The 102,282-nt window shown below is 45.1% G+C and overlaps 5 protein-coding genes across 10 annotated transcripts; 2 read left to right on the forward strand and 3 right to left on the reverse strand.

Annotated features, from left to right (window-relative positions):
* Positions 1–4,494: 4,494 nt before the first annotated feature.
* Positions 4,495–30,242, reverse strand: Gckr (glucokinase regulator). 3 transcript variants are annotated; one of them, XM_090337256.1, is made up of 19 exons: positions 30,042–30,241; positions 29,134–29,289; positions 28,890–28,958; positions 27,926–27,994; positions 26,329–26,402; positions 25,980–26,046; positions 25,803–25,856; positions 23,716–23,810; positions 20,257–20,362; positions 18,921–19,039; positions 18,110–18,208; positions 17,821–17,918; positions 17,410–17,486; positions 16,699–16,795; positions 16,404–16,501; positions 16,228–16,311; positions 10,930–11,079; positions 5,835–5,969; positions 4,495–4,887 (listed from the first exon to the last, which is right to left on the reverse strand). In XM_090337256.1, the coding sequence occupies exons 1-19, from the start codon at positions 30,162–30,164 to the stop codon at positions 4,717–4,719; spliced, it is 1,941 nt and encodes a 646-aa protein (XP_090193382.1). In that variant the 5' UTR covers positions 30,165–30,241; the 3' UTR covers positions 4,495–4,716. The 3 variants fall into 3 exon arrangements, with proteins under 3 accessions (XP_090193382.1, XP_090193384.1, XP_090193383.1); XM_090337258.1 differs by lacking the exons at positions 4,495–4,887; positions 5,835–5,969; positions 10,930–11,079 and adding exons at positions 11,948–12,070; positions 13,897–13,922 and having other exon boundaries at positions 30,042–30,242; XM_090337257.1 differs by lacking the exons at positions 4,495–4,887; positions 5,835–5,969; positions 10,930–11,079 and adding an exon at positions 11,948–12,070 and having other exon boundaries at positions 30,042–30,242.
* A 2,230-nt stretch (positions 30,243–32,472) lies between these two features.
* Fndc4 (fibronectin type III domain containing 4) lies at positions 32,473–34,563 on the forward strand. Of its 2 annotated transcripts, XM_090337261.1 has the most exons (6): positions 32,473–32,614; positions 32,709–32,824; positions 33,054–33,258; positions 33,698–33,787; positions 34,126–34,250; positions 34,441–34,563. In XM_090337261.1, the coding sequence occupies exons 1-6, from the start codon at positions 32,494–32,496 to the stop codon at positions 34,474–34,476; spliced, it is 693 nt and encodes a 230-aa protein (XP_090193387.1). In that variant the 5' UTR covers positions 32,473–32,493; the 3' UTR covers positions 34,477–34,563. The 2 variants fall into 2 exon arrangements, with proteins under 2 accessions (XP_090193387.1, XP_090193388.1); XM_090337262.1 differs by lacking the exon at positions 34,126–34,250 and having other exon boundaries at positions 34,441–34,557.
* Positions 34,564–36,864: 2,301 nt separating this feature from the next.
* Ift172 (intraflagellar transport 172) lies at positions 36,865–80,199 on the forward strand. Of its 2 annotated transcripts, none has more exons than XM_090337263.1 (49): positions 36,865–36,969; positions 40,216–40,359; positions 41,224–41,336; positions 41,918–41,957; positions 42,230–42,295; positions 43,191–43,270; positions 43,467–43,554; positions 44,927–45,141; positions 46,648–46,771; positions 47,113–47,208; positions 49,852–50,013; positions 50,783–50,836; positions 51,281–51,384; positions 52,044–52,129; positions 56,111–56,223; positions 56,952–57,119; positions 58,983–59,119; positions 59,343–59,450; positions 60,600–60,684; positions 60,956–61,048; positions 62,237–62,314; positions 62,531–62,779; positions 62,955–63,033; positions 63,260–63,380; positions 63,722–63,866; positions 64,822–64,911; positions 65,686–65,783; positions 65,912–66,047; positions 66,129–66,245; positions 66,588–66,730; positions 68,068–68,161; positions 68,294–68,358; positions 68,552–68,732; positions 68,955–69,064; positions 69,157–69,286; positions 73,401–73,499; positions 73,672–73,781; positions 74,187–74,250; positions 74,455–74,541; positions 74,816–74,932; positions 75,429–75,539; positions 75,696–75,815; positions 77,203–77,298; positions 77,486–77,545; positions 77,628–77,726; positions 77,981–78,134; positions 79,161–79,252; positions 79,454–79,578; positions 80,120–80,199. In XM_090337263.1, exons 1-48 carry the CDS (start codon positions 36,931–36,933, stop codon positions 79,541–79,543), a joined length of 5,250 nt encoding a protein of 1,749 aa, XP_090193389.1. In that variant the 5' UTR covers positions 36,865–36,930; the 3' UTR covers positions 79,544–79,578; positions 80,120–80,199. The 2 variants fall into 2 exon arrangements, with proteins under 2 accessions (XP_090193389.1, XP_090193390.1); XM_090337264.1 differs by having other exon boundaries at positions 57,018–57,119.
* On the reverse strand, positions 79,678–81,082 carry Krtcap3 (keratinocyte associated protein 3). Its single transcript, XM_090337267.1, has 6 exons — positions 80,807–81,082; positions 80,673–80,732; positions 80,344–80,550; positions 80,092–80,226; positions 79,885–79,992; positions 79,678–79,780 (listed from the first exon to the last, which is right to left on the reverse strand). The coding sequence occupies exons 1-5, from the start codon at positions 80,963–80,965 to the stop codon at positions 79,885–79,887; spliced, it is 669 nt and encodes a 222-aa protein (XP_090193393.1). The 5' UTR covers positions 80,966–81,082; the 3' UTR covers positions 79,678–79,780.
* Positions 81,083–81,440: 358 nt separating this feature from the next.
* Nrbp1 (nuclear receptor binding protein 1) lies at positions 81,441–95,050 on the reverse strand. Of its 2 annotated transcripts, XM_090337265.1 has the most exons (19): positions 94,943–95,050; positions 91,314–91,543; positions 91,013–91,135; positions 90,736–90,837; positions 89,444–89,533; positions 89,252–89,292; positions 88,803–88,897; positions 88,295–88,318; positions 87,233–87,316; positions 86,983–87,041; positions 86,746–86,844; positions 83,330–83,462; positions 83,049–83,154; positions 82,890–82,940; positions 82,664–82,799; positions 82,475–82,528; positions 82,327–82,390; positions 82,072–82,127; positions 81,441–81,989 (listed from the first exon to the last, which is right to left on the reverse strand). In XM_090337265.1, exons 2-19 carry the CDS (start codon positions 91,521–91,523, stop codon positions 81,885–81,887), a joined length of 1,632 nt encoding a protein of 543 aa, XP_090193391.1. In that variant the 5' UTR covers positions 91,524–91,543; positions 94,943–95,050; the 3' UTR covers positions 81,441–81,884. The 2 variants fall into 2 exon arrangements, with proteins under 2 accessions (XP_090193391.1, XP_090193392.1); XM_090337266.1 differs by lacking the exon at positions 88,295–88,318.
* Positions 95,051–102,282: the final 7,232 nt, after the last annotated feature.

Genomic DNA, 102,282 nt, shown 5'->3' on the forward strand with positions numbered 1-102,282 from the left:
CTTCCCCCCTTCCCCTCTGCCAATCTCTTTTTCCTTTCTTATTCTTTTTCTGTGCTGGGTATCAAATACAGAGCTTCATAGATGCCAGACAAGCACTCTGACATTGAGCTTCACCCCTAGGCATAATGACTATCTTTTTTTTTTCCCAATCCTGGAGCTTGAATTCAGGGCCTGGGCACTGTCCTTGGGCTTTCTCAAGGCTAGCATGCTCTACCACTTGAGCCACAGCACCACTTCCAGCTTTTTCTGTGTATGTGGTACTGAGGAATTGAACCCAAAGCTTTGTGCATGCTAGGAAAGCACTTCACCACTAGGCTACACTCTTGGCCCAATGGCTATCTTAAAATGCTGTATGTATTTTAACTTATCAATATTTAAAATAATCAAAACCCTTAGCCTCTTACAGATAAACCAAGGCCCGTTGAAAATTTTAACTTCATGAACTACATATTAAATGTTATTGTAGTCAGGAATTTTATTTGTAAATTAATCTTTGTTGTAGAATAATTTTAGATTTCAATATTTAGCTTGAAATATGTGCAAAGTATATGAAATATTTTGACCCAGCAAATAAAAATATCCAGAAGTTATTTCCTTTGTCTTCCATCCTCCAATGTAATCTTCTGGGCTGGATCCTTTAATCACTTCAGAATATTTTACTGTCTTGCATTGACAATTAGTTACTCTCTACTTGGTTTTGCCTTTAGATGTTTGCTTTCTCCAAATAATGTTAAAAGTTGCTACTCTACTGTTTTTCAATTCTAACAAATCTTTAGCACTGCCTAGAGCTGCACAGATTCCACTGACAATGACCTAATTCTCAGATATAAGATTCACATACCCAACCAGGCATGGTGGCTCATGCCTATAATTCTAGCTACTAAGGAGGCTAAGATCTGATGATCAAGGTTCAAAGCCAGCCCGGGCACAAAAGAACCTAAGACAGGAAGTGGGGCTTGCCTCCAGGGTATGGAAGTAGCCTTGAGCTGAAGAGCTCAGGGACAGCACCCAGGCCAAGTTCAAACTCCATGACCACCCCCCCCAAAAAAAAAGATTGTGAGACTCTTATCTCTGATTAACTACTAGAAAACCAGAAGTGACGGTGTGGCTCAAGAAGTAGGGCGGTAGCCTTGAGCTGAAGAGCTCAGGGATAGCGCCCAGGCCCAGAGTTCAAGCCCCATGACTGACAAAAAGAAAAAAAGATTCATATACCAGGGGCTGGGAGTGTGGCCTAGTGGTTGAGTGCTTGCCTAGCATGCACGAATGCAAAAAAAAAAAAAAGCAGAAAGTGGTGGTGTAGCTCACATGGTAGAGCACCTGCCTTGAACTGAAGAGCTCAGGGATAGCCCCCAACCCCAGAATTCAAGCCCAGAGTTCAATAACAACAATAACAAAAGATTCACATACCAGTACCACTGCCCAAACATCCTCACAGTTTCTTAAGGCAGTAGCCCCCCTGGCATACTCCCGCTCCCCTCCCCTCCCCTCCCCACCCCTAACTCCGCACAACCTTGGTTCTTTCCTTGATTCTTGATTCCTGTTATCTCCCAGACTCATTCTGACAGCTCTCTGTGGCCAGAGGCTCTAAGTCACTTCAGTTGTCTTGTACTAGAATTGCTTACATTTGTCTATGAGTTTCTAGGGGATAGGATCTGACCTTGGCCATCTTTCTCACATCTGCATCTAATACTTCTTCCTAACTTTATTACTGGATATGGCTGAAGCTAAGCAGAGATGCTACAGAGCCCCTCTGCTTTTCCTTGTCCATTCATTGGGCAAATACATTGACATGTTAGATTTTTTAATTTTTGTTTTTGCCAGTCCTAGGGCTTGAACTCAGGGCCTGGATACTGTCCTTGAGCTTTTTTGCTCAGGGCTAGTGCTTTACCATTTGAACTACATTGTCACTTCAAGCTTTTTCTCAATAGTTTATTGACCATAAGCATCTCATGGACTTTCCTGCCTGGTCTGCCTTTGAACAGCAATCCTAGATCTCAGCCCCCTGAGTAGCTAGAATTAGACTTCAGCCCCCGAGGCTAAGAGATGGATTTTTTTAATGTCTGTGGCTTATGCCTATAACCTAGTAACTCAGGAGGCTAAGATCTGATGATCATGGTTCAAAGCCAGTCCAGGCAGGAAAGCAGTCCCTGAAACTCTCATCTCCAGTTAATCACAGAAAAAAAAAAAAAAAACAGGGGCCGGGAGTTTGGCCTAGTGGTAGAGTGCTTGCCTAGCATGCATGAAGACCCGGTTCGATTCCTTGGTACCACATACATAGAAAAAAGCCGGAAATGGTGCTGAGGTTCAAGTGGTAGAGCTCTATCCTTGAAAAAGTCCAAGGACAGTGCTCAAGCCCTGAGCTCAAGCCCAGAACTGGCAAAAATAAAATAAAAAAAAATAAAGTTGTAGTAAAAAAACAAAAACAAAAAACTGGAAGTGAAACTATGGCTCAAATGGTAGAGGGCTAGCCTTGAGCAAATAAGCTTAGAGACAACTCCCAGGCCCCCTTAAAATAATTTTTAGATTTTAACTTATTAGGCTTAAAGTATAATACAATATGCAAGTATCTGGGCTGGGAGTTTATCCTAGTGGTAGAGTGCTTGCCTAGCATGCACAAAGACCCAGGTTCTATTCATGGTACCACATACATAGAAAAAAAAAAAGCCAGAAATGACACTCTGGCTCAAGTGGTAAAGCTCTAGCCTTGAGAAAGCCCAAAGACAGTGCCTAGGCCCTTAGTTCAAGGCCCAGGCCTGGCAAAAAAAAATTAACAAATACAATATGCAAGTATCTTCTAGTCCATCATCTGTTGTCTCTGATCCAGCATATACTAATCACAAAAGAAGAGTGGATGCCCAGTGAGAACACATAGAAGAGAAACAGGAGGCTTCTGTAGCCAGGTTGAGTGATGGGTTAGGAGAAAGTGTTTGTGGAAGATGAAAAACAAGGTGAGACATTCAGAAGAGACTGAGAGTTGAGTGGTGGTGGAGACAAGGGAGTTAAGATCAAATACAGGAATGTACGGTGTAGAATAGGAAGACAGCTCAGAGAGAGGCTAGAGGCCCACCAATGAATGGAGGGGCCTTATAGCTGCCTCTAAAGGTTGATTATCCTCATAAAACAAAAATCTGGCTCTTTAACAGTCACTCTCCTGCTGAAAAGTCTTCCTGATCTTCAGGGTTTGTCTCTAGAACTGTTTGTAGGTGTCTGTTTCATGGACTTTCCTCTGTCATTAGGGGAAGCAGCTCTCTACTGCTGGGTCATAATCACAGGCACTGAAGAACCCATCTGGGCTGAGCCAAGGTGCCTGTGACAAGTGACAGCTCAAATCTAAAAAGTAAGTGAGCCAGGTGACTCACCTGTAATTCTAATACTCAGGAGGATGAGATCTGAGAATCATGATTAAAAGCTAGCACAAGCAGGCCCGGAGTTTGGCCTAATGGTAGAGTGCTTGCCTAGCATGCACGAAGACCCAGGTTCGATTCCTTGGTACCAAATGCATAGAAAAAAGCCAGAAATGGTGCTGATGCTCAAATGGTAGAGCTCTAACCTTGAGAAAGTCCAAGGACAGCACTCAGGCCCTGAGCTCAAGCTCACGACTGGCAAAAAAAAAAAAAAAAAGCTAGCCCAAGCAAAAAAATAAAGTTCATGAGATTCTTATCTTCCACTCACCAACAAAAAGCTGAAAGTTGGGCTGGGAGTTTGGCCTACTTGTAGAGTGCTTGCCTAGCATACATGAAGACCTGGGTTTGATTCCTCAGTACCATATACATAGGAAAAAGCTGGAAATGGTGTTGTGGCTCAAATAGTAGAACTCTAGCCTTGAGAAAGCCCAAAGACAGTGCTCAGGCCATGAGTTCAAGACCCAGGACTGTCAAAAAAATAAAAACTAAAAAAAAAATTTGAAAGTAGAACTATGGCTCAAATGATAAAACAGACTTAGGCACAAAAGCTCAAGGTCATGGCCTAGGCCCTAAGATCAAGCCCCAGAACCAGTACACACACACACAAATACACACACACACACACACACACGCAGTATAACTGAAATTTCTAATGTTATTGGATCTCACCACCAAGGGTATTCAACAACTCCAGTGTTCCCAATGTTCCTTCTTATAAACATAAAGCAGGAGAGCTTGCAAAGGCCTCTGATCTCATGTGTAGACATGGCTTTCTGATAGCCAGAATGAATGTCTATGATTGTCAATCTAATCAGGATCACCTTCCTTTGGTACATTATGTTAAAAACACAGCTTCTTCCCTCTTCCTGAAATTATTTAAAGTCCCCACCTCTTGGGTGCTGTCTGTGTGTGTGTCTGTGTGCACATGTGTGCATACCTCTTGCACAAGGAAACTACAGAGATGCCAAAATAAGGTTTGGGTTAGAGGCAATGGAATGGAGTTGGGGAGACAAATTTGAAAAAGTCTGCTGTTGGGACCACCTCTGGTCTACTGTGATTTACAGTCTTCAGGGAGTTAATTTTTTCCAATACAAGACATCCCATTTTATTTCTGAGATCAAGATAAGCCAATGAAATTGGAAGACAACACAAAATAAAACCCACTAAGTCAAGTGCAAGAAGTCTCCTCACTGTGAAGAAAGTTTCTCTGCACTCTGGGGTGTTGGTGCCTCTGGAAACGGGGCTTCTACCCCCACCACCCTTGGGCTGGGTTAGGCAGGGCTGGGTCTTTCACATTCTCATCAACACCAGTTCACTGCACAGCAGGCTGTAAGGTCTCCAGAGTGTCCGCACTGCGCTTCTGCCCTGGCCCAGACAGAGCGCTCCTGATAACCTCACAGACTGAAGGAGCTGCAGCCAGGTGTGACAGAGCCTCAGGGATGGAGCACCGGAATAGGAGGCTCAGCAAGGCTAGGGGGATCACCTGTGGAGAAGAGGCAGGGAGAACTGAAGGCTGAAGAGATCAGGTCATCTGAGAATCCTGGACAAGTGTGAGCACTCAGTGGGAGAATCAGGAGACACCAGGTTGGATGTTAGAACGGAAGTTTTCATCAAGATTAAAAAGGGAGCAGGCACCAGTGGCTGTAGCTACTCGGGGGGCTGAAACCTGAGGATCATGGTTTGAAGTCAGCCCATGCAAAAAGTCCACGAGACGCTTATCTCCAATTAACTACCCAAAGGCCAAAAGGGGAGCTGTGGTTTAAGTTGTAGAGCACTAGCCTTGACCAGATGAGCTCAGAGACAATGCCCAAGGTCCTGAGTTCAAGACCCAGAACTGGAAAATAAAGTGCAATGGGAACAAAGGTGGGTTAGGAGCAGATAGAAACTGTTACACTGACCCACTGGAAAACAGTTCATCCTTCCAAACTCGGTCCAGACAGACACATTAGATTTCTAAAGTGACACGTTAAATTTAAACACCAGGCTGGGAGTTTGGCCAGTAGTAGTGTTTGCCTAGCAAGCACAAAGACTAGGGTTCAATCCCTCAGTATCATATACATAAAAAAAAGAAAAAAGGCAGAAATGGTGCTGTGGCTCACCAACAACAGCGCTCAGGCCCTGAGCTCAAGCCCCAGGATTGTATATATGCCATTGTACAGCAACTTAAAGAGCATACTAAAATACCAAACCAAGACCAAAGACTCTCACTCTTCTCCCTGACCCCACTCCTAGGAAGAATCGAAGATTCCTTTTTTTTTTTTTTTTTTTTGGTAACTTTTTACACCTCTATGGCCACTTGTCACAGTTCATCTCTCGTGAATGGGAGTTCCTTTTGGGCATAATATCACCGGGCTTTGTGAACCCAGTCAAGCAACGTTTCTGATATATTAAAGGTACTCGGTGTCTTTTGAGTGACAGTGGTCAGGATACCTTTTCCTTCTCGTGTGCAATGTGGACGTGGCGGGAGATGGGAGCAGCTCGAATTTCATCTGACAGCAGCTGAGGAAAATGGATGGCTTGGAGAAGACTTTCAATGCACCGAGCCTTGGACTGTCCAGAGAAGCGCTGTGGGAGACATGATGAGCTTGTTAGTGTCAGGCTAGAGGACCAAGGGAACTGCAAATGGGGTCAAGGGAGATGAAAGACCTGGGAGGCTGAGATGCTAAAGGCTGGCTGGAGTTTCTGTAGAAAATTTGTCCTTTTAGGCAGCACTACAATACCCAAATAGAAAGACAAATGGTTAAAAGGTACTGGGAGCTCACACCTGTAATCTTGGCTATTTAGGAATCCCCCATATTGAGGGAGAAACACCTGCTAGACTTCATTCCAAAAAAAAATTACAAGCAAAAAAAAAAAAAAAACAGGATGAACCAACCAACAGCTGAGCAAGAACAAGGCACTCCTGTACCCATCCCTGGGTGTGTGTATGTGTGTGTTTTAAGTTAGGTCATGGGCCAAGATTGTAGGATGGCTATGTAACACTACAGTTAGTGGCAAATTAGTCAGATTTTTCCATCATTTCCCAACAACTCCATAGGTTAATAATTTTAGACTGAACTTTCCCTGTCCAATTCCTTTCTAACCAAATCTTTATTGCACATTGCTGTCAGGACAGCTGCAGACACTCCTATTTTGGCAGTGTCCTTCCCTCTGGCTAGCTTAGCACTGTATGTAAATATAATGTAAGCCACATATGTAACAAAGTTTTCTGTTAGTTGCATTAAAAAAAAAAAAAGCTGAGGGGCCGGGAGTTTTGCCTAGTGGTTAAAGTGCTTGCCTAGCATGCATGAAGACCCGGGTTCGATTCCACGGTACCACATACATGGAAAAAAGCCTGAAGTGGTGCTGAGGCTCAAGTGGTAGAGCTCTAGCCTTGAGAAAATCCAAGGACAGTGCTCAGGCCCTGAGCTCAAGCCCAGAACTGGCAAAAAAAAAAAAAAAAAAAAAAAGCTGAGCCAGGCATGTTGTAATTCCAGCACTCAAGAAGCAGCTGTGGCAAAAAGGTCATGAGTTCAAGATCAGCTTGGTGGGCCAGGAGTTTGGCCTAGTGGTGGAGTGCTTGCCTAGCATGCATGAAGACCTGAGTTCAATTCCTTAGTATCACATTCATAGAAAAAACCAGAAGTGGTGATGTAGCTCAAGTGGTAGAGCACTAGTCTTGAAGAAGCCCAAGGACAGTGCTCAGGCCCTGAGTCCAATCCCCAGGACTGGCAAAAAAAAAAAACTAAGGGAAGCCCCACACCAGTGGCTCATACCTGTAATCCTAACTGCTCAGGAGGCTGAGATCTAAGGATCACAATTAAAAGCCAGCCTGGACAAGAAAGTCCATGCGACTTTTATCACCAGAAAAAACACAAAAGTGGAGCTGTGGCTCAAAGTGGTAGAGCACTAATCCTGAGCAAAAATGCTCAAGGACAGGATCTAGGCCCTGAGCTAAGGCCTCATGGCCAACAAAATAAAACTACTATGAGTGGATGGGGGAAGAACAGAAGAGGTGATATTGGTCAAGATTCACTGTACTCAAAATGGACATCAGATAGTTTACAATATTTTTATAGTAAGTCTTTGAAATCTATTATGTATTTTATGATACCTCAATTTGGGTGCCTAATTTGCAATGTTGAAAATGCAATCTTTAAAAACCAATTCGTTAAATTGAAACCACTCTCTACTTAAAGATAATTAAATTTGGGCTGGGAGTTTGGCCCAGTGGTAGAGTGCTTGCTTAGCATGCACGAAGACCTGCATTTGATTCCTTGGTACCACATACATAGAAAAAGCCAGAAATGGTGCTGAGGCTCAAGTGATAGAGCTCTAGCCTTGAGAAAGCCCAAGGAGAGCACTCAAGCCCTGAGTTCAAGCCCCAGGACTGGCAAAAAAAAAGAATTAAAATTTAAAAATAAAATCTTACTTTTAGATTTATAGGCACATTCTAGTTTCCACAAATGAGGGGAACTAGCAACCTATGTTGCTAGTACCTATGGTTTACTTAATATAATTTTTCCAAGTCTTCCTATTTTCTTACAAATGGTACAATATCATTCTTTCTGATGGAAGAGTATAATCCCATTGTATATATACCACATTTTCTTGATCCATTAGTCCACTGAGAAGCATCTGGGTTGATTCCATATTTTGGCTATAGCAAATAATGCTGTAATAAACATGGTTGTGGTGGTAGCTTCAGTGTGTGTTGTTTATGTTCTATTGGATGAATTCCCAGGAGTGGAATTGCTGGGAAGCTCTATGTTAGTCTTTTGAGAAACCTTCATACTGCTTTCCAGAGTGGTTGAACAAATTTACATTCCCACCAACATTGTAGTAGAGTTCCCTTTTGGCCTTATCCCTGCCAGCATTTGTTATTATTCATTTTCTTGATACTAGTCGCTCTAACAATAATGAAGTGGAATCTCAATTTTATTTTGATTTGCATTTCTTTTATGGCCAGAGATGTTGAACATTTCTTCATGTGTCTATTGGCCATTGTTACTTCTCCTATGAATGTGCCTACGGGCCAGGAGTTTGATCTAGTGGTAGAGTACTTGCATGGCATGCACAAAGACCTGGGTTCTATTCCTCAGTACCACATACATAGAAAAAGCCAGAAGTGGTGCTGTGGCTCAAGTGGTAGAGCACTAGTCTTGAGAAAACCCAAGAACAGTGCTCCTTCCCTAAGTTCAAGTCCCAGGACTGGCAAACAAACAAACAAAAAAAGAATGTGCCTATAAATCTACAAGTAAACACATTGGGTGGTTAAAAACAAAAACACATGGATATGATAAATCATACAGGTCTCTAGATAGTCACACAGTGAGACCAAAAGATCACAAAAGCACAATAGTTATGAGCATATGATCATATAAAACATTATTTACTGAAGTGAACTCCAAGAAATGGAAACAACAAGAGATTTTTTGTTGTTATTGCTGCTGGGTTTTTTGTTGTTATTTTTATTGTTCTTTTCCTTTTGTCTTGTTGATTAGTTTGTCTTGGCTTTGGGAGGGTAAGCAGAGAACAAAAATTGGTGAGCAAAGGATTAAAGGACAAGGGTAGTAGAGACAGGAGGGAAACTTGGAGAGAGGGAAGGAAGAGATGACATGGTTCAAAAAGAAGGTACTTATTACCTGACCTATGTAACTGTAACCCCCTCTATATATCACCTTTACAATAACAATAAAATATTTTTTAATTTTTTTTTCCAGTCCTGGGCTTGAGCTCAGGGCCTGAGCACTGTCCTTGGACTTTCTCAAGGCTAGAGCTCTACCACTTGAGCCTCAGCACCACTTCCACCTCTTTTCTATATATATGGTATTGAGGATTCAAACCCGGGTCTTCGTGCATGCTAGGCAAGCACTCTACCACTAGGCCAAACTCCCGGCCCTAAAATATTTTTTAGAAAGAAGAAAAGTTGGTCAAAATCTGAAGTAAAGTCTGTAGTTTAGGCTAAATAAATAAGTAAATAGTTGAAAAGGCAGCATTACCCAACCAATAAAGTTGTATTTAATGAGAAAATTCACTCCTTTAGTTTTTACATAAAAATTTAAATTTTTTTCAGATCCTCCAATGCTCAGTGGTGCCATGTGGCTTGTTCATGATGGTACAGGTCTGTCTGCATTTAGCAAGTCCAAATTCCTGTGTGGCCCTCCCACCTGTCATAATCTCTTTCCTTCCTGCTACCCCCAAATTCCTCAGTGTTCCATGAAGTGGCTCTGCTCTGGTCAGACCTGTGTCCACCCCTACTCACACCTAATCTTCTTTCTGGACTTTGGCAAACGTTCTAACAGGAAAGTCCTCGATCCAAGTCCTTAACACCAAGTCAAGGCCAGGTAAAATTCCACACCTCCATCATGCCTTCTGATTGTTCTAGTACAGAAGGACCCCCACCCACTTTTTTTTATATAGTTATGTAGACTTTAGGAACATCCTTCTGTTCTGAGAGGAGCATGATGGGTACCCACTAAGAGTGCCAGACTGAGCAGATAGAAATGTTACTTTTGAATTGCAGATACATACTGAAAATCGTTATATGTCTCAAATACTGCATGGGACATGCTGACACTAAAACAGTGTTTCTTATTTATCTGAAATGCAAATTTAATGGTGTGTCCTATATTTTTTGTTTGCTAAAATTAGTATCCTTGAAGTCAAGGACAGCAATCTTCAAGCCCATCCCCCATGCTCTCTAGTCACATCCCTTCCTGCTCTTCCTGGTACCAACCTTATTTTCCCCCCAGAGGAACTCTTGCTTCTCCATACTCAGGCCATAAGATTTGACTGAAAATCCTGTCCCATTCCTTCATTAACCATTGCCTTTTACTTTATCTTATTTTATTTTTTGAGACTAAGGGGTCTTAGCTTGACGCTCCTACCTCAGCCTCCCTAGTACTGAGAGTGCCAGTGTCCATCACTCACCTTGGCCCCAGCCAATGTATTGAAGGTAAAACATAGGAATCAGGTAAGGCAGAAAATTATTATATAATAAGTTGAGGATAATTGTTTCAAGGATGTGTACTGTGACCTGTCAAACCAAGAACAATTCTGCCCCCCCCAAAACATTTTCAGGGAATTACATAGACAGATAATCTATCTTCCTACTGAAGTTAATAGGGGCAGGATAACAGGCTGGCACTACTTCTGAAACAATCTGCCACATTACACAGAAAATAGCCTTGAAAATGAGAGCAATGATGAGGTATACTCACCTAAGGGCTGAAAAGTTCTATATTTCATCATCAGTGTGTCAGACTGCCCAAGTATTGTTCCTTCAAGGCAATCATTTGACTTATTTAGCTTTAACCAACAATAACTTGGTTTTTGTCATATCATGTGACTGAAAGAATATTGCCCAGCAATTATAGTTTTATGGATACTACGCCCCGCTGTGTACACACACAGACAGGAAGATAAGAGGAGGAAAAGCACAAGGAAAAAAAATCCCTTATCCCCGTACCTCTCTGTGCCCCAGTAAAAAGCTCTCCTAGGCTTTGAGGGCAGTCCTGGCAAGCCCTACCCATGGTGTCCATACCTGCAACATGGCCAGAGCCCGCCAGAAGAGCTTGGAGTTGCCAATGCGAAGATCTAGCATGTAGTTTTGTAGGATCTTCCCCAGAAGCACATGGGCCCCAGTGCTTAATGTATTCAGTATCCACTTGGTGCTTAGCTCACGCTGGAACTTCTAAAAAAGGCAGGCATATGGGAGTATGAAAAATCAGAAAGAGATGGGCCCCCTTATCAGACAGGTAACAATGGTGAAAAACAAGGACCCAAGCGTAGACATCATTTGTTTGGCCAGCTCAGGACAGTGTTACGTAGGACAGTGGACATGACCAGAGCTGTCCCAAACAAGCCTGGCAGCTTCACTCAGTTTTGGTTTTGACCCCTGGGTGGACAGATACCTTTTCTAAGTCCTCTCCTAATCAGGCTTTCTTGTTCGAATTTTCCTGATGCTTTTTGGGTACCAGTCAAGGGAAGATGAGCTCTGGGACTTATCCACTAAATTGCAGGCTGGAGGGCCAAGATGCTGTCTAATTCTGCTCCAGGATCCTACTCTCTTAAACAATGACAGACCCATAAGTGTTTATCAGTATATGAGTTTTAACTTGAGGAATGAATTATTATTTATTTCTTTACTTTTGTTGATCTTGGGTATTGAACTCAGGACTTGGGCACTGTCCCTAAGTTTCTTTTGCTCAAAGCTAACACTCCACCACTTTCAGCCACAGCACCACCTTCCAGCTTTTTCCAAGTAGTTTATTGGAGATAGGAATTTCATGGGCTTTCCTGACTGGGCTGGCTTTGAACTACTCAGACTCCTGAGTAGCTAGGATTCCAGGTGTGAGCCACCGGTGCCCAACTTTAAAGAATGAATTTTATTTAACCTTTGTAACACCTCTGTGGAGTTTTTTAATAAATGCATTTATTATTTGCCATACTCCCATTCCTGGAATAGTGAATAAAATGTTAAGCAAATGTGATAAAGCAGATACTTTTAACTCCTCTTCCAGTCTTCAGGAGAGTTTTCCTATTCTCATTTGTACATGTGAGGAAACTAGAGATCAGGAGAAGATCCATGTAGGCTCATATGATAATAAAACACAGACTAGGACTGAAATTAAGATTCTTCTCAGCAATGATGGCAGCACTTTCTTCCCTGCCATGATGACCTCCTGCATGAATTTGTGAAAGCATGTTGGAAATCAAAACATTGAAGAAACACAAGGCACTTTGAGTGTCATTGCCACCTGACCTTGGCCTGTCTACCTTCCCCACTTTGCGGCGCTTACAACATCTACTATTGTGCTTGCAGGGTCACAGAGGTCCAGTAAAGGCATTGAGGGGATTCACATGGTCCTCCCAGCTAAGGACACGTCCCACAGTCTATTGTGGCTTTTACGTCATTGTTCTGGAAGCTCTGGAAGAACTGTTCATCTAATCTCCAGGTACTATGCATATTGAAAGCATTTCACAAGTGCATGGCAAGGACACTGAGCAGGAGAACAGATGTCTGACCAATCAGCATGAATCTGACTGGTGTTCAGTTTGGATGCTTTGGGATGTGGGTCACACAGCCCTACAGGACAGAGGTCGATTCAATCTAGGTTATAGCACTAGCTATTTACATACTATCATCAACACAAAAATATCTTCATTTACACAATTTTGAAGTTTGTATGAAAAATAAAACTCCAGGCCATGAACTTGCCTAGCATGCATGAAGACCTTGGTTCGATTCCTCAGTACTATATACATAGAAAAAGCCAAAAGTGGTGCTGTGGTTCAAGTGATAGAGCTCTAGCCTTGAGAAAGCCCAAGGACAGTGCTCAGGCCCTCAGTTCAAGCCCAGGACTGGCAAAAATAAATAAAGCTCCAATTATAACCAGGAAAAAATTTTTGTCAGTCATGAGGCTTGAATTTAGGGCCTGAGTGCTACCCCAGAGCTTTTTTACTCAAGGCTCTGAGCCACAGCACCACTTCCAGTTTTCTGATAGTTAACTGGAGAAAAGGGTGACATAGACTTTCATGCCTGGGCTGGCTTCAAACTGCAGTCTTCAGATCTCAGGCTCATGCATAGCTAGGATTACAGGTGTGAGCCACCAGTGCCCGGTTCAGGAATTCCTTTTTTTTTAATCCTGTCTTCCACAAAATAAAGAAAAAAAAGAAAGCAGAGAGAGGGAGGGAGGGAAGATGGGAGGAAAGAAAATAAAGAAGAGAGAGAAAGGGAGGAAAAAAGAAGAAAGAAAGGGAGGAAAAGAAGGAGGGAGGAAGGGAGGGAAAGTAAGTGAGGAAAGAAATGGCATTTCTGATCTATCAAGTTGAAAGCTCAGAGCAGGACTCTCCGAAAAGGTGTATGGACCAGCATATGCTGATAGTAGAAGCAAAATGGTACAAGCCCTATGGAGGACAGTTTTGCAATATCTAATGAAATTATGCACGTGTTCACCCTATGACCAAACTCAAATGCTTCTAGGGTTTTATCCCAAATAAATACTTTTAACATGACAAAAATATAGACACTTTCATTGCATTATTTCTGGCAAGAGCAAACAAATGCTTTAGGAGCTGGAAGATTAAACTAGCATGCACGTGTGCGCGCGCACACACACACACACACACACACACACACACACACACACACACACACAAGCAGCAGTGAGAACTATCTGGGATTTGCAAGGGAATAATTTTCAGAATTCTTATTAAGCAAAACACACAAGATATTCTATTATTCTTTGTCTAAGAAAGAAAGCTTTTTTGTTGTTGTTTCCCCCCATTTTTGCTTTTCTTTTGTGAAAAGAAACACAACAGTGTTCAAATACAGATGCAAATATGTCAGAGAGGGTCAAATTGAATGAGCTTTCCTTCGGAGCATTAAAATGAATAACAAAGAATGATAAGAATGCTTAAAGACACATTGAACAACAAACTCATGAGCCCATAATGACACTAAACAAACAGGCAGATGGGGATGGAGTAGAGAAAAAGTCTTTCTTACCAAAAAGTATCAATAGGTGAATGTAGCTGAAGGATAAGAAATAGAAAATCATCAACATAAAACCCACCATAGCAATCATTGATTCAACCCAGAAGCCTGAGTGGCTACTTTACAAAAAGGTGAAAGTAAGATGTAAAGAAGTCTAATATGGCTGGGCACAGTGGCTCACACCTGTAAGCCTAGCTATTCAGGAGGCTGAGACCTGAGGATGAAGGTTCAAAGCCAGCCTGGGCACAAAAGGACCTGAGACTCTAACTCCAATCAACCTCTAGAAAACGGGAAGTGGGGCTTGGCTCAAGGATAGGGTGATATCCTTGAGCTGAAGAGCTCAGGGACAGCACCCAGGCTGAGTTCAAGCCCCATGACCCACAAAAAAAAAAAAGTCTAATACCTAACCCAATGACAGACAGTAGCCTCATGAACTAGTATCAAGTTCCTCTTGATGCCATTGAGCTGGTCAGGGCTCTGCCTCCCCTATGCTGTATTCTTGTGTGTGTGTGTGTGTGTGTGTGTGTGTGTGTGTGTGTGTGTGTGTGTGTGTGTGAAAATTCCTAATTGAGGAATTTATTTTGCTTCTGAAATTGTTTTACTTACAACATCAATTACAGGATTTTTATGAAGTTTCTATACTGTTCATGTATAATTACTTTATTTTCGAGGTTGGCTCTTCATTAGCAGAAGAAAGGGCCAAAGAAAAACACTTACTAAATAACATCAACTATAAACAAGATCGTTAGATTATAACCACATTTCTCTAAGTGCATCTCTCTTGATTCCCAGAAATGTGGACTTCTGTCCAATTTTCCTTTAAGCTTAACATCAGGGGACTCATAAAATCTGTGCTGATTGCTAAACTAATTTTTTTTTTTTTTGCCAGTCCTGGTCTTGAGCTCAGAGCCTAAGCACTGTCTTTGGACTTTCTCAAGGCTACCACTTGAGCCTCAGCACCACTTCCGGCTTTTTCTATGTATGTGGTACCAAGGAATCCAACCCAGGTCTTCGTGCAGGCTAGGCAAGCACTCTACCACTAGGCCAAACTCCCAGCCCCATCCCTATGCTGTATTCTTGCCAAGAAATTTATCCTGAAAAAAATAGGCAAATCCAGAGTGAAGCACATTCTGGATCATCAATTTGCCTAGACTTACAAAATATCAATGTCATGAAAGGGTGGAAAAAAGATTCAGGAACATAAAGACACCAGAGAAAGATGGGTTCCAGTGGCTCTCAAGAAGCTGAGAAATGAAAAATCGCAGTTCAAAGCCAGCCTAGTCAGGAAAATCCATGGGACTCTTTATGCCAAAAAGCTGGAAATTGAACTGTGGCGCAAGTGATGAGTGCAGCCTTGAGCAAAATAACTGAAGCAGAGCTCAAGGCCCTGAGTTCAAGCCCCAGCACTAGAATTAAAAAAAAAAAAAACAAAAAACCGATACTAGAAAGAAAATGGATTTCTTGCTTAGCAGGGAGAGAAGTCCCATACACATTCTGAATTCAGTAAGGTAGTGTGTGGGCTGTGCCTGGTCACCATCCTGACCTGGATGGAGCAATGGATGAGAGACTACATCTATTTAGGGAACCCCTTCAAGGTCTGGTTGCCTGGGAGGACAAGCAGTTGATGTGTAAGAAAACCAAGGCCCAATTGCTTTGTCACTTGGGTCACACAGCAGAAGTGGACGGGCACCAGATTTCCTGATACTGCTAACAACTCTGCAGCAAGCATGTAGGCTGATTATCCTCTCTATGATTATTAGTAGTACTTGCCCTAGATTGCAGTTTCATTACTGAGCAGGGATTGAATCACTGGGACATCTGCATAAATGCAGGTAGCATAGAAGGCCAAAAGCAAAACAACAACAAAAAAACCCCTGCATCTGAAGGTTTTGTATAGCGCTAATGACTATAGTATGGGCAACTAGCCTTCCTAAGGGGCACATGAGCATCTATTTGTAGAGCTGAATTCAGTATCCTGTTGCCTTATAAACTTGTCTAGAGATCTGCTAGCTCAAGAACTTGCCTGGCTGGCATGATGGGGCAGGGGAGCAAATAGCTAAGTGTTCCCTCTTCCAGCCTGGATTTTTTTGCCAGTCCTGGGGCTTGAGCTCTGGGCCTGAGCACTGTCCTTGGGCTTCCTCAAGGCTAGCACTCTACCACTTAAGCCACAGCATCACTTCCAGTTTTTTCTATGTATGTGGTACCCAGGATCTTTGTGCATGCTGGGCAAGCACTCTACCACTAGGCCAAACTCCTAGCCCCAGTCTGGGGTTTTCTAATTTCTGAAATCCCTCTCTATCTTGGCCTTTCACTTCAGATTTTACCTTCTTGCCCCCCCCATACCTGAACGAAGGTCCCTTCATACTCCAAGAAAAGCAGTGGCCATGTGATATGGATGATGAAAGGAAAGAGCTTCTTTAGAGGTTGCTGAGGAGAAAGCAAAGAGTGGTATGTCCAGGAAGGCCTGGCTGTAAGCCCCACCCAAGACACCCTCCTCAAGGCTGTGCCTTTTCTCTCACTGGTAGGGATTGCCCCACAGTGCTGTGCACCAGGGCCTGGATGTTGGCACTCTTCTCTTTCACCTGCTCCACCAATGTCTGCACCTCTGGGAGGTTGTCTGTGAGGACACAGAGGATGTCAGAGTTGAAAGGCCACAATGCAGCTGTCTCTCCCACTTCTTGGCATCCAGTCAAGACATTCACCCCCTGCCCTTCCCTCTGAGCAGGTACCCTAAAACTCAGGAAAACCACGGCTCCTCTGAGTTACTCCACTGCTTCCAGACCCTCACCCCATCACTCCCATCATCTCTCTCACCATCCAGGGTAAAAATGAAGATCACAGTGTCAGTTTCCTTGAGGGAGGGCAGGATGGTAGTCAGGAAATCCTCCTGGGAGAAGGAGAACTGGGGACCCTGGTACAGAAGAGAATGGGAGAGTCTCAGGAGAGCGTTCTACAGCAGACATATATACTGAAGGTCACTTTAGGAGAAGTCTTTTGACTTCCAGTGTGTAAAGTCAGGGTTCAAGCCAGCATCAGTGGCTCATGCCACTGATAACCCTAGTTACTCAGAAGGCTGAGATCAAAGTTTAAGCCAGCCTGGGCAGGAAAGTCTAGACTCTTATCTCCAGTTAATCACCAAAAAGCTAGAAGTGGAGCTGTGGCTCAAGTAGTAGAGGGACAGCCTTGAGTAGAAAAAGCTCAGGGACAATGACAAGAGCCTGAGTACAAACCCCAGGACCAGACCCTACCCTAAAAAATTAAACTTCAAAAAGTAGTATTCTTCCCATAGTGGTGTAGCAGATCAGTGAACCAATGAACCAAGCCAAGTTTGTTTGTTTTTTGAGGTGGGGGAGTACAAATCCAGTGCCTTCCACATTCCACTATTCCAAAGCCTTGTGACCATTAATCACCACCTTATCTGGACTATTTATCCCATCATACTCCTCTACCCATCTCTACCTTTGCCTCCTCTTCACCCCCTACACACCAATGGTCTTTACAACTTCTCCTAGTCTGTCCTCCAACCTGATTTGTGAGCTCAGCCTTCTGGTTAAACATGTCACTGTGATCACCAATGAGGAAGCCACGGATGTCTCGGAAATCTGATGAGTTAAAGAACAGAGAGAAGGATGTAATAAGCTTTCTAGGTACAGAAAGGTCTAAGCTTCAGGGGCTGTCAAGGGAAGCAGAAAGTGGTGGTGGAGTAAATAGTAATCTTCATGGGAAGGCACCACTAAGCCTGAGGCTGGGGTGGGAGAGATCAAGGACTAAGTTGGCATTTAAAGGAAGAAACATTTTGGTTTAGTTCTAAGCTCTGAAGTGCTTAGTTAGGTGGGACAGCGTGAATATGGAGGAACTTCCATGGAAGTGTTTGGATTGTGAATCAATTGGCTGGGTCAAATGAAATCAGAAAGAATGTCTGGTCTAGGGTCTCACCAGCGCCAAAGGTATGGATGCACTCTACTCCATCCATGATGGCAATGATGCCAAGGGTTTGCCAGCCAACCAAATGCACATGGCCCTTCTTCTCCAGGCTGAAATAGGTCAGAGGTCAGGATACCAGTGATTGCCATGAAACAAGTCAGAGATGCACATAGAAAAGCACAAGGGTAGGCAAACCAGAGCTTCCTGTGATCCTCCAACATATAGACTCATTACCAGTAGCATCTTACCACATCTCGCTGTCTCCCCTGTCGTCAGGGTATCCCTATGCATGCCCACATACCTGGTGCTGACTTGCTTCATCAGGGCAGCAATCTTGGAGCTTTGACTATAGGTCACCTGATGAGCTCGCTCAAATGTCCGAAGGATTTCCAGAAGGTATCTGGGAGAAAAGTCACCAACCAGCCAAGTGAGGTTGCCCATACCCGTAATCCTCGAAGTTGGGAGGCAGAGGCAGGATAAGCATGATCTGAAGGCCAGTCTAAGCTGTGTATAAAGAGAACTTGCCTCAAAAAACTTGTGGATCTTGGGAGGTAGCTTAGTGGTTGAGTGCTTGCCTAACATAGGCTAGGTCCTGGGTTTTATATCCAGTGTGAATGCACACACACACGCACACATACACACACATATACACACTACCACCACCACCATCACCACCATATGCCACTACCTCATGGGGAAGCTCAGTACATCCTCAGAAAGGATAGGTGTCTCTCACTCCCTCTTAAAGGAAAGTATAATCCCCTGAAACTAAGTTCTGCCACTCCATAGTAGACATATGAATGGAGAGTGGGGCTAGGAAGGCAGAGCAAAGGGGCAGAAAGGCTTCAGCAAGAACACTAAAGAGCAGAAAGAGAGCCTTGGGGGAGGACGGGATCTGAGTACAGAGAAGACGTGTGAGCAGTGTGGAAGCTAAACTAGAGGTCCTGAATGTGGACAAAGGTCATAACAGGATGGGCTTCTAGCCTATATGACTTGGACCATATCCAAGCCAAGCTAGCCCGAGGCCACACCACCTGAGGTGTGGCCCCTCAGCCCATGCCTGACGAATTTCCCAAATTTCCCACTGATCCCCCTCTTTCCTTCCTCCCTACCTCTGACAGGCTGCAATGCCCCGGTCCACAGTCTTGTGGGCTGCTAATAATAGGGTTTCCAGCAGAATCTTCGTGGCACTTCCACCTTTCATCCGGGAACTGCCACTCAGACCCTCAGGCTGAGGAGGCAATGAAGAATCAAGAGAAGGAGAAACAATCAGTAGTTCACCAGTTAGTGACCCTTGGGCATGGAATATGGTGATGACCTGTGGGCATAGAAGGTGGTTGATGACCCTTGGGTAAGAATGAGGTTGCTGACTTGGGTACTCGCTTGATTAGTGAGCCCTCTATGTGCATTCTGGTTAGTGAGCTCTGGGAATGTTCTGATGGTACTGGTGGGCCCTACCATGTCATGAGGAGGAGTACTTGGGTGGGCATAACTGAGAGGGAAAGGCCACCTCTGGTCATCTCTGTGGCACATTGAGGACTCTCTAAGAGGAATGCCAGTGATTGAGTCTCTAGTCAGTTGGGTCAAGGATTTTAAGGGAGAGTTCTTTCTGAGAACCTTCTCTCTGCCCCTTCCCATCACCTTGTACCATGTTTTGTTTCACAGGCTTTGGATAAACCCCTGGAGCAGCCATTGCAGTGGTACAGATTTGTAGCACAATCTTTCAAACAAAGATTACAGCAAAGAAAATGTTTTTGTTTTTTTAAAAAAAGCAGTGAATGAGAAAAGAAGATTGAAAGCAAGCAACTACAGAGAGGATGAAAGAAATATGAGAATGTGGGTGAGGAATTAACAGAACTCTTGCATAATATGGAATTTCCCCTGCCTATATCACAAAAGGAAGATCAAGGACAAGAAAACAGATATGCCCACAACTGGCAAAGAAAGGCAGGGAAAATGCTTTTTGGCCAAAGGACAAAGAATATATGGGCACAGTGAGATATATCTGTAACCCAGAGGTAAAGAAAGGAGTAGTGGCTCTCCAGAAGCTAAGAAGGCATACTTCATTGTGGAAAAGATGTAGAAAGGCAGAAGAATGAAATCTCATTCCATATTTTAAACCCACATTTGAATTTTAAATGTATTTTTAAAGATTGAATGATATAACAATGGCTAGTCAAATCTGTCAGTACACAGATGGAAAATAGCTCACTAAACAGAGACTACCCCAGTTCCCAAAAGTGCTTAATGACTACTGATTTGACAGACAGAGTTGAACTGATGATAGAGAAAAATAGGATTTCATTTAAAGCATGTTAGTTGCCACATACAATGCCATAGGAATTTCAACAAAATGAACAGAACCTAAGATCAAAGGCCCTACGCAGGTGGCAGGTGCTTGCCTTCCCAGATGCTTGGAGGAGTGGGTGGAAAAGGAGAAGTCCCTACCCCAACTGCAGGATTTAGCACAAAAGCTTCCTGTTTCTCTTGCATTTTCTGCATGCGCTCCGCTATTTGCCGAAATGTTGAATTCCAGTCTTCAATAGGGTCATTTCTGGGGCACAGAGAAAGACAGAAGTGCATTGGTAGTCTGGGAAGATTCCTTTGGGAATCAGCATCCATGACCACAGTAAGATCAAGGTCAGGGGGTCATAGAGGGATATGTATTGGAGCTCACAAGTCAGTATATCACTGAGCACAAAGGTTGAGGTTAATAATTTATTCAGTGAAATAATCCCAGAGCAAAGCTAACACTCAAGATTAAAGTTCCAGCCAGTGACAAGAACTTGATTGTATCCTGGTCTTCGCATAAGCCCTTCTGTTGTGATTACACCACCCTTGTCTTCTATAGGCCCTTAGGAGAATGACTATTACTCAAATGTCAAAATTGCCACCTAGAAAAATTTAAAAAGAAAAGAAAAAAAAACACAAAAAAATTGCCACCTAGAAAAATTTAAAAAGAAAAGAAAAAAAACACACAAAAAAATTGCCACCTAGAGCCCTTTAGCAGCCCTTTCCAAGCTAGGTGCTGGTGGTTTATGCCTCTAGTTCTAGCTACTCAGGAGGCTGCAATCTGAGGATCAAGGGTCAAAACCAGCCCAGGAGATTCTTATTAACCACCAGAAAACTGGAAGTAGAGTTATGACTCAAAGTGGTAGAACATTAGCTTTGAGCAAAAAAGCTCAGGAACAGTGCCCAGACCCTGAGTTCAAGCCCCATAAACAACATAAGGAATAAAAAAAATAAAGTAGAAGCGGGTGTGGTGGTTCACACCTGTAATCCTAGCTACTCAGGAGGCTGAGAACTGAAGATCAAGGTTCAAAGCCAGCCCTGGCACAAAAGAACCTGAGATTCTTATCTCCAATTAACCTCTAGAAAATGGGAAGTGGGGCTTGGTTCAAGGATAGGGCGGTAGCCTTGAGCTGAAGAGCTCAGGGACAGTGCCCAGGCCAAGTTCAAGCCCCATGACCCACAAAAAATAAAAATAAAGTGGAGGTGTGGGTCAAGTGACAGAGGTACAGGCTACAGCCTTGAGGGAAAAAGCCAAACAAAAGAACAAGGTCTTGAGTTTAAGTCCCAATACACACACACACACACACACACACACACACACAGTAGGGCACTGGTGGTTCATGCCTGTAATCCTAGGTGAAATCAGGAAGTTGAGGAGGACTGCACTTTGATGCCTGTCCACGCAGAAAAGTCCATGCAACTCTTATCTCCAATAAACTACTTTGAAAAAGCCAGAAGTGGCACCAAGGCTTAAGTGGTACAGTGCCACCCTTGATCACAAAGAGGCTCAGGGACAGCATCCAGGCCCTCAGTTCAAGCCCCAGGACTGGCAGAATAAAAAAACAGATCCTAGCCAGGTGTCAATGGTTCACATCTGTAAGTCTAGCTATTCTGAAGGCTAAGATTAGGAGAGCTTTGAGGGGCAAGACTGGACAGGAAAAAAAATTCCCAAGATCTCCATCTTTCTTAAAGAAGAGCTCGATGCAGTAATGCACACCTGTTATCTTAGCTACAATGGGAAGCACCTAAAATAGGCAGATTTCAAATCAGGCACCCGCCCAGGCAGGAAGCAAAAGTCGATCTCAAAAATAACCACTACAGAAAAGGGCTGATGATGTGGTTCAGCAGTGGTCTGCCTCCCCAGTACAAGGCCTGAATCAAACCTGAGAAATATTTTTTTTAAAAAAAGCCCCAGACTTGAGCACTGAACCCCCCAAGAAGGTTCTGTTTGTTAATAACCACCCATTTTTCAGTCCCACATCCACCCTGAAATGCAGATTCAGCTGTTCTGGAACAGAGTCAAAAATATGTTTTTTTTTCCCCTTCATAAATCTCCCCAGACAACTCTGAAGATGAGCCAAGTTTGGGAGCCACTGATTTAAGGAACAACTGGAAGATCTCCATGCCTACATTGTTTGGAATTCTTCATTTCACTTAGTCACAGGGCCTGAAATTAGCATCCACTGCACAGATATATTTTTGGTGAAGAGAGGCCTCCATGAAAATGATCAGATTTACACCTGTGTATTAATCTATATGTCTAGAGTCTGGAACTTGGAAGAGTACTTCAAAAAGAATCCAGCTTATCTACCTCTCAAAGACCACTACTACCTATAACAAAACTGCCTGAAACGATCAAAGAGCCTTTTTAAAAATCCCTCCAAAGACAGGAAACACTCAGTGTCTTCACATAGTCTTCTCAGGTGGCAAGTTCAGGCAGGAAAGTCTATGAGACTATTATCTCCAACTAACCAAAAAAGCCAGGAGTGGAGCTGTGGCTCAAGCTGTAAAGCAGTGACCTTGAACAAAAAAACTCAAGGACAGTGCCCAGGCCCTGAGTTCTAGCCCTGAATGAGCACACACACAATCTCCAGATTTTTTTTTCAGTCCCGGGGCTTCAACTCAGGGCCTGATCACTGTTGTTGGGCTTTCTCAAGGCTAGATTCTCTACCACCTGAGCCACAGCATTTCCAGCTTTTTCTATGTATGTGGTACTGAGGAATTGAACCCTAGTCTTCATGCATGCTAGGCAAGCACTCTACCACTAGGCCAAACTCCCAGCCCCAGATATTTTTTTATGATAGTCAGGGCCACGACAAACCAACAAAAATATTTTGTTAACAAACTTCAGACAACTCATCAATTTAGAGAAAGAATAAGAGGAAGGTGATTTTGTAGCTCAGGGCTCTCAGGAAGGAGAGGCCGATCTGAGTAGTCAGAAAGGAACAAAAACATGTGTGAATGATGGGCAAAAATAGCACTGAAATACAAAGAGGAGTAGGTGGCTATGCCTACTACTTTAAAAATATTTGGGAGGGGCTGGGAGTTTGGCCTAGTGGTTAAAGTGCATGAATACCTGGGTTCGATTCCTCGGTACCACATACATAGAAAAAAAGCCAGAAGTGGTGCTGAAGCTGAAGTGGTAGAGCTCTAGCCTTGAGAAAGTCCAAGGACAGTGCTCAGGCCCTGAGCCCAAGCCCAGGACTGGCAAAAAAAAATATTTTGGAAAACTGGGACTGTGGCTTAGAGGTAGAGTGCTTGCCTAGCATGCATGAATGCCTGGGTTGGATTCCCCAATATCACATAAACAGAAAAAGCAAGAAGTAGCACTGGATCAAGTAGTAAAGTACTTCCCTTGAGCACAAGGAACTCAGAGACAGTGCCCAGGCCCTGAATTCAAACCCCAGGACTGGAAAGTATATATACTAAACCAATTAACAAACAACAACAACAAAAAAAAAAACTATAAGCTTCAGGGGACCTCATATTCAACTTCAGTAGTCTGAGATTTAGCAGACAAAACTATATCCATTTGTCATTTCCTTTGTGATCATACTATAGGCTTTGACATGTCTTCTATATACTCTCAGGACTAACCTGTCATAGAAGTCTCACCTGGCCATGCTCACTGGATTGAAACCCACCAGGACTGGCAAGAAGACAGCTGTGTTGTTCATGCAGTAGTCCATCTGGCCTGCCACAAAGGGAGCCTGGTGGTAACCAGAAAGAAGGCATGATGAGAAAGGCTTATTCTAAATGTTGCCCCAAAGCTCATGTGTAGCAAAATCCCCTGGAAGATTTCTGCCTGGCACCAGTGACTCATGTCTATAATCCTCCAATATTTTGGAGGCTGAGATTTGCAGTTTGAGGCCAACTCTGGCAAAAACAAAACAGTTTTGGAGACCCTATCTCAACAGAAAAGTTTGAGCCTGGTAACATGCTTGTCATCTCAGCTACAGTAGGAAATGGAAGGCTACCCTAGGCAAAAAGCGAGACCATATCTCAAAAATAACTAGAACATGAGGCTGGGGGTTTGGCCTAGTGGTAGAGGGCTTGCATGAAGACCTGGGCTCAATTCCTCATTACCACATACACAGAAAAAGCTGGAAGTGGTGATGTGGCTCAAGTAGTATAGTACTAGCCTTGAGAAAGCCCAGAGACTGCGTTCAAGCCCAGAGACTGGCAAAGCAAAACAAAACAAAAAAACACTAGAGCATAAAGGACTAGAAGTTTGTCTATCTCATATGGTAGAGTAGGGTCAATTTAGCAACCTTGAAGCCCTGTATTTCAACTCTAATACTTCACGAAAAACCTTATTGGCATGTAGGTCCAATTAAGACCTACTGTGTTCAAATGAAAAGCAGAAGCACTTTTAGTAAGTACCCCAGAGGGAATATATTTCAAATAAGTTTCTCCAAGGAAATCCTCTGCACAGTAATGTTTTAAAACTATGGAACTAAATGACAAGCACTTTGAAGACAAAGTCTTGTTTTCTTTCCACATCATATATTGCTGCCATGTAGGTTTCTGCTCACTGAATTCCTAGAATCAGAGAGTGGTGGAGTTTGACAGGAAATCTGAGGTCACCTTGCTTCTCAAACTATTTGAGATTCTTGTTAAAAGCAGACTTCATTTCAGAGGGGCCTGAGGAGATTCTGCATTTCTAACAAGTCCCAGATCATGCAAATTCTGTGGGTGCAGGGATCCTTGTTCAAGTAGCAAGGGATCCATTCAGAGCCCTCCTTCTAGAGCAAAGGGTTTGGTGGGCCTACAACCTCTAAAAACTCAACGCTAGAACTGAGTGAAAGAGAGGCCATAGAAGAAACATAAGTACAAATGTCTTTGTGCCATGAAACCTGATGCACAAAAGCAAACAGCTGGCTAAGTTGGCTGCCAGTATAGTCGGATGACCTCTGAACTAATCTATCATGGTTTGGATGGATCGATACACAGTTACTCAAGATAGGAATCCTTCCCTTTCTTCCTACATCTGTGCAATTGGATTCAAATAAGTTGTTTTCAAATGAAAATAAAAATTCCTGTGTAAATTCTCTGTGTGTTTATTTCTCTTGGAGGGAGAGAGCAGTACTGGGGTTTGAATTCAAGGCTTCATGCTTGCTAAGCAGATACTCTAAAGCATCTGGCTATGCTTTTGCTGATTATGGTTTTTGTTTGTTTTGCCAGTCCTGGGGCAAATTCAGGGCCTGGGCACTGTCCTTGGACACTTTTTGCTCAAGGCTAGCACTCTGCCACCTGAACCACAGTGCCACTTCCAGCTTTTTCTGTGTATGTGGTACTGAGGAATGGAACCCAGGGCTTTGTGCCTGCTAGGGGAACACTCTACCACTAGGCTATGCTCCCAGCCAAATTGTTTTTTGTTTGTTTGTTTTTAATTACCCCCCCCCATATAGGACCTTTCTTCTTACAGTTCCTGGACTGTAGTCCGCCTAGTTTAGGCTTCCTCTAGTTAGTGTGATCACTGGTACATACTTCTGGTGAGATAAAAGTCTCTGCCAGGACTCGCCTTGAACAGAAGTGCTCCCATTCATAGGCTCCCAAGAAGTTAGGATTACGGGTTCCACCAGTGTCCATAAAGGTTCTATTTTCAAACACCCTCTCTTTCCATTTACATTCTATGTTGTTCCATTCTCATTCCCATCTCCTTGTAAAAATAAATCCTATCACGCCATCTTCACACTTACGGAGAGTCCCACTGAAATGCCAATGACAATCACCCTTTTCTTCCCAGCAGCCACCTAGGAGAGAAGAATAGGTGCAAACCTGTATGTGAGGACATGGGGGTCAGAGGAAGGCATAAGCTTGGCTGAATGTTGGGGCTGTTGGGGAAGGAGGAGCAGAGGTCTCTGGAATGCACAGACCTTCTTTAATTCTTCAACCCCATGGAGGGCACTGTCTTCAGTCCTCTCCCTAGAAGCCACCACAGACCTAAGAGGGCAGACACAAGGTCAATGGCAGGAACTTACATTTCATTAGAGAAGATCATACTGAGAAAAGGGAATAAAGGAAAACCACCATTTAGTGAGCAGCTACAGTGTGCTGGGAACCATGGCAGATACTCACTCCATAGAGTTGACTATGGGAAGTGGGCCTAGGTCAAGAAAGAATGGTGGGAGCAGAGGCATTTTAGTTGTGTCAAATTCAGTTTCCAAAAGAAGAAAAAAGTACATATTCAGGCCAAACAAACTCTTCACTGTCAAGTTGACTTACCTATCACCTCCTGCAATGAGGTAGGTGTAAAGAGGTTTTTGTCCTAGACCTTTCATTAGCTGGTTAAAGGAGACCTGTAGAGAGGGAGAGGTGAAGAGGAAATGACAATGAAGGAACAATTGTCTCGGATTTTCTATTACTAGGGTAGAAGCTGAATAATGAGTTTCTTAGGCAACGCTTTACCCTGTCCTACAAGGACTCTGCCATTTGAAGATGCAACTTGGATTCCATGTTATTTACTTTCAGTGTACAAAATTGTACTGATATACTGAATAAACTGTGTACTGAAACAATAAAGATGAGATATATCAGCCAGGCACTAGTGGCTCATGCCTGTAATTCTACTCAGGGTCCTTTCCTGTCACTTCAGACAGGAAAACTTGTGAGACTATCTCCAGTTAACCACCAGAAAGCTAAAAGTGGATCTATGGCTCCAGTGTTAAAGTGATAGCCTTGGTATAAAGTGGTAGAGTGCTTGCCTCGCATGCATGAAGACCAGGGTTCAATTCCTCAGTACCACATACATAGAAAAAAGCTGGAAGTGGTGTTGTGGCCCAAGTGGTAGAGCTCTAGCCTTGAGAAAGCCCAAGGACAGTGCTCAGGCCCTGAGTTCAAGTCCCAGAACTGGCAAAAAAAATTTAAAAAAAAAAGGCTCAGAGATAGCACCCAGACCCTGTGTTCAAGCCCCAGGACTGGCAAAAAGAAGAAGAAGAAGAAGGAGGAGGAGGAGGAGAAGGAGGAGGAGGAGGAGGAGGAGGAGGAGGAGGAGGAGGAGGAGGAGGAGGAGGAGGAGGAGGAGGAGAGAAAAGAAAAATGAGATGTGCCATTATAAGCCTACTCAGGAGGCTGAGATCTGAGAATCAAGGTTCAAAGCCATCCTGGGCAGATAAATTTGAGTGACTCATCTCTCCAATTAAAAAAGAAAAGCCAAAAGTGTAGGTGTGGCTCAAGTGGTCAAGAGTCAGAATTGAACGCAAAAGCCCAACAAGAACACAGGCTCTGAGTTCATATCCTAGAATGGACACTAAATAAATTGCTAAGCAAATATGTAACTTGAAGATGATTCATCAGGAATGTGCTAGGATGTCAAGATGTAAGAAATCAAGTGATGGGCCGGGAGTTTGGCCTAGTGGTTAAAGTGCTTGCCTAGCATGCACGAAGACCCGGGTTCGATTCCTTGGTACCACATACATAGAAAAAAGCTGGAAGTGGTGCTGAGGCTCAAGTGGTAGAGCTCTAGCCTTGAGAAAGTCCAAGGACAGTGCTCAGGCCCTGAGCTCAAGCCCAGGACTGGCAAAAAAAGAGAAAGAAAGAAAGAAAGAAAGAAAGAAAGAAAGAAAGAAAGAAAGAAAGAAAGAAAGAAAGAAAGAAAGAAAGAAAGAAAGAAAGAAAAAAGGAAAGAAATCAAGTGATAAGATTTCAAAAGTGTCAGGAGAAGTAGAACTCTACAGTGGGTTTTGGAGCAGAGAGTGTGAGGCACAGAGCACAGGTATGGTGAAGAGTAGATTTGGGGATTTGTAAGGGTTAATTTTTATTTGGGGATGGGGAATCAGTTCTAGAAAGGGACCGGAGGAAAATAAGGTGTCATTCGACTCACCGACATGAGGAATGCCATCCGTCCAGAGGTGCCCCCTCCACTCAGCACCACCAGCCCCCCATCTGGCTCCTGAGGAAGGAAAGATGCCTGGTTCACAGGCCCCGCTCACTTTGTCCATAATGGGAAAGGATTTCGAGGGAGTCTGCAGCCCTCTTCCATCACAAACTTGAAAGAGCACAGCCATGTGTTGTTATAGCAAGACCCAAAGACTTCAGTTTGACTCCCATTTCTGATTTAGCTACTTATTCAATCATTCCTTAAGCCCAGGAAGAATGGAGAACCATTTTACCAACTAAATAAAAATACATAATACAAGCAGCATTATCCAGCAATTATTGGCGGGGTGCATTTGGGCAAGCTACTGTGATTAGCCTCTGTTTGATTGTCTTTGGGGGGAAAAAAAAGACAGACTATGACACCAATTTCATAGGTTTTTGCGATGTAAAGGGTGTGAAAGATCATGGTCCATTATAAAGTATTGTGTAGATAATAGTAATTATTGTAGCCAGATGCCAGTAACTCATGCCTGTAATCCTAGCTACTTAGGAAGCTGAGATCTGAGGACTGAAGTTGGAAGCCAGACTGGGCAGGAAAGTCCTCGAGGCTCTTATCTCCAATTGAGCAATTAAGTGAAGCCATGGTTCAAGTGAAAGAGTGTTAGACTCGAATAAACAAACAAAAAACCTCAGGGACAGTGCCCAGAACCAGAGTTCAAGCCCCAGCCCCAGGACACAGACACACCACACCACACACACACACACACACACACACACACACACACACACACACACACACACATTATTATTGATGGACCAAAGGGGGGGGAAAGGATCCAATAAGGAGAATGGAAAGCAAAACAAGAGGAAGGGGAGGGAAGGAGGGAGAGACAGAGAGAGAGAGACAGAGACAGAGACAGAGGGAGACACAGAGAGAAACACAGACCAGAAGCAGAGGCGATTGGTACCTTCAACACTTCCTGAACTTTCCCAGCCACGTGCATCATGGTGATCAGAACTGATTCACTATACAGTCGCTGTAGAAACAGGCAGGATTCAGAAGCAAGAAAAGGAGTATGGTTGATAGGGTGAGAGAGGAGAGGAATCTCGGGGTTTCCAAAATCAGGAGCCATGATCTAGAAGAGTTGAGGTGGCAAGGGAATGGGGTTGGTATCTATATTTGCAGTGTGCATGGGGATGTGTCTGTGTCACCTGGTATGTGGGAATGGCTTGCCCTTCCTCCTGGAAGATCTCAGCATCACACTGCCCCAGCAGTTCAACAATTTTCTTAGCATCTGCTTTGTCCAAGTCCCGAGTCAGTGGATTTGACTTTTCTGTGATTGGTATAGCTGCCTCATACCCAGACAACTAGAAAAGAAGGGAGGACATGATTCGGGAAAGGAAGCCAAAGGCTATTTCATGTTTACTGGACTGGAGAGTGGCACTGGGCAGTGTTTGGACACATGCCAGCATTACCACCACCCTACCAGGGAAGGAAGATCATGAGAGAAGGTAAGGAGTAAGGAGGAAGCAGAAACCTAGGGTGAAAAGAAATCTAACAAAAAATGACTCTAGGAATCAGTACAGAGGGACAACATGAAGAAGAAGCAAGTCCAAGCATCACAGTTCATGACTATGACCCCATTTGTGTGGGCCCTGGGAAAAAAACAGGCACTCTAACTGAAAAATAACTGAAGCAAAATATGGCTGAGGTTTAGGTGGTAGAGAGGCTGCCTAGCAAGCACAGGCCCTGAGTTCAAAGCCCAGTTGGTCTCCATAAAGGAGGCTGAAGCAGGAGGATTATGAGTTCAAAACCAGCCTGGGCTACATTCCTGTCTCAACAAATAAATAAAAGAAAGGAGTCTCACCTGGGCACAGTGGCGCATGCCTGTAAATCTAGCTACTCAGGAGGCTGAGATCTGAGGATCCAGGTTCAAAGCCAGCCCTGGCACTAAAGAATGTAAGACTCTTATCTCCAACTAATCACTAGGAAATGGGAAGTGGGGCTGTGGCTCCTGGGTAGGGTGGTGGCCTTGAGCTGAAGAGCTCAGGGACAGTGCCCCGGCCCAGATTTCAAGCCTCATGACCCACAAAAAAAAAAAAAAGGAAAGGGGTCTCACCTCCCACTCGCCAGGTTCAGGAGTCTCAATCACATGTTGAAAGCGTTTTGTGCCTGGCATGGTCCTGTGCTGTGAACACACTGTCCTGTCTGCCTCTTCAGCCACACAAACTCCTCTGGTCATATGGCCTCTGCGTCCATCTGGCAGGGCTTTATCTGAACCACAGAGATGATTAACCCAAGTACCCTGGCTTCTCTGAGTACCACCCCCTGCATCTACCTCTCCCTTTCCCTGTCACCAGGACCCCTAGCTCTCCATCCTGACTTGACAGCCTCTGCTTTGATCCCATAAGAGAAGGAAAGGGTGCCCTTCGAGCACAGTATTCTCTTCTTCTTCCGGGCTTGGAGCCTGGAAGTGTAGAAAAACAACTACAGCCAGGGAGAACCCGTGGGCAAGAGTGCTCTGGAACTTGGATGCTCCAGGTCAGAGATCAAGGTCCCAGGGTCAGTGGAGGTCAGAGGACCTAAGTCATGACTTGATCACATGCTCAACTGACATAGTCCCTCCCTGCCCCACTGACCTATTTTACCCTCTCAGAAAGGAAGGCCTCAGAAGCTTCAGAGCCCTGGGTGTGCATATACACACAAGATAAGCACTGCAAAAATAGAAGTCCTGCAAAGAGAAGCAGAACCAAAGACTCTGCCCTAAATAATAATGTTAGCCAGTTTTCATTTACTCTGAGCCCCATAATTTTCACATGCAATATCTCATTTTGTACATCAATACCAAAAAGTCAATATTGACAACCTCATTTTTCAGATGAGGAAACTGACCCAGAGATGTTAACCTAGTTGGTTAAGATCACACACCTGGCTGAACTGGAATTCATCTGCTATTTCTTCAGCCAAAGTACTTTTATGTTTACCGAAGGAGTGCAGCAACTAACAAGTTGTTGTAAAATAACTTTCACTCACATAGTATTGTGAAGATCCTTTCCCATAAGTGAGGATGCTGTACTTCAGGTACTAGCTACTCAGGAAGCTGAGATCTGAGGATGGCAGTTCAAAGTTAGCCTAGGCAGGAAAGTCTGTGATACTCTTATCTCCAATTAGCTACCCCCCCCAAAAAAAAAAAGCAGGAAATGGAGCTGTGGATCAAGTGGTAGAGCGCTAAAGCCTTGAGTACAAAAATTCAGGGACAACACCCAGACCCTGAGTTCAAGCTCCAGGACCACACACACACACACACACACACACACACACACACACACACACACACACACAGTCCCCAGGATTGTTGCCTTTCACAGGTGGGGAACCTAACACAGGTTAGTCAGTTTCTCTTTGAAAAACAAAACATAAACTCTTAGGAAGTGAATAGAGAACCAGAGAGAGCCAGAGCCATAGGTTTTCGCCCTCCAATTCTCGCTATGAAGCCGGCACTCTTAATCTCAGTATCTCCAGCTCTTAGCCTCACGCCAGGCACATAGGAGATGCGCAGCAAAGACGTGCGGGATAAGTGAAGGGTTTGGAAGGCGAAAGGAACCCAAGCAGATTATGAATGGGAAGCTGACTTAAAAGCTGACGCAGTCGACAGGAGACTGTAGAAGCAATCTTTCCCTCCATCACGACTCCCCCTGCCTCGGCCCCTCCCGCCTCGGGCACGTCTGTCCTCCTTCCAGCTGATGCCCTCCCGGCCAGGAGGGGCTCTCCAGGTGCCCCGGGCCCCTGACACCTGCGCCTTTCCTCGCCGCCCCGCCGTCTCCTCGGCTTGAGCAGGAGAGGGCAGGGGACCGGGCCTGGGGAGGGGGGGAGGAGGGTCGTGGGAGGAGCCGGGAGAGGACCCGCGTGGGGGCGCGGGCGGGCGGGCGGGGGAGGGCGGGGCGGGGCGGGGCGGCCGGCGCGTCCCGGCCCGGCTGCGGCGCAGCGGAGCGCGCGGGGCCAGCTCTGCAGAAGGCGGCGGCTGGCGGGCCGGCTGGCCCGGACGCTCACATTCCGCTGCAGGGGCGGCGGGCTGTGGCAGTCGCACTGCCCTCCGCATCGGTGTAGGGGGCACCCAGACCGGCGTCCAGATTGCGCGGGCAACGCCCCCCCACCCCCGCTCGGGGACAGATCGCGCGGGCCGAGCGCGCTCCGGGGGACCCCGGAGATCCACGGCCCGCGCCCGCCGCGCCTCTGCCCTCTGCCCGCAGCTTGGCCCACGCTGCCCGCCTTGCTGGGCCCGCGCAGGAATGGGGTAGGGGCAGCCGCACAGTCGTGGCGATGGGCCGCCCTCTGGGCACCGAGCAGCCCCCCGAGGCCTGACCGACCGCGAGGACGGGGGGGGGCAGGTGGGTATGTACGGGCAAGGGTGAACGGCGCATAAGGGGGTGCCGGGCTTATGCGGGGGGCGAGGCGGGGAAATGGGGCTGCTGGGGACTCTAGGGAGAGCTGCTGCCCACTGAGCGTTCAGGGCAGCGCTTGACCTCTCCAACTCCTGCCTCCTCCAGGAGCCCCGCCTGGATGACAAGTAGATGCCCCAGTGCCCACCAGCGGACTCGGTGGGGACCATGGCTTCTCTGATGCCCCTCTCCCCGTATCTAAGTCCCACGGTCCTCCTGCTGGTCAGCTGTGACCTGGGCTTCGTGCGAGCAGGTGAGCACAGAGGATGGGGACGACGGGGAGGGGGCGCAGCTGGAGCTGGTGTTGGAGGCGGTGAACCTGTTAACACCTTGGCTGGCACCCACAGACAGACCTCCCTCTCCTGTGAATGTGACGGTCACTCACCTTAGAGCCAACTCGGCCACGGTGTCCTGGGACGTCCCAGAAGGGAACATCGTCATTGGCTACTCCATTTCTCAGCAAGTATGAATCACCTTTGTGCTTCCCCAACCTGTGTCCTTGGAGCTCTGAGCCTTCCTTAGCATTCCCTGGCTTACCTTCACCCTCTCAACTACCCCCTAGAGGTGCGGGTGGGGGGCGGTGGGAGTCTGATCTTGTTCTCTCTGTTCCCTTGCATGCTCTGGTCTCGAGTCCAGCCTGGTGGTCAGGGACTGGGCCAAGGCTGTCTTCCTCTCCCATCGTCCCCCTGCAGAGGCAGAATGGCCCCGGGCAGCGTGTGATCCGGGAGGTGAACACCACCACTCGAGCCTGTGCTCTGTGGGGCCTGGCTGAAGACAGCGACTACACGGTGCAAGTCAGGAGCATAGGTCTCCGGGGAGAGAGCCCTCCAGGGCCCCGGGTGCACTTCCGAACTCTCAAGGGTTCTGACCGGCTGCCTTCCAACAGTTCCAGCCCAGGTGAGGGTGTGTGCTAGGGGACTCTGTCTCACCTAGCTTTGAACCTCTCACTTACTCCCCCCACCCCCCAGGCAACGCATCAGTCTAGCTTAGATGAATAGAAAGATGATTTAATTCATTGTACTGCCAGGAAAGGAAGGAAGAACAGGTGGGCAGGAGACCAGCTATAGATAAGCTGCTAATGAATCTTGGGGGGGGGAGGGCTTTTAGCTTCCCTTTACCCCGCCTCAAATCACATCAGCTGCAGCCTGCATGCGTGAGTTCTGTTCCTGCCTCTTGGTTTCTCATCACATGTCCCTGAGAATGGCTACCCTGCAAGTCCAGGGGTGACATACTGATTGCTTCAGCCTGATTCTAGTCTCCAGCATCTCAGTTCTGCATGTGATGTTTCCCTCAAGCAGGTCTCCTATAGCCCAGGGTTTGTCTCTTTTCTCCTCAGGGGATATCACTGTGGAGGGGCTGGATGGAGAACGACCCCTGCAGACAGGGGAAGTAGTCATCATTGTTGTGGTGTTGCTCATGTGGGCTGGTAAGAAACTGAGAACTTAGGGAGTGGGACTGGGTGAAGATGAAAGATGGTGGAGGTTGTCAAGGGAAAAGGGAGTGAGGAAATAGTTGTTGGGGAAGTGTGATCAAGACAAATGTAAAGAGAATGAAAGAAGGCAGCTGAAAGCTGGGAGAGAACGATTGCAGGTACAACAGAAATTCAACTATTTCCTTCTTGGCTTTTCCAGAGTTTGTGTGGGTACTGAGATTAAGGCTTGAGTTGGGGGATTTAACCCTGTAGAAGAGCACCAAGTCCTGAGTTTGGTCCTCAGCTCTGGGGGGGAAAAAAATTAAGCCTCAGATGGTATTGTTGTCTTTCAGCTGTAATTGGATTGTTCTGCCGCCAGTATGACATCATCAAAGACAACGACTCCAACAACAATCCCAAGGAGAAAGGGAAGGGGCCAGAGCAGAGTCCTCAGGAAAGGCCAGTGGGGACAAGACAGGTGATATGAGGGCTAGCGAGGGTGGGAAGGGTAAGATGGATGCAGAGGAGCAGTCAGGGGGAAGGGAAAAGCCAAAGAGGGCTAGAAAGGGGAAGAATGGAAAGTCTGGGATGGAGGAAATCAGCGAGCAAGCATAGCAGCTATTACTTTGGTGGAATTAGAGGCCCAGACTATCTTCTTTCTTTTGCAGAAAAAGTCACCGTCCATCAACACCATTGATGTTTGAATGAACCAGAAGAGAAATGCACTAACAAGCTGGGGATAGGGATGGGGTGAGGGAGAGCCTAACATGGTGATCTGTTCAAGACTCCCCAAGAGTAATGCACTCCCACAATCTCAGGCTGGTACCCATCCTCTTTTTCCACTGTGAGCAGGGCCAGAAGGTAGGTCTATTCGAGTCTGTGCTCCTGGAGTGGATATCAGATGGAATATTTCTTCCCATCCCCCACCCCCAGATCCAGGGGAAGTCACTTATTCAACCCTATCCCATTAAGGTCCCACATAGGGGCCCCATTTCACCTACGTCAGGACTCTTGGCATGCCCAGATGTCCCCACGTCTTGCCTCTGGGCCTCAGAGGGGGTGGGTACTTGCCCTCCTCCAGTGAATAAGAGGGATTGCCTGGGCCTGGGGGCAGATGCTGCACTGCACTACTCCAAAGTCTTCCACGGAGCCTCTGGTGCTCCCCCTTCACTTGGCAGCCCCTCCAGCTGCTGGTGATCTCACCCCTCAGACATTTTTCCAATAAATGTTCTTGGATGAACTGGAGCTGACTCTATGGTATGCTGAAGACATCTCCCCACCTGTCTCTCACTGGACTTTCCAAAGGCCCCTCACACCACCACCAAATTACAGAAGCAAATTCTTTGTCAGGTGTTGGTGTTGATGCTTCAGCCTAAAGTGAGCAGAGGTGGTACATAAAGAAGGGTTATAGAAAATTGGAGCCCTAGTTTTCTTCACTTGTTGAGGAGAAGGGAAATGAGAAGATGTTAAGTTCTTCCTGTGCCATGGGAAACAAAGTTATGGCACGTGAGAAGGCCAGTAGCTTTATTATTCTTTTTTAAATCTTCACTGCTTACTTTGTTGGCCCAGCTCTTCATCAATAATCTTGACTCCTCTATCAACCTGGGCAAGTGGTCAGAAAAGGAATGAGGAGAGTCTTTGGGAACTCAGGAAACAGCAGCTGCACTAATGGATCTCACTGTGCCATGTGCTCTCATCTTGTGCATTCTTGTGTCTCTTTTCCCTGCTTTTGTTTTCCCTTTCATCTTGCCTCTCTGTCTCTGTTGAGTCAAAGTCAATAATAATTGTAATGCATAAATGGATTCATGTTCATGTTCTGTCATCATATCCAGAGGAAGATTCTGGAAATAAAACTGAGGGGTTGGGATTCCCCTGACAAAAGGATTATAATTTGGGCTCTGGGACCCGTTTGTTTCCTGTGGAAATAGAGACTGCCCTTGACTCTTTCCTAATTCCCAAGAGGGAGCTGGTTGACAGGGAGAGAAATACTCATTGACATTAACAATCACTGTAAGGGAGAGGCTACATGACCCAGGATCCAGAAAACACATGCTACATGTTTCCCAACTTTAGATCATTCTAGAAGAGGGGTTTGTAAACAACCAGTTGTTTTTGTCTGTTGGTTTGTTTTGCATTTAAGCTCTTTGGTATATTACAACCAAAAATTCTGAAAGGAACTCCAATCCAAAGAAAAGAACCAGAAGATTAGTCTCTACTTACCAAGGTCCAACCCCAGGTATCACAAGACTTAACTTTAACCTATCAGGTGAGCCAAACTCGGGTTTGTCCTTGGCTCTGACCAATAAAAGCATCCTGATCTAAGCAAGGAGTCTTGAATTCGCCATTCATTGTCCAATGTCCACTTAGGAAAAACGGAGTAATCCTCTGTCAGTGGTTCTAAAACTCCTTAGACTCAGAAACACACCTCTTGGACAGGAGTATTACAGGGAACATTCTGGCATGGAAATAGTGAGCTAAGACAGAAGAACCAAGAAAAAGGGAACTCAAATTCACCAGCTCCGGGTTGAATCCCAAACAACTTTTGCGTTAACTTGTTAGCTTGTGCTAAATTGGGCAAGTAACCTTACCAAACTTGGCTTTCTTGTTATATAAAATGGGACTAATAATGATATATCCTTTAAAAAGTCTTTCGACATTAAACAATATAATATATGCACAACATTTTGCATACTACTAGGCAGACAGATACAGCGAATTCACTGGTTCCTCTGTATTAGCTTTGTGGTCCCGAGCAAGTAATGTAACATATTTGCCCTGTTTCCTCCACAGTTGGAAGACCACAGAGAGAGAGCACTTCACCACGTTCCCATCACCCAAGGACTAGGAAGACTTGGGAGTGTCCTTCTGTAGGTCCTGAAACTTGCTACAGCCTTGTGGGCAGGGCTTGGGCTAGGGTTTGCATACAGCCACGGGATTGGTCAAGGAGGGGATCCATCAAGCCCTGAGGCAGTCCCTCCTTAGATCTCACTGCGCTTGCGCACATCCTGTTTGCTCCGCGGCGAACGTGACCCTCGTGACGTGTGTTGTGCTCCCGTCGCGCGTGCGTCAGCGCCTGGCGCCGCCGCTGCTTGGCGGGTTGTCCAGGTAACCGCGCGACTTGTCGCCGTCTGGTAGCATCTAAGAGGCAGGTGTGCGTCATGCAGTTGAAGCACCTGAGGACCCTGCTGAGCCCTCAGGTGAGGAGTTGGGTGCCTCTTTCCCACCCCCCGCAGCTGCCGTGCGTTCCGAGACACGTGAGGGGACCCAAGTTCACAATGGGGGGCGTCTACTGTGAACCCTGAAAGATTTCCAGTCGGGACCCGGACTCCTCGGCCGACGCCGCTTTCATAGGCGAATCTGACTGCGAATGAGCGTAATTTTCATTACGTTCCATATGGCAGCAGTTCAGTGCCAGGGCCCCGCGCTGGGGCCGCTAAGGCTCCTAATCCATCTTCGTGACTTTCCCTGCCTTCAAGAGTCTCCGGGCGAGAGACGCACGTGTGGGCAATGCACATTAACCTGGAGAATGAAATAAGCTTTAGATGCAAGCCTCTCTACAGAGGGAGGGCAGACGACTGAATCTTCATTCTGCTGAAGATCTGTCACTTCAGATTGCAAAGATCCGGGCACTGCGGGAGGACCTGAAACCTGGTGTAGAAAGGGTGGGCTTTCAGGCTAGCTCCATCACTAATTTGACGATAGGACCTGATGTCTCTGGGTGCTCTACCAGAAGTAGCTGTTCAGGACACTTGGGAAGGAGTTAAATGAATTTTTTTAAAGTCATTGTGAAGTGAAAAGCAGGATGAAAATTGATAAAGAAGGAATGGCATTTAAGATTGAAAAGTTGGATTAGCTAATAAAAAATAATCTACCATGATTGAGTGTATATCACCAGTGCAGCATAATTAAAGATGTTAGGTCTGTGATTTACAGGTAGACAACATGAATTTAAGTTTTGGTTCTGCAACTTGCAAATTGTGCATATAAGTTTAGACAAGTTATTCAACACTTTGGTGCCTTAACGTCTTCCCATCTGTAAAAGGAGGCACAATAATAGTGTCTACCTCCAAATTATGAGATAAATGAAATGATACACATAAAACATTCATCAAAATGCCTATTCTATGGTGCCTGATTGTTAAAGTTAGCTGCTATTATTCTAATCCCTACCTAATTTAGTCTAGTGAAATATAACATGTGAAAAAAGGACAATTAGTTGATTATAGGACTCAAGAATGCTTCTCTGAGAATGTGGTGTTTTGAGAACAGAACAAACTCCGAACATAAGAGTTGTGTTCCTTGCTCAAAGCTGCTCCAGCAGTCTCCACAGTTTTAAAATTCCCTTGCCTTAATCGAAAAATTGGAACTGGTATTCTGCAGTTTTCCAAAATAAGATGATGTCATGATGCAGGTAGGGCTAGATGCCCAAGATTGGGAACAGCCACGAAGGAAAGATGATCAGGCAATGTTGATGAGCTCTCTATCCTTTTAGCCTAATTCAATATGAAGATTGTAGGATGGCAGTATAGTGGTATGACTTTTCTCCTCAAGTTTGAGGATCTGGGTAAAAAGAGTTGACTTCTGACTTAGGAGCTAAGTGGGTTAAGGTAAAAGTGATAATGTTTTGCGCTGGGAGTTTGGCCTAGTGGTAGAGTGCTTGCCTAGCATGTACGAAGACCCGGGTTTGATTCCTCTGTACCATATATATAGAAAAGCCAGAAGTTATGCTGTGGTTCAAGTGCTAAAGCACTGGCCTTGAGGAAAACCCAAGGACAGTGCTCAGGCCCTGAGCTTAAGCCATGGGACTGGCAAAAAAAAAAAAAAGTGACAGTATTTTAAGTAAATGTTAGAACATAATTAATTAATCAAATAATTGGAGTAGGAGCTAAAGGTTTTCATTTCAAGATAGAAAACCTTGAGAGCATGACTCAGGTGGTAGAGGATAAGCCTAGGAAGTGTGAGGCCCTAGATCTAACTCCTAGTCAGTTAAAGGGGAGGGGAGGAGGCAAAACCATAGAGGACTAGAGTTGGTGGTAAGAAGGATAGACATATAAAAATAATTCACTAGGGGGGCAGGGAGTTTGGCCTAGTGGTAGAGTGCTTGCCTAGCATGCATTAAGACCCAGTTCGATTCCTTGGTACCACATACATAGAAAAAAAGCCGGAAGTGGTGCTGAGGCTCAAGTGGTAGAGCTCTAGCCTTGAGAAAGTCCAAGGACAGTGCTCAGGCCCTGAGCTCAAGCCCAGGACTGGCCAAAAAAAACAAAACAACAAAAAAATAATTCACTAGGTTCTAACTTGGACTTCTAAGAAGGGGGGAGTTAAGGCATTATTCATCTCAAGTCTCTAATTATTTTATTTCCTATCTCAAACTCTCACCATTTTTCCTTAATTGCAAAATAACCCCGAACTCTTTAGCCTGGCTTCAAAGGCCCTTCTTGAGCTTCCCCTAGTCAGTATTTCCTGCCCTACCTCCTTTGCTGTTCACCAGGCAATTTCAGGTAAACTAAATAACTCTTGACTTGACCATTTTTTTTTTACCATTTTTTTTGACACTTTTTTGGCTTTGACTTATTTTACCCCAGGTAACTTCCTACTCACTTGCATATATTTTAGAGGGTTTTTTTTTTTTGTTTTGTTTTTTTGCCAGTCCTGGGCTTGAGCTCAGGGCCTGAGCACTGTCCTTGGACTTTCTCAAGGCTAGAGCTCTACCACTTGAGCCTCAGCACCACTTCCGGCTTTTTTCTATGTATGTGGTACCGAGGAATCGAACCCGGGTCTTCATGCATGCTAGGCAAGCACTTTAACCACTAGGCCAAACTCCCGGCCCTAGAGGTTTTTTTAATATCATTTAAGCATAAATTTATCTCTGGCTTCTCCAGAGTATTAATTTTTTGTCAGTCATGGGGTTTGAACTCTGGGTTTGGGTATTGTCCCTGAGCTCTTCAGCTCCAGGCTAACACTCTACCACTTGAGCCTCTTCCATTTCTCCAGATTATTATCTCACTTGCTATATACTTCTTATGTGAAACTTTGATTTCGTACCATCTTATTAGGTATTGAGAAAGGATCTATGTTTTACTCCTTGTTTCTCTTCAATTCCCGCCCAGCTCTCCTTTTTTCAGTACCATATTAACTATTCACAAATATTAATTGCTTAACAAGATTAATTGAATGAATGACTAAAGGCTAAAATGCATCCAGCCAATTGAATTTGTTTAAGTATCAGTCCTGGGCTATAAGGGAACAAGAAGATCATTCGAGTTACATTGATGCATTTGATGGCCTTAAAGACTAATGTGGGTAACAGTCATCTTTTTGCTTTAAGGAAAGAACTGTGACAGGATGAAAGTAACCAAAGTCATACTAAAAAGCAATGGAACTGGAAATGCTTTTGACTTTTTAGACTAGTTCCTGTATTTATTTTACCCCTTTCATTGCAGGATGGAGCTGCAAAGGTCACCTGCATGGCCTGGTCACAGAACAATGCCAAATTTGCTGTCTGCACAGTGGACCGAGTGGTATTGCTGTATGATGAACATGGAGAGCGGAGAGATAAATTCTCCACCAAACCAGCTGATATGAAGGTGAAGAGTGTTTACGTCTAGTTTAGCCAGTTGACAAGTCCTTATAAACCTGGAAAATAGCTGGTGTGGTGGCTCATGCCTGTAGTCCTGGCTACTCAGGAGGCTGAGATCTGAGGATCAAGGTTCAAAGCCAGCCTGGGCACAAAAGGACCTGAGATTCTTATCTCCAATTAACTACCATAAAATCACTGTGGCTCAAGGGGTAGGGTGGTAGCCTTGAGCTGAAGAGCTCAAGGACAATACCCAGGCCATGAGTTCAAGCCCCACGATCAATCGACCAAAACAAAAACAAAAAACCTAGAAAACAGGGGCTAAGAGATTGGCCTGGAAGTTTGGCCTAGTGGTGGTAGAGTACTTGCCAAGCATACACAAAGAGCCGGGTTCGATTCCTTGGTACCACATACATAGAAAAGTCGGAAATGGTGCTATAGCTCAAGTGGTAGAGCACTAGCCTTGAGGAAAGTCCAAGGACAGTGCTCAGGCCTGAGTCCAAGCCCCAGGACTAGCAAAATAAACCCTGGAAAACATGGAAACATGCCTCTTCACTGTGGCCTCCCATTGCTTTTCTCAGTATAAATCTGTTGGCCTATTAAGAGTACATGTATCGGGGCCGGGAGTTTGGCCTAGTGGTTAAAGTGCTTGCCTAGCATGTACAAAAACCCAGGTTTGCACATATATAGAAAAAAAGCCAGAAGTGGTGCTGAGGCTCAAGTGGTAGAGTTCTAGCCTTGAAAAAGTCCAAGGACAGTGCTCAGGCCCTGAGCTCAAGCCCAGGACTGGCAAAAAAAAAAAAAAAAAGAGTACATGTATCTTTTCTTCTCTTTTTCATGTATATTCATTATTCTTTTTGTTTTTTATTCCTAGTATGGCAGAAAAAGCTATATGGTAAAGGGCATGGCATTTTCCCCTGATTCCACTAAAATTGCTATAGGACAGACTGACAACATCATCTATGTCTACAAGATTGGAGAAGATTGGTGAGAACAGAGACTGGGGGATGGCATGGCCCAGAAAAGAAGGGGCAGACACAGGAAATGTCTCACTGGGGGGAGGAATAGGAAAGATAAGAAGTCAGGCTTGGGCATAGAAGACAGAGACTTTCTGGAATCTGTCTCTGTTGCTTTCATGCCTTTGCCTGTCCTACCTGTTCTGAAATTCCACTCATGAAAGAACCAGTCTAAGGTCAGCAGAATGTTCTGAGAGCTTAGACACAAGGGCATGTGCATGAAATCCCAGCACTCTGGAGGCAGAGGCAGGAGAATCATTAGTTCAAGGCCATCCTAGTATATTAGAGGATCCTGTCTCAAAAAACAAACAAACAAACAAACAAACCCAGAAGGCCCCTTGAGATCCTGAGATCTAGTTTGATGTTGCATCCTTGCTGCTGTTGGCTTCTTAGGCTCCCTCTCATGCCTCCTTTTCAGTGTTGTTATAGAGGGTTAGAGAACACTAGTGGTCCAGGAAAGATATCTGGGCTTGGTTTCCTTCCCTCAGCATCCTTGAAGATCCTGTTTATAGAAGTGGTTTTTAGTATGCTTTCTCTCCTTTTATTTGGCAGGGGTGACAAGAAAGTCATCTGTAACAAGTTCATCCAGACGGTAAAGTTCAGACCAGACCCTGGTAGCTTAAGATAAGCAAATATGTATCCGTGTAAATGGAACCAGGAGTTACGTTTTCTCACTTCTGAATCTAATTTCTCCCATTGCCTGATTGCTCATCTTCATCTGCTTTCCTCCTAAGAGCCTAGTTGTGTCCCCTCCTTTCATTCATTCATTCCTTGTAGTCAAGGGTGGTAATGTGTAGTGGGGTGTTGTTACAGTCCTATCCCACACAGGTAGAATTATTCTTTTCACCATTTCTTTTGGGACAGAGTGCTGTGACTTGTCTGCAGTGGCCTGCAGAGTACATCATAGTCTTTGGACTGGCTGAAGGCAAGGTAAAGTAGGGAAGGGAAACACAGAAGAGCTACTAGGTGGGGATAATGCATATGAAAAGAGGAATATGGGTCATCTTTTTACAGCCAAAGTTGTATGCTTGAAAGAGAATGCATAGCAACCTAATGTCTATTTTTATTTTCTTCTTCTTTTTTTTTTTTTTTTTTTTTTTTTTTTTTTGTGAGTCATGGGGCTTGAACTCGGCCTAGGAGTTGTCCCTGAGCTCTTCAGCTCAAGGCTACCACTCTACCCTTGAGCCAAGCCCCACTTCCTGTTTTCTGGAGGTTAATTGGAGATAAGAGTCTGAGGTCCTTTTGTGCCTGGACTGGCTTTGAACCTTGATCCTCAGATCTCAGCCTCCTTAGTGGCTAGGATTACAGGCATGAGCCACCACACCCAGCAGCAACCTGATTTTTGTGTTTGGGGTTTTTATTTCTTTGCCAAAGACCAGGTAAAGTTGAAAGTAGCCTAACTAAGCCAGATATGGTGGTGCATGTCAGGACTTAGGTAACTAAAGTAGGTGAATCTTAAATTCAAGACCAACCTGAGCTATATAGAAAGATGAGGGGGGGAGCAGGAGTGCAAGCACTAGACACTGGTGGCTCATTCCTATAATCCTAGCTACTCAGAAGACTGAGATCTGAGGATTGTGGTTCAAAGCCAGCTCAGGCATGAAAGTCCGTGAGACTCTTATCTCTGATTAACAACCAGAAAACTGGAAGTTGTGCTGTGGCTCAAAGTGATATAGTGCTACCCTTGAGCTGAAGTGTTAAGAGACAGCACCCTGACCCAGAGCTCAAGCCCCATGACGAGGAAAAAAAAATAGACCATAGAGAAACAGAGAGACAGATACACACAGAATAGATTAACTAAAATATTCTAATTTTGCATTTTCAGGTTCGTTTAGCAAATACAAAAACTAACAAATCATCTACTATCTATGGGACAGATTCTTATGTGGTAGCACTGACAACCAAGTGAGTAAGGAAGAATATATCACAAGGGCTTGGAAAAAAACTGTGGGGACTCTAGACCATAGTATGAAAAATGGGGAGGCCTGGTAGCAGGAAACCCACAGGCGTGGTAGTATTTGACAGAGAAAGGAAACCTTATACAGAAATGGAATAATCTCTTCCTCTATTTTTCTCTTTTTCTTTTTTTAAAATCTTTTAGTTGTTCTGGGAAAGGGATCCTCTCTGGTCATGCAGATGGTACCATTGTTAGGTATTTCTTTGATGATGAAGGCTCTGGAGAGTCACAGGTATGAATAAGGATATACTGGGGTGGGTAGGGGAATTCTAGAAGCCCTCTTAGAAGGGGTTGGACATCTAAGGCATTGCAGTTGAGACACTGGGAGAGGAGACTGAAAGAAGTGAGATCTCAAGTAGGGAGACAGTTAGATGCTGCCACAGAAAGAATTTGTGTTTAGAAGTCGAGCACTTCTAAACACACTTCTTATTCGTAGGAAGCAATGATTCAGATGAAAAGGACTTTGGGATGCAAGAAAATAAAGATACTCAGGGGAGCTTTACAAAATTATTGCATTTATGTAAATTTTTTTTGCCAGTCTTGGGGCTTGAACTCGGGGCCTGGCACTGTCCTTGAGCTTTCCCAAGGCTACTGCCCTACCATTTGAGCCATAGCACCACTTCCAACTTTTTCTATGTATGTGGTACCAAGGAATTGAACCCAAGGCTTTGTGCATGCTAGGCAAGCACTCTACCGCTAGGCCATGCTCTGGGCCCTCATTTATTTAAAATTCTATGTATATTTTCATATAGGGAGAGATGTATACCCACATACCAATTCCTAGAAGAGATATTTACTCTGGAAAAGAAAAACCAAGAACATAAAAGGAAATTTACTGTGTATAAGTGGGTATAGTAATCATTTACAGATTACTAGTAAAACAATTAAATTTAGCACGCTTTTTTTGTGTTGGGGGGGGGGTCATGGGGCTTGAACTCTACCTGGACACTGTCCCTGAGCTCTTCATCTCAAGTCTACCACCCTACCCCTGGTCCTGGGAACTGTCCCTGAGCTCTTCAGCTCAAGGCTACCACACTATTCCTGGGCCTACGCGTTGTCTCTGAGTCCTTCAGCTCTAGGCTACCCTTGAGCCAAACCCTGCTTCCCGTTTTTCTAGAGGTTAATTGGAGATCTCTATTACTATTTCTTTTTTGATGCTAGTCTTAGGGCTTGAACTCAGGGCCTGGGCAGTATCCCTGAGATTTTTTTGCTCAAGGCCATAGCCACACCTCCACCTCCCACTTTTTGATGGTTAATTGGAGACAGGAATCTCATAGATTTTCTACCTGGGCTGGCTTCAAATCATGATTCTCAGAGCTTGGCTAGGATTGCAGGTGTGAGCCATCAGTACATGGCTTACTATTTTGATGTTTCTCTAGCACACAAAGTCATGAGGTATAGATATGTGGGATGTGTGTGTGTGTGTGTGTGTGTGTGTTCACTCATAAGACAAAAGACAATTTGTACAGTTTTGGGATTAGAATGTCAGGTGGGAAAATGTTGGAAGATTTATGCAAGGTGGTTGGAGTGGGTGTATCAGGTACTAAGAATGAAACATTTCTGGGACAGATTCCTCGACATATGATTGAAGCTCTCTATCTTAGGGCAAGTTGGTTAATCACCCGTGCCCACCCTATGCTCTGGCTTGGGCAACCAACAGTATCGTGGCTGCTGGCTGTGATCGAAGGATTGTGGCGTATGGAAAAGAAGGCCATGTACTGCAGACGTTTGATTATAGCCGTGACCCTCAAGAGCGAGAGTTTACCACAGCTGCAGCAAGTCCTGGGGGCCAGTCTGTTGTACTGGGAAGTTACGACAGGTGAGTACCCTTTCCAGCAGCATCTCTGCCTTCTTTCCCTCTGCTTTAGCCAAGGTATTATAAAGCGGAGTGGGAATCAGGATAGTGTCAAGTGCACTTCAAAAGGAATTCTCATATGCTTTCTTCTTCGTCTTCATCTTCATCGTCTTCTTTTTTCTTTTTTTTTGGTCATGGGTCTTGAACTTTGGGTCTGGGCGATGTCCCTGTGCCCTTTAACTCTACCCCTCGAGCCACAACACCACTTCCTGTTTTCTAGTGATTAAGAGTCTCACAGCCTGAGCTGACTTTGAAGTACTATCCTCAGATCTCAGCCTCCTGAGTAGCTAGGATTAGAGGCATGAACCACCGCACACAGCTCTTCTTACTTATGCTGTCAGTGGCCTGCTGGCTACTCTAAAATGCCCCATGCTTTTGTCTTGTCTCTGTCCCTTTCCTTGGAATCACACAGATGAATTAGTCTGTATTTGCTTTGGGTTCTGAGACCACTGACTTAGGGTTTGTTACAGTTGTTGCTTCTATCTGGCTGTATTGAAGAGTATTTGAGAGGAAAGCTGATTACTTCTCTTTTTATCTGCAGTGCCTAGGTGAGCATGTGCTATATATGTATACTCAACACTTGGCCGATCATGGATGAGTGAACAATAAATTGCAAATATACGCTAAGGTTTTTTGTCCCTCTTCTTTGGAACATGCCTTAGCCCAGCTTTGTCCTATCCTCTGTCCCCTTTAGTCTTATGTAGCTATACATGTTCCTTTCTTCTTTCTGATTCCTGCCATTTCGTTTTACTTTTTTCCCTATTTCTATCCTACTGATAGTTCACTTGGTTTGCCTGCCCTAATATTTTGTTTTCTTTTCTCCCATTAGTCTTAAACTACTTAATTTTTCCTTTATTTTCCCTGCTTCCTTGACACTGTTTTGTCCTCCTCTGCTAGGCGTCTAGGTTACCTGTCTCTTTTACTTCCTTCCTTCCCTTCTTATTATGTTTTGATTTTTTGGTGCCGAGTCTGGGATTTGATATCAAGGCCTGCGCACTGTCCCTGAGCTTTTTGCTCAAGATTAGCTCTCTACTTAAGCCACAGCTCCACTTGCAGCTTTTTGGTGGCTAATTGGAGATGAGTGGTGGAGATGAGTCTCATGGACTTTTCTTTTGTGGGCTGGCCTTGTACTGTGACTCTTAGATCTCAGCCTCCTGAGAAGCCAGGATTATAGGTGTAAGCCACTGGTGCCTGGCTGTAACTTTTTTTTTTTTTCTTTTTTCTTTTGCCAGTCCTGGGCTTGAGCTCAGGGCCTGAGTACTGTCTTTGGGATTTCTCAAGGCTAGAGCTCTACCACTTGAGCCTCAGCACCACTTCTGGCTTTTTTCTGTGTATGTTGTACCGAGGAATCGAACCCAGGTCTTCATGCATGCTAGACAAGCACTCTACCACTAGGCCAACCTCCCGGCCCCTCTAACTTATTCTTTAATCAACCTCCATCTCTTCTAAAAGCTAAATACCTTGTTTTAGACTTCGAGTATTCAACTGGAGTCCACGAAGAAGCATCTGGGAAGAAGCAAAACCCAAAGAGATTGCCAACCTATATACGGTCACTGCCTTGGCCTGGAAGCGGGATGGTTCACGACTTTGTGCTGTATGTTACTAGCAATTCCTGTCTGGATTGGTAACAAAGTCCTGCCAATCCCAAATCACTCTCCTATGGCACTAGAAAATCTTCTCTTTCTTTCCTATTGCAACCTTAAAATCAGGTGGCAAAGGAAAGAAAGGGAGGTTGACACTCTATTGGAAGTCCAAAGGAAGGGATTGTATATGCAGAGATGATTTCTCCCTTCCTAATCCAACTGTATGAGATGCTCTGAGTCCTAGGATTGCCACACTTTTTCTTCTGAACTTCCATTTATTATTGCCATTGTGTAGAGTTTTAAGGATGTCTCTACATAACCTCCCCGTGCCAGTGTTATTTTTCTCTTCAAGGGCACACTCTGTGGTGGAGTGGAACAGTTTGACTGCTGCCTCCGAAGAAGCATTTATAAGAACAAGTTTGAGTTGACATACGTGGGACCTAGCCAGGTGAGCAGCTGAGAGCCTGCTTCCCTGAGATCCTGCATGGCTCACTCATCTTTATAACACTGTTCTGTCTACGGTCTCAGCTATAGTGTCAAATCCAACCTTCATTTCTTGGGCAGAGCTGTTTAGGGGAATGGAATGTGTTACAGAAATTCCATGGCAACTTTCCCATTACAGTTCTTCCTTCTGTTATAAGAAACTTTAAGTAACATGTTTAAGTAGTATAGATGGAGGTTACCTCTTACATCTTAGTGGTTTAAATCCTACTGCCATCCATTATCCACTGAGGATGTTTGATAAATAGGATTCCAAGTGAACTCTATTGTTTTAGGACATCTGAACTTACTGTGCAAGCTAATAACTTAATTCCTGAGCCCACTTTTCTCTTTTTTCTATTTTTCTCCTTATTTTCTTCCACTTTTTATTCACTTGTTCTTTTTTTCTTTTCTAGTCATGGATCTTGAACTCTCAGGGCTTATGCACTGTTCTTGGACACTTTTTGCTCAAGGCTAGTGCTCTGCCACTTGAGCCACAGCACCACTTCTGGCTTTTTCTGAGTATGTGGTACCAAGGAATTAAACCCAGGGCTTTGTGCGTGCTAGATGAGCACTCTACCACGAGGCTATGTTCCTTGTTCTTTAATTTTTTTTATTCTCTTCAGAAACATCTGTCCTCTATCATGTTAGCACTATGAGGAACAGATATAACAAAGATATTTATATTATAGACATGTCCCTTAAAGTGATTACCAGTAGTAAAAGACATAAATAGATTTAAAAAAATAATAACAGAGCTGGGCACAGTGGCTTCCGCCTGTAATCCTATCTACCCAGGAGACTGAGATCTTAGGATCGCAGTTCAAAGCCAGCCCAGGCACTAAAGTCCATGAGACCCTTATCTCCCATTAACCAACAGAAAGCCAGAAGTGGTGCTGTGGCTCAAGGAGTAAGGCAGTAGCCTTGAGTTGAATTGCTAAGGGACAGTACCCAGGCCTAGAGTTCAAGTCCCACGACTGAAATCATCATCATCATCATCATTATCATCATCATCATAACTACAGAGGCTGAGTATTAGGTCATTGGTTAAGTACTTACCCCATATTTGCTTGTCCTTTAACACTGAAAACAAAAAAAGAAAAAAAGAAAAGAAAATCTAGCCAGGTGCCAAGAGCTTAAGCCTATAATCCTAGCTACTCCAGAAGCTGAGGTCTAAGTATCTCAGCTCAACACCAGTTCAGGCAGACAAATACAAGACGCTTTTATCTCCAGATAACCAGCAAACAGCAGAGGCATGGTAGAGCACCAGCCATGAGCAAAATTGCTGATTGGGAGTACAAGGCCCTGAGTTTAAGTCTTGCCCCTGACTCTTATATTGGCAAATTAAGTAATTAAGTAAAAGGGAGGAGAAAAATGGAAGGAAGTCCAGCTTGGCACAGAAGTTTGTAGATCTCAGCACTTGGCAGGATGAGGATCATAAGTTTGATACTGCCCAAGTCTACATAGTGAGTTCCAAGCCAGCCTGTGCTATATATAGCAAGACTATCAATAAAATAAAACAAAACAGTGAGCTTGACATAGTGCCTTGCATCTTTAACCTATCTAAGACTGCAGTTCTAGGCCAGCCTCAGGTAAAAAAGTTCAAGAGAACCCATTTCAACAGAAAAGGTTGAACACATAGCATTTAACTGTCATGTAAGGTACATAGGAAGCATAAATAGAAGCAAAGTCCAGAACAGTGTGGGTCAAAATGAGACCCTATCTAAAAATGACCAAAGCAAAAAGGGCTGGAGCTATGGCTCACGTGGTAGAGCACCTGCCTAGCAAGCATAAGCCTCTTCAGTTCAAACCCCCAATATATCAAAAGAAACAATAGTGGTAGTATTTAACTCCCATTTCCTACATAGGTAAGAGAAACTCCTCTCTCTCTTTCTCTTTCTCTCTCTCTCTCTGTGTCTCTCTCTGTCTCTCTCTCTCTCTCTGTCTCTCTGTCTCTCTCTCTCTCTCTCTCTCTCTCTCTCTCTCTCTCTCTCTCTCTCTCTCTCTCTCTCTCTCTCTCTCTCTCTCTCTTTCTCTCTCTTGCCAGTCCTGGGACTTGAACTCAGGGCCTAGGGCTTTGGTACTGTCCTTGGACTTTCTCAAGGTTAGTGCCTTACCATTTTAGCCACAGCACCACTTCTGGCTTTTTTTTCTGTGTATGTGGTACCAAGGAATCAAACCCAGGGCTTCATGCATGCTAGGCAAGCACTCTATCACTAGGCCATAGTCCCAGCCTCAAAATTGTATCTATCTTCTCCATTCCTCCCTCCTGTTTCACTAGGATAAATCTTTTATTCTGAGACTTAAAAAAAGACGTAATAAAAACAAATAATATAAAGAGCTATGGAAACAGTGAATATTTGGCTTTATCCAATAGAACTTTCAGATTCATATATTAAGAGCAGCAAAAGAGAATACGTGAATGTATTTTATTAATAGTAAAGTCCCCTATAATGTAAGGTGTATCACCATTTTCAGCAGTATCCTATAACAAACGAATAAACAAGGTATTAGCTGTGTTTACCACGATGGAGACTGGCAGAAGGCACAGCATATTCATTACTCCTTTAAGCTGTGGAAGCCTAAAGTAGTCATATTTTTCCTTACCAAGGTAATTGTGAAGAACCTGTCCTCAGGAACCCGAGTAGTGCTCAAGTCACACTATGGCTATGAGGTAGAAGAGGTGAAGATCCTGGGAAAGGAACGTTACCTGGTGGCTCACACATCAGATACACTGCTGTTGGGAGACCTGAACACCAATCGCCTTAGTGAGGTAAGAACCAAGAATAGAAGATTGGGGAATGGGGTATATTGGCTTGCTACTACTAATGGGGACTCAAAATCCCCAGGCATAAAACCTTCACAGGAAGCCCTAACATTCTGGGGTTGAAAACCTGCTTCCAGGCCAGGAGCAAAGCCTAGTGATAGAGTGCTTCCCTAGCATACAGGAAGCCTGGGTTCCTCGGTACCACATACTTAAAAAAAGCCAGAAGAGGCACTGTGGCTCAAGTGGTAGAGTGCTAACCTTGAACAAAAAGTGTCAGTGCTCAGGCCCTGAGTTCAAGATCCTGGACTGGCAAAAGAAAAGAAAAGAACCTAGTTCCAAGGATTGAGAAATTTAGAATCCCAGAGTATGAATCTCCATAGTTGGACTATTTTTATGTCATCTCCCAGAAATGCAAGGATCAAGGCAAAAATCTGACAAAATGCCTCTTTGATGCACCATAATATTGATCTCCCTAGGCCAGGAGTTTGGCCTAGTGGTAGAGTACTTGCTGAACATGCACGAAGACCCAGGTTTGATTCCTCAGTATCACATACATAGAAAAAGCCAGAAATGGTGCTGTGGCTCAAGTGGCAGAATGCTAGCCTTGAGGGAAAAGCTTGAGGACAGTGCTCAGGTCCTGAGTTCAAGCCCCAGGCCTGGCAAAAAAAAAAAAAATTATCTCCCTGTCTTTCAGTTGATATTCTCACAAGCCTTTTCTTGGATAACTATTCCTTTTCCCTTTTTTTTAATTCTTTTTTTTTCCTTCTCTATACAGATAGCCTGGCAAGGATCTGGTGGCAATGAGAAATATTTCTTTGAAAATGAGAATGTGAGTAGAACTTGGGTCATGGTCACCATCTTGATGAGCCCCTTTCTGTAACTTAAGGAAGGCAAAGCCAGGCACTGGTAGTTGACACCTGTAATCCTAGCCACTCAGAAGGCTGAGATCTGAGGATCACGATTCAAAGCCAGGCCTCACAGGAAAGTCTGACACTCTTATCTCCAATTAACAACCAGAAAACCAGAAGTAGTGCTGTTGCTCAAAGAGTTAGCCTTGAGTGCAAAAGACTCAGGGAAAGTACCGAGGCCCTGAGTTCAAATCCTACAACTGACAAAAAAAAAGGAGGCAAATGGCAAGGGATGAAAGATAGCACATGAAGAAGGGGAGGGTGGGACAGGAAAACAGAATAAGAAGAAAAGTGGGAATCACCTTGATGTACAGCACCCCTCCCCCCACTGCTTTTCTCCTTACCCCTTTTCCATTCTTCCCTAGGTGTGCATGATCTTCAATGCCGGAGAGCTAACCCTGGTGGAATATGGGAGTAATGACACCTTGGGTTCTGTACGCACTGAATTCATGAACCCTCACCTCATCAGGTAACCAACCGCACATGGTTCTCTGAATCTTGAAAATCCAAAAAGATTGCTTCTGGATTTCTTCTTTTTCTTTTTTTCTTTTTTTTTTTTTTTTTGGTAGGTCATGAGGCTTGAACTCTGGGTTTGGGCGCTGTCCCTGAGCTCTTCGGCTTAAGGCTACCAACCCTATGCCTTGAGCCACAGCACCACTTCCCATTTTGTGGTAGTTAATTGAAGATAAGAGTCTCATGGTCTTTAGTGCCCGGGCTAGCTTTGAACCATGATCCTCAGATCTCATATCTCAGCCTCCTGAATAGCTAGGATTACAGGCATGAGCCACCACATCCAGCATGCTTCTGGATTTCTAAATCTTGTGTCCCCGGGCTAATCTAAAAATTTCATTCCGGCCGGGAGTTTGGCCTAGTGGTTAAAGTGCTTGCCTAGCATGCATGAAGACCCGGGTTCGATTCCTTGGTACCACATACATAGAAAAAAGCTGGAAATGGTGCTGAGGCTCAAGTGGTAGAGCCTTGAGAAAGTCCAAGGACAGTGCTCAGGCCCTGAGCTCAAGCCCAGGACTGGCAAAAAAAAAAAAAAATTTCATTCCATGTCATAGGTCAGAGCCCTCAATAACACCTTAAGTTCATTTTGCCTTGCTTACCTCAGCCTTTGTGTTTCAGTGTCCGTATTAATGAGAGGCGCCAGCGAGGAATGGAAGATAATAAGAAATTGGCTTACCTTGTTGATATTAAAACTATTGCTGTAGGTAAGACTTACAGTTTTAATAACAAAATACATTTACATCACAGGATTATGTTCAGTAGGGAATCAAAGAATCTGAGAGATACCAGGTGAATATATTTATCCCCACTGTTACAATGGATGTATGAAATATTTAAGCATATATGAGTATACCCATACCTAGACATTGAGGTCTGGATATATAGATATATATTACATAGATCTGTCCAGATAATTATGCTCACTTAGGGCTAGTGAATTGAGAATAGTAGAAAAGAATCTTTAGCATATTTATGAATTTTCCTGTTTAGATTTTATAGACTCATACTCTTTAGAACAGAGACATTTTTTGGATAAAGTTTGTCTTTAGTAGTGTGTTTGCACTTACCAATTTTACTTCCCATATTAATTTTTTATCATGAAATATTTCAAACAGAATAGTGCATTGTTCTCTAAAAAATCTAGGGATTAATAACACGGCTATAAGAATGGGGCTCTACAGTCAACCATGCATTATATATTAATATCCAATATACAATGGTTATGCTTTATTTGCTAACTAACTGTGTGATCTTTCCAAAGTTATTTTTCTTTCTTTCTTTCTTTCTTTTTTTTTTTGTTTGTTTGATTGTGTGGCTTGAACTCTGGGCCTGGGTACTACTATTCCTGAGCTTGTCAGCTCAAGGCTAGACTCTACTACTTGAGCCACAGTGCCACTTATGGTTTTCTGGTGGTTAACTGGAGTTAAGAGTCTTACAGACTTCCATGCCCTTGACTGGCTTTGAACCTCAATCCTCAGATCTCAGCTTCCTGAGTAGCTAGGATTACAGGCTTGAGTCACTGAACCTGGCTGTTAACATTTCTATCCCTCAATTTCCTTATCCACCTTAGGGGAACAGAAATAGCACTTTCATTATATGACAAGTATGTAGGCTAGTGCCTCATACATGGTTAGCATAATTAATAAATATTGGCTATTAATAATAATGATACTCATTTCTTTGAAAGTCTAACATTTTGTTATGATCACTGTGGATCCTTTACTTCTCTTATTGATGACATGCAAAATGTTGGTTATCTGCTATTAAAGTAATTCCATTCTCTAAGGCTTATTACTTAGAGTAGAATTTGCTGAATCATGAAAGAAGTATTTCTTCACTTTTACTAAATATTCCCAAATTACTGTCCAAAGGGGTTGTGTCAGTTTGCACTACCTCAGCAGTTAAGAGTTCCCATTATTCAATATTCTTTCCAATATGTGAAATAACTGACTTCATGATTTGGCTTACTGATGTATATGGAATGATACGTTATTCTATTCTATTTGATTTATATATTGAACATTTGGATTTCTTCCTCTGCACATTACCAGTCCCTATTCCTTTCCCATTTTAAAATCAAGCTGCGTGTTATTATTGATAAAAGTTCTCTACATATGCCTTTGATATTTGCATTGCAGATAAATATGTGCCTCAGCCTGTGGCTTTTTCTTCTTTAGGCATCATTAATGTTCAAAAATACTTTTAATGTTGTCTATTTTATCACTTCAAAAATGATTTGTGATTTTGAGGTCTTATTTAAGAAAGTCTTCCTTATTCCCTCCTTAGCATTTTTAAAAATTTTGTTTCCCACCTGGAATTTATTTTTATATATAATGTAGATAGAGATTTAATTATATTTTCCATATGTTTAACTTTTTATAAAGTCAATTCTTCACCCATCAATTTTTAATGCCATCTCTCATAAATCAAGTTTACACACCACACACACACACACACACACACACACACACACACACACACACACACACACATACACACATGCATGCCCGCACGTCTATTTTTAAAGTATTTTTACATTACATAGCTGGGCATGGTGGCATATGTTTGTAATCCTAGCTTCTGTGGAGGCGAGGATTAAGAGAATTGCAATTTGAGGCCAGCCTCAACCAATAAAAGCTGGGCATGGTAGCATGCACCTATCATCCCAGCTAAACAGGAAAAGTGATTAGGGAAATGGCAGTCCAGGTCAACCTGGGCATAACCTTGAGACCCTTTGGGAAAATAAAAGCAGAAAGAGCTGGAAACATGATTCAAAAGTAAAGCACTTACAGCCAGGAGTTTGGCCTAGTGGCAGAGTGCTTGCCTAGCATGCACAAAGACCCAGGTTCCATTCCTCAGTACCACATACAAAGAAAAAAGCCAGAAGTGATTCTGAGGCTCAAGTGGTAGAGCTCTAGCCTTGAGAAAGCCCAAGGACAGTGCTCAGGCTCTGAGCTCAAGCCCAGGACTGGCAAAAAAAAAAAAGAATAAAGCACAAGTATAGGCCCTGAGTTCTAAAACCCTGCACCACTAGTTTATATTATGTGAATATGATATTTCACATGAGATAAAATTTAGAAAATGGAGGTAAAATATAAGTATCTGTAATAAAAGTCTGAAATTCTAGTGACAATAATGAACCATGAGACTTTAGTCAAGATCATTCAGTCTGTCAGTCACATTTTCAATGTTTGTAAAGAATTCTGTTAAATTTGGGGGGCCATGAACATCATAGCCCCTTTGTCAGATTATGTTACATGTATATAGACACATACAACTTTGTGTAGTCTCAGAGTTCACAGGGGTGAGATCCTTGCAGCTCTGGAATTCTATGATTCTACTATAGTTAGACATGAAAACATGGCTTGATCACTTTGCTTTTTTTTTTTTTTTTTGCCAATCCTGGGGCCTGAATTCAGGGCCTGAGCTCTGTTCTTGGGTTTTTTTCTGAAGGCTAGTGCTCTACCACTTGAGCCACATTACCACTTCCAGCTTTATTTTTTAATGTATGTAGTACCAAGGAAATGAACCCAGGTCTTTGTGCACTCTACCACCCCGGCCCCCACTTTGCTTTTTAATTAAAAAAAAAAAATTCAGTTAAGTGATGGTGACTCAGACCTGTAATCCTAGCTACTCAGGAGGCTGAGACCTGAAAACGAAGGTTCAAAGCCAACCTGGGCACAGAAATCCACGAGACTTTTTTTGTTGTTGTTTTTTTCTGTTGAGACTTTTTTTTCATGTATTTTTTATTGTAATTAATAGGAGGGTTCTGTTGAGACTTTTATCTCCAATTAGCCACTAGAAACCTGGAAGTGGTGCTGTGGCTCAAGTGGTAGAGTGCCAGTCTTGAGCTGAAGAACTCAGGAACAGAGCCCAGGCCCAGAGTTCAAGCCCCATGACAAGAAAGGAAGGAAGGAAGGAAGGAAGGAAGGAAGGAAGGAAGGAAGGAAGGAAGGAAGGAAGGAAGGAAGGAAAAGAAAGAAAGTTGTTTTGTTTGTGGGCCTTCCTCATTCCCTCTCCTCTCCCTTCAGTGCTCTCATACCATAGGCACTCAAGTGTTCAGGTAACTCTTTGGAAGAAATATGATCATCAGTTCATTTTATTTATCAGTTTTCTCTCACTGGCATGCAGCAACAGGCTTATCTTTAATGTGCTAATGCTTTTAAGAGGATTTCATGAGCAGTAAAAGCCATTTTCTCAGAACTTCTCAGAGGCAAATGCAAATTAGAGAGGAATCACATTCCTCTCTGTAAAGTCTAGACTTTAGTGTACTACATGGTTAAACAAACCACCTACAATTCTAGTTAAGACCCAGTTTCCTTATACACCCTAGCTGACTTGGTCTATATTTCATTCCCTATGGACACACTCTGGACTGATACTTTTTTTTTCTTTTTTGTGGGTCATGGGGCTTGCACTCGGCCTGGACATTGTCCCTGAGCTCTTCAGCCCAAGGTTATCACCCTACCCTTGAGCCAAGCCCCACTTCCCATTTTCTAGAGGTTAATTGAAGATACATCTCAGGTCTTTTTGTGCCTAGGCTGGCTTTGAACCTTGATCCTCAGATCTCAGCTTCCTGAGTATAGGATTACAGGTGTGAGCTACCATGCCGGCTCTGATACAACATTTTTAAAGCCCAACAATGATTGTAAGATCAAATTTCTCTTGTGTTCTCTTCTTTCTAGTGGATCTGATTGGTGGCTACAACATTGGTACCATCAGCCATGAGAGCCGTGTGGATTGGTTGGAACTTAATGAGACTGGGCACAAGCTACTCTTCAGGGACCGGAAACTTCGTGTGAGGAGAGTTTCAAGCCTTAAGCCCTGCCTAATCCATAGACGGTGTGAGACAAACTGTTTCCAGGGATTAGGAGTGTCAAAGTGGGCATAATTGCTTGGTTCTATATCTCATTTGATGTAGTAAAAGTATATAAGAATCAGTGTTCTCTGAATCTAGTATCACAACCTGTCCTAGGATGGTAACAAAGCAAGAGGAGAGTTTGAAAGTTGGTTTCTCTTTTATTGTCAAGTCCGTGTCCTCCTACAACATCCTTGCTCTGCTGTCCTTCTCGTGCATAGCTGACATTTGCCCAGAGCTGTTGCTCCTTAGTGACAGTTACCTGATGGCATTGAAATTGTCTTGAATTCCTTTATTGATTCTCAATATGGTGTTGCCAAAGATTTTAACTTTAGAGTCAAAGAGAAAGTCTGTTGATGGCTCACAGTAAAGGCTTTATCACAAATTTCCTGAACATCTAATTTGTCTAGGAGCCTTATGTAGTAATCCAAGTTGGTAACCCAGGCCCAGAGATATTCTAAAAATGAAAATCTGACCTTCATTTAACTTCAGCTGCTGCATTGTGTATCTTTGCCAAGATCAGCATACAAACTAGCTATTAACTTTAAGGTTTGCAGGTGAATAAGCCTTAAAATTCATCATGTACCTGATTGCTAGGAAATGGTCAAAATCATTAGGTACTCCTCCCCCAACTTCCTTCTCATTGTGCTCTCTGCTTCTTTCTTCAGTTACATCTATACGACATTGAAAACTGCTCCAAGACAATGATCCTCAACTTCTGCTCCTATGTGCAGTGGGTTCCCGGAAGTGATGTGCTGGTAGCCCAGAACCGAAACAGCTTATGTGTGTGGTACAACATTGAGGCACCTGAAAGGGTCACCATGTCCTCTATCCGGGTATGTTAACACCATGGGACCACAGATAGGACGCCAAGCAAATTAGAGCCTTGAGGAACCTGAAGGTTGTTTGGTTTTCTCTTCCTCCCATATTCTCTTTATTGAAGTTGGCAAGTAAAGCTTTAAATGCCTTTCCTATGGTGAACTAAACTCCAGAATCATCTTTATTCAGATTTTTGGAGTATGAGTCACCATTCTAGTGGTCCTAGGATTTCATTAGTCATATGCAGAATTATCTATATGCTGGAAGATTTGTCCTTGGTAGGAGGGGAGATTCCATGGCATATTTACTGTTAGCCACTCAGAATTCCTTTCTTTCTCAGATAGCAGATTACATTTCTCTGTAATGCCCCACCACAAACCCACTCAGTAATCTAAAATCTGGGAGGAGTATGTAAGGTCACAGAAAGGCTCAATCCTGGCTCTAGACTAGACCAGTATCCATATAAAGAAAGACTTGATGCTTTCTTTTTGTCCTTTGCTTTTTTCTGTTTTTCTTTTTGGTTGGTTCTGGGGTTTGAACTCTGGGCCTGGGCCTGTCCCTGAGCTCTTCAGCTCTAGGCTACCGCCCTACCCCTTGAGCCACAACACCACTTCTGCTTTTCTGCTCTTCAGTTTGGAGATAAGAGTCTCATGGACTTTAGTGCCTGGGCTGGCTTTGAACTGTGATCCTTAAATCTCAACCTCCTGAGTAGCTAGGATTACAGGCAGGAGCCACCACGCCTGGCCAATACTGAGGCTTGAACTCAGGGACAAAGCACTGTCCTTGGGCTTTCTCAAGACTAGAGCTCTACTACTTGAGCCAGACTACCATTTCTGGCTTTTTCTGCACCACTTGCAGCTTTTTCTGTTTATCTGGTACTGAGGAATTGAAACCTGGTCTTTCTGCATTCTAGGCAAGCACTTTACCACTAGGCCAAATTCCCAGCCCCTCCCTGAGCTTCTTTTGCTTAAATCTAACACTATGACACTTGAGCCATAGCTAGCTTAGGCCAGGAGCATGGCCTAGTGGTAGAGTGCTTGCCTAGCATGCATGAAGCCCTGGGTTCGATTCCCTGGTATCACATACACAGAAAAAACTGCAAATGTGCTGTGGTTCAAGTGGTAAAGAGCTAGCCTTGAGGAAGCCCAAGGACTCAGGCTCTGAGTTCAAGCCCCGGACTGGCAAAAAAAAAAAAAAAGAATGCCTAGCTTGCTAGGCGCCCATGGCTCTTATCTCCAGTTAACCACCAGAAAACCAGAAGTGGCCCTGTGTCTCAGATGGTACAGTGTTAGCCTTGAGCTGAATAGCTTAGGGACAACACCCAGGCCCAGATTTCAAGCCCCATGACTGACCAAAAAAAAAGAAAAAGAATACCTAGCCTGTCTGGGAATGTGGCTTAGTGGTAAAGTGCTTGCCTAGCATGCATGAAGCCCTAGGTTCAATTCCTCAGTACCACATAAACAGAAAAAGCTGGATGTAACACTATGGTTCAGGTTGTAGAGTGCTAGCCTTTAACAAAAAGAAGCTCAGGGACAGTGCCTAGGCCCTGAGTTCAAGCCCCAGGACTGGCAAAAAAAAAGAAAGAGAAAAAAAGAATGCCTAGCCTATAGTAGTGCTAGAAGAAATGCATTCCACACTTTGACAGTATACTTCCAAGCACTGTTACTGCTATAGTTGTGAGCATACTTCAACCATAGAACATTGCCACAGATGAATTATTTTTACTTGCTTTAGAGAACCAAGACTTAGGGAAACAGGCCCACTGTAAAAAACCCTCAGTCTATGAGTGATAGGGTCAGGTAAAGGCAAGGTCTCTTCTGCACTGATTTGGTGGCAACACTAATTTGGAATTTGGGTGGGGTGTGGACTGACTTTTACAGGGTGATGTTGTCGGTCTGGAGCGGGGTGGGGGAAAGACTGAAGTGATGGTGACAGAAGGTGTGACTACCGTTGCCTACACACTGGATGAGGGCCTCATTGAGTTTGGAACAGCCATTGATGATGGCAACTATACCCGGTGAGAAGCTGCTAATAACTGTTGCAGGGGTGGGTGAGTCTGGGTCGGAGAGAGATGCCCCTGGGTGGCTTGTAAACTCGCTGTATGTACTCATGGTCAGGTGGTCCAGGGAGATAGGATGACAAAAGTGGCTCCTCCCTTTCTCCTTGCCCAGCACCAGTATTCCTTTGCATCTTCCAGACCCTGTCCTTATTCCTTATGCATTCCTTTCCTTCCTCTCCAGGGCAACAGCCTTCTTGGAGACCCTGGAAATGACCCCAGAAACAGAGGCAATGTGGAAAACCTTGAGTAAATTGGCTCTAGAGGCACGCCAGCTCCACATTGCTGAAAGGTGAGGCAGACTTATAGAAGTAAGGTGAGAGGCAGCTAGGAAGGCTGGCCTGTGAGGGACTCTCCTATGGGCTGCCCCTATTCAGTGTTTAGGTACTGCTTCCTTTCCACCTGCCCAAAGTGTGAAAGCCATAGTGCATGTATTCCAAACGCCCTCCATCATAAATCACAAGGGTCTTTTACTAATTTTGTTTCCATTTCTAGCAACTAAGTACCCCTTAACAGGTAATACCCACTCCCTTGGTTTTGTACATAGATGTGTGCATTCCAGATTGTGGTCCAAGATTCCAGATTTCTTAAGTTCAAACCCTAATTCCACTTCCCAACTTATGTAACCTCAGAGATGTTGTTTACCTATTTCAAATCTGGGTTTTGATTTTCTCTGTGTAAAGTAACAATAGTAGTGTTTACTTCATGGGATAGAAAAGAAGAATGGCAGTAGTGGAGGTAGCAAAGAACAAGTGAGAGAATCTGTACAGAGAGCAGGATTGTAAGTTCCCCACATATAGACCAGAGCAAGTCCTAATGACTCTGTCTTCAAACCATATCCCCCACACTCCTGTCTGCCTACTAGTGCAGACCACTGCCAGCTCCCATTCATCCTGCAATCCATCCATCCCATGGCAGACAAGGTAAGCTTTTCATTTTTGTGCTCCAGACCTTCCAATGGCTCACTGCAAATACTTGGCCTCTTTATCATCCCAAATTCCTACATACCCATTAGTCTCAGCCACACTGGCATCCTTCTTGTGTGGGCCTTTGCACTAGCATTTCCTCCATCTGGAATGACTTTTCCCTACTTTACCATGACTGGCTCTTTCTTGTAGTCAGGTCTTAGCTCAAACGTTAGGTACTCAGAAAGGTCTTCTCTGCTACCAACTTAAATGGTCCCCTTGTCACTAAGGACAGTGCCACCATGGTTAATCTTACTTTACATTCTATCCAGTTACTTTTGTTAACTTATATTTGTCTCTGCTAGTATGATAGTTCCCTGAGAGCAACACCCTCTTTCGTATTCCCATTTGGCCCTCCAGTGAGAGGAACAATGCCTGGCACAGTAATAAATGTTCAATGTATACTTGCTGAACCAGTCATTTAATGCTGGTCCTGTAGTAATGTTACTGTCGCTGTCATTATCTCCATGCTATAGGTGCTTTTCTGCTTTGGGCCATGTAGCCAAAGCTCGATTCCTGCATGAGACCAATGAGATTGCAGATCAGGTGTCCAGGGAATATGCAAGTATTATCGTCTTGACTCATTCAGTCTCCTAAGCTAAAATTTCTCTTAGTATCACTTCCATGTTTCCTAGTTTTCCATTCATTCTAGTGTCTTCTACCCTGCCCACCCCTCCTGTACCTTCAAGTTGGAACATTTTTTTTTACTTGCTTGTGAAATTCCAGGCCTCTGTACCCCATGAAAGTCTTTAGCTTCTCAAGTCTATTAGCCTCTAGTCCTTATGGCCTTCTTGTCTCAATCCAGAATAACCATGTCCTTTCTGCCTTGCAGGGTGGAGAAGGAACAGACTTCTATCAGGTCCGGGCACGTCTAGCCATGCTGGAGAAGAACTACAAACTAGCTGAAATGATCTTCCTGGAACAGGTAGTAGAGAAGGCAGGGTAAAAGAGGGAATCTGAATAGAAGGAAGGGAAACTCAGAGGAAGAAGAGTACTGGTCACCTAGGCTTCCAAAAGTTTAGAGAACTTTTGGAGAGGTTTGAGGAGCAAATTTCACTCCTTCCTTAATTTCCGTATCCTGTATTAGTCTTTATTAGGCAAACTTCCTCCTTTGGGCTTCAGTTACTTTTTTTTTTTTTTTTTGCCAGTCTTGGATTTAAGCTCAGGGCCTGAGAATGTCCTTAGATTTTTTTCAAGGCTAGAACTCTACCACTTGAACCTCAGCACTACTTCCAGCTTTTTTTTTTTTTCCCTATGTATGTGGTACCAAGGAATTGAACCTGAGACTCCGTGCAAGCTAGGCAAGCTCTCTACCAATAAGCCAAACCCCTGGCCCCCATTTTTTTTAAATTAACAATCCCCTCTGCTCCACAGTTTATCTTGGCAATTCTTATAAATCTGGGTTTCATAGGGTCCCAAACTTATACAGTCTGAGGAGCCTTCTTTAAGAATTGCCCTTCAAGCCGGGCATGGTGGCTCACACCTGTAATCCTAGCTACTCAGGAGGCTGAGATCTGAGGATCAAGGTTCAAAGTCAATCTGGGCACAAAAGGATCTGAGACTCTTATCTCCACTTAACCTCTAGAAAACTGTGAGGCTTGGCTTAAGGGTAGGGGGGTAGCCTTGAGCTGAATAGCTCTGGGACTGCGTCCAGGCTGAGTTCAACCCCCATGACCCACAAAAAAAAAGAACAGAAAGAAGAAGAATTGCCCTTCCGGAACAGCACCCAGCCCCAGAGTTCAAACCCCATGACCAACAAGGAAAAAGAAAAAGGAGGAGGAGGAGGAGAAGAGGAGGAAGAAGAGGAAGAAAGAATTGCCTTGGAAAACAATCATACAGATAGATAGATAGATAGATAGATAGATGCCCTGAAGCTTAAACTTTTTAAAAATTCATGTAAACCACTTCTGGGGGTCAGTGGTAGAGCATTTGCTTAACATGTGCAAGGCCCTGGGTTCAATACCCAGGCAGTGCAGAGGAGAAAGAGAATGATTGGTCTACCTCTTTTTGTGCAGTAAGTAAAGGATGAGGCTTCTGGTCATCGTCTTAGCATCTTCACCATGCTGAGCGGGCTTACTGACTTCTCTGTCTTCCTTCCCTCTGGCTTTCCTAGAATGCTGTGGAGGAGGCCATGGACATGTACCAGGAGCTGCACCGTTGGGATGAGTGTATTGCTGTGGCTGAAGCAAAGGTACTGCTTCTGTCTTCTCCACACTTGTCCAGAATTGAATTTCCCCAAGAGGTTTCTACATCTTCTTATCAAGGAACTAGAATAAGGCTGGGACGTAACTGGTGAGGAGTTAGGATGACTTGGGAGGATCCACTGTTACTGAGGGATTGGAGAGGCAAGTAAACAGAAGGGCAAGAAGGAGAAATATGTGTCCTGGCTCTTTCCCTGTGGGTCCAGGGACATCCATCCCTAGAGAAGCTACGCCGGGATTACTACCAGTGGTTGATGGACACCCAGCAAGAGGAGCGAGCAGGTGAACTACAGGAGAGCCAAGGAGATGGGCTGGCAGCCATCAGCCTCTACCTCAAAGCTGGGCTCCCTGCCAAAGCTGCACGGCTGGTGCTGACCCGAGAGGAATTGCTAGCCAACACAGAGCTAGTAGAGCACATTACCACAGCCCTCATCAAGGGGGAACTGTACGAAAGGGTATGGCTAACTTTTCCTAACTCTCATTTCCAGGGCTTCATACACCTCTCCCAACCACCTCTAGATGAGTCTGAGTGTATACCCCTCCCTGTCTTCCAGAATTCCTTCTTTTTTGAGGATCGATGTTTGATTCTCTGTGTTGTAGGTGTTTCATTGTAGTAATATGTGTTAACAGGCAGGTGATCTCTTTGAGAAGATTCGAAATCCACAGCGGGCCCTTGAATGCTATTGTAAAGGCAACGCATTCATGAAAGGTACTAGCTGCCCACAAGCCATTTTTTTTTCCCCTGTGGTATACTCTTGCTCATCCAGCCCTCCCCCCTCCCCTGAACCCCTTTTGGGGTATGTATTTAGGTTGGCTGACTTTAGTTGTTCTCTATTCCTCCACTTCTCATCCATTCTCCACGCTTCATTTTCCTATCCTATTATCCTGAGTCCCATCCCTGGAATTCTGAGCCACGTACCTTCTCTGCCTGGCAGCGGTGGAGTTAGCTCGAATGGCCTTCCCAGTGGAAGTGGTGAAACTAGAGGAGGCCTGGGGGGACCACTTGGTGCAGCAGAAGCAACTTGATGCAGCCATCAATCACTATATTGAAGCCAGGTATAGTGGCATGGAAGTATAATGAAGATTTGGGTATGATAGGAGAGGTGGAGTCAAGAGGACACCATAGCTTAAAACAGGGGTAGAAAATATCTGGCCTATGGTCATAGAAAGCCTGAGAAATCATTTAAGATGTGACAGCATATATGCTTCTTGTCTGCTGCCTGTGGTTATCTCTCTGTGCTGATAATTTTGCATAGCTCAAGAATGTTATAAATGTGCTCTTGGTAGAAAAAATTCCCCAGCCCTAGTCTAAAGAGGAGATCTCAAAATCTAGATTGGAGCGTGTATAAGGGATCTCGTTAGTTCCATTCATCTTCCTCCTTCCCCATCCATGCCAGGTGCTCCATTAAAGCAATTGAAGCTGCCCTGGGTGCCCGCCAATGGAAGAAGGCAATTTATATATTAGATCTACAGGACCGGAACACTGCGTCCAAATACTACCCTCGTGTGGCCCAACACTATGCGTCTCTGCAGGAGTATGAGGTGAGCAAGAACCTTCTCTGCAGCATGAGACAGTGCAGTTCAGAACAGCAAGGAGAGGGCCCAGGACAGGAAGTGGAGGAATATCAGAACAGCCAGTTCACCAAATTCTCTCTGGGGTCCAGACAGCATCATCACTAGGAATGGAAAGAGCAGTTTACTTCCCCAGTTCATCCAGTATGACATAGGCACCACTTCACTCTAGAGATAGAAAAGTGATGGCTACATATTTTCTTGTGCCAGCTCAGAAATAATTCCAGCACAGCTGAGAGAGGAGTTGTCTCGCATTGCAGAAATATGAGGCCCTTTAGATTTTCACTGTATTGTCTTCATTCTGCAGTATGAGGGTTTGAATTCAGGACCTTGTGATAGCTAGGCAGGCACTCTACCCTTACGCCATACTCCACACACCCTTTTTTGCTTTTCATTATTTTTTGGATAGGGTCTTTGTCTGGGACTAGCCTCAAACTCTGATCCTCCTACCTAGTCCTTTTACATAGCTGGGATTACGGGGCTAGTATATGTATATATTTTTATTGTAATTAATAGAAGGGTTACATTATATTCACCAGATAGACGGTACATTACTTAACAATCATTGCTACCCCTTCTCATGTTCCTCATCTTCCTCCCTCCACCCCTTCCCCTCATCTTGTTTTCCCCCCTTCCCTGTCCTATTTCAAATAAATGTATATACAGTATATCAGATAACAAAGTAAGATACTGTAACAATATGAGATAACCAAGGGACAACAAAAGAGATGAGAAATAACAGTACATTAAGAACAGCAGTCATGGGCTAGTCTTTTTTCTAAACAGCAAAAGGTACAATTCACTCATACTCATCTTTACTTCTCTATTATTCATGCTCTCTAATGTCCCAACTCTGGTTTATTTCTTCTTCCTCTGTGTTAGTTTAACTTCTGCTCTGACCTTTTGCATCTTTTATCAACTACAGATTGCTGAGGAGCTCTATACTAAAGGAGACCGGACTAAAGATGCTATAGACATGTATACCCAGGCTGGCAGATGGGAACAAGCTCACAAGGTAGAGCTTATCATTCTGGAAATCAGATGGGCTTGGGGGATGGCAGTCTAAACTAGTTTTCCAAGTACCTGGTCGCTTTCTACCTTTGCTCTTGCCCTATACTCCAGTTCAATGGGGAAAGAAAGAGTAAGATAATGGAATGCATCTCCCCAAGCACAAGGCCTCACAGAAAATAATTCTGTTACTTATAAGGTTGGCTTTCTGTACACCAAGGAATGTTAATGACCAATCTTCCATGATAGTTGAAAGAGTTCAAAGTTCCCAAGCAAGCACGTTGCTTCAGAAATTGGCACTTAATGCTTGCCTAGCATGCACAAAGACCTAGGTTCAATTCCTCAGTACCACATACCTAGAAAAAGCCAGAAATGGTGCTGTGGCTCAAGTGGTAGAGCTCTAGCCTTGAGAAAGCCCAAGGACAGTGCTCAGGCTCTGAGTTCAAGCCCTGGACTGGGAAAAAATGAATTAACATGTTAGCCAGGTACAGTGGCTCATGCCTGTAATCCTAGCTACTCAGGAGTCTGAGATCTAAGGATTGTGGTTCAAAGTCAGCCCGGGCACTAAAGTTCATGAGACTCCAATTATTATCTCCAATTAACAACCAGAAAACTGAAAGTGGCGTTATAGCTCAAAGGGTAGGGCAGTAGCCTTGAGCTGAAGAGCTCAGGGACAGTACCCCGGCCTAGAGTTCAAGTCCCATTATCAACCAAAAAAGAAAGAAAGAGAGAGAAAAGAAATTGGCACTTACGGCCACTTGGACTCTGTGTATCCGCACAGCTGGCAATGAAGTGCATGCGACCAGAAGATGTGTCAGTGCTGTATATCACCCAAGCACAGGAAATGGAGAAGCAGGGCAAGTATCGTGAGGCTGAAAGGTAAGTGTGGCCACACAGGAGGTGTGGAGGGAGGTGAAGCATCAGAGATAGAAGGAGGAGGAATGGGGTCTACGAATGTGTGACCTCTGCCTAGAAGTAGAGGCAGCAGGGATGTCTCCAACCCCTAGGCTATATGTAACAGTGGAAGAGCCTGATCTTGCCATCACCATGTTCAAAAAGCACAAGCTGTATGATGACATGATCCGCCTGGTAGGGAAGCACCACCCAGATCTACTCAGCGACACACACCTCCATCTAGGCAAGGTGAGCACTTCTCCCATCTCTACCCATCTCTCCACGGACCAGGCTCCATCTCCCACTTCATCCAGACTCACCTTCCTGTAGGAGCTGGAGGCCGAAGGCCGACTACAGGAGGCTGAGTATCACTACCTTGAGGCCCAGGAATGGAAAGCAACCGTGAACATGTACCGGTCCAGTGGACTTTGGGAAGAGGCCTACCGAGTAAGGAGTCCAGGCCATATACTATGAGTACATGTCTTCCTCTTCTTTGCTTCAAGTGACTAATTCACAATTGGCCATAGCATCTTTGAAAGTAAGAAAGGCGACCAGAGTCTGCTTTGTCACACCCATATACCCAAGTTTTACTTATAACTTTAAGAATTTGTGGACATCCTAAGGCTGATCATTGGCCCTTAAGCACTCCAGCCTAAGTTAGAAGACCTGAAACTTCCCTCTTCTATTGATTTAGAATAGCTGTCTGATCCTTCTCAGAGATGAGGTCAGGCGTTCTGAGATGTGAAGGGAGAAATTGTCAGTAAGGGTTGTTGAATGATTGCTTTACAGGTGGCCAAGGCTCATGGAGGAGCTAACGCCCACAAACACGTGGCCTACTTGTGGGCAAAGAGTCTGGGAGGAAAAGCTGCGGTCAGGCTGCTTAACAAGCTGGGACTCCTGGAAGCTGCTATTGATCATGCTGCAGACAACTGGTAAGGCCTGAAGCCTCTTTTCCACCGGCCCTATCCCAGGCAGAGCCCTTACATAAAGAAAGAAAACTGATGAATAACTGAAAATATTCCTAAAAGCTGAGACAAGAGTGAAGAAATAGGGTATGGGAAGATCCTTGAAAGGATACCCATGAAGCAGCAGGAGTAAAGTAGTAACTGTTCCTATCTGTGAGGGACCCAAACAGTGTTTCAGCATTGGCTGTTTTAAGGAGGATAGAGAGAGAACAGCTTGTAAAGCTAGGGCTACATAATGCCAGCAACTTACCACTAGGTAATAGCAATGTGATTCTGTTAAATATGAAGTCAGTATTTCTTTTTTGCCAGTCTTAGGCCTGGGCTCAGGGCCTGAGCACTGTCCTTGGGTTTTTCTCAAGGTTAGAGCTCTCCTACTTGAGCCACAGAGCTACTTCTGCTTTTTTTCTATGTATGTGATACCAAGGAATTGAACTTGAGTCTTCATGCATGCTGGGCAACCACTCTACTACTAGGCCAAACTCCCAGCCCAAGTCAGTGTTTCTTAAATGCCACAAAGGCATTTGGAGAGATCATCCTCTGCTAATGTGACTTATGCTGGGGAGGAAGTTGGAGTCCCCCTGCTGATCTTGGGGAAAGTACAGGCTTGTCCCACCATCTCTGGGTCGACCATGACAGTGAGATGAGCATCCTAGGACTGCCTGTCTGTCTTCCTTTGTATCACTGTCACTTCCTGTTACCATTACATCATTTATTTATTTATTTATTTATTTGTTTATTTATTTATTTATTTATTTATTGTTAGTACTGGGGCTTGAACTTAAGGCGTGGGTGCTGTCTCTGAACTCTTTTGCTCAAGGCTCGCACCCTACCACTTTGACCCACAGTGTCACTTCTGGCTTTCTGGTAGTTAATTGGAAATAAGTGTGTCATAGACTTTCCTGCCTAGGCTGGCTTGGAACCGTGATCCTCAGATTTCAGTAGTTAGGATTACAGGCATGAACCACCAGTGCCTGACTCTTTAAATCTTTTTTTTTTTTTTTTTTTTTTTTGCCAGTCCTGGGCTTGAGCTCAGGGCCTGAGCCTGTCCTTGGACTTTCTCAAGGCCAGCACTCTACCACTTGAGCCTCAGCACCACTTCCAGCTTTTTGCTTTGTTTGTGGGGTACCGAGGAATCGAACCCGGGTCTTCGTGCATGCTAGGCAAGCACTCTACCACTAGGCCAAACTCCCGGCCCCTCTTTAAATCATTTTTAAATCCCATTTTCTTCCTCAGTTCTTGTCCTCACTGTTTTTTTTCTTGTCTTCTGCAATTATTAAGTAGGCACTGTTTATCTTCCATTCCAGCTCCTTTGAGTTTGCTTTTGAACTCTCTCGGCTGGCCCTCAAGCACAAAACCCCTGAGATTCATCTTAGATACGCCATGTACCTAGAGGATGAGGTATGGATGTGGTTCAGACTCTTCTCTTCTGTCCTCTAGCCACTGTGTCCAGGTCTCCAAACTCCCATCTCCTGGCTGGTTGGGATGCCAGCCTCCCTCTCGGCAAGTGTTGCTGCTTTACTCTCTCTCTAGGGTAAATTTGAAGAGGCCGAAGCTGAATTCATCAGAGCCGGTAAACCTAAGGAAGCAGTCCTCATGTGAGTTACCACATAAGTCCCTATCCTGGCCTCTCAACCACAGCCCCTCCCCCCCACCCATCTTGTATAATTATCTTTGCCCTCCTTTAAACATAGTACCAGTAAGTCTGATATCTTGTCAGTGACATGGCTGTCTCCCATGTTGAGACCTCAGTCCTATACTTAGTGTTTCTTTTGCCCCCACGTGGGACAGGTTTGTTCACAACCAGGATTGGGAGGCAGCTCAGCGTGTGGCTGAGGCCCATGACCCTGACAGTGTTGCTGAGGTACTTATAGGACAGGCCCGTGGGGCCTTGGAGGAGAAGGACTTTCAGAAAGCAGAAGGGCTGCTTCTCCGGGCCCAGAGACCAGGCCTGGCTCTCAATTATTATAAGGTAAGTCACTGTATTCGAGGACTTGAGGGGATAATAAGATGGAATAGAAGGCCACATAGAGGGCCATATCAACCCCTACTGAGAAAAGTTGGGGAGGGAAAAGGACAGGCAAAAAGAAGAACAAGAAAAGTACAAGGACCCAGGAAGTCAGTGGACCCTGTGTGGCAGAGGGAAGCGTCCATGCTTCCCCTCTGCCTTCATGATACCTGGACATCTGAGCAGGAAGCTGGGCTGTGGAGTGATGCTCTGCGGATCTGCAAGGACTATGTGCCTGGCCAGCTGGAGGCCCTGCAGGAAGAGTATGAGCGGGAAGCTACCAAGAAAGGGGGCAGGTATGAAGGCAGAAATCCTGGCAATGCCGCCAGGATGTACACAGGGAGGCCATAGTGCCCCTTCCTGATCCTGGTCATTCTCCTTTCCACAGAGGTGTGGAGGGACTCGTGGAGCAAGCTCGACAGTGGGAGCAGGCTGGAGAATATAGCCGTGCAGTAGACTGCTACCTCAAAGTGCGAGACTCAGGAAGCAGCAGCCTGATGGAGAAGTGCTGGATGAAGGTGAAGTCCCCAGACCCTTCCCAGTGCTCCTTCCCCTGCGTCCAGTCACGCCCAGCCTGCCTTCACAGGCATTCATCTTTATCCTCCTGGGCCTTGTTTTCAGTCAGGTAACAGGTATCTTTTAAGTGTCTGCTATTCGCTAGAGGCTGAGATGTTAGGATCATGGTTTGAAGCCAGTCGGGGAAGAAAAGACCAGGAGCCTTCTATTCCAGTGAACCACCAAAAAGCTAGAAATGATGCTGTGGCTTAAAGTGGGAGAGCACTTTCCTTGAGCACAAAAAGCTAGGGACAGTGCTCAAGTCCTGAGTTCAAGCCCCAGGACCTGCAAATTTTTCTTTATAAAAGGGGGGGGGGGGGCGGGAGTTTGGCCTAGTGGTTAAAGTGCTTGCCCAGCATGCATGAAGACCCGTGTTCGATTCCTCGGTACCACATACATAGAAAAAAGCCAGAAATGGTGCTGAGGCTCAAGTGGTAGAGCTCTAGCCTTGAGAAAGTCCAAGGACAGTGCTCAGGCCCTGAGCTCAAGCCCAGGACTGGAAAAAAAAAAAAAAAAAAAGGGGGGGGGGGGCACAGTGGCTCACACCTATAATCTTAGCTACTCAAGAGGCTGAAATCTGAGGATCAAGATTCAAAGCCAACAAACCAGTCCAGGCACTAAAGAACCTGAGACTCTTATCTCCAATTAATCACTAGAAAATGGAAAGTGGGGCTGTGGCTCCAGGGATAGGGTGATAGCCTTTAGACAGCACCCAGGCCAGGAGTTCAAGTCCCACGACCCACCAAAAAAAAAAAAAGTATGTGTGGGGGCACGGGGGTAGTGTAAGATGGGAACAACCAAAAGTTAGGAGAAGCTAGAGCAATAGAGCACAATTCAATTAATATTATATCTAAATAAAGACTAAAGTGAGCAAAGTGAGCCAGGCGTGGTGGCTCATGCCTGTAATCCTAGCTACTTTGGAGGCTGAGATCTGAGGATCAAGATTCAAAGCCAGTGGGTCACTAAAAAACTGAGACTTTTTATCTCCAATTAGTCACTAGAAAAATAGGAAGTGGGGCTGTGGCTCATGGGCTAGAGTGGTAGCTTTGAGCTGAAGAACTCAGGGACAGTGCTCAGGCCTAGGGATAGGGCCGTAGCCTTGAGCTGAAGAGCTCCAAGGCCAGCACCCAGGCCCCAGTAGTTCAAGCCCCATGACCCACCAAAAAACAAAAACTAAAGCATATCATTTAAAGCAGTAAAAGGAGAGGATCTCTTGGGACTGGAAGACTCCAGGCTCTGTGAGGAAGGAGGGAGGTCTTAGACAGAGCTAGGACAACTCCAAACCAATGGCTACATGGAAGCCATGGCAAGAGCATGGTCTCCTCCTCCTCCTCCTCTTCTTTTTCCTCTAGTTAAGAGCTCCTAAAAAGAAACCAGATTATGATAGACCAGTGTGTTTCACTAAAACAAATGGTATTAGAGAAAAAGAGCAGAGAGAAAGAATATGAATAAATACCCACACATGTATGCAGAATAACTGATTGGTTTACACAATTACAGAGTGGCCAAGTCCTCAGATCTGTAAGGTGATTAGCACATGAGAGCCCCAGGAGAGCTGTTAGTATAGTTCCTTTTTGAAGGCTACAGGCTCAAGACCCAGGAAATTTCAGTGTTTCAGTTCCAATCTGAAGTCAGGAAAAAACATGTCCCAGTTCAAAGGCATTCAGGAAGGAAGAGTTGTGTTACTTTGGGCAAAGCCAACTGTTTTTTTTTTTCTATTCATATGATTGGATGAAGCCTGTCCACATTTTCATTAACGTTATTAACATTATACAGAAAACTGGACTATGTTAACCTCGACCAAAAAACATTGTCACAAAAATACCTGAAGTAGCATTGGATCAAATATCTGTGTATCATGTGTCCAAATCAAAATGACACACAAAATTAACCATCACACACATAATTACATTTTAATATCTCTGCAAATGGATATGCATGTATAGTTTAAATGAAGTACCTCAGCTACAGTGAAATATGGCATTGAGAGTCTTGAAGAGGTGAGAATGACTGGTCCTCTAAATTCAGTTGGTACAATTATGACCCTGTAAGATGTCCCTTAGGTTGCTGAAATCGTCTCAGTGAAGAGATTAGAACAAAGGAAATAGAAAGCGATATTGTGAGAGTCTCACAGTTTGTGTGTGCTCGTGCATGTGTATGTATGTGTTCTAGTCCTAGAGCTTGACTCACAGCCTGGGCACTGACTCTCAGCCTTTATGCTCAAGGCTAGTTCACTACTACTTGAGCCACCATTCAACTTCTGGCTTTTTTGGTGCTTAATTGGAGATACGAGTCTGATGGACTTTCCCGTCCAGGTTGGCTTCAAACCACAATCCTAAAATCTCAGTATCCTGAGTAGCTAGGATTATAGGCACAAACCATTAGCACCCAGAAATTCTCAAAATTATAATCAGAAAACATGTATTATGTAGCTTATGTAATTTATATAAGCTACTTATTTACTGTGTTCTGCACATGACTGTACCTTCTCCAATTAGTAAGAGGATAACTTCCTGAATGAGGAGTGCATGGGAGTATGCTTTATGCTTTGCAGGGTTTGGTAAGCCAAGAAAAAGCAAAGGGTATTAGCTAGATATTAGCTAAATCTGGTGAGATGAAAATTAAAATCCAGTAGGGATATCAACATAGAAAGAGAAATAGATTGTTCTTTTTTTTTTTGCAGGGGGGCAGTCCTGGTCCTTGAACTCAGGGCTTGAGCACTGTCCTTGGGCTTTCTCAAGGCCAGAGTTCTACCATTTGAGCCACCGCACCATTTCCAGCTTGTTCTTTTTTTTTTTTTTTTTTTTATCAGTCCTAGGCTTAAACTCAGAGCCTAAGCACTGTCCCTGGGCTTTCTCAAGGCTTGAGCTCTACCACTTTGAGCCACAGCACCATTTCCAGTTTTTTCTATGCATCTGGTACTGAGGAATTGAATCCTGGTCTTTGTGCATGGTAGTCACTCTACTGCTAGGCCAAACTCCCGGCCCCTAGATTGTTCTTATAGAGTGCTTGTGTCTGTAGAATGACTGAGTTTTGAGGGGAGTTGCCAAAATATATAAACCAATGCAGTCTGCTAGAAAAAATGCAAACCACAAATATATGTACCTGTATAATTTGAATGTTCTAGTAGCCATGTTATAAAAGACAGGGAGGGAGCTGGGTGCAGTGGCTCATGCCTGTACTCCTAGCTACTCAGGAGGCTGAGATCTGGGGATGGGGACTCTAAGCAGCCTGGCACTAAAGAATGTGAGACTGTTATCGCTAATTAACCACTAGAAAATGGGAAGTGGGGCTGTGTCTCAAGGGGTAGGACAGTAGCCTTGAGCTGAAGAGCTCAGGGACAGTGCACAGGCCCAGAGTTCAAGCCCCACGACTGACAAAAAATAAAAAGATGGAGAGGTAGAGAGAGGCGGGAGGGAGGGAGAGAGAGAAAGGGGGAGTGAGAGAGGGGGAAAGAGGGAGAGAGAGAGGGAGAAACAGAACACACACAGGAAGGAGGATCAAAAGCTCAAGTTCAGTCTAGGCTACATAGTGAATTTGAGGCCAACCTGGGCTAAGTGAGAAAATCCTGTCTCAAATAACTGGGTACTGATGGCTCACGCCTATAATCCTAACTACTCAGGAGGCTGAGATCTGAGAATCTTGGTTCAGAGCCAGCCCTGCAGGAAAATCCATAAGAATTTTCAAGTAAGTACCAGAGAACCAGAACTAGCACTCTGGCTCCAGTGGTAGAGCACTAGCCTTGAGCAAAAAGAGAATAAAGAAATGGAAGTTTAGTCCAGAATTCCCTGAACTCCTCTTTCACAAGTTCTTCCTCTGTACTATGCTACTAAGATTTTATTTGTTACAAAGAACTTGAGAAACCAGTTTCTCACCATTTAGTGGCTGGACCAAATGCAGTGACTTTGGGCAGCAAAAACACTATCTTAAAGAGTCACAGTGCGCTGAGGCCAACTAAAAGCTGTGAGGGACTACCTGCCAGGCTTACACTGGGAGGGTGCAAGGGGAAGGAGACTATGACTGAGGAGTGTTTGTTTCTCCTGCCCATTCCCATCTTCTGCTCACCAAACCACTCAGGCAGCTGAACTCTCCATCAAGTTTCTGCCTCCCCAGCGCAGTCTGGAAGTGGTTCGAGCTGTAGGACCCCAGCTGATTGGAATTGGAAAGCACAATGCAGTAAGTAAGGTGCTGGGAAAAGAAAGGCTCCCACAGACATGGGTGGAATGGTGACACCACATTCAGATGTGTAAGGGTGGGTCTCTAGGTAGGTGTAACAACGTTCCAGGCAAACAGGAGAGTTTACTAAAGGAAAGGCCAAGGCGTTTACATGTTGATATCTCACTCTCAGGCTGCAGAGCTTTATCTGAACCTGGACCTTGTCAAGGAAGCAATTGATGCTTTCATTGAGGGTGAAGAGTGGAACAAGGCCAAGCGTGTGGCTAAGGAGTTAGATCCCCGGTAAGCTTATGACCCCTTCTCACTAGGAAATTCTTTCTCTCTCTCTCTTCCTTTTTTTTTGGGGGGGGGGGACTCATGGGGCTTGGACTCTGGGCCTGGGCGCCATCCCTGAGCACTTTAGCTCAGAGCTACTGTCCTACCTCTTGAGCCACAGCACCACTTCCAGTTTTCTGGTGGTTAATTGGAGATAAGAGTCTCAAGAACTTTAGTGCCTGGGTTGGCTTTGAACCATGATCCTCAGGTCTCAGCTTCCTGAGTAGCTAGGATTACAGGCATGAGCCAACATGCCTGGCTCTCACTGGGAAACTCTCCTTCACTTACTTTTGAAAAGACTGGGAGTAAGTCCTATGGGAGGGGGTGATATCCCAGGACCACGAAGTTAGAGATCTCTGTATATCTTCACAGGTATGAAGACTATGTTGACCAGAATTACAAAGAGTTTCTCAAGAACCAGGGCAAAGTGGACTCGGTGAGACTTGCAAAGTTGGTATGAAGCAGGGGCTGTAACTAAGTGATGTAGTAGAGAACTTGCTTAGCACATGTGAGGCTTTGGGACTGACTCCCAGCCCCACGAAAGCAGTAAAAGTGTGTGCAAGACGAAGCACTAGAGATGGTCTCCCTCTTCTTCCCCCTGAGTCAACCTCTCCTGAGCTGGCTTTCCTTTGCTCCACAGCTGGTGGGTGTAGATGTGGTAGCTGCTTTGGACCTGTATGTGGAGCAGGGTCAGTGGGACAAATGCATTGAAACAGCCACCAAGCAGGTACTGCTCTTTCCTTTCTACTCTCTGCTCTTTACTTTTTTTCCCTAATTTCCCTTTGGCTTCAGAGATGCCTCTCTTAAACCTGACCAAAGCCCAGTTCCCAGCAATCCTTACTCAATGTCAGAAAACAGTCTTCCATGCTCTGAAATTGGAACCAGCATTGCACATGCCCATTGCCTCCTCAAATGCATGCCCTCAAGTCACCACCCTGCCCTCACTGTCTACTTTTACTGATCCCAAACTCTCCCCCACTTTTCCTTTACCTCTGAAACAGAATTACAAGATTCTGCACAAGTATGTGGCTTTGTATGCAACTCATCTGATTCGGGAAGGTGACTATGCCCAGGCCCTGGCCCTCTATGTGCAGCATGGAGCTCCTGCCAATCCACAGGTACAGACCTCCTTGAGAGTGAATATTTCCATGCCACCATCCTTGAAGGACTGTCTTAAGAAAGTATTCTGTCCTTATAGAATGTTATACTCAACATCCCCACTCAGCCTCTCCCGAAAGGCTGCAGATACTTAGCTGATACACAGGGACCTGACTTTCCAAGAGAATCTGCACACCTTTGAATGCCTTTACCGTTTCTTGCAGAGAACAAACATTGGTCTATTGGAGAATCACAGTGCTCTGCATTGTTACCCCATTAACATGTACTCGCATGTGTTTATTTGCCTACACTTATAAAACACCAGATAATAAGAGTTCCTCCTCTTCTTTCTCTTCTCTAAAATTAATTAGCACTTTGTCTCCATCACTGTCCCATCTCCCCCCACCTACACACATATACACATACACATTGCCGGTTTCTCCTTTCTCTCCGGTTTAATTTCTTTTTCTTCTGCTTGAGCTTTTCACTCAGATCCTCTGCTCCCTGTACCCACAGAACTTCAACATTTATAAAAGGATCTTCACTGACATGGTCAGCTCTCCTGGGACCAACAATGCCGAGGCCTACCATAGCTGGGCTGATCTTCGAGATGTTCTCTTCAACTTGGTGAGGAAGTTGAGTCAACAGCAGCTTAAAAGGACTTCTCCTTTCCATGTTCCAATCCTTCTTTCATGCATATAAATATTTCCCTTCAAGTGTATTCTTCCTTTCTCTGTCCAGGCAGCCATTAGTGAACTAGGCTGTGCTCTCTTCTTTCTCTAGTGTGAAAACCTGGTGAAATCCAGTGAAGCAAATTCTGTAGCCCATGAAGAGTTTGAGACAATGCTGCTGATTGCTCATTACTATGCCACGCGCTCTGCAGCTCAGAGCATCCATCAGCTGGTGAGATATAGCAGGGGAGATGAGATGCAGAGCGCACCATCATAAGAAAACATCTTCACAGCTTTGCAGTTGAATGGATCCATGTTCCAGATTCTCAAACTTAGGCTCTTGGACCTCCTTGTTTCTCTCTTGTCTAAATCAGTCTTTAACTCTTGTTGAGATGGATTTTTTTTTTAAGCAGGGGTGGGTGTGGGAAGAGTTTAGAACTCAAGGCTTGTTACTTAACGTGCTTGCTTAATTGGCACTACTCTACCACTTGAGTCATTCTTCTATCCTTGCTTTTTGTTGGTTGCTTTATTTTTGTACAGTACTGGGGCTTGAATTCAAGGCCTGGGCACGGTTCCTTAGCATTTTTGCTCAAGACTGGCATTCTACCACTTGAACCACTTGGCTAATTGGAGAGTCTCGTGGAAGGGTGGTGGAAAGTTTGGCCTAGTGGTAGAGTATTTGCCTAGCATTAGCATGCACAAAGACCCAGATTTGATTTCTTGGTACCACATACATAGAAAAAAAAAAAAAAAAAGCTAGAGGTGGTGCTGTGGTTCAAGTGGCAGAGCACTAGCCTTAAGAAAAAGCCCAAGGACAGTGCTCAGGCTGAGTTCAAGCCCCAAGACTGGCCCCCAGAAGAGCCTTATGAACTTTGTCTCTGAGCTAGCTTTAAACTATGATCCTCTTGAGTAGGATTACATTTGTGGATCACCATTGCCCAACCATGGATTGGCTGCTTCTACTGTTTTCACTATCTTAAGAGCTCTATGGCCATTCAGCTCCAGCCTCACATTCTTTTCTATTTATTTTTGGCAGTGCTGGGAACTGAACACAGGCTCTTATGCCAGTCAGGCACTCTGTCATTGAACTATAGACCAGCCTCATGATATTTAGACATTAGAGTCCCATGATTTCTTTTCTTTTTTTGGTCCATTACTGGGCTTGAACTCTGGGCTTGGGCTAGTGCTCTACCAATTGAGCCACAGTGCCACTTCTGATTTTCTGGTGGTTAATTGGTGATGAGTCTCCCAGACTTTTTGTGCCTGGACTGGCTTTGAACCATGATCCTCAAATCTCAGCCTCCTGAATAACTGCGGTTACAGGCGTGAGCCAACAGCACCTGGCCAAATCCCATGATTTCTTATTCATATCCTATAATGTACACATGCTTGTGACATGAGATAATTACACGATAAGAATTCTAGAAGTAAAAGGAACCTTAGAAATTATCTAGGTCCAGGCCTATTGTACTGATGAAAATACTAAGATCTAGAACAGCTTTAGATCCAGAGCACTTTAATATTGATTTTCTAGTTCTGTGGCTTAGTTACAGGATCGTTAGTCTGGTAGCTCAGTCACTATAGTGCCAGGATCATAAAGCTTTGCCTTTGATCCACAGCAAACTGTGGCTGCCAGGCTTTCTATTTCACTCTTGCGCCACACCCAACTACTACCTGCAGACAAGGCCTTCTATGAAGCAGGCACGGCTGCCAAGGTGAGCTGGGACAAGGAAGGGTGGGGCTACAGAGATAAGGGATCAAAAGTAGGAAAAGAAGAATCTCTTGAGCCAAGTTTTGAGTTTAGAGCTGATGTTATGGAGGACATACAGTCTCCATAAGCCTGGAATGTTCTCTTTGCATCCAAGCTCAGCTTGTTCACCTACACCTTTTGCTCTGCTGTAGGCAGTTGGCTGGGAGAACATGGCCTTCATCTTCCTCAATCGCTTTTTGGATTTGACTGATGTGAGTGGGGAAGTTGGGCCCAGAGGTTGGGAGTTTGCTTGTCACAGCTGTGTTGGTCTCACTGTTGTCCATTCTGCCACAGGCAATTGAAGAAGGGACTCTGGATGCCCTTGACCACTCAGATTTTCAGGACACAGACATTCCCTTTGAGGTGCCACTCCCAGCTAAGCAGCACATACCGGTAAGGGTGCAGAGTTGCAGGATAAGAAGGCCTCCCCTGTGGGCCAGTGTTGAGAAGGAAAGATGGCTTTGGGCTACCATCTTTCCAGTGGCCTCAGACCTCACCATTCCCTCAGGAAAATAGAGGTTGGTGATTGTGCTCCTCAGTCCAAGAAGGATCCTTCATGGCTGAAAGGTGTTGTCCAAATGAAGGTTCAGCAATGCTGCTGCCCTCCACCTGCCCTGCTTGAAGCCGTTGCTCCCTGTCTTTCTCAGGAGGCTCAGAGAGAAGAGGTTCGAGACTGGGTGCTCACAGTGTCAATGGACCAGCGTCTGGAGCAGGTTCTACCTCGGGATGAACGTGGGGTTTATGAAGCTTCTCTCGTGGCAGCAAGCACTGGAGTCCGGGCACTGCCCTGCCTCATTACAGGTACCAGAGCCTCACAGCACCATACAGGTGGATAGAAGGGAACGCAGCAGGATCCAAAAACTGTTTCAGCAGCCTGGTGGTACACACCTATAATCCTAAGACTTGGGAAGTTGAGGTAGAGGATCATAAGTTAGAGGTCAGCCTGGACTATACAATGAAGCTCTGCCTCAAGAAAGACAACAGGCTGAGCACCACTGTACTCAAGAGGATCTGATTCTCAGATCTTAGCCTTATGCACAAAAGCCCTGGAGACTTATGTCTAATTTACCAAAAGACAGATTTGGAGCCGTGGACTGAACCAGAGAGTACTGAGCAAAAAAAGCTCAGGGACAGTACCAGGCCCTAAGTTCAAGCCTTAAGAATGGCAAAACAAGCTGGGCATAGTGCCTCAGGCCTGTGAATCCTAGATACTCAGGAGGCTGAGATCTGAGGATTGGGGTTCAAAGCCAGCCCAGGCACTAAAGACACTAAAGACCATGAGACTCTTTTTTTTTTTTTTTTTTTTGCCAGTCCTGGGCTTGGGCTCAGGGCCTGAGCACTGTCCCTGGATTTTTCTCAAGGCTAGGGCTCTACCACTTGAGCCACAGTACCACTTCTGGCTTTTTGCTACGTATGTGGTACCGAGGAATCGAACGCGGGTCTTCATGCATGCTAGGCAAGCACTCTACCACTAGGCCAAACTCCCGGCCCATCCATGAGACTCTTACCTTCAGTTAACCCACTAGAAAACCGGAAGTGGAAGTGGCTCAACAAGTAGGGCAGTAGCTTTGAGCTGTAGACCTCAAGGACAATGCCAAGGCCCAGGGGTAGGGCGGCAGCCTTGAGCTAAAGAGTTCAGGGACAGTGCCCAGGCCCAGAGTTCAAGCCCCATGACCCACAAGAAAAATAGAAAAACAAAACTTTATTTACTTTAGTTTTTAATAAAAGTATGCAAGACAGAATTATCTCACTCTACCTTCTTTTCGTTTTCCCCCCTCGTCTCTTCCAAATCCTAATTTATCCTTTTTTTTTTTCCTTTTCCCACAGGTTACCCCATCCTGAGGAATAAAATTGAATTTAAGCGGCCAGGGAAGGCGGCTAACAAAGACAACTGGAATAAGTTTCTTATGGCCATCAAGGTTAGAGAAAGAGACTTGATGAGGGCAGAGAGCATCTCAAGTGGGAAGGGTTGTGAGAGGGGTTGCGCCAGAAGGTTGGGTGAGATGGTCCAGAAGGAGGGTACACATGCTCACCTCTGCCCCCTATAATACCAAGATAGAGCTGATGTCTCCACACCAGCTTTAATGAGTTCCTCTCCTGTTCCTCCCCTTTCTTCACAGACCTCCCACAGCCCAGTGTGCCAGGATGTGCTGAAATTCATCAGTCAGTGGTGTGGAGGGCTCCCTAGCACTAGCTTTTCCTTTCAGTGAGGAAGTGTCTGGGCCTGTCTTTCATTAAAAATCCAGTAAGTAATTGAGACCACTGTATTCTTTCATTAGTCTTTTGATCACTGTGTGTTGGAAACAGCACTGCACCCATTCCTTCAAAGAAACCATAACCAAGAGGAAGAAAAGTTCTTTTTTATTAGTTTTTTCTAACATCCTGGGCTCAAGAGCTCCTTGCTTAGTGGAAAACACATGTGAATTGGGTCTCAGATTGGCAGCTACCTGATAAAGGAAGAACCAACCAGATCAGAGGGCAAAGCATCATAGCAAAGACTTCGCTCCATTGCAAGAACACTTCCCTGCTCCCCACCCTCAGGGCCCTTTACCTAAACCCAGGTTTTTTCTGATGCCTGGAGTTCTTGATGCTGATCCAGTAGTTGCACATTTTCCTGCCTTTTACATTTGGGAGATTCAAGTTCTGTCAGTTCCTCCAGCTGCAGAAGAAAGTGGGGTCAGTCCACTGGTGCTCAATGATATAAGCTCTATTTTTAGCACAGTCTGTGCGATGAGCCCTTCCTGTTTCTCTTCCTTACCTGTTCCTGAAACCCTTCCTTCCCACAGGGCCCAACTCCACGAAGGGTGAGTGCAGCTACACAGCAGTAACCAGACAGAGCAGCCTCTGCTGCAGACATGAACACAGAAGGGATCCAGAGAGCCAAGGCTGTATCCTGAAAGGAAAAGGAAGGATTGGGTTAGAAGGGAATAGGGCAGAACTAATAAATGGAAGAAATTAAAACATCAGGGCTTCAGCTTTGTGAAGAGCAAGAAGGAAGGAATATGCTCACATAGATTCTCGTGGGGTCAAAGAAGCAGTTGGTGTGCCCAGGCCCCTGGTCCAGCGGTATGGAAGAATCCAGCAGTCCTGGATGGCAGTCGGCCATAAGACGGCGGCCACCATTGGCCACCGTGAGGGACACGGCTAGGAGGAGGCCCATGGAGCAGGCAGCAGACAAGAGCAGGTTCACCAGAGCCAGTACCAACAGGGCCCAGTGCTGGCAGGGCAGAAGGTCAGAGTGAGCAGCCGAGGCCTGGCTTAGTTTCCCAGAGACAAGAGTTCTCTATTTGAGGCTCCCGCCCATTGAAAGAACTCAGGCAATCCCCTTTCCCCTCTCACCAGTCCTGGGTGAAGAAGGTTCCTGGATGCCAAAAGGGCCACAAGACCCACGGAAACGCTCTGCGGAAGACACCACACCTTTGGCCTGCAGGCTCTCAGCAGCCCCGCCCACCAAGCCAGCCCGCAGTGCTCACCAGCAGCCCTGAGCCCACGGAGATGACATTGGCAGTGGTGTACTCCGGCGTGACAGCGCCACGGGGATTGGCCACGTGCCGCAGGACGGTACCGTGTAGCACGGCTCCCAGCAGCAGGTTCAGATGGCCCACCAGGATCAGCGCGAGGCCCACGCGCATAAGCCGCCGGGGCCCTCGGGCGGCGTCTGTAAAGTAGGGGGAAGGGCAGACCTGAGCCGGGCGCCTGGCCAGCGCGCAGGCGGGCGGGCGGGCGGCCGCGGGGCAGAGCCAGTAGCCGGGCTGAGGGGGGTCAGGGACCTAGAGGAAAGTGGCGGAAGTTACCAAAGACGCAGAGGCGGCGACACCTCATCCCGCGGGCCGCGCAGCTCCGGGCTGGCACTGCCGCGGGGCAGCTCTACCTGGGCCCCGCCCCGCCCCCAGCCCGGAGCCCGGCCCCGCCCATTCATCCACCTGGGGCTCGGCCTCCGTGCTGCTTCCGCCACAGCCACAGCCACCGCCAGGCAGCAGCCCGCGCCCGCGCCCGCGCCACCTAAGCCCGCCCTCCCACCAGCCACCCAAGGCTCCGCCTGCGTGGGTCAGAGCTGGGCCGCAACACCTGTGGGCACCAATGCGGAGAGGCGCAAGCACACAACCATTTTAGCAAAAAGTAGACTTTATTACAGCAGCAACTGAGGCGAATCGAATGGCCCCCCTCCAGGGCCACCACTGCAGCACCACCTCTCTCCCGCCCGTCCACCCCAGCGGGATCGTAGAACTCAGCTCCCCAGTGCCCGCGGGCCTCCTGTGCGCACAGGCTGGGCGGGAGCCGGCAGGTCAGCTATGAGCAGCCAGCTACAAGGCGGCTGCTGAGAAGGCCCAGGCCCACATCTGTGCAAAACAAGTAAACAAAGTGCAGAGGGGAGGAAGAGAGGGGAAGGGATAGGATGATGCTCAGAACCAGGGAGCCCCAGAGCCCTCCTGATAATAAAGGAGAGAAGGGGCTTCACGGGGTAATACTGACTGGGGGGGAAGGGACAGGAGGGCTGCAGCACGTCCAGGGACAGCCACAGTGCAGATAGGGGCCTGGCCCGAGTGAGCTCTAAGAGGAGACAGTGACAGCGGCTGAGTTGAGAGTGCTGTTCCTGGCAAAATTGAACTTGTTCAGGGTCTCCTCAAGCAGGGAGGTCAGCCGGCTCTGGTCAGCCTGGAGAGAGAAGCCCAGTGAGATGGGGCTGAGGGAAGAGAAGGCAGGGGAGCACCCAGGACACAGGACAGCAGGAACCTACCTCACTAATGAACCCCAGCTGCACCAGCTCAGCTGCTAACTCGGGTATGTTCTCATCTAACACAGAAGCAGAGGGGGGTAAATTCAGTATGAGAGAAGAGACATGGAGCCCTTCAAATCAACTCAGCCATCTACCCCATTTGAGGGTGAAGATAGTCATTATATGTGAGTCAGTGTGTTTACTGGTCACTGTCCCCAATCTTGTGTCCCTAGAAGGTGAAGTTCACAAATCTTCCAAGGGAAAGGAGAGACTTACTTGGCATCAGGTCACAGCTCAAGTGCCGGTTCAGTTTGTCCTCTAGCTTTAGCAGAAGTGTCAGCTAGAAAAGAAGACAGGAAAATGAGGATACCCTTCCCTATGCACTGACCACCCAGGCATGTGCAGAGCTGGCCAAGAGCCTTACGTGGTGTTTGACTCCCTCCTCCACTGACTCAATGTTGCACTGCATCAGCACCACCTAGAACAGAGCAGAGGGTCATCAGAATACAAACCAGCACCTGGAAGTCTTTTCCACCTATACAACATGGTGCTCCTTAGACAAGCTGTCAGTATCCCCCGCTATGACTGTGGACACACACCCACAAGGTCCCACCTTGCGAGTCTCCACCTCAGCTGGCTCAGGTGTTGGAGTCTTGACAGAAGGGGGCACAACTGGTGATGTCACCTCCTCCTGCTGTGGTTGCTGAGGCCGAGGCAGCCCAAAGGCTGTCAGGGGGTAGATCCCATTCCTGGAGGGAGATGAAAACAGGCCATATGGGCTCTGCAAATGACTCAGGACAACTGCCCCTGCTTCCCTGCCTTTCTCCCCCTTCCCTCACCTGACATCTTCCAGGAATTTGTCTAGTTCCAGAGCTGGTGACTGGGAGTACCTAGAAAAGAAAGATAATAGAAGGTAAGGGAACAAAGCATAGCGTTTTATAAAGCCTCAGGTTGGTTAGTGAACAATTTTTCTTTTTCAGACCCTCTCAGTCACTCACAAAGTCTGAATTGGATCTCTTCCTGGTCCTGCAGGGATTTCTGCCAGTACAGCACTGGTATCCATGTTTTTGGTGATCTCCTCCAAAGCATTCTCTGGAATCATGTCTGGGAGATAGGATGGGGTAGATTATTATGGAGTCATAAAGATTTGTGTCATGAAAGACAAGGAAAGACAGAGATAGATCCCTTCAGAAATAAAAAAAGGAGCAAACACATACTAGTGATATTTATAAGGGCCCTGGGTTGGAAAAAAATTCCTAAAACAGTCAAGGGGACTCACGTTGGTGCCCCACAATGCAGTGGGCAGCAAGAAGTTTAAGTGAGGGCACTTCAAACAGTGCTGGGTGGAAGAGAAGTTCTCTAGCTGTTGGTCTTTGAGCAGGCTCAGGCTGCAGGCACTTCTGAATGAACTCCTAAAATAGAACAAGAAACTAAAGCAGACATCTAGAAACCCAAGACTGCCCACTTCCACCTGTCATCACCAGCATAAAGATTTGTATACTAGAAACCCAGCAATTGAGAAAATAACATTGACATTTGAAAACTGGTATCTGAAAAATAACATTCATTATTATAGTTTTGATATTTTTTCTTTTTTGGGGGAGGAGGGGAGTTGGGGGGTCATGAGGCTTGAACTCTAGCCTGGGTGCTGTCTCTGAGCTCTTCAGATCAGGCTACTGCCCTACCCTTGAACCACAGCCCCACTTCCCATTTTCCAGTGATTAATTAGAGATAAGAATCTCTTGGCTTTGTATTGTCAGGGCTGGCTTTGAACCTTGATCCTCAGATTTCAACCTCCTGAGTAGCTAGGATTACAGGTGTGAGCCACTGTGCCAGCTGATAATTTCTAGCCACCACCTTTTTTTTTTTTTTTTTGCCAGTCCTGGGCTTGGGCTCAAGGCCTGAGCACTGTCCCTGGATTTTCTCAAGGCTAGGGCTCTACCACTTGAGCCACAGCACCACTTCTGGCTTTTTTTTTTTGCTACATATGTGGTACCGAGGAATCGAACCAGGTTTTCATGCATGCTAGGCAAGCACTCTACCACTAGGCCAAACTCCCAGCCCCATCCACAGCCTTTTTTGTTCTTCTTTGTGTTACTATGGTTTGAACTCAGGGTCTCATGCTTATTAAGCAGTGCTCTACTGTTAAGCCAAGCCTCCAGCCCTTTTTGGCACTGCTCATTTTGTAGGCTCTTACTTTTTGCCTAGGCCATGCCCATGCCTGTATTACAATCTTGCTATTTTACATTTCCTGCTGGGATGACAGGCATGTATCACCAAGTGTGGGTTGGCAAGCGCTCTCATGAACCTTTTCCCCCACGATAGCCTAGAACAGCAAATCCTCTCCTCCCCTCTCTCCCTACCCATCTCCCCCACACCATCTTGGCCTCCCAATTACTTAGGACTAGAGGCATTAGCCACCTTACCCACTTTAATTTTTATTAGTATGAATTAATTGTGCAATGAGGCTTCACTGTGATATTTATAACAGCATATAATAAATGTACTTTGATCAAATTTACCCCATCTATATTGCTCTTTACTAACATGTTGCCCTCTTTCTTTTTACATAAATGTGTGTGTGTATATATATATGTATATATATACACACACACATATGTGTATATATATTTTTATTTATGTATTTATTTATTTATTTATTTTTGTGCTAGTACTGGGGCTTGAACTCTGGGCTTCCAGTTCTGGGCCTTGAATTCAGCTTTTACTCACAGCTGATGCTCTACCAGTTCTTGAACCACCCTCCAGTTCTTGCATTTTGATGATTAATTGCAGATAAAAAAGTTCTTGAAGTCAGTTTGAGCAGACAAATTAGCCACTGACAGCATCAAGGAACCTTCTTTACCAAAAATTAATAAACAGAGCCGGATGTGGTGGCTCATGCCTGTAATCCTAGCTACTCAGGAGGCTGAGATCTGAGGATCATGGTTCAAAGCCAGTCCAGGCACTAAAGTCCGTGAGATTCTTAACTCCAATTAACAACTAGAAAACCCGAAGTGGTGCTGTGGCTGTAGGTGAAGGGCAGTAGCCTTGAGCTGAAGAGCTCAGGGACAATGCCCAGGCCCAGAGTTCAAGTCCCAGGACTGACAAAAAATAAAAATAAAATTAATAAACACATACCAGATGACTAATATAGCTAATTTAAATTGATACACTGTTGGGTACTGTTTCATGTTTGTAATCCTAGCTACTCAAAAAGCTGAGATCTGGGCAGGAGTTTGGCCTAGTGGTAGGGTGCTTGCCTAGCACTCACTAAGACCTGGGTTCGATTCCTCAGTACTACATATATAGAAAAAAGCGGAAGTGGTGTTGAGGCTCAAGTGGTAGAGCTCTAGCCTTGGGAAAGCCCAAAGACAGTGCTCAAGCCCTGAGCTCAAGCCCAGGACTGGCAAAAAAAAAGCTGAAATCTGAGGCTCCTAGTTCAAAGCCAGCCTGAACAAACATATCCCAGACTCTTATCTCTAACCACCAAAATACAGGAAGTAGAGTGACAGCACCAGGAACAGCATACACTCCCTGAGTTCAAGCCCAAATGCTGGCAAAAATAGATTTGCTTTAAAATGTTAACATGGTTGTCTAAGAGTGTATAGGAATTGCCTGCAGTTACCATCCATGTAGACACACTTCAATTAGCACACAACTGTTAACTTCAGTATCACCCACCATTGTAACCCCCAGACGTATACAGAAGCATGTTAGGCACCTTCAAGCAAAATGTTACAGCCTTGACTTTTTCTGCTTTTTTTTTTTTTTTGCAGGGTGGAGGGATCAGAACCATTTGTTTAAATTATCTTTAAGAAGACAAAAGGAACAAAAGACACATGGTATCCTTAATATGTGGATATTAGATCCAAACAGTCCAAAGGTGATGACTCAATATTTGGGTACCCAAAGTTATATACATGGTCTTGGAGATATAAACGTAACTACATAGACATAAAAATCCATGATGGGCTTTATACTCTATAGACATAATGTTTTATTACATATATTAATTTGTATCTATGACATATAAACCCTCAGCTTAATTTTAATTATGTTCTACAATCTATGTGCCAGTGATTATATTTAGAGATTCCCTTCTTGAACACTTGTTTGTTGAACATGGCATTTGAAATATGATGTAAAAATCAATGTTAATAAATTATTTAATTTTAAAAAATTAATCATTCAAAAAAATTATCTTTATACAAATGAGTTGCCATTTAACAAAGAATGTTCTCTGGATCTTAATATTCCTAGTGGATAAAGAAAAACCTGCTAGGGTTTGGCTAAAGAGGCAGCATATATTCTTGACTAAGCAACCACATGGTCCATTATTTAAACCCTAGTACCAACAGCAATAAAAAAGAAGGTGGCAAGCTGGGCAGGGTGGCTCACACTTGTAATCCTAGCTACTCAGGAGGCTGAGATCTGAGGATCAAGGTTCAAAGCCAGCCCAGTACAAAAGGACCAGAGAATCCAATTAACCTCTAGAAAAGGGAAGTGGAGCTTGGCTCAAGGGTGGTAGCCTTGAGCTGAAGAGCTGGAGGACAATGCTCAGGCGCAGGGGTAAGGTGGTAGCTTTGAGCTGAAGAGCTCAGGGATAGCTCTCAGGCCAAGTTCAAGCCCTATGACCCACAAAAAAAAAAAAAAAGGTGGCACCTGAACGTCAGGAGCTGTTCTCAAGACCCTTACCCTCTGTAATGAGTCTTCTAATAGCTGGATGGCACTGCTGATGGCTTCCTGTGACACATAGGATGACTCTCCATTGCCTTGAATCTCCAGCACTGCCATCTACAGTGAGAAGGAATTCAAAGAAAAAAGGTCTTAGAACCTCAGCCCTTGTAGTCATTCCTTTAAGACCAGTATTTTCCTTGCCTCCCTCCATTTCCTCTTTCCATCATCCAATTTCATTCCTTCCCCCATTCTCACCTCCAGTGCACACATGCCAAAGGAGTAGATATCCACTGCTGTTGTCACATTAGTGACTTCTAGGGAAAACAAAGAGGGCTTAGTAAAACAAAAGAGTTGAGGCTAAGGAATGGCAGACATGCCTTCAGAAAAGCAAAAGAAGAAAAATACTTTGTGTGCTAGTACAGTTGCACTGTCTCTACACCTCAGGTTGTAAGGTATAAAACCAAAACATAAAGACAAGACACAGAAACCAGGACTTCTTCCTTACCTCCATACTCCGGCGCAAAGAAGTGTAGATTCTTCTGCTCTTCCCGGCAAGTCTTCACATGATTGTTGATAGTGTCAGGAGCCACTGGGAGTAGGGGAGATACCCACAATCTGACCACCACCAACAAAGCACAGTCTTATTCCAGTGAGAGGCCCCCAAAGCCAAATTTCAAATTTCTCCTGAAGGTTCTATTCTTTCAACAAGCAGAAACCATCCTGAACTGCAGACCACACTTGGATATCATCTCCTCCTCCTTTCTCAAGCCTATTGCTTCTCATCTAAAACCCCTAGCTTTAAAAAAAAAAAAAAAAAAAAAAAAACTTGCAATACCCAAACACAGTGGGCACTTTAGCTAGCTAGTCAAGAAACAACATGATCAAGGGAAAAACTTGTGACCTGGTCATCTTCCCCAAGTCCCAGATGCAAATAATCTCCACAAAAAACTGCCAAGTTTCATTTCATTCATGTATGAAATGAACATAAAAACACAGGCTGCTTCCTAATCTGGGACAAGTGGAGTCTTCAAGAACTTGGATACAAAAGTTAAAGAAGCATTAGAATACAACCAAGGAGTTAGCCTCCTACTTACACAACTTTGCTAATTAAAACTCAAGAAAAGTTCAAAATTGAACCAATACCCTTGAATTGGCTTCATCTTTAACCCACCAAAACTTTTGTAGATCCCTACTCTACTCTTCCTCTTCAATGCTGCCTGTTACAGGGCTGGACAATGAACCAGGCCTAATTTGGACTCACTCTGATCATAAACAATGACAAGGCACAGAATATGGGAGCACAGTATGATTTAGGGAACCAGCCTGATGATGAAGGGGAGTATGAATCTAAAAGGTTAAGTGGCCAGCCAGGCAGAATCCACAGGAAACAAGCAGGTTGTGGAGGGGCAAGCAAGTGGAGGGCTGGCAGGGCAGAAGCTAAGCAGGCATAATTAAGCCAGGACATAAGGGAACAGGCCTTGCTCCCACGACTGCATGCACTGGGCAGCCGAAAAAGGAGCAGAAGGAGCACAAACAGAGCCCCAAGTGGGGCAGAGGAAGCTCTCACCATTAGCAAAAATCCTATGAAAGACTGTTGGGAACAGAGCAGCCCGTAAGCGGGAGGGAGGAAAACAGAGAAAAGTTGTGAGCGATGGAGCAGCCAAGCCCCAGACAAATGGTAACAACACACAGACACAGCACACAGAAATGTACACCACACACAGATACACAGCAAATGAAAGCACTCACGGCAGGCACAGCCTGGAACTTCCTCTGGTAGAATCTGACCCCATGGACTCAGATTAGACCTCCTTTCCATCTCTTGCCCTTTCCCAATCTCCTATCAAATTCCCTATCTTAGTTCCAGTTTCCTTCCAAAAAGGTACAAGATTGCATACCCTAGCCCCTCTCTACACATTGGCCTCTCCATATGAATTACTTCCAGCAAGGTCCTGTCTCACATCACTAGTTGGTACCTCAGAATTTTGCTCTGTTCTCCACCATGCCTTTCATCTTACCCCCATGGTTCCCAAATTCCCGAGGCTCCCATGCCCAGAACCTCTCCCTCCCCTCACCAGAGCCAATCTTGATGAGTCCGTTGTGCTGGATGAAGATGGTGTCACAGGTCAGGTTCCCATGGATGATGGGAGGGTCACAGGAGTGCAGGTAGCTGTGGGGGCACTGGGCTGTTAGAGGGGCCACTGGGAAATTAAGGGCAGGGGGAACCCAAGGGTTAAGAGGAGCAAGGGCCAGGACTCCTGCTGGTCATCATAAAGATAATCCCCACACTGTGACTCTGTTATGCCTGATGATTTCAATAGTTGGATAAGAACTTAGAGAAACAGGTGGAAGACAGTGTCATTGTTTGGACATTAAGAGGAAGGAACCCTTTACAAGACCCAGAGGGGGCCTAATCATGACAGTACATGACTCAAAGAAAATAGGGAGAGGCAGAATAGATTGGCATAGTGCCCCTACGATCTGTTTGGAGGAACTAAATCAGGAATACACAGATACTACTTACCTGAGGGCAGAGAGGATTTGTGTGCACCAGCGCTTCCAGGCCTACAACAGATTTTGTTCCAAGGGTTAACAGTAATCACGTCCCTTAACCCTCCAATAGATGCTCTCACCCATTCCTGATCAGCTTCACAGTTAACAGTCTCTTTAAGCCAAAAAAAAAAAAAAAAAAAAAAAAAGCTCTTCCCCTCCACACCTTTTCATTCATAGTCTTGTGGTTCTTTTTCGTCTTCTTCAGAAATTGCTTCAGACTCCCGGATGACATGTATTCTGTGATAAAAATTACCTGGAAAAGCAAAGCATTTACTATAAGACTTTATTGCAGAAATGATATCTTGCCCTGGTGATAGAGTACACACATGATTTTTCACTTTTTTGTTTATTGGTTTGGGTTTTTAATTTTGTTGTTGTTGTTGTTTTGGCAGTACTGTGGTTTGAACACAAAGCCTTAGGCTTGCCAGATGGGCAGGCACTCTTATCACTTATACCAGATACCCATTAAAAATGTGTGGGTTTTGTTTTATTTTAATTTGCTCTCCTGTTTTTATCCTTTTCTTAGAGCAGGCAATGAAAACTCTGAAATAAGAAACATACAAAGAAGCAAAAGTTTGCTCATTTCTTCCCCATATAGCTTGGGCTGGGAGCATAGCTTAGTGGTAGAGGGCTCACCTAGCATGCACAAAACCCTGGGTTGGATTGCTTGGTATTACATACTCAGAAAAAGCAGAATAGCGCTGTGGCTCAAGTGGCAGAGCACTAGCCCTGAGCAAAAAGTGTCTAAAGGAGGCCAGGAGTGGTGGCTGTAATCCTGGTTACTCAGGGGGCTGAGATCTGAGGGTCAAGGTTCAAAGCCAGCCTGGGAACAAAAGGACCTGAGACTCTTATCTCCAGCTAACCTCTAGAAAACAGGATGTGGGGCTTGGCTCAAGGGTAGGGCAGTAGCCTTGAGCTGAAGAGCCCAGGACAAGTTCAAGCCCCATGACCCACCAAAAAAAAGGCCACAGGTACAGGTGGCAGGTAAAGGCAAAGCCAATTCCAATTCTTACTACCATATCAGTGAAATCAAATTATTTCAAAACTACAGTTTCAGGGTTAGGATACATGGTTCAAGTGACAGAGTGCTGAATTCAATATTTAACACTGGGGGAAAAAAATCACTCAAAAGTTTTGTTGGATGCTAATTGTTCATGCTTCTAATTCTAACTAGTCAAGAGGCTGAAATCTGAGGAGGGAAGTTTGAAACCAGAGAGACTCTCATATCCAATTAACTATCAAAAAGTTGGAAATGAAGCTGTGGCTCAAATGTAAAGTGCTAGACTTGAGTGCAAAAGCCTTGAGTTCAAACCCAAGGACTGGGACAAAAAAGGAAAAAAAAAGAAAGAAAGAAAAGAAAAAAACTACCCAGTTACATTCTCTGAATATAAAAGGAGCAATAATGTAACTAGTTTCTTACAGTAAGTTCAGGAAATAGTAGAGAAAAATTCTTACCCTGGCCTTGTTCTCTTTAATGTCAGCCCAGTACTTGTGAAATTTAACAATGTTGAGATGTTCTAATTGAATCAGATTATCAAACACTGCTCGGACTTTTTCCTGGAACAAGGGAGACAGATGGGGAAGAGTTCACAAAGCACTGTAATGATCCGAAAAGCCACAAGTGATCTAACTCCCAACATACTTTCCTCACAGTCACTGTCCCCATATGGACGCCTCTTTAAACACCAGTGTTTCTAATGCCCCTAGGCTGGGGAATTTCACCATCACCTACCTCCTGAAGTTTGTAGTTCTTGCGTTCAGAGAACTGTACTTCATTCCACACAACTTCCACACCTTCCTCTGTATCCATGGCCAGGTATGCACTGTCAATACCTGGTACATTCCTCTGATTCACCTGAGAAATAATTCAAGTGGAATGAAAGTTATCTGATGACCTCTCCATTTTAATACTCTGTAGACAACCTTCTCCTAGTACTCAGTCTGCAGTCTAGTCTGCCTCTTTAGGTAGCTCTTCTAGTTCTCATCTCCTAAATCCTTTATTCTCCCAGAGAGTGACACTATCATCACCTTACCTCTTCTCGCCTCTTTTGCCAGCGACCACAAGGTGACTCTTCCAAGATTTCAGATTCATCTTCACTCTCTTCTTCTTCCTCTGGGGAAGCAGCTGAGGTGGTAGAGGTCACAGGAGGTGACACTGAAGTCAGGCCAGGAGCTGAAGATGAGGATTCTACCTTTGGGTCTGAGCCACTACTGAGTACAGTCTGAGACTCTCCCTCCGACATACTGGAATGAACACTCACGCCTGCATTGGTTGGGCAAGGGCAAAAGAAAGCAAAGGAGATCAAAAATAAACCTACAAAGAAAGAGTTAATCTTGCTGGGCGCAGTGGCTCAAACCTGTAATCCTAGCTACGCAGGAGGCTGAGATCTGAGGATCAAGGTTCAAAGCCAGCCCGGGCACAAAAGGACCTGAGACTCTTATCTCCAATTAACCTCTAGAAAATGGAACTGGGGTTTGGCTCAAGGATAGGGCGGTAGCCTTGAGCTGAAGAGATCAGGGGCAGTGCCCAGTCTGAGTTCAAGCCCCATGACCCACAAAAAAAAAAAAAGTCTTAACCTCATCTGCAGACACGAAGGAAATAAAACACATACCTCCCTTGTTTCCTCTAACTCCAAAATCAAAACGAATTTCTATCTAAATACTGAAACATTAACTATTTTTGTAGCGAGAGCTATCTTAGCTGAAGATGACTACCCTAGAATGGCAAATACAAATTTTAAAGTAGTATAATATTCTTTTTTTTTTTTTTTTTTTGCTAGTCCTGGGCTTGGCCTCAGGGCCTGAGCACTGTCCTTGGATTTTTATTTTTCAAGGCTAGTGCTCTGCCACTTGAGCCACAGAACCACTTCTGGCTTTTTTCTAGGTATGTAGTACCAAGGAATCAAACCTGGGTCTTCGGGCATGCTAGGCAAGCACTATACCACTAGGCCAAACTCCTGGCCTAGTAGTACAATATTCTTTAAGGGAGTTTATTCACAAAATTTTCTAAGTAAGGTCCAAATGAACACCACAATAGGATGTTCCATTCCCTCTCAGCAATTCAACCAGTAAGTTTCCACTGTGAATATTCCTTGTGCTCCTACTACACTCTGCTCAAGAACTATGCCAGATTGGGCTAGTTAGGTACTCTTGAGAGCAGAAGTTTCCAGAATCCAAACTGTTACCTTGAGACAGCTATAGGGCTACCACCCTCAGCCAACTTACTCAGCTAACCCCTAAGCTGACTTGGCCTAGCAGAGCTAACCTTAGTACTCACTATTATTCCTCCTATAAGAGAATGGAGAGGCTACATTTGACTCAGGTGACTGGCAGTAATGATTTCATCTCTGATGACTTCACCCTTCCTATGATGTACGGCAAGTAGGTATTAACATTTTTAATTTATTCAATAAATGTTTAGTAAGCACTTATTATAGCTCACACACTGGTAAAATGACTGAGATAGAAGAGTAAATAAGTTAGATGCTTATACTTAAAGGGCCACGAGTTCAAGGCATTAACTTTCCGGTTTTCATTTCACTCACACTGCTCAAAGTTTCTGACATTTCCATTCTGTGGGGAAGTGTATCTGACATAGATATTTCTTTCAATTACAAACAACTCAATATTTATACAGGAGCATAGCTTCTTGAGGAAAAAGCTAACTATCATCAACTGTGCCACAGAGTGCCAAGACAACCAATGAATGTTACTCCATACAGCTAAAAAGAATGGCTAAGAATGAATTAAAACCTATTGTGTGCTGGGCTCAAAGGAGTGGTGCCCAATAAAAAGGGGATATACTGGTCCAGTGGGGTGGATCTTGCCTGTAATCCTAGCTACTCTGGAGGCAGAGATCTGGGGGTGGAGGTTCAAAGCCAGCCCAGGCACTAAAAAGCCCTGAGACTCTTATCTCCAATCAACCACCAGAAAACTGAAAGTGGCCCAGTGGCTCAAGGTGTAGGGCAGTAGCCCTGCGCTGAAGAGCTCAGGGACAATGCCTGGGCCCAGAGTTCAAGTCCCAAAATCGACAAAAAAAAAGAGGGGGAGGGTATATCCTGGAGACTAAATTTTTATCTCTAAATTCAGAATACCAGAAGCTTCCAGTCCACACACCAATCTTTCAGAACTTCTAATGTCCTCCTCTGCCTATACTGTCTAACCTCAACCTATACTGTTTAACCTGTCAGAAAATGTTGATGACAGGAACTCCAGAGAGCAACAAAGCACTAAAAAAAACAAACAAACAAACAAAAAAAAAAACACTGTGTTTCCACCTATTTAAGAGAGATTCAACTTAGCCAGCCAGGACAGTTGCTACAGTATGTGAATGCTTTAGTAACCTACTAGAAAAGTTTAGAGATTCGTTTTTAAACATCCCCTGAGAAGTAGCCAAGAAAATAGTTCAGTCTGAGCAAGGAACCAGTGGTTTCACACCTATAATCCTAGCTACTCAGGACGCTGAGATCTGAGAATCACTATTCCAAGACAGCACCCTAGCCCTGAATGAAGTCTGTACAAGCGACTTTCTAGATCAGCTCTATTCACTAAATACACCCAAAATCAGAAGTAAAAATTCCCAGCAAGATTACAATTTAAAAAAAAAAAGTGGAATCCTAGCAAAGGCAATAGCTAAAAGAAGCTAAATAAACTTCTGGACCAAGAACATAACACCCAGCAGGAGCCAAATCTTCACCAATCACACATGCCCAGAGAGGTGCTTGTCTCCTCCCTCCCCAGTCTTGTCACAGGGGGCGAAGGAGGGACGTGCCCCAGGTCTCCGGCACAACTCCCGCTAAGGAACAAGACACCTGCAGCGCTGGGGGTTCTGCCTCCGAGGTACCCAGGGGTTTAAGGACCACCACACAGGAAGGCATTTCTGTCCGTAAGGACAATCTCCGCGCCGCCTCCAGCCACCCCGAGGCGCCACGTCCCCTGCGGAGTGGTGTCAGTCATCCTGCAAAGTTGTTCTCCGGAACTGTCACAATGGAGACCGCAAGCGTGTCATCTGGGCTCGCAGCCACGGGCTCCACGCCCGTCCTCACCCTAGTTCAACCCGGAAGGCCTCCGAGGCTCGTCTAAGTGTCCAAGAAGCAAGCTCGGGTGAAGGAGGCCCTGACGCGGCCACACTCCAACAGGTCGCGCAGCCGCGGGGTGACGGCCAGAGGCTGCGGGCGCCAGTGCCCCTCGGGGCGGGCGGGCGCGCGCGCGCCGGGGCCACATCATCAAAGGCCGGCCCCGCGGCGCCGTCAGGCCGCAGGCCACGCCCCCGCGCCGCCGGCGCCCCGCCCCGCGAGCGGGCCCGGCCGGGTCGCCGCGCTTCCTTCCGCAGGCCACCAGGCCGCGACCGCCGCCCCGCCCCCCCGCCGGCCGCCCCGCCTCTCGCGGCTGGAGTTCCAAGCGAACGCCTGGGCCTCCCGACCCGCGCCCGCAGAATTCCGGGCGGCCGCCGCCACGCCGGAAAAGTCAGACGAGCGGGTCAGCGGTCAGGGCCGTGGCGGCTCCTCGGCTGCGGCAGGTCGGGCCGAGCGGGCCTGGCTGCCGAGTGAGCCGCGCCGCCCGCAGCACCCTCCGGCCGGGTTCCGCTGTCCCAGGGTTCGGGCGCGGCCCTGCCACCGTCTCGCGAGCCCTCGCCTCTGGGACTCGTTCCCCAAGGACTCACCTCCCGGCTCCGCGCCCGCAGCCTGCGCTTCAGCTCCAGCTCGGGTTCCGGGACCTCGGAGCACAGCGACTCCCTCACAGCTGCGCTCCACAGCGCAACCGAACTGCGGGCCCCGCCCTCGCGGCGTCTGGACCAACAGATGGGCGGTGCCCCTGCGCCGCCAGGTTTCCATTGGCCGGGGCGGCGAGGGGCGGTGCCCGCAGACGGGCGCTCGCAGGGCGGTGCTCAGCCGCGTCTCCTCCCCGTGCGCCGGCCGCCGAGGCTGACACCTCGCCGAGGGGTGGGTCGTCTCCGTCTCCGCCCGGGCTCGTCTCTGTCCAGCGGTCCTCCCAGTCCAGGTGCCCCTAGTGATTCTGCTGAACCAAGGGAAAGACGTCTTCCTCTCCACCAAGTCGCCATGACAGACCTGATCGCCTGAAAAGACAAAAGGAGCGCCAGACATAGGCTCTAATCCGGGGAAGAGCCCATCACCTTTACCAAGTGGAGGACCAGCAGGGCATTCATTCTTCAGGAAGCCTGAAAAAAACAAAATTGAATAGTTAACTCTGTTCGCTACAACTTCGCGAAGGGTTGCACAAAACATGATTTGATTCTCGGAAGAGCCAATTCATGGAAATTATCGTTAAGTTTGTTAATCAACAAATGCTAAAAGAAGAAAAAAAGGACTCAGAAAATTACGCTATTGACCGAAGCTAAATTGCTGAGAGCCAACACTATCAAAGTGTTCTTTGAAAAGATCCTTGGAAAGAATTTAGATGGGCTGAGCGGGAAGTGTAGCCTAGTGGCAGAGTGCTCGCCTAGCGTGTATGAAGCCCTCGGTTCGATTCCACAGTACCACATACACAGAAAAAAGCCAGAGGTGGTGCTGTGGCACAAGGGGCAGGGCGCTTGCCTTGAGTAAAAAAAAAAAAAAAAAAAAAGTGTTCAAGGACAGTGCCCAGGCCCTGAGTTCAAGCCTCAGGACTGGCAAAAAGAAAAAGAAAAAAAAAGAATTAGGTGGGCTGTGTAGAAGTAGAAATAAAAGATGATAGATTGTAACTGGACGGACACCTCATGCTTGTAATCCCAAGTATTCAGGGGGCTGAGATCTGAGAATTACGTGTCAGGAGAGCCAAGGAGATTCTTATTTCCAATTAATGCGTTATAAAAACAAACAAAACCAAACCTAAGTGGAGCTGTGGCTCAAGCCCCAAGACCTAAATCAAGCCACAGGACTGATGCACATGAGTGCACACACAAAGGTGATAGATTCTTGGTGAAAACTAACGACAAAACTGGTTGATGGAAATTCATTGTCATTACACATGTATCATGGAAGAAAAAGAATCAGTTAACTTGGGAATCACAATTGTCAAATTTCTCTGTCCTTAAAGAAATCTCAAAATCTGACAGATAGGAAACCCCAGGGCCCCGAATTTGGCTTAGTGGTACAGTGCTTGCCTAGCATGAACGAAGACCTGGGTTCCATTCCTCAGTATCACATATATAGAAAAAAGCTGGAAATTGTGCTGTGGCTCAAGTGGTAGAGCTCTAGCCCTGAGAAAACCCAAAGACAGTGCTCAGGCGCTGAGTTCAAGGCCCACGACTAGCAAGAAAAAAAAAAGAAAAAAAAAGAAACCCCACAGAAACTCATTTTCTCAAAAACCAATCCTTTTTTTTTTTGTCTGAAGTGTGAGCTTTATTAGCCTTTCTCTTTCGAGTTCCTTTCAAATACTCAGAGGGAACACTTCAGCAGTCAGAAGCTCTCCCCTTATTTTCAAACTTTCACTCTTAAATTGATTAAATATTGCATAAATTTCACCACCTCGTGTATTTGATTTTTCCCTCTTAACACAAGCTGGGGGAGGGAGGTTGGCCTAGAGATAGGCCAAGCATGCACAAAGTCCTGGGTTCAATTCCTTGGTACCACATACACAGGAAAAAAAAAAACTGGTGCTGTGCCCAAGTGGCAGAGTGCTCGCTTTGAGAAATCACAGAGACAGTGCTCAGGCCCTGAGTTCAAGCCTCAGGACTGGCAGAGAGCAGGGGGAGGGGGAAGGAAGGAAGGAAAAAGGAAAGAAAATAAGCTGGGTACTGGTTATTTATGCCTGTATTCTAAGCTACTTATAACAACAGTAAGCTACTCTGGAGTTCGAGATCTGAGGATAGAGTTCTGAAGCTAGCTCACACAATGAAGTCCATGAGACTTTTACCTCTGAATAAATACCCAAAAGAAAAAATGAGAGTGGATCTGTGGCTCAAGTGACAAAGTGCCAGCCTTAAGCAAAAAAGCTTAAGGACAGTGCATATAGGCTCTACGATCAAGTAACACACACACACACACACACACACACACACACACGTAAAAGAGTCTAGGCATGGTAATACCTACAAGCACAACAATGTAGAGACTGAGTCAAGAGAATCAAAATTTGAAGCTAGGCTGGGAGTTTGGTCTAGTGGTGGAGTGCTTGCCTAGCATGCATGAAGATCTGGGTTCAATTCCATGGTACCACATACATAGAAAAAAGCTGGAAGTGGTGCTGTGGCTCAAGTGGTAGAGCTCTAGCCTTAGAAAAAAAAAAAAGTCCAAGGACAGTGCTTAGGCCCTGAGTTCAAGCCCCACAACTGGCAAAAAAAAAAAAAGAAGGACCTGAGACTCTTATCTCCAACTAATCTATAGAAAATGGGAAGTGGGGCTTGGCTCAAGGATAGGGCAGTAGCCTTGAACTGAAGACACCCAGGCCCAGATGTAGGGTGATAGCCTTGAGCTGAAGAGCTCAGGGACAATGCCCAGTCCGAGTTCAAGCCCCATGACCTACAATATATATATATGAAGTCATAAAAACCACCACCCACAACAACAAAACAATGGTATTTGGGCCAATGATGGTTGCCTTTGAGTGGTACAGCCCCTGACTAGCATGTGCGAGGCACTGGGGAAAAGGGAATCTGTGGTTGCCAGGTATCTAGGAGTATGAAGTGCGACTGGAACACAGGGGATTTTTACTCTGAAAGAAACCATAGCGATGTCATATGTCATTGATTATGCACTGTTCAAACACATAAAAGGTACAAGGAGTGAACAGGAAGGGACTTTAGGTAATTATATCAGTTGGGTTCATCAACTGGGAAAAGGGTATCCTCTAGTGAGGAATGCCGGTCATGAGAGAGGCTATACGAATGTAAGAGGAAGGGATGTATTTTCAATTTTGCTGTGAATCTAAAATGCTTAAAAAAGAAAAGGTCTGGGCACTTGTGATTCAAGCCTTAGAGGCTGATATTTGAAGATCATGGTCTGAAGCCAGCCCAGGCAGAAAAGTCCAAGACTTGTAGCTCCAACTAACCAGCAAAAAGCCAGAGGTAGAAGTATAGCTCCAGTAGTAGGTGCTTAGCTTGAGTGAAAAAGCCAAGTGAGAGCATGAGGCTCCGAGTTCAAACCCTAGTACTAGTACCAATAACAGAAACAAAGAAAAAAGAAATTATATATAAATATATATAATATATTCAGAGAGAGAGAGAGAGAGAGAGAGAGAGAGAGAGAGAGAGAGAGAGAGAGAGAGAGAGAGAGTCTGTTTGAGAATATCTGGTTCTATTTGCTCTAAGTTTCCCAGGTGACCTGATAACTTGTTCTCCCAAATACATGGTCCAGGAGTTTGGCCTAGTGGTACAGTGCTTGCCTCAGTACCACATACATAGAAAAAAGCTGGAAGTAGTGCTGTGTCTCAAGGGTTAGAGATCTAGCCTTGAAAAAGCCCAAGGACAGTGCTCAGATCCTGAGTTCCAGTCCCAGGACTGGCAAAAAAAATTTACTAAATTCATAATGAGTGAATTTCATGGTACAAAAATCTTTGGGGGGGGGGGCAGCACAAAAATATATACCAACAAAACTGCTCAGGATCTTTCAAAGTCTTGGTTTCCATAGATCAGGGTAATTGGAAAATTAATTGCATTTTTGTTTGTTTGTTTGCCAGTCCTGGGGCCTGAACTCAGGGACTGCTCACTGTCCTAGGGCTTTTTCCTCAAGTCTAGCATTATACCACTTGAGCCATAATGCCAATTCAGGATTTCTCTGTGGAATCAAACCCAGCACTTCATGCATGCTTGAAAAGCACTCTACCACTAGGTTATGCTCCCAGCCCGAATTTACTGCATCTTATAAAATTGTCGGCATAATATATAGAGGAGTTACAGTTGCATTCATCAGGTAGTAGGTGCATTACTTCTCACACATTGAAACTCCTTCTTATATATTTGTCCCCATTTCCCTCCTCCCACCCCCAATTTATTGCATTTTTGCTCAAAATTTTTTCTTGGTGGAAGACTGTCATCATATCTCTGAGCTCATCTTTCTTCTAGGTATAGAATGTAGAGAAAAAAGGAAAGAAAAGAAAGAGAAAGAAAGGAAGAGAGGAAGAAGAAGGAAGGATTGAAGGGAGGGAGAAGAGAGAGAACGAAAAGAAAGGAAAGGAAAGAAGGGGCTGGGAGTTTGGCCTGGTGGTAGACTGCTTGCCTAGCACACACAAAGACCTGGATTAAATTCCTGGGTACCACATACATAGAAAAGCTGGAAATGATGCTGTGACTCAAGTGGTAGAGTGATAGGCTTGAGAAAGCCCAAGGACAGAGCTCAGTCCCTGAGTTCAAGCCCCAGGACCAGCAAAATGAAAGGAAGGAAGGAAGGAAGGAAGGAAGGAAGGAAGGAAGGAAGGAAGGAAGGAAGGAAGAAAGAAAGAAAGAAAGAAAGAAAGAAAGAAAGAAAGAAAGAAGGAAAGAAAGAAAGAGGTTGGGTCGCCGTGCGGGAGTCGGCTTGGGCTGTTGGTTCTGACGGTGGCCGCCGCCGCTCTCTCTCGCTTGCTCAGCAACGATGGTGGAGGGAGATAACCGAAGTACCAACCAGCTGGACTACTGAACAACAGCAGAGATTCCATGAAATTTGCAGCAATCTAGTGAAAACCCGACGCAGAGCTGTGGGCTGGTGGAAACGTCTCTTTACACTAAAGGAAGAGAAGCCTAACGTGTACTTCCTGACCACGATCATCTCTCTGGCTGTGGTGGCTTGGGTGGGACAGCAGGTCCACAACCTCCTCCTCACCTACCTGATCGTGACTTCCTTGTTACTGCTTCCAGGACTAAATCAACATGGAGTCATCTCCAAGTACACTGGCATGGCCAAGAGGGAGATCAACAAGCTTCTCAAGCAAAAGGAAAAGAAAAATGAATAGTGCGCTGTGGCTCGCAGAGTCTGGCCAGCCCTGAACACTTCCTTCCACGCTATCTGGATTGTACAATGTTACACAGTAGCGCTTTGCTCTCCTCCTCTCTGCCCTTAGTTCACAGGAATTCACACTTGCCCAGTCAGGCCTTGTGCATAGTGTCTTTAAGTCAAGTATAGCTGGGTGTGTTCTTGTCAGTTGGCCTTAAACAGACAACTTGGTAGTGAGTGTGACCTTGATTTTCCTCCCCCAGAATTGGCATTTTGCTTTAGAATAAATGCTAGGATGCAGTTTGTAGTGACTTACGGTGCAGATTGGCAGTGACTGCGTGGACCATGGTGGCTCAACATGGCTACAGGAAGCTGCTTCCAAACTGCCCGGCTTCATGAGTACAGAGAACACATTTACTACCCAGGAAAAGACCAACCAACACTCAGTCATTCCTCATGCCCAGGGAACAAATGAAGTGCATTCCGCACCCTCCTCAGCACGGGGGTTTCCCAATCCTGTCCAACCCAGCCGCGTCTGAGAAACACTGGTGATGAGGATTTTAGCAGGCCTACAGCGCTCCTGCCCTGGTTCTGCCTCAGGTTGCTCAGTCCTCCAAGGCTGAGGACCCCATCCTTCCAAGATTAGAGAGGAGGCTTTGTAGCAGGCCTGCATGGCAGAGTTGCAGCTGAGACTTCAAGTCTGCAGTTGGTTAAGACACAAGTCTGTGACTTTTACTCCAAGACCAGCCAGTCAGGGCACAAGTCTTCCTGTGTTTAATTCAGATTCACTGCAGTAGAAAATAAAACTTCTTGTCTACAAATCCTAAGACCACAAAAAGCCTTCAAAAACATCAGAGTTGTGTTCCAGCGGCCACACATTTGCGTTGCGGTAGCTTAGCACTGGTGTCTTCCGTCTCCATGCCTCAGAAGCCACATGGCCGCTGCAGAGAGCAGCCTTGGCAGGTTGGCCTTGGGCCCATGTGGATTTTGTGACTTGGAAAGCTTCTTTGAAGTGCTCTTTTCTCCTTAGCCCCTAGGACTTTCGAGTAGTTGGAATTTGTAGGTTTGAATCTGAAGGCCAAACTGTGACATAGTTGGGAGCACTTGGCAGCCTGCTGATTTATGGCGACTGGTTTCTTTTGTGGACAGATTGCACTGATGGTTGTGTTTGCCACCCCTGCCAAAGAGCCACAGCCTCCCCTTCCTCCCGCTGTACATTTGCCACCCATCTTGACCTCCCTTAGTCCCTTCCCTGTTTTTTTTAATGTGTCCATGACAACTACCTTAATTTTACATGTTTCCTCCTTGTAAATAAGCCTGTCTTCCTGTCTGGATTTGTGTGTGTGTGTGTGTGTGTGTGTGTGTGTGTGTGTGTGTGTGTGTGTGTGTGTGAATACATGTTCTACCAAATGATCTACTTGGCAGTTTTTTTTTTTGTTTTTTTTTTTTTGCCAGTCTTGGGCTTGAGCTCAGGGCCTGAGCACTGTCCTTGGATTTTCTCAAGGCTAGAGCTCTACCACTTGAGCCTCAGCACCACTTTCGGCTTTTTTCTATGTATGTGGTACCGAGGAATCGAACCCGGGTCTTCATGCATGCTAGGCAAGCACTTTAACCACTAGGCCAAACTCCCGGCCCCTACTTGGCAGTTTTAATCCTGCATTTCTTCTAATTTTGTTTGGTGTATAAGGGGGAAAATTAAAACAGCTGGTACAAGTCAAAAAAAAAAAAAAAAGAAAGAAAGAAAGAGGAAAAAGAAGCCGGGTGAGGTGGCTCACACCTGTAATCCTAACTACTCAGGAGGCTGAGAAAATGGATAGTGGGGCTTGGCTCAAAGGTATGGCAGTAGCCTTGAAATGAAGAGCCCAGCCTGAGTTCAAGCCCCACGACCCACAAAAAAAAAGAAAGAAAAAGAAAAGAAAGAAAAAGAAAGGAAGAAATGAATGAATAGGAAGGAAGAAAGAGAGAAAAAAGAAAGAAAAAAAAGAAAAAGAAAGGGAGAGAGGAAGGATGGAAGGAAGGAGGAAAGGAAGGAAGGAAGGAAGGAAAGAAGGAAGGAAGGAGGGAAGGAAGGAAGAACCAATCTTTTTGGGGTTGGGAAATGGCTCTGTTGGTAGTATGCTAGTCAAAGAATGAAAAGCATCTGTTATGGGGGCCG

Source organism: Megascapheus bottae, chromosome 7, assembly GCF_031878675.1.
Source record: "Megascapheus bottae isolate mThoBot1 chromosome 7, mThoBot2.hap1, whole genome shotgun sequence".
Lineage (NCBI taxonomy): Eukaryota > Metazoa > Chordata > Mammalia > Rodentia > Geomyidae > Megascapheus > Megascapheus bottae.

Coding starts and splice junctions, on each gene's coding strand:
- Gckr (XM_090337256.1), bottom strand. CDS start 30,164: ATGACCAGAGGAGTTTGTGTGGCTGAAGAGGCAGACAGGACAGTGTGT. Junction 27,995..28,889: donor AAGTTCAGGAAGTGTTGAAG/GTACCAATCGCC, acceptor TTCCTTCCTCAG/GAGCCAGATGGGGGGCTGGT. Junction 26,047..26,328: donor CTCATTGCAGGAGGTGATAG/GTAAGTCAACTT, acceptor CTGCCCTCTTAG/GTCTGTGGTGGCTTCTAGGG.
- Fndc4 (XM_090337261.1), top strand. CDS start 32,494: ATGCCCCAGTGCCCACCAGCGGACTCGGTGGGGACCATGGCTTCTCTG. Junction 32,615..32,708: donor CCTGGGCTTCGTGCGAGCAG/GTGAGCACAGAG, acceptor TGGCACCCACAG/ACAGACCTCCCTCTCCTGTG. Junction 33,788..34,125: donor GGTGTTGCTCATGTGGGCTG/GTAAGAAACTGA, acceptor GTTGTCTTTCAG/CTGTAATTGGATTGTTCTGC.
- Ift172 (XM_090337263.1), top strand. CDS start 36,931: ATGCAGTTGAAGCACCTGAGGACCCTGCTGAGCCCTCAG. Junction 41,958..42,229: donor GTAACAAGTTCATCCAGACG/GTAAAGTTCAGA, acceptor CTTTTGGGACAG/AGTGCTGTGACTTGTCTGCA. Junction 64,912..65,685: donor GATGGGAACAAGCTCACAAG/GTAGAGCTTATC, acceptor GTATCCGCACAG/CTGGCAATGAAGTGCATGCG.
- Krtcap3 (XM_090337267.1), bottom strand. CDS start 80,965: ATGCGCGTGGGCCTCGCGCTGATCCTGGTGGGCCATCTGAACCTGCTG. Junction 80,551..80,672: donor ACCTTCTTCACCCAGGACTG/GTGAGAGGGGAA, acceptor CTGCCCTGCCAG/CACTGGGCCCTGTTGGTACT. Junction 79,993..80,091: donor AGGAAGGGTTTCAGGAACAG/GTAAGGAAGAGA, acceptor TTTCTTCTGCAG/CTGGAGGAACTGACAGAACT.
- Nrbp1 (XM_090337265.1), bottom strand. CDS start 91,523: ATGTCGGAGGGAGAGTCTCAGACTGTACTCAGTAGTGGCTCAGACCCA. Junction 83,155..83,329: donor CTGCATTGTGGGGCACCAAC/GTGAGTCCCCTT, acceptor CCTATCTCCCAG/ACATGATTCCAGAGAATGCT. Junction 82,800..82,889: donor AAATTCCTGGAAGATGTCAG/GTGAGGGAAGGG, acceptor ATCTCCCTCCAG/GAATGGGATCTACCCCCTGA.